General features: G+C 33.0%; 5 protein-coding genes and 1 long non-coding RNA gene across 11 annotated transcripts in view; 2 read left to right on the top strand and 4 right to left on the bottom strand.

Moving 5' to 3' along the window:
* Nucleotides 1-30,652: 30,652 nt before the first annotated feature.
* Nucleotides 30,653-36,276, bottom strand: LOC132715169 (uncharacterized). 2 transcript variants are annotated; one of them, XR_009623650.1, is made up of 5 exons: nucleotides 35,939-36,276; nucleotides 33,751-33,827; nucleotides 32,086-32,329; nucleotides 31,279-31,434; nucleotides 30,653-30,779 (listed from the first exon to the last, which is right to left on the bottom strand). It is a non-coding gene; the product is annotated as an uncharacterized LOC132715169 (long non-coding RNA). The 2 variants fall into 2 exon arrangements; XR_009623651.1 differs by lacking the exon at nucleotides 33,751-33,827 and having other exon boundaries at nucleotides 35,939-36,273.
* Nucleotides 36,277-36,278: 2 nt separating this feature from the next.
* On the bottom strand, nucleotides 36,279-59,235 carry LOC132715167 (uncharacterized). The gene is made up of 15 exons (XM_060698146.1): nucleotides 59,107-59,235; nucleotides 57,818-57,978; nucleotides 55,836-55,971; nucleotides 55,526-55,695; nucleotides 51,628-51,782; nucleotides 50,778-50,958; nucleotides 43,234-43,331; nucleotides 42,338-42,569; nucleotides 39,455-39,603; nucleotides 39,103-39,253; nucleotides 38,711-38,878; nucleotides 38,313-38,465; nucleotides 37,644-37,777; nucleotides 36,981-37,031; nucleotides 36,279-36,364 (listed from the first exon to the last, which is right to left on the bottom strand). The coding sequence occupies exons 2-15, from the start codon at nucleotides 57,894-57,896 to the stop codon at nucleotides 36,293-36,295; spliced, it is 1,929 nt and encodes a 642-aa protein (XP_060554129.1). The 5' UTR covers nucleotides 57,897-57,978; nucleotides 59,107-59,235; the 3' UTR covers nucleotides 36,279-36,292.
* LOC132715168 (uncharacterized) lies at nucleotides 47,892-50,481 on the bottom strand. The gene is made up of 5 exons (XM_060698147.1): nucleotides 50,288-50,481; nucleotides 49,870-50,048; nucleotides 49,180-49,343; nucleotides 48,500-48,568; nucleotides 47,892-48,152 (listed from the first exon to the last, which is right to left on the bottom strand). The coding sequence occupies exons 1-5, from the start codon at nucleotides 50,297-50,299 to the stop codon at nucleotides 47,911-47,913; spliced, it is 666 nt and encodes a 221-aa protein (XP_060554130.1). The 5' UTR covers nucleotides 50,300-50,481; the 3' UTR covers nucleotides 47,892-47,910.
* A 16,589-nt stretch (nucleotides 59,236-75,824) lies between the features above and the next one.
* On the top strand, nucleotides 75,825-91,707 carry LOC132715164 (uncharacterized). 2 transcript variants are annotated; one of them, XM_060698141.1, is made up of 5 exons: nucleotides 75,825-77,434; nucleotides 85,448-85,621; nucleotides 85,835-85,978; nucleotides 88,911-89,129; nucleotides 89,472-91,707. In XM_060698141.1, the coding sequence occupies exons 1-5, from the start codon at nucleotides 76,441-76,443 to the stop codon at nucleotides 89,834-89,836; spliced, it is 1,896 nt and encodes a 631-aa protein (XP_060554124.1). In that variant the 5' UTR covers nucleotides 75,825-76,440; the 3' UTR covers nucleotides 89,837-91,707. The 2 variants fall into 2 exon arrangements, with proteins under 2 accessions (XP_060554124.1, XP_060554125.1); XM_060698142.1 differs by lacking the exon at nucleotides 75,825-77,434 and adding an exon at nucleotides 81,857-82,959.
* Nucleotides 91,708-95,907: 4,200 nt separating this feature from the next.
* On the bottom strand, nucleotides 95,908-115,760 carry LOC132715165 (uncharacterized). Of its 3 annotated transcripts, XM_060698145.1 has the most exons (7): nucleotides 115,391-115,634; nucleotides 113,981-114,071; nucleotides 99,024-99,138; nucleotides 98,501-98,608; nucleotides 97,844-97,979; nucleotides 97,150-97,309; nucleotides 95,908-96,053 (listed from the first exon to the last, which is right to left on the bottom strand). In XM_060698145.1, exons 1-7 carry the CDS (start codon nucleotides 115,420-115,422, stop codon nucleotides 95,967-95,969), a joined length of 729 nt encoding a protein of 242 aa, XP_060554128.1. In that variant the 5' UTR covers nucleotides 115,423-115,634; the 3' UTR covers nucleotides 95,908-95,966. The 3 variants fall into 3 exon arrangements, with proteins under 3 accessions (XP_060554128.1, XP_060554127.1, XP_060554126.1); XM_060698144.1 differs by lacking the exons at nucleotides 95,908-96,053; nucleotides 115,391-115,634 and adding an exon at nucleotides 115,700-115,760 and having other exon boundaries at nucleotides 96,260-97,309; XM_060698143.1 differs by lacking the exon at nucleotides 95,908-96,053 and having other exon boundaries at nucleotides 96,260-97,309; nucleotides 115,391-115,609.
* An 8,923-nt stretch (nucleotides 115,761-124,683) lies between these two features.
* LOC132715163 (src kinase-associated phosphoprotein 2-like) overlaps nucleotides 124,684-144,179 on the top strand; it is a 21,060-nt gene continuing 1,564 nt past the window's right edge. For both annotated transcript variants that reach the window (XR_009623649.1, XM_060698140.1), the window contains exons 1-8: nucleotides 124,684-124,827; nucleotides 129,174-129,326; nucleotides 131,127-131,201; nucleotides 131,869-131,946; nucleotides 133,836-133,949; nucleotides 139,624-139,724; nucleotides 141,383-141,455; nucleotides 142,206-144,179. The exon at nucleotides 142,206-144,179 is cut by the window's right edge. Coding sequence is in view for 1 of the 2 variants with exons in the window: in XM_060698140.1 (XP_060554123.1) it covers nucleotides 124,788-124,827; nucleotides 129,174-129,326; nucleotides 131,127-131,201; nucleotides 131,869-131,946; nucleotides 133,836-133,949; nucleotides 139,624-139,724; nucleotides 141,383-141,455; nucleotides 142,206-142,903 (1,332 nt within the window). In the remaining variant the exon portion in view is untranslated. The remainder of the gene's footprint in view (nucleotides 124,828-129,173; nucleotides 129,327-131,126; nucleotides 131,202-131,868; nucleotides 131,947-133,835; nucleotides 133,950-139,623; nucleotides 139,725-141,382; nucleotides 141,456-142,205) is intronic.

Raw genomic sequence — 144,179 nt, 5'->3', positions numbered from 1 at the left:
TTGAATTTAACATTAAATTGGCACAGTTTTTTTAAACTTAAAAATTTTTCAAACATAATTTTATATAAATATTTTAAAAAATTTTTGCAATAAAAAATTATAAAAATGATTAAAAAAAAAATTTTCCCACGCCCAAAATTAATTTTCTTTTTTTTTAAAATTTAAAAACTTGGGAAAAAAAACCCCGGGGTTTTTCCCCCTTTATATAATTTTTTAACTATTAAACACAAAAACAACAAACAAAAAAAATTTTTATTCCCCATTAAAAACAACATGGTTCCAAAAGAATAAACAATTTTTTTTCAAAAAAGAAAATGGTTTACCAGAAAAAAGCAAAAAAAATTAAAAATTTATTTTGAAATTCCTGCATTAAAGATATATTTTATTTCGCAAGTTTGCAATAGAAAATTTTATATTTTGCAAAAATTAAATTAATTTAAATTTGCTTTTTGTTTTGGAAAACCAAAATGGAGTTTAAAACAAAATTTCCCTTTTTTTAGTGGGCCGGGTTTTTTTTTTAATTTTTTAATATCCTCTTTTTATTTTTAAAACCCCTTTAGTTCTTAGATTTGGGGAAAACATTTTAAATTACAAAATTTTTTGAAAAATTATTTTTTTTTAAACCGAAAAAAATTCCCAATTATTTTAAAAACAAAAAAACTCTTTTCATTTCTTGGTAAATTTCTATGCCGTCCACGTTCAAAAAGCCAAACTATGAGAAATAAAAACAAAATTTTGGGAATAAAGCAAACCCAAAAATTTTCGGTTTCAACGATAAAACCCAAAAATAGTTTTAAAAATTCAAAATGAATTTTTAAAAATAAAAAAATTTAAGAAAATCTAATTTTAGACGAGTTTTTTAAAAATTGGGGAAAATACCAACTTTGAAAAGAATTTTTTGGTTTTAAAGATTGGGGTTTTGTTTAATAAAAAAACTTAAAAAACCCCTAAATTTTTGTATATTTTAAACTGATTTCCCAAAACCATATAAAAAAAAGGGGCCATCTGCTTTCTTAAAAAAAAATCTTAAAACGGGGTAAATTTGCCCAGTTTTTTAAAAATTTTAAGGCTTTTTAAAAAACCAAAAATTGTGGCATCTTTTTTTTAAAAAATAAAAAAAAATTTTTTTTTAACCAATAAATTTCTTTTAAAATTTAATTTTAAAAAGAAAGTTTTAAAGAATTTGAAAAATAAAAATTAGTTTTTCCTAGAGGACATTGGGAACCGCCCAAAAGTTAAAACCCATAAAAACACATCAAAACATTGGTTGTTTGGGTTTAAAACACATAACAACCCTTTCTACAAAAACTTTTTTATTTTAAAATTTTTCTATTTTTTGGGCCCAAAGCATAAATTTTTGGCCCCCCACCACCTTTTGGGAAAAAGGAAAAAATTTAAAATTTAAAATTTTTGTTTTGGTTTTTTAAAAAACAAAAAAAACTTTTTCAAAAAATAACTTTTATCATTTGGGGAAAAAACTGGAAGTTTCCAACTGGTTTAACATACAATAAAATAGATTGTGTAGGTGCAATATGACGCATGTTGCGCAAAATATTTTTTTGATTTTCTGTTTCCATTTCCCCATTTTTAAAAAGATACAAACAACCCTAAAAATATTAAAAAAGATTTTCTACAAAATTTCAATTTCCCTAAGTGTTATAAAACAAAAAGAAAAATCATTAATGAAAGGTATGTTAAAACGCATTTTTCAAAAATCCCAATTAACTTTTTGGGTTTTAGATTAACATTTAATTTCAGATTTCCCACATATTGCAATAATTTTGTTCCTATAATCATTCAAATTAGAAAAATTGTAAATGAAATTTTGGAATTCATGTGGTGAAAAAAAAAACTAAAACGTCGTCTGCAAATAAAACAAAAAATACCTGTATAATCAATCAATGTTAACAATGACCAGGAATGTTCCTATTTATATTAATTTTAATATATCATTGAGAAAAAATAGAACACAATATGCTACTTGGGGCTGGAAATCCCTTTTTTTTTACTCAATCTTTAGAAAATTAAATTAGAATCAAGAAATGCATGTTTTTTAAAATATTTAACAAAAGGATTTAAAAATACCTAATAATTTGCTTGAATTTGCAGTAACAAATTTTGTACTTATATTTTCCCATTCAGTAACTTTCCCTCCATAAATAAAACCCCAAAATCAGATACGGTCCAAACATTTTTTCTCCCAATCTAGAAATGCTACATAGAGTTTTCTTTTACTCCGACAAAGTCTTTGTTAAAATTAATAGGGGCATGTAGAAACAAAAATACAGTAATAGTTGATTAAATTCCTTTGAAAACCATAAATTGGATTATCAATAAATTTTTCAATGTTTTTATCAAGCCCAAAGTTTAAATTAAAGTGTCTTCAAACTAATAATTTTGAGTATATTTTTTTGGACAAAAATATTATTTTAGGTAATTTCCGCGAAAGGTTTTTTGCTTCATGAGCTCCACCTTTAAAAATTGGTAACTATAATACCTTCTCCCCAGCATTCAGGGAAATACGCCATCATTAAATATTTATGATAAAAGGTGTGGAAGAAATGGACAAATTATATCAATTGAATTTTTAAATACTTCTGCAATCAGATGGTCAGTACCGCTGGGGCATTTGGAATTGTTTTGCGAAAATAATTGCATTTTTTTTTATCTCCATCGATGTAAATTCAACATCTAAATCATTAAAATCAATATATGTAATCATTATGTACAATCATTATTTTCATGATCATACAGTGGTGTAGAACCGTACAAACTATTAAATGTATATACATATCATCAATACTTATGTTTCTATTTCTATAGTAGGTTGCATGTATTGTGTTCTCACATTTCTCCAAAAAGACTTTGGGTTACATTTTGCTAAAATTTTGACACTCGTTTTCCCCTCTGATCTTTTTGAATAAACGTTTACATCTAAGTTTTATATTCTTATATACCTTTCTTTTATTTATGAAAATGCTTTTATTCTCGTTCGTTCTATTTTCTAAAAATACATTTCTTGCCTATTTAATGCTTTTCTGGCCTCATAGCATTCTTTATCAAAACATTTTTTCTTAGTTTTTAAATTTGTTTCCTCGATTCGTATTTTTTGCATTTGCCAAATACTTTAAATGCATTATCTTGCATGTATGTCGTAAAAGATTTTTATTGTTTCATTTACAGAAAACATTATTTAAATTATTGCTTATCTGTGTAAGCCGTTCTATATCGACTGATAAATAATTTCGGAAAATATATCAACTTTTGAGTCAATCCCACGCTAAAAATAGTTCATGGGTTGAACTTGGGTCACGTGGATTTTGTTGTGGGCGTATTCTTCAATACAAAAATGAAGAGCATTGTGATCAAGATAAATCATTTGGTTTACATATTTCAAATTCTTTAATATATTGGGAAAATCTTCATTAACTTAAATAAGAGATAATCAACTACGCTCATTCCATTATGACCAAAAAAAATGTTGTATTCCACCTATAGATTTATCAAGGTGTAAACGACCGTTTGCTATTAATAGATTTGTCGCCTTACAAAAATCAATTAAGTGTCCCATGTGCGCCAAAGCACGTGGTCTTTGTTTACCCCTTGTACAGATTGTAATCAATTCGCTAAATAATAATACATTACTATCTAAATAACGATCAAATTCAATAAAATCTAATGCCAATGCCGTGGCGACTATTCATGTCACCTGTAACAAGGACTTTTTCCTAACATTTTATACTTTTCTATATCTATTTCTAATTGATTAAACATATCAATATCAAATCTGTTCAATACTTGTGAGTCACGTGGAGGGATATATGTGCAACAAAGATAAAACGGGTCTGTATCACAAGTAATAATAGATTTACAAAATTTTTTAACCAGCATATACCACTTTGATTTTTGCTAATAATACTAATTTTGTCTTTTCAAACTACATTTATAATAAATAGAAATCCCACCAGAGTGGTCTTCCTTTTCTAGAATTTATAGATTTTGGGTTTCCAATAAAGTGTTCCGTACAATAGCCATCGATATTTTAAATTATAATGGGAGTTTTTTTTTGCAGCCACGTTTCTGTAATAAAATAATGTCATTTTCCTTTATTATTTCCTATAAAGTCAAGATCAACAAAGTTTTTGAACCAGTCCATTTATATTCCAAGATAAAAAATGTGCAATTGCTCTTCTTGACACCTCTAAGAAGCGCTATGACTGGAACCACCTGTGTAACTCCCGTGTTATTCACGTATAATTTCTTTCCCCAACAGAATCGGACAATATTTTCCTTTCTTTTTTTTCACTCTGGTAGACTGTACTAAGTTCTTTCCTCGCATCTCGCCACTCTTTGGGTATTTGTACTCCAACACCATAATCTATGTTGCTTAAGGACATCCTTCATATGGAAAGCTTGTATTCCTTACTATTTTCTTCCTGTTGGACTATACTTTGGAAATTTCACAACAATCGGTCTTGGATTTTCGGGTTTTGGGGGTTAGTGTACCAAGGCGAATGGGCTCTATTCAAACTCTAATCTCAAGTAATGGTTTTTTAATGTTATTTTTAATATTCTTTAAATTCTTTTTACAATAGAGGCCACATGAAAATTAGGGTATGTTGGCTGTATCATATGTTTGGGCGAAAACATTAATAATTTTTGGTCAGTGGTTACTTTGTAGAGGAAACTTTGTTAATTTAAAATGGATGCTTCCGGTGAATGTGGTATGTATACCTTCCCCGGTAAGCCCATAAAATTTAGAAATTGTCCTTCATATTTCCCCCAAAATTTCCCCCGGGGGTTTTCCCCCCAAAAAGAAAAAATGCGTGTTTCTAAGTTCTTTTCCTGGGTTTTACTTAAAAATGTTTTGGATTGTAGAATTTAACGTGTCACATGATTTTTGCATGGTTTTACACTATCTTTAGTTGACGCTAATTCTGTTGTTTTGCTTATCATAACTTTTCACTGATAAATGTACTGTTGTTTTCTACATCGAAACTCGCGAACTCTATACTTTTTACCTTAATATCTAGAATCATTGAGGTTTCAAAGCACATTGGAGTTTAACTACTTTTCAATATTGTCAATTTTATCAAAGTCGGGGGAGTCGATCTTATCAAGACGGGAGTTTCATAGTTTCCATCATAGCTATAGCCCATGGTGGAGTTTGGTTTTGTACCTTGATTCATCATTGGTGTACCTGGCGGTAGTGGACCAAGATATTTGTTGAATTATACTGATACGGAGGTGACTGGGCAATAATTGGCCCAGTAAAATGATTGTTTGAAAAGTTCCATTAGTTACTTCATTTCACTATTTATTTTAACTTACTGTTGGTGTATCGTATACAAATATGTCACTACGTTGTTTCTTTTTCGTTTGTTTTGAAATTGTTTACGTCATCACTATCTCTGTTAGTTAACACAGGTAAACTGGTAGGTAAACTGGCAAAAACCGGTTTGTCCATTGTGTACACGCTCTGTGTTATGTGTAACATGTCTGTTCTAACAAAGGCGAAATCTCTTTACGTTTATTTTTTCTATTTTCCTTTTTAATTTTGTTGCTTTCCTTTCGGCGGCATGTGATAAAAACACAATATCTTACTAAATCCATCAAAATTTAGTCCATACAACTTTTAATTTGCATTTTATTCCAACAAAAATTACTGACTGTAAAAACCCATGTCTTCATACTTTAAGATCACGTGCATATATTTTTCTCTATATATCTAACTGGTCAGCAGTTTCCTATATATCTAACTGGTCAGCAGATTCTACTATATGTTTAACTGGTCAGCATTTTCTCGCCTGAATGTAAAAGAGCGTTAAATTTGCTGCCCATATAGAATAAGAGAGTTTTACGGCTTAAATCAAATTTGAATTAACATTAAATTGGTCAGCAGTGGTTTTTACTTAATTAAATGTCGACATTATTTTATAAATTATATTAAATTTGCATAATGAGTAACAATTTCGTAGCATTTAAAATATATTTTTCTCTATATATCTAACTTTTCAAGGGCAGATTCTACAATATGGTCAGCATATTTTTGACTGTTTTATTGTATTTTTATTTTGTCATAGATAAATCAGAATGACACGTCGCGTGTGAAATCGATTTTAATATGACCTTGGGGCATATCGATCTCGATAAATTATCAGTTTTTAATTTGGATATCTGTGGAAACATGTTTGTTTATAATGTAATAAAAGCTTATTAACTATAACAATTAGCACATTATTAATTTTTGTTCAATATTACTTATACAATTATACGAACAACAAAATAAGGAAACAGAAATCACTTTATTTCATATTTGCACTAAATACGACATAATAATTATATTTTGTTAAAATATACATTACGTATATGTACATGTATATATTTTAACCTATGATGCATAGTTTTATACATACTTGAAACAAATTATGATTTTTCGTACATCATATTTTGACTACATTTTTAAAATTTTTAACCAATATATAACACATAGAAGAAATTCATTAAGGTACTTAAATAAAATATTATATCAAAATAAATTGAGAAATATACAGTATATATCAATTGAAATTTTTTATAATTGATATGTATCATTTGTAATATTGACATCTTGAAAAAACATTTATCAAGTATTTTTCTCGACCTCGCCTGTAATATCACCAACGGCAATTTGACACCTTCATTGTTTTCCCTTCTTTATCTAACTGGTCAGCAGTTTTCGATAATCCTTCTTTGTTTAACTGGTCAGCAGTTTCCTATATATTCTATATCGTCAGCTAATTCGTCAGCAGTTTAGTGCGACCCCTTCCATGATCGCACCGTTTGTCGGTGAGTTAGTAAATTCTGACCAAGCACCGGTAGACGCACGACAATGCGATACGATATTATTCCAAATGTCGCTTCGCATTGTCGAGTGTCGCTTCGCGTTGTCGAGTATCGCTTCGCGTTGTCGAGTGTCGCTTCGCATTGTCGAGTGTCGCTTCGCAATGTTGAGCGTCGCGGTGTAAAAATCATAAAAATAACGCGACATTTACTCGACATTTTTAAAAATGTCGCTTCGCGATGTCGAGTGTCAACTTCGCATTGTCGAGCGTCGTATCGCATTGTCGCGTTGTCGTTTCGCATTGTCGAGTGTCGTGGTATGCACTTCTACCAACCTCGACACTCGACAATGCGAAGTGACAATGCGACAACGCGAAGTGACATCGCGACAACGCGAAGTGACATCGCGAACAACGCGAAGCGACGCTCGACAATGCGAAGCGACACTCGACAACGCGAAGCGACATTTCTTAAATGTCGCCCTTTTTTACCGCGACATTTCTAGGCGACAGTGCGACATATCGTTTGACACTGTCGAGCGTCGCTTCGCATTGTCGCATATCGCTTCGCGTTGTCGAGCGTCGCTTCGCATTGTCGCGATGTCACTTCGCATTGTCGTGTGTCTACCCTTAGACGCGACGGACGACATTCTAAATGGCACGATAAGGACACCGTAGATAATATATAGCCTGGGCACGGAGTGCACGTACCAATAGGTAAAGGTTAAACCCAACCAGAATAATTGAAACCATTGCAGTTAAGAAATATACTAGAAATAATAAGAGAATTGTTTAATGACATCAAGTGAATAAAAGCTTTTAATGACCACTATTTGAGTAAGAAATAATTATTGGTGTGCATTGTTTAATAAGAGTATTGATAACATTGTTGTTTTTTTAATTTGGTGGTTCAACCCGTGCGTCTGCTATCTTTTGCAAGTGAAAACGCAAAGTGTTACAAGTGATATGAATATTTTATACATTATACAAGTTTAAATGTTGATGCTGCACATCAAAGACGCCGCCAAATGATGTGAACAGTCAATCAGCATTGAAAATCGTTCTCTATTACAGTTGAATATCCGAGGCACAAATCATTTTTTCTCCATGTTCTTGGTATGTGCTCGTAAGTTGCATATTTTTGTGAAAAAGTAGAACCTAATGCATAAATTCACAAGGTAATGCCATGTCTGAAATTCTGAAATGTTTTGTCTGTTGCAAACAAAGATTGAAACGACTGGTCAAAGCAAAATTAATCTTTGTTCATTTTTTTTCTGAAGACTTATTTCCTAAACAGTTTGTTTGCTGGTATTAAGGTGTGCAGCTTTAAAGGAAGGCCCATTATGCCCCAAAAAATATTTTTATTTTTATATCTGAAAAGGTTTTTATTTTTTCGTATCCTATTATAGTTTCAAAACAGATATTCATTGGTCATTTATCTGAATAATCTTTTGCTTTTTTATGCTCCCCGAAAAATTTCGGAGGAGCATATGTTCTCCGCCTTGTCCGTCCGTCCGTCCGTCCGCTTTTCTCGTCCGGGACATAACTTTGAAACAACAAGAGGTATCAACATGAAACTTTGTAGGTAGATAGATGTCATTGAGTAGGTGTGCAGTGCACAAGAACCGTAACTCTGCCTTGTCTATTTTTTTAATTATTCCCATTTGTTTATTTTTAACTTTGAACTTTGTCCGGGACATAACTCTAAAAGTATAAGAGGTATCAAACATGGAACTTTGTAGGTAGATAGATCTCATTGAGTAGATGTGCAGTGCACAAGAATTGTAACTCTGCCTTGCATATTTTTGAATTATTCCCCTCTGTTTAGTTTTACTTTTTGAACTTTATCATGGACAAACTCTAAAACTATAAGTGTTTATCAACATGAAACTTTGTAGGTAGATATATCTCATTAAGTGGGTTTGCAGTGCACAAGAATCGTTACTCTGTCTTGCCTAATTTTGGAGTTATTGCCCTTTGTTAATTTTGACACTTTGAATTTTGTCCTGGACATTACTCTAAAATTATAAAGGATATCAACATGAAACTTTGTAGGTAGATAGGTCTCATTGGGTAAAAGTGCAGTGCTAAAGAATCATAACCCTTCCTTGCCTTATTTTGAAGTAATTGCCCTTTGTTTATTTTTACTTTTTGATTTTTTGTTCGGGACATAACTCTAAATAAGAGATACCAACATGAAACTTTGTAGGTAGATAGATATCATTGAGATAGAACTGCAATGCTTAAAAGAACCTAAACAAAGCTTGTCTAAAATTTTGGAGTTATTGCCCTTTGTTCATTTTTACACTTTGAATTTTACCTGGGACATAACTCTGGAAACTATAAGAGATATCATCAGAAAATTTATAGATATATAGATCTCACTGAATAGAAGTGCAGTGCAAAAAAACATAACTCCGCCTTGCCTAATTTTGGGGGTTTTGCCCTTTTGTTCATTTTTTTTTTATACTTTCCTGTGTCCAAAACCTTCTCGGGGAGCATCACCCGGTTCAACCGGTTCTTGTTGAAAACAGTTTTAAAATGATTTAGTATTTTGTGTGGAAGTTAAAATACTACTGTGTTTACAGTTTGCGACCTTTAAAAACAAATATTTTCACATTCAGCCATACTTTATTTTTGCTAATAAGCATCTAACATGCTTTAAAGCATTATTTGAACGTTATAAATACTTATGTTTGCACTGCCTAATGTAGGAAAATGATTAATTTCTGAGGCATAATGTGCCTTTAAGGAAAAACAGTTGATTCTAAGTTGAATATAATTTTTACAATGCAGGTGTATCGGTGATCTTTACATTTCAGAAATACGGAACATGGTAAATTGAGCAGGTGAAGGAATGAAGAAAACACCACCCCTTTTACAGTCAGCAAAATAACTATGCTTTGTTACGGTTTGGAACTACTGCATGCGGTTACAACTTATGTGACAAAGAGATTTTTAATCCACCTGAAACGATTTTGGTATCTCTCTGAAAATGTCATGTTCAACTTCTGTGTTTTTTTCTGCCAAGTTTAAGAAAATATATTACCATGTAACTGTCTAATTTTTATGGCAATTATGAAGTAATAGTGAGTTTTTGGCGTAGTAATAAAAACTATAGAAGGTGTTAGCTCGATTGGATTTTCTACATGAGCTTGAAATAATAACACCTTCATAAATGCCTTGATGTGAACAGAATAGAAGGGATATTTTAAATTTGCTTTTTACATTGTACATCTTCTATTTAACATACTGTACCGTCAATAAATTGAAATGGCAATAATGAGTATAATTGCAATAATGAATGATGCACTTTTTTCGCAATGTATATTTCAAGTGGTGTAATAAGTAAAATTTGATCAGGAATGTAACATTTATCAAGACTTAATATACATGTATATGCAAAACATACTGTACCGTTAACATAATGGCAATAGTAAAATTGCAGAAATGAATGATGCCCATTTTTTACAATGTATATTTCAAGAAGTGTAATAACTAACATTTAATAGTTAATAATAACACCACCAAGAATATCACCACTGCCACCAAAAACAACATTAATGAAACATAATGAAAACTCCAACGATGAAATATTTCATCATTTAAAAACATGCAATGATGAAAAAATTAAATAAAAATATTAAAAATAATTGTAATCACGACCAGAAGAACAATAATGAAATAAAGTAATGAAATAACAATATGAGTGAAATAAAATAAAAACAATAAAATGAAATGAAATGAACAATAATGAAATAAAATGAAAACAAAAATAATGAAATAAGATAAAATAAAAACAATAAAATAAAAGCAAACAAAAAAATGAAAATAAAAAATTGAAATATGGTAACAAGAAATGGAATGAAAGAAATATTATTGTCATAAGTGACCATTTAGTTGTTTACCTATAACATGCTTGACCTTAAAGTGACCAGCCTTTGCCACCAGTATGCAGCCAGGCCAACCTGTACGTCCATGCAGATTGACCAGGCTCTAAACCGTTGGCTGACCAATTTCAAAATTGATTTTATTCAAGTTTTATTCCCTAAATTGAGAATGAACGTATTCAGAAACGGAAGCTGGACAAGTCCGCTTCCGATAATATTATCAACCATATACATGATATAATGTGTTCCTTTATATTTTGAAGTATCATTTGTTTCATTTTTTATCTTTTAAATGCTTTAAATGAGGAGTCACAAAGGGTTACTTTATCATTTTTCATTTCCAAGCATATCCTCGTGCGTTTCATCGCCGGATAGCCACTGATAAACACTGCCTATCTTGATTACATGTTAATCAACCGAGAGTATCCGACGATGCATGCGTTTATGCTTGTTTTTTGTTTTGTTTTGTTGTTGATTTTTTTATTGTTGTTTTCAGTTTTTATATGATCTGACAAAAAGTTAAAAAAAAGATGGTGGGGGCTAGCATCATTTAGCTTTTTTTGTTCGCCGTTGATACGTTATTCTATCAATTTTTTAACTTTACTTGCCTGTTTTAATTTTTTTTAAGTTTTTTTTAAATTAATTAATTAATTTATTTATTTACTTATCTTTATTTATCTATTTATTTATTTATTTATTGTTTTTGCAAATTACATCAAGCGAAAAGGGAGGCTACTTGTTTTAAAATACAGATTCATCTTCCATGAAAATTCAAAATGATAAGAACGGACCAAAGGAGACTTCTCTTCATTAAAACAAGTATAAAATGATAAAAAAAGTCGTTTTCCGTCGGTTTACACTCCATTACCACTTGTTATTTTTTTCTAACTGATAACTCTCACACATCTTCGGCACTAACATTAATTTTTGGGGAAAATGACTTTCATAATGCTACTGTAAAACTTCCAACAAATATCAATCAAAAGTAATAACATCTGGTTGTGAAAATTTAGCCGCAAAAGGCATAATGTTTAATTATCAATAAAGAGAGAAGTCGCCTTTCGGTCCAATTTTCAGAGGTGGTTACACCGTTACTTAATTAAGAATGGTCTCCCTTTGGTCATACTTGCTTTTTACAAAATTCTTCTGCAATATTAAAATTTAACATCAAAAACAATTTTTAAGAAAACACACTATAGTCAAAATTGGATACTTCCTTTTTTACAAGTATACAGAAACTTGAAATATTTCAACAAATTTTATGGTAGATTTAATGCTTTGATTAGAATCTTTTCACTTAGTACATATAAAAATATGAAAATACTATAGACCTAGTGTCTTTACTTATAGAATCACGTTTTATTTAAAATAGTTGGCTATAATTTGTGTCACGGGTAAACAGAGGGTAAACCATCAAAATTTTGTATACTAGTTTATATATATCTGGAATATTTTAAAAGAACAACATTTGACATTTTAAATCTGTCTTGTTACTTGGAAACTTCTATGCGTTTGTAAATATTTCTTTAAACAGAATTAGTTTGAGCCTGGAACAATACTTGAAATATCTAGACTTAGTTTGAGTTTGAATCAATATTTGAAATATTTTTAACTTAGCTTGTGTCTGGAACAACACTTGAACTGTCTTAACTTAGTTTGAGTCTTGAACAATACTTGAAATATCTTAACTAAGTTTGAGTCTTGAACAATACTTAAAACATCTTTACTGAGTTTGAGTTTGAAACAACACTTGGAATTTCTTAACTTAGCTTGTGTCTAGAAGAATATTTGAAACATCTTAACTGGGTTTGAGCTTGGAACAATACTTGAAATATCTTAACTGAGTCTGAGTCTGGGACAAAACTTGAAATATCTTGACTTAGTTTGAGTATGAATCAATATTTGATATATTCTAACTTAGCTTGTGTCTGGAATAACACTTGAACTATCTTAACTTAGTTTGAGTCTTGAACAATACTTGAAATATCTTAACTAAGTTTGAGTCTTGGACAAAACTTGAAATATTTTGACTTAGTTTGAGTCTGAATCAATATTTGAAATATTTTAACTTAGCTTGTGTCTGGAACAATACTTGAACTATCTTAACTTAGTTTGAGTCTTGAACAATACTTGAAATATCTTAACTAAGTTTGAGTCTTGAAGAATACTTGAAACATCTTAACTGACTTTGAGCTTTGAACAATACTTGAAATCTCTTAACTGAGTTTGAGTCTGGGACAATACTTGAAATATCTTGACTTAGTTTGAGTCTGAATCAATATTTGAAATATCTTAAATTAGCTTGTGTCTGGAACAACACTTGAACTATCTTAACTTAGTTTGAGTCTTGAACAATACTTGAAATATCTTAACTAAGTTTGAGTCTTGAACAATACTTGAAATTTCTTAACTTAGCTTGTGTCTGGAAGAATATTTGAAACATCTTAACTGGGTTTGAGCTTGGAACAATACTTGAAATATCTTAACTGAGTCTAAGTCTGGGACAAAACTTGAAATATATTTACTAAGCTTGAGTCTGGAACAATACTTGAAATATTTTAACTGAGTTTGAGTCTGGAACAACAATTGAAATTACTTAACTTAGCTTGTGTCTGGAACAACACTTGAAATACCTTTACTTAATTTGAGTCTTAACTTAGTTTGAGTCTGAAATAATAATTGAAAAATCTAAACTTAGTTTGAGTCTGGAACAACACTTGAAATATCTTAACTAAATTTGAGTCTTGAAGAATACTTGAAACATCTTAACTGAGTTTGAGTCTGGGACAACACCTGAAATATCTTAACTTAGCTCTGAACAATACTTGAAATATTTTAATTGAGTTTGAGTCTGGAACAACACTTGAAATTTCTTAACTAACCTTGTGTCTGGAACAACACTTGAAATATCTTTACTTAATTTGAGTTTTAACTTAGTTTGAGTCTGGAATAATAATTGAAATATCTAAACTTAATTTGAGTCTGGAACAACACTAGAAATATCTTAACTAAGTCTGAGTCTTGAAGAAAACTTGAAACATCTTAACTTAGTTTGAGTCTTGAAGAATACTTGAAATATCATGACTTTACTAAGTTTGAGTTTGGAACAATAATTTAAATATCTTAGTTTGAGTCTGGAACCATACTTGGAATATCTTTACTTAGTTTGAGTCTTGAAGAATACTTGAAACATCTTAACGTAGTTTGAGTCTAGAAGAATATTTGAAATTTTTTACCTTTGTTTGAGTCTGGAAACAAATCTCAAAAACTTATTTTGAGTCTGGGACAATACTTAAAACAGCTTAACTTAGTTTGTGTCTGGAACAATACTTAAAATATCTTACCCTATTTTGAGTCTGGAACATTAATTGAACTATCTTAACTTAATTTGAGTCTGGAAAAACACTTGAAGTATCTTAACTTAGTTTGAGTCTGGAACCACACTTGAAATATCTTAACTTGGTTTGAGTCTTGAATAATATTTGAAACATCTTATCTTAGTTTGAGTCTTTGAGAATACTTGAAATATCATAACTTTACTTAGTTTGATTTTTGAACAATAATTTATATATCTTAGTTTGAGTCTGGAACAATACTTGAAATATCATAACTGAGTTTGAGTCTGGAACAATACTTGAAATATCTTTACTTAGTTTGAGTCTTGAAGAATAGTTGAAATATCATAGCTTAGTTTGAGTCTGGAACAATACTATTATTAAAATATCATTACTTAGTTTGAGTCTTGAAGAATAGTTGAAATATCATAGCTTAGTTTGAGTCTGGAACAATACTATTATTAAAATATCATTACTTAGTTTGAGTCTTGAAGAATACTTGAAATATCATAACTTTACTTAGTTTGATTTTTGAACAATAATTTATATATCTTAGTTTGAGTCTGGAACAATACTTGAAATATCTTTACTTAGTTTGAATCTTGAAGAATAGTTGAAATATCATAACTCAGTTTGAGTCTGGAACAATACTTGAAACATCTTAACTTAGTTTAAGTTTTGAATACCTGCATTTACTAATGAAGTGCAAGAAAGATCTGGTTAACATGTACTTTAAACATGCTATGCTAAAATCATAAACATAAGAGCTTTCCGCGCCATAGGTAGCACCTAACTTCATATTAAAGATTGTATCATGCAACAGTTTTGTCTTTTATGCAGTTGATTGATATCATTGATTTTGTAAACAAAAACAATTACATGTATTTTTGTATGCAAATTATTTTGAAAAACGATAAAATAGTACTGGAATTAAAATGGATTTTTCTGAACGTGTTAAGTTATCTTTCCTCAATCTTTATTTATAAGATATTATATGATATAATATTTGTCAGATAGAGTAACCTCCCCCGAAAAATACAAATTCTGTTAGGGGCTGGTAAACACACATCTTTCATGATTAAATCTATATGATAGTGTACCCTCCACTGACAATTGCAAATGGAGTGAGAAATCAAAGGGAAACCACTCTAACCTTTCATTATTAAGTCAGTGGAACCTCTCCTGAAGAAAAAAGGGAAATCACTCTAACCTTTCATTTTTAGTCAGATGGAGTAACCTCCCCTGTAGAAAACAAAGGGAAATTACTCTCACTTTTCATTATTAAGTCAGATAGAGTAACCTCCCTTGAAAACAAAGGGAAATCACTCAAACCTTTCTTAAGTAAGTCAGATGGAGTAACCTCCCCTGTAGAAAAAAGGGAAATCACTCTAACCTTAAATTATTAATCCCGATAAAGTAACCTCCCCTGAAAACAAAGGGAAATCACTCTAACCTTTCATTATTACGTCAGATTGAGTAACCTCCCCTGAAGAAAACAAAGGGAAATCACTCTAACCTTTCTTTAGTAAGCCAAATGGAGTAACCTCCCCTGAAGAAAACAAAGGGAAATCACTCTAACCTTTCATTATTAAGTCAGAAAGAGTAACCTCCCCTGTAGAAAAAAAGGGAAATTACTCTTACCTTAAATTATTAATCCCGATAGAGTAACCTCCCCTGAAAACAAAGGGAAATCACTCTAACCTTTCATTATTACGTCAGATTGAGTAACCTCCCCTGAAGAAAACAAAGGGAAATCACTCTTACCTTCCATTAAGTCAGACAGAGTAACCTCCCCTGAAGAAAACAAAGGGAAATCACTCTAACCTTTCTTTAGTAAGCCAAATGGAGTAACCTCCCCTGTAGAAAAAAGGGAAATCAGTCTAACCTTAAATTATTAATCCAGACAGAGTAACCTCCCCTGTAGAAAAAAAGGGAAATCACTCTAACCTTAAATTATTAATCCCTATAAAGTAACCTCCCCTGAAAACAAAGGGAAATCACTCTAACCTTTCAGTTTTAAGTCAGATAGAGTAACCACCCCTGAAGAAAACAAAGGGAAATCACTCTAACCTTTCTTTAGTAAGCCAAATGGAGTAACCTCCCCTGTAGAAAAACAGGGAAATCACTCTAACCTTTCATTATTAATCCAGACAGAGTAACCTCCCCTGAAGAAAACAAAGGGAAATCACTCTTACCTTCCATTAAGTCAGACAGAGTAACCTCCCCTGTAGAAAAAAGGGAAATCACTCTAACCTTAAATTATTAATCCAGACAGAGTAACCTCCCCTGAAGAAAACAAAGGGAAATCACTCTTACCTTCCATTAAGTCAGACAGAGTAACCTCCCCTGTAGAAAAAAAGGGAAATCACTCTAACCTTAAATTATTAATCCCGAAAGAGTAACCTCCCCTGAAAACAAAGGGAAATCACTCTAACCTTTCATTTTTAAGTCAGATAGAGTAACCTCCCCTGAAGAAAACAAAGGGAAATCACTCTAACCTTTCATTATTTAGTCAGAAAGAGTAACCTCCCCTGTAGAAAAAAGGGAAATCACTCTAACCTTTCATTATTAAGTCAGATAGAATAATCTCCCCTGAAGAAAACAAAGGGAAATCACTCTTACCTTCCATTAAGTCAGACAGAGTAACCTCCCCTGTAGAAAAAAGGGAAATCACTCTAACCTTAAATTATTAATCCCTATAAAGTAACCTCCCCTGAAAACAAAGGGAAATCACTCTAACCTTTCTTTAGTAAGCCAAATGGAGTAACCTCCTCTGAAGAAAACAAAGGGTATTCACTCTAACCTTTCATTATTAAGTCAGAAAGAGTAACCTCCCCCTGTAGAAAAAAAGGGAAATTACTCTAACCATTCATTATTTAGTCAGATAGAGTAATCTCCCCTGAAGAAAACAAAGGGAAATCACTCTTTCCTTCCATTAGGTCAGACAGAGTAACCTCCCCTGTAGAAAAAAAGGGAAATCACTCTAACCTTAAATTATTAATCCCGAAAGAGTAACCTCCCCTGAAAATAAAGGGAAATCACTCTAACCTTTTATTTTTAAGTCAGTAAGAGTAACCTCCCCTGAAAAAACAAAGGGAAATCGCTCAAACCTTTCATTATTAAGTCAGATAGAGTAACCTCCACTGAAGAAAACAAAGGGAAATCACTCTAACCTTTCTTTTTTAAGTCAGATGGAGTAACCTCCCCTGAAGAAAGGGAAATCACTTATCTTTCATTAATAAGTCAGATAGAGTAACCTCCTCCCCTGAAGGAAACAAAGGATAATCACTCTTTCCTTCCATATAGTCAGACAGAGTAACCTCCCCTGTAGAAAAAAGGGAAATCACTCAAACCTTAAATTATTAATCCAGATAGATTTACCTCCCCTGAAAATTGCAAATGGCGTAAGAAACCAAAGGGAAATCAATCCTACCTTTCATGTTTAATCCAGATAGAGTAACCTCCCTTGAGGAAAATGAAAGGAACTCATTCTAACCTTTCATTATTAAGTTAGAGTAACCTCCCTTGAAAATTGAAAATGTCATAAGAAACCAAAGGGCAATCACTTTTACCTTTCATAATTAATTCAGATGGAGTATCCTCCCCTGAAAATTACAAATGGCGTTGGGATCTAAAGGGAAACCACTCTTACCTTTCATTATTCAGTGAGATTGACTAACCTCCCCTGGAAATTACAAATGGCTTAAGAATCAAAGGTGAATCACTCATACCTTTCAGTCAGAGTAACCACTCCTGACAATTATAGATGGCGTTACGGCCAAAGGGAAACAACTCTTACCTTTTATTATTAAGTCAGATAGAGTAATCTCCCCTAAAAACTGCGTAATAAACCAAAGAGAAATCACTCTTACCTTTCACAAGTTATAGTTATAGACGAGACTGATATGTAGAAATATCATGGCCTGGTGCGACATCGAAAGTTTTTCTTTACAGAATATTGGCCGAGAACATTGTTTGAAGGGAAACGCGAGATGCCGCCCCAGGAAATGATCTTTCTACATAATAGGTTCGATACATTATAACTGTTTTTTCGCATGATAAACAGAAATGAGAATTCAATAAACATACTAGAAATGTGTCATCATGCCACGGATGCCCCCGCATGCAGCCAAAATTTCAGATGTTATAATATTTAGTTCCAAATTTGTTTGCACAAATTATTGTTTTCATTTTAAGTTCAAAGCCCTTTAAACTTTTCAGTGTTAACACAAACCATTTTCATACAATATTCAAGGCACTGAAATTATTCAGTCTTAACCTTTTGAAAATAGCATATTTCATATTTGTAGCCAAAATAATGGCTATACATACATTTCCACAAAAGTATGAGTGCTGAAACAAAAAAGTTAAAAAAAAATCCAATATTCAAGAAAGATAAGGTTGTCCAAAATCATTAAACCATGACCAAATTCAAAACTTAAACTGCTTATTCCTAAGACGTATCTATATTATTTTCAAAGTGAAAGGGACATAACTCTGCCAAAAAATCATCGAACCATGACCAAATTCCAACTTGACCTGCCCATTCCCTTTGACATATCCATTTTCAAATTTGAGTTGAATATGTAACACTGTTGGGTAGATAATGAACAGAAACTGTAAATTTCATATCCATATGTCAAATTTGAGTTGAATGTGTTTGTACCGTTTGGGAGATAATGAACGGGAAACTGAAAATTTCATATTATTTTCAAAGTGAAAGGGGCATTACTCTGCCAAAAATCATCGAACCATGACCAAATTCGAACTTGACCTGTATTTTCTCATGACATATCCATATGTCAAATTTGAGTTGAATGTGTTGTACCGTTGGGGAGATAATGACAGAAACTGAAAATTTCATATTATTTTCAAAGTAAAAGGGGCATAACTCTGCCAAAAATCATCGAACCATGACCAAATTCGAACTTGACCTGTATTTTCTCATGACATATCCATATGTCAAATTTGAGTTGAATGTGTTGTACCGTTGGGGAGATAATGAACGGAAACTGAAAATTTCATATTATTTTCAAAGTAAAAGGGGCATAACTCTGCCAAAAATCATCGAACCATGACCAAATTCGAACTTGACCTGTATTTTCTCATGACATATCCATATGTCAAATTTAAGTTGAATGTGTTGTACCGTTGGGGAGATAATGAACGGAAACTGATGATGACGGAATGACAGAATGACGGAATGACGGAAGGACGGAATGACGGAAGGACGGAATGACGGAAGGACGGAAGGACGGAACAGGGTAACACTATATGCCCCGGCCATTACATGGCGGGGGCATAAAAATTTCAATTTATATTTTGCTTCTCTTCATAAATTAAATTCCCCACTCGGAACCTCGGTTACTTTTTATGTAATGTGTCAAAGACCGTTCTTGTAAACCCCACACCATATGAGCCAATCAGAAGTATGTTGGGGGTTTCTGATTAGTTTGGATAACCAAAGACACTGTAAATACTTTGGACGCGCCAGTATTACGCTAACCGCCGTTTCATCAGCATTTTTAATGACATGCCAAAATATTGATTTTTGAATTTTTATCAATAAGTCGATTACTAACGGTTATTGTTATTTTCTCGGGGACTTGAAATGGATAATATTGCAAGTTATGCTACTTAGATTAATAGAGGCAGTGCCTCCTAGCTCAAAATAACATTTAGGAAAAAGGATGCATATCCGCTCAATGCGGTTTTGTTAAAAATTCTTTAAAACTATTCAAAGAGTTACAGAGCAGGCATAAAATAAGTCAAATAGGCATTGACCCATAATTGCGACTATGGGCATGAAGTGAACCATATAGATATTATACAAGGACGTGCCTTGATGTGGTAAATAAATATGCAAAGTTTCTTTGATCTTTTATCTTACTTTCTTACTGCATCATACCAAATTCAAACACGCTTCACATTACTCCCCTATTAAGCAGACAGTGCAGTCGAGTGAATAATTAGTTAATTAATTAATGCATGATGGCGTAAAAGGGAATGAATGCAGTGCACACGACGTCAATAAATCAAAATAAATAAGGCCTTCCCACCATATCTACGTATTTTCAATGCCTTTCATATGCAGAATGTCTTTTGTCTCTTTCTATATGGACATTATGTTATTCAAGCTCGTCCGTGAAAATGTGTCTATTTTGGATAATAGTTTTTATTATTATATGAAAGTGATCCGTAATTATAGTGCGATTTTTATATATGCATATGGATCTCCTCAACACATATGGAGCTCAAATGCAATTTTGAGCAGCGATTCCTTCGTTTGTAGCCAAATCTCAATAAATGTTTAAATCAGGATTTGTCTGAATGTTAAGCATCGCTCTGTATTGAGATTTCGTAAAATCTCTGGATTTTTTAGTCCGTTTAGTGATACACATTGCATGTTTTGGCCAACGATCAGTAAAGTCGGACCGAAGGGCACTAGTAGTTACCCTCGGGCTTCGAAACCATAAAAATATTCGATATACACCAAATCATTCGGGTCCTTAAAGTGTATAAAGCTGTATATCCAATGCAAAAAGTATTGTTTGGATTTTAAAAAAAAAGAATACTTCCAAAATGCTTGTATGAAATAAAACTGACAATAAATTGCCATAAAGAGAGTGGCGCATGCACAAAAATTGCTAAATTGCTAAAAGGATAAAACCCTACTTAAAATAGCAAACTAATATTTTGTTCTGGAACATTTTATTCTGTTTACGTAATATGGCATGTTAAACGTTGCAATATTCAATAAATTAAATTTTTGTCCTATATCCAATATCTATATTGTATAACTCTTATTTTATATTCTATACCATAATATTTATTCATCATTAAAATATTTGTGTGCGATAATTTTCTATATGTATGTTCTATATTTGAAAATATATTGTATAATTAAAATATTTATTGTATAGATCTACTGAAAAATATTTATTCGATAATTTGAATCATGGGATAGAACACTTAGCATACTAAGCCCCGCCTATAAAGTAAGCACGATTAAACTAGACTATAGTGTAGTGGAAATGATCAGCGTCCCTTGTAAATAGTGCATATGCTTAATCCTCCTTATAAATGTATATGTAAAAATGGAAATAGATTTTAAAGTCTTCGTATAATAATGGTTTTTCATATGCCTAATAATTTAACCACGATATGAACCTATGTGAGGATATCATGTAAGATGCATTTACATAAAAATACATGGAACATAAATCGGAATATATCCCCTATATGAAACGAAAAATACCAACAAGAAGATTTTTTTTAAACGTTTTGTTCTAAGTGCCATTTTGTTGTTTTTGAGAAAAAAAATTGAAAAGATTTAGTATTGCATATTTTTTTTATTTATTGTCGGATTTTGAAAATTTAAAAACTACTAAACGTGGTGTCGGGAGAACAACTCAATATCGTTAAAGATATGTGGATTTTAATATTTCCTTGCTTAAAAACCTAAGAAAACATTTGGAGAGAGAACAGTCTTTGTAACTTTTTTCAAAAATTGTTAAAATCAAAGTGTTCAATGTGACTTAGAACATTTTGTCTTTTAAGTTGAATTGATTTATGTCACATAAAACACTATGCTTTATCTTTAAAAGTATGCCAAAAATGTTCTAGGCTAATTATTCCTTGATTAGTAGTCTTTGAGACCACACTATTTCGTAGACCATATACATCTATGACAGCAGCAAACGACCATATTTTATCCACCGCTTCAGCGACGAAATCTCCATCGCGACCGATTCTGCAAAAGCTATGGCCAGTGTGCTAATAATTGCATTAATATTTATTTTTTAAATTCCTTAGTAAGAATTGATTACATAGTCCCGTAGCTACTGTCGAACATAGTTTATAATGTCCTCAGTCAATCGCCTGTCACTTTTCAACGTCTCTCTCGGCGATTGACGTCACCAACGTCCTTGAAAATTTCTTCTTTCTGCCTCTCCCTTATTTTTCTTTTTTCAATTTCTCAATTACCCTTTCTTAATCAGTTATTTTAATCAAAAACTGTGCTGTTGCTACCTTAACCTTAACCTTAACGCGAGTTTTTCTTTTACAAGTGACATATGAATTGTGATTGCACAGATAAATGTGATATAACTAAAGTCATTTTTTCTGACAACGTCAAATATGGCTCATGACGTTTCGGCGTATTTTGAAATCTAATTGTGTCATATTGTAAAAATATACGCTTCATAAAGCGCCTATTGTCAGTGCAAATTTATACTGCGCCGGTGTGCGTTGCCATGTTTTTTAAATCGCTGTTACGTACAATATCAAATTAGATATGGTATGTAATAGTTGCCGTACGAGGAATAGGTCTGCATAGTATTTACTGACCCGGTGGCGATTTGAAGACCGAGAGAGCGTAGCGATCGAGGTTTTTAAAAGGCCACAGGGTCTGTAAATACTATGCAGACCTATTCCGAGTGCGGTAACTATCTTACCTACATGCTCTTTTGTTTTTCTATCCATACATCAGTTTTTAACTCAGTATTTATTAATATATTACTCACAAGAAACATATTATTTATGTACTATATCATGTTTAAGAAAGCATTTTAAAGTCATGCAAAGATACCATCCGCTACGCTCTTGTAATTCATTCGTTCACAAATCAGGTGTTATTTGAATGTTCTCGTGTTTTTCTTGGGGTTTCATTATGTAATAAGGTCAGGTAATGTACTTGTTAAGTTGACAGAACTTGTCGAGAAGGCAAAGGTAAGATCATCTTTTTGATATATGAATACATAACATATTAATAATATAATTATATTAATATTGTGGAAGATAAAAAATGTTTTCTAATCATAAAATTTTCTAATCATAAAAACGGAACACTTTATCTTTATATGTAATAAATTTCATGATAAATAAATGATCCGGCTATTTCTAATATAACTAAAATATACGATTGTTTCAAAGGAAAGAAAAAGACAGGGTTCTATATATGAATAAATATTAGTAATACATGTAGATATACCGTCATGTAATTTGGGTTTTTTTTGTTGTTGTTTTTCATGATGGCTGATTTTAATTATTCTAAGAATTTCATTCATATTTGGAAGAATTTTCTTCCGGTGTATTCTTAATTAGCATCATCCGTTATTCATATGTTTGATTAAGACCACATGTAAGCACGCAGTCTAGAATAGAAGCGCAAGTCGTATTCTTGCGAAGAACAGGCGAGTACTGGTATACAAAATCCAAATTGTAATGTACAAAAGCTGGGGGGAAAATGAGCAAAAAAAACGGTCTTATACTTAAGATGAACTATCATAAAGTCGTCATGATCCCATTGTCGTCAGTTTTTTGTATTCTCGTTTACTCTCGCTCGCGTTATCTGAAAGTACCAAAGGCGGCTTATTTTGAAAGGTAAATATATTTTCTATTTCATCAATCTGTTCAACGTTGTATATGCAAATAACCACTCCTAAAATACGACGAAAAAAAGCATATATGTGTTTGATAGAGAAAGTAAGAGCTGTCGACGATCCAATGTCTTCAGCAGCTACAATGGGCGAATTAAGATTGTAAACACGTGGCCATTTGTAAACAGTGGGAAGTAACTCTGTTCAATAGATCATATTTTCTGGTTTTGTATTTGTAGCTGTCCTTCTAAGCAGACACAACCTAGTCTATTAAAAGTAACCTTTAAATTTAATGACGACTTTAAGTACCAGTTGACGAAATTTGGGCATACCTTTTGAAAACTGTCCTCACAACTTAAAGTTATTAATAATTGTTGATAAAGCATATAAAGGATGTTGAAATAACATAATATATTGTGAATTAGGTTCTGTTTATGTAAAGCGTAAATATATAAGTTTAAGATCAAATGATATTTTGTATAATTTGTAACGTATAAAAATATAAATGTGAATTAATGAAAATCAAACTAAAACTTTAAGTACATTATGCTAACCATTGCTAATCATGGAGCGGTATGGCTGAATTACAATGTAATCACATGATTGTTAGATAAGGCGCGAGTTAGTTTGAAGTCAGTCCTACCAGTCCGCATAGCTCAACCGGTTAGAGCGCGAGACTTGTAATCTCGACATAGTGGGTTCGATTCCCGGGCTGGCCAACTAAAATTACTAATCAGTCTTTCGGATGAGACTTCAAATCCAGGTCCTGTGTATGAGTGCTTAAACACTTGGCACATTAAAGAACCAGGGGAAGCTTCTGGAATAGGGACATCTTTCTGTATGTGACTCTTGGACTATCCTCCAAAAAATAAAATAACTAATACTCTTCTGGAGGACTCGCCCATATGGGCAACCGGTGGCGAGTATAAATAAACTCAGAAGTCAGTCAGCTGTCGTCATTTATTCAAGAAACATTGCATGGTACTGAATGGTGATTGGCCCCGACAAAATTAAACTTAACTAGTAAAAGCAGGACTTATCCCAGATGATTTTGTTAATGTGCTGGTTGCGCCACCACCACCTTCTTCGTCTAAAGGTAAAAAGAAGAATTAAGCCAGGGAAGGCAAGAGTCTTTACACGTACAGATCTACAGCAATAAATTGAAGCATAGGAAAAGAAGAAACAACATGATATAAAATTAAAGGAAGAAAGAAAACAGCAACGATTAACCAAGATGATAATGAAAGAAAAGGAATTATTTAGAAAGAAAGAGGAAATGAAGAAGAAAAAAGAACTGAGAGAAAAACAAAGAGAAGAAAAACTTAAAATTCAAATGGAAAAAAAACTAAAGTTACGTAGGAAAGATGAAGCCCAGCACTTATAGACACACAAGACACAATATCAAAAAGATTATTTTTGAAAAAAATACACTGATTTTATTTTCTCTTCAGGTATAATGAAGAAATTTAATTGTCCTAAGAAACATTCAAGTAGTTGGAACGCACCATTACGGTCCGACTGGGGGTCATACATAGTTGATATCGAGGCTAACAACTCGACGTGGCAGTATATGATGGCTATTGTTTTTAAAATACTTAAAACAGATATTGAGTGTATAACACAAATGTTAAATAAGCACAGCATATTATACGCAAAAGTAATGGAATTGCCTTCAAAACGTTCAACTTGAAATGTCAAGGTCATGGGTTACTGAGGCTCTTCGGGTTCATGCTAATTTTTCGTTACATGTAAATTTGTTCTATAAAAGCATTTTATATTATTTGTGTTCACTATATTTTGCTGGCTGCATAACATTTGAATATATATAACAACATTTCAATAGTAGAATCTATATGTTTTTGTCAAATGTTATATCAAACTAGATATCATTGTTAAGCTTTAAAATTTCTTTGATATTATTTGTCTGAGTAATTTGCAATAAATGTCATTTTTACTGGTTTTAGATTCAATAACATTTTAAGATTTATAACAGTTCTATATGTTTGCAAGATTGTTTTTAAAAAACCAGAAAATTTGACGACTTAAGGTCCCCATTGACGACATTTTGCTTCATGTGTTGACGACTTAAGGGTTCATTTGTCCTATGGTCGTCAGTGAGACACCTGTCTGGTTTCCCGTCTTGTATCATAAATGTTATTTATACAGCATGCGTTAATTTTATATCAAAATGGCCAGAAAAGATGCAAGTTTGATTTGATGACAACAGGGAACCAGTGCATTAATATATTTCGTTGTGGCGGCGCGTTAAGTATTCAAAGTTGACGAGTATAGGGCACTTTACGTTATACTCTCACTGAAAGTAATATATGCAGAAGCTGACTTTGATTCAATATGCACCAATAATATAATCGGCGTATATATCCCGTAATGCAGAATTGTTAAAATTATGCAGGATTGTGCAAAATCAGACATAGTTGTGGAAATAAATGCCGAAAACTAGTATCTTATGAAGCTATATAGTTCGGCAAATGTGTTAGGTATACCGAAAAGCAAACTATAAAAAAGGCTAAATGTGCGTTATTGTACTCATTAATATCGGCGAAACACAAACTTCAACGCTAGAACAGTAGCCAGATCCTTTTTCTCACAAATAATCTGGAATATATGTTATGAGGGTCCTTACAGCCGTATGCGCTAATTTATTTCTATTAATTTGATGAAATATACTTTAAAATATATATCGACCCTTCTTCCTATTCGAATTGGTCATTATCCCCCCCCCCATATAAATTTGCACAATTCAGCGTTATTTTCAAAATTTCTTCGTTTACGGTGAGTATTGTGTAATGCACGAGTTTCTCGACTTCACATATTTTCAATTGTATAGAGAACAATAGAACAAAAACAGGTCGGTATATATTTGCAGACCAGTCTGTTAAGCGATCGGTAAGTGATTTACTAGGTAAATAGTTTTCCGATTCATTGTGATATATAGCAATAAGTGATAGTTTGAAAATTCTTCAATTGACAGCCCCAGTCCGGTTTATTTTTTATCACCTTTCGTATGTCCTGAAGACTTTAAAATATTTTTCCATTTTTAGACATACATATATATTTATAAGGAGGATTAAGCATATGCACTATTTACATTGACATTCACAGGGACACTGATCATTTCCACTACACTATAGTCAATCAGGATGATAACGCTTTATCAGACATTCGTGCTTACTTTATAGGCGGGGCTTAATAAGCTAAGTGTTCTATCCTATGATTCAAATTATCGAATAAATATTTTTCAGTACTGTATCCAATCAATATTTTAAATTATACAATATATATTTTCAAATATAGAACATATATATAGAAAATTATCGCACACAAATATTTTTGGCTGAACAAATATTTTTAGTAGGATAGAATAAATATAATGGTAAAGCATATAAAATTAGAGTTATACAATATAAATATTGGATATAGACCAAAAATTCAATTTATTGAATATTGCAACGTTTAACATGCCATACACTTCAAGTTTATATATTCCTGTTCTTTACATTTCCTGTTATCGGCATGAGGTCGTTACACCACCGTCTATCACCGTTGTATAACCATACTTGTCGGCAATATCCGGGACATTACCGGCTCCAACCGGAGCGTTGTTGCCTATGACCTCAATGTACACCGGCTCTACCGTAGCTCTGCCTGTTTCACCGTGGCAACATCGTATCATCACCGAGGCTTTGCCGTTTGGACATTGATTGACACGCATCCCGGTTTACTACGATTTGTGACGGTATGGATGCGGTATAGATACGGTGGTTTCCCGGCAATTCCCTGTTCCAAGCCGATAGAACACGGTTTTGGGCTTCCTCCCGGTGAAAGCCGGTGAGCCCCGGTTGTATTAAACATTTAAATACTACCGTTTGTTCCGGTTCACCATGGATTGTCCCTTTACTTCACGGAATCGCAACGGCCCAACGCCGGTTTACCACGGTTGATCCCGGTTGACTAAACCGTGGCAAACCGGGACACCAAAACCGGGACTGTGTAAATGGGGCTTAAACCGCCCGTTTACGACTGTATAACTATTAGCACTAGCAACAAAAAAGGTCTTCAAAGCAATGAAATGACTTAAACCGAATTCTGATAGCGACAATATCATAATACCTTTAAGATGTTGCCAATCAGGGTTATAAATGAAAAAGGGAGACAAAAGAATAATACTTATCTATTGAGAATAGAATTTCAATTGTATCTTTCTAGAATACGCTTTCTAGCGTCAAGATTACATTATATAGCAGCTCAAAACCTCGATATTTAGGTTCATAAAAGAAAACAATTAAAACAAAGATATTTTTTTGTTAAATGGCAATTACAGTAAAAAAGTAACTATGAGAGCGTTAAAAAGTAAAATAATACTACTTTTAATCATGATTTTAACATGAATTTACATCTTGCGACATTTAACGGCAGTGTTGCGACATTTAACGGTAGGGGAAATTCGTACGGCATTTAACGTTAACATTGCGACATTTAGCGGCAAATGATTTTGGGACATTTAGCGGTGGTTGCGACATTTAGCGGCAATGGTGCGACATTTAGCGGTAAGTGCGACATTTAGCGGCGTTGCGACATATAACGGCGCCACAACCGTCAAAACGAGAGAGAACGAAGCAAACGCTAGACACGATTGACGCAATATCCGGTAACTACTAGAAAACAGCATTCTGTATACCAAGCTTATCAGTACACAGAACAGCAAATTGAACATTAAAGTACTGAGAACAGATTGTATTTAGAATTACACTAAACAGAGTAAGACTAAGGCACGTTGAACTTATTTTTTAATTTTTTATTGTATTGAAAAAACAACAACAACAACAACAATTTAAACAAACAAAGTAGCAAATGAAACAGTAAAATTAGATGTATGTCTCTCTCATAATTATTTTGTCAACGTCACCTTACAAAACACTAATGTAGGTCATCTACATTGGTGACTCACAAACGATAATCGACTAGCTCGAAGTTTAAGGGGTTTTTTTTCGAAGTACACATACATTTATAATCAAAGCACTGAAAGCACTGGAGGGTCGCTTGCGCTGACAAATTTATATGACATTATATTGCTGGTGATCACTTGAAAGGCCAAATTTCCTGTCCTTTTGCAACTTTTTTTAAAGGGTCAAGTCATATTCAAGTGGAAATGACTGAGTACAAAGGAAAGTGCAATATTTTGCCATATGATTTTATTCAGGGAGATTTATCATTGACATCCAACAATTACAACACGGTTTATCAAAAGTACTAAAAACCAGTACTTTTTCTCAAGTGGTTCAGTTGAGATCGAAAAACCAAATTGCTTTATATCCTCAAAATAATACTTTAAATTGGATAAATTTTAAGAGTACACTACTGACAGAAGCAGAAGCTGGAAGTAGATAACCAAGTCCTCTATTAACAATGACTAAGCATTGATAATTTCATCTACTTATAAGGCATATGAAAAACATGCTCATTCTTGGGGATTATAGTTATTATCAATCTGATATTCAAGTTATCATCAACCCATGTGCATATAGACTGGATAGTGTTCAAACAACTCGAAAAGAAAATGGTTGAAAATCTTTGTTTCTATGCATACTAGTAATAAGTGTTCCATCAGGGATAAACTTTCAGTGATTGTGAATACATGACTTATCAAAGTCACAATTTCATCCAGAGAGATTCATGAAATTCTCACAAAACAATAAGTAAAGTATGATTAGTTAAAACTAGAACTATCACTAAATGTGATTAATACCCCCACAAGACTGCTTTGGACATTAGGATGTAACAGAATACCTTGTAAAAGAATTGAAATAGAGTTATGTTTGTGGGCAATTAAAGATAGTAAGTTGTGGTTCTTGTATGTTGCATTTCCTTTCAATGTGGTTGACCATTGATGAAGTTTTATTGAATTACTCTATAATAAGTCCAGAAAGACAAGGAAAAAGATCAATAACTCTATAAATACTGCAGATTGAGTAATGGTTATTGTACACTGCACTTTCTCTCATTTCGCTTGACCATTGTATGAATTTGTATTGAATTCAAACTACATGTACTAGTTTTCAAGTTATGCACTGGACAAAAGTAATTAAGGGCACTAACTGTAGGGTCATTCCTGCAAAGTTTTATTACTGTGCAGTCTTTGGTTTCGGAGGAGATTTGTTTAAAGAACTTTTTGACGACCCACGACAACTGATGGTGGGGGATCACAATAGTTCACCATGAGCACGTTGTGCTCAGGTGAGCTAAAAAGTAATGATCAAAGTATAAGTTTGTGGATGACCTCGGCAATGCCATGACTGTAACAATACCTCTATTTTTTAAAAAGAAAAAGTCGAGCTAAAAAGGGGCATAACAGCATCAAAAATAATTTATTGAAACTATATCTGCCTTTTGATACTAACATGGCAAATGTCAACTCACTTCATTTCCTTCATAAGTTGTCCTGCAGAAATCAATTGAACACCATAACGTATAACATGCTTTCAGTAAAAAATGACATTACTTTTAGATTATTTCACAATAAAGTATAATTTCAAAAGTAGCCAGACCCTTATTTGAATGAGGATGAAAAGCCTATAAACAAACAGAAATTTTGTGGGAAATACATTTATTTCTCAGAAAAATGTGATAAATAAAAAAGTAGATAATTAATATTTGCAAATCATGAAGGAAATTAAACAAATTCAGGAAATATGACAGAATCACTTTCAAATCTGAACATTGAAAATTAATGATTCTACACAGAAAAAAAAAATCTGCTCTCTTTGGCTTGTATGATGGGCTATAGACCTCGGACATAATAAGGTGTCATACCTGAACTACTTTCAGTCACAGTAAAATAGCAGCCTCCATTTACCAACATTGTGCCAAAGTTATACATTGTATATGTTTTTTCAATGCCATTCATGAAAATATTAAATCTGCTGTTCACTCTATGAAATATATTTGGATCTTGCATGCAAAAGAAACAAATACCCATTATATGATATGTTCCAAATTTCTTCATACTTACAAAAATTATATATTTATGTAAATTAGTTCATTAACAAGCAAAACTGTAATTACATTGTTCTGACGAACACTCTGTAGTGTTTTTGTTAAACAGCCATACTCCAAGACCGACAAGTTTTCTGTGGCATTATATTATCCAAAATTAACAATATTGGGAAATAATGGAAAACAAAAATATTAACAAATACATGTATAAAATAAAACCAATGTATATTAATTTAATGTCCATTTATAGTTGAAACTGCGAAATTTAGCTATGTCAACGTCTGAAGGGATTCCAGTTCAATTAATCTTGTGTACTCCCATAACTGAAGCTACAAATATCTGAAAATAAAATATATTTGTCATGTTGCAAGTAATTGTTTATCTGGCACTGAATATATTCAACATCATAAAGACAATGTGCTCCATACATAACAATTTACCAGTAAAATCGAAGACATATTTCTTATATATATTATATATATATATATATCTTTATCATATCTTTGCATGAATTATCATAGTAAGCTTACACCACTATGTAAAATGCTAGTTTCTGGTCACAAGAAAATCAAAAGCAATGGATGGTGTGATATTCAAACTAAATTAACTTTACAAATGCTGCTGAAAAACAAACAAGAATATTGTCAATTTCTTTCAATTAAATGATAGGACAAATATTGGTTTCAATTAATGCTGCTGTACAAGAATAGAACATCACTTCTAACTGCAAGCAGAACCATAGTGTATTCTGGTGTCAGGAAAATAATTATTATCGCTTATTTTTGTATCTCATGCTTTCTTTAGATGGATAACAGTAAAAATTTAAAGTGTACTATACCTAAATTGGTATTCTGTATGCTGAAGTTTCCTTTTGAATACAGAAATAACTCCTTCACATAGTAAGCTTCACTTTAATTAAGTTGTTCCAGAAATAATACATTGTTCTACTGGGTACTTCAGACAGCTTCATTTAAACAGAGTGGGCAACTTCTTACTGCAAAGTGGGAGCAAGGTTTAGTAAAACAATTAAACAGCATAATTTGTTCAAATACAAGAAACTAGAAGCAGGACATAATCTGTTATTGTTTTTCAGAAAAATAATTGAAAATTTCACTTTTGAATGGATGTTCACTATGAGCATACATTTCAATTTTTTAATTTTCTAGTGTAATATGTTTACAATAATATATATTTTTTGTATAATTACTAGTCCTACAATGAATTAATGTAATTCTGGAAAGGAGAATTTTAATTTTAAATACTTTGTCATGATTTTGAATTAGTAAAGGTCTACAATGATATCAGTCAAACATTAGAAAGTAAAACCCTGATGTACAACAACATCAGTGCAAGTTGAAAATTTGGAAAAACCCTTAAAACTGTAATTCATTTATTAATCATTTTTCCACATAATCTAATAGTAAAACATGATGATATTTGTCACAAAATCCTAGGCTTCAGGCATATGCACCATGCAACAAGTGATTACAGTAAACATGTTTAAAAAGTTTGATGACTGTAATTTTACTAAGGGATCAGTAATTACCACAAGATGACAAACCTTAGAACCTTATGATAAGGAAAGACCTTTAATGTACATGCAATCAACAACAGACCTAAATTTATTATTGAAAAAATGACAAACCTGTATGAATTTTTTTCTTCTCTGCAGCAGAAACCTCTTCCTTACAGATAATTGCAAAGAATCTATAAATAGGATCATGATGATCATCATCACGATGAAGACTTCATGGCTGAAACTTCATCACTTTTTGCTATAACAAACTACCAGTTTGAGCTATCTTGTCCTGTATACATGTATATAACTTGTCTGAACCTACATGTACTGTACCTTCACTGTTATCAAACAGTAACATGACAGAAGTCACCTAAAAAAAAAGCAAAACAAAATTTAATGTCTTATAATATATTAAAGATCATGCACAAGTAATCAGTATTAAACAAGCAAGTTATATCATTTTACCACAATTTTTTCTGCACATATGATATCTGCATTAAATATATATTAAATAATAACTTTTTAAAGGTCCATTAAGCCTTAGAAAAGATAACATTTTTATTTTTCAAACTTTCCTTTTACATATCTTGTTGCAGTTCTCAAATAGTTACATGTACTCATTGACCATGTACATGTAGATAAGTTATCTGGCAATTGGTATAATTACATTAATTCAGTATTTTGTATGTAAGTCAAAATAATACTTTGCTCACATTTTGCTACCTTTACAACACATGACTGTTTGTTCAGTGTTACTCTTTTCAGTTGTTAAACATTTAAAATGCTCTAAATACATCATTAAAACATAATTGAACACATATTTGACCTTTCTAAAGAATTACAAAATTATTTATCTTTGACACATTATATGTGCTTTTAAGATTTTCAATATTTTTTACCAGAGATTCTTTTACCTATACACTTACTCTATAGATTAATTACTAAGAACAGAAGATAATGTAAAATGTACTACACATTTAGTAACACACAACTTGACAGCAAATTATACATTTTTCAATATAATAAGATACAAAAAGAAAAAACTGTTTCTCTCTGTAACCAAAGAGAAATCATAAATATTGTAAACTTCAGACTCATACTCTTATTACTACCTTTAGCTAAGGTTGTTATAATATATGTACTTTTCCAGTCAAAATGAGGTAAATATTTTTCAAGGAATTCTTCTTATAAATTAATATGCGAACACAAAACAAATAAATATTAACAATATGACAATAAGTTAAATTCAGTATTTGACCATGATGGTCAGTCATCTAAAGGTAAATGTCATATATGAATTACTTAAAGGGACTTCACTGAGGCTTTTGACATGACCAGAATGGAAATAATATTTCAAGATTGATAATTTGATATTCTATTTGATGTAGATCTTGGCAAAAAACCTATATGCAAAAATTTCAGATCATGCACTCGCTCTGTTTTCCCAGAATGATTACTTGAATAGTGTAAAATGTCCCAAAAATGAACAGTGCTTTTGATTCATACATGTATTGGGAAGAATAGAATTAGAATAGCACAAATATACAATTTTCAATGTATTTCTGAATATATTTCTTAATAGCATGTGCATATCATTCTGGACACAAGGAAAAAACAACAGCATTTATTGCAAAAAAGCTGGTATACTGCTTTTGTACAGGAAATACTTCCATGACAGTAGGGTTCTTCTTAAATTTGACTACTAAGTCGAATATGTGTTTCAAAATTTTCCAGAGCTCAATAAAATAAATGTGGTTTTTTCTTATAAACAAACATTTAAAGAGAACTTACACTGAACAATCCTATCATAGTATGTCTTGACCATGTCACATTTAAAACCTCACACAACAGTTTATTATATCACACACCTGAAATAAATGCATTTCTTATTTAACATTCATATGATTTTCATATCAACAATAAAGCATTTCCAACTTAAAGTTATCTAAATCATTTGGCTTAATAGTCAAATCAGCTACATCATGTACATGTATATATACCAACTCAAAACAGGTCAATGCATCAAACTATTGGGACAAATCAGAAGCAAGTAAAATGTTGACCTTAACCATTCAGACAATATCATTCATGTTTATAATATACAATGATTATTTGTGAAATTAATCAGTCAAATCCCATGACGTTATCAATTTAATTTCATATATATATATTTTTCTTATATCAACAATTTTTTCATATTATTAGAAAATCCCCTAATCATCATGTAAATAAAGTGTTATATGATACACAGTCTAAGTACTATCGTCCGTTTTTGTATGCACTAGCATAGAGCAGAATGGGGAACCACGCACTTGTTTGTGGAGAGAACACTTCTGGATCAGGAATTACCTTCTAAAAAATCTAGTTGTAGAATCTTTCTTTAAATACAGGTAAATATGACTGAGTGACAGGGCTTGAGCAAAATAAATAAAATCCAGTTGTTTGCATGTGTGTTTGTCCTAAGGGGTCTCTTTATTCGCTCATTTAAAGCTTAATACTAGGTAATTATGTACATAAAGAGAAACAGAAATTCTAAAAAAAAGTCCAAAATAGCAATATTGAAAATGCTGCAGACTCAGTTTGATTGAGCCAGTTTATGGATAGTACTGGAAAGTGCATGCTACTGTTCACACCCAATAGCATTAGGTTAAGCAGTATTCAACATTTAAACATGTAATGGTAAATTTTTTAAATTAGAAACATTAGCAGGTGTATTTTTATGGCAGTGATCATGGAACCTCCAATGTGACATGTTAGTGCCATTCCATGAAAAGTGGCGTATGATTCCCAAAGAATACAATGTGTGTTCCCTTAATGAAAAAAAGAATGGGGGAACTGAACAAAAAAGGATACTGTTCTTCAAGATTCTGTGTATTTTTTTCTGCGTTTTTCTAGATTGTTTCAATAATTAGAGTAATTTAGACTATAAAAACTGAATTTGCAAAATATTTGAACTCAGTTAGTGTCAGTGTGAGAACTGAAGCCTAAAGAATAATCAGACACCTCCTCTAGGACAGACTTACTACATGTAAGGCCTTACTGTTTGCATGTAAACAAAGTAGTTTTTTGACTTCCATACAAAATACTAAATCACTTTAACTATACTGATTGCTAAAAAGCAACAGCTGAGGCAAAAGTTGGTTCAGATAATTGCCCATTGAGTAACTTTTTGGAAGTTATAACAGGCCACCAATAACTGGCTTTTGAGAAATAAATTAAAATCATTTCTGGGGCATAATGGGCCTTAAAGCCAGTATGTGCTAGGGGGCAAGGACAGTAACTTTCATTTTCCAGTACTGTTTAGCCTCAAACAAACCGAACCTGCAACATTTTCAATTGTGTCATTTTGGGTGTTCTTAAGGGATTCTATTTTCCTCTATGATATGCATTGTAAACATAAACAATAATTTTTGATTCACCAATCTGCCATTATATAATGTCATGCGACAAATACCATGGCCAATAGAACTATAGAAAATACAATGTATGACAATCTGCTTGTAGAAACGAATATTTATGAGTAAATAAAATCAATATATTATCATACTTATCTATTACATCAATCTATTATCTAGTTTATTTATTAAAACTCTGAAAGTTATATTAAATATCATAATATATTATTGATACAAATGAGAATCCAGATTAATTCAATAATTTATTGTTATACTGTTAGTTCTGTTAAACCTTTATCTGTTATCTATTAAATATAAAGGATATACCAAACAAATTCCAAAAATACCCAAACCATAAATATTTTTCAGTCCAAATGTATTTTAAAAATTTTTGTTAATTTTAGGTGGGGCGAATCGTCACTAAATTCGGACGAATCGTCACTGTGGCGAATCGTTACCCTGTTACCGACAATTTTTATTTATAAACAAATTAATCTTCAAAAATTAATCTCACGGGTGGTTCAGTTTCATAAAATCTTTCTTATTTAATCGAGGTAAACTGTCAAAATTACTCAAGAACTTACAATTTCTTCAAAATATCCTGGATGTCTGTATCAAATAACGAAAGTCGAATCAAGCTGTGGAAGAAGCATGGCTGACCTCAGTGACCTGTCACGTGATTCAATCGCGCATTGATATTTTTTCTGTACACAGCACAAATTTACTGTAATTTTCGTTATCATAATACATTTCAAAATGTATGATAACCCTCCTGTAATGAATGAAGGTACGGATTTTCTAACTTGTTACCGACAATATGGAACTATTTCCTACGTGCATGTATAATTCAGCCGAAATTCGGTTCGCAGTAAGCCTGAGATGTAGCTTATAACTTTGGCTCGCTTTGCGCAAGCGCAGCGACCCAAAAATGTAATAGTTTATGAGAGTAAATGTATGTATCCGGTATCCGAGGATGTGGTCGAGCTGAGTTCATGAACACTGTAATCATTCTGAAATAAAATACATAGAATGTGAAATAGAACGATGCTTTTACCTGGGGAATGATAGTACTGCGACATACATTAAGGCAATTACCAACGTCAACATTATCTTATTATGCGCTTTATTGTCGTCAGCTATAAAATGATCAAGTTTGGGAAAAATCAAACTTCAAAACAGAAATGTCATTTAATCCGAATTCAGTAATGAAAGGTTAAAATGTTAGATTTTTATTTGACTGAATTTGTCAAATGGCAATTTTCAAATACATGTAACTGTGTTTCTTTTGCCTGTTAAAAAAAGACTATATATTGTTTTTTTACCGGATTCTACACCAGTATAGCATTAACTACTAACTTCTGTTGAAAAACAAATAGCAGACGAAGAGCATGGGATGTTTTGACGACGACCATATCGGAACTCGGAGGCACCGATACGAGGTCCGGTAAACTAATGTTATTGAGATCTCAAGACCGAATGCTGACCAAGTCCGGCAACCTTTGCTTTCTAGCCACAGAGCCTTGTAAACCATGTTGACATAATTATGTATGGCACAATGATATTCAAAGATTATATCACCAGTGAAGGACATATTTCAGTAATAAGACAATGAAAAAGTACAATTACCTCGAATATACTTCTTCTTGAATTTATATCTTGGTCGTTGTCAATGAATTCCTTAAATAGAAGAAACTGATGTTTCATTTATTGAATTACTGATCATAAGTTTTACCATACAAATACTGATAATAGGCTGTTTTAATCTGAGCTCGATGACAACTACAGGATTTACATATGGCAGCCGACAAATCAGTCAGCACGTATTTTCAAAGTTTCCCTAAAGCTAATGAATGCCTTGTCCAGATTGAAAGATGGTCGAGTCCATTAAAAATATTTAACGGATAAGGATAATATGAAATAATAAGAATTAAATAAAATTTCAAACTTCCATTATAAACATCTGAAGTATTTCAGAACTTAAGTTTCGCCTATGGCAGAACAACCTCATTAGTTTTATATTTTCAGGTTAACAATGGCTACAGAGCTAGTTAAGAATTATTACAGCTACTTTGCCTACTAGGTTATAAAATGATAAAATAACACAGAATAAGTGACATACAACCTTCTTTACTTCCAAGTAAGAAGCTAAAATCTAAACACGGTAAAAGCTAAAATCTAACACGCGGAGAAATTAAGTGTTTAGCATCATTTATATTTATTCTGACTACTGATGTGACCAAACATAATCTTGAATTTAAGACAAATTAATGGAACAAATATATTACCTACCGGAACAGTAATTGGGAATTTTTTCATTTTATTTTTCACTTTTACAATGCCACATATTACACAGATAAAGCAGACGACGATACATGAACTCGCTACAACTACCACAATTAATGAAGAATGATTTCGTTTTGCTCCTGAAAAGAAACGAATTTCTAGAAATTCAACATTTTAGATCCATACACACAAAACAAGATAATTTGATAAAACATTACGGTACTTGATAATGTAGCTACATGTATATTTGCTTGATCATTTACTTGAATTCTGTAAAAGGTCTAAATCTATCGACAGCTGTAAAACTTAAATACGGTGATAATTGCAAACTCGCTTTTGTTTGAGTCTGTTCATGATCTATGTATCCTGCACCGAATTAAACTGTATTCAATCTTTAGCAAAAACAATATTTTAATCATTTTCCAAAAGGGTCAGAATAACAATGTTTGATTAATTAAAATGTACAATTTACACGCTAAAAATAAAATTTAGAAATATTTGAAGTGCGACATAGATAGTTAAGGTAATGCAACGAACAATAAATCATTGAAAGTGAAGTCCGTCAATTTTACAAGGAATACGTTTGATATTTGCACGGAAACTTGCGAAATTTACCGAACTTGCACGATCTATTTGATGGTTGCATTACCCGGAAATAAATACGTGTGTGTTCACCTGCTGGTTTACCAATGATACAACTATTTTGACCACGGTGATCCATGAACAAACCTTCACTTTGCACGCATACCATGTAACTAACACTGCTGTCAAGGTCGCTGATTCTAATGTTATTTCTTTCGCCGGTCACATATTTTACAACCGCTTTATCTATCATAAAAACACACAATCGTATACATGTATATTTATAAATAGTTTGCTTCTTATCAACAAAACTTCAAACCTTTTTTAAATTGAAAAAAGGCCTGTACTATCATTAAAATTCTAATGTTGCTGACTTATGTTTACTTTTCAAAAGACTATTGAGGCTTATATAGTATAAACTACCCTTTTTACCGACCATGCTTGAAAGTTAAGACCCTGTCAACTTGATATAAGTAAGCACTAGTCTTTACCTTGACATAGATTGTTTAGTTTAACTTTACAGATAGTGATGATGAACTGGTTTATATATGGACGAGGTGGTTGACTTTCACAAGGTAAATTATCCCAGTAAATCACTATAGATCCAGGTGGCGAAGACTTGTGGGACTCCAACCTTAAACCAACAGGAGGCCGTAAATCTGAAAGGTTGAACACATGAATTCTGTTATTGCTTGCTTGCCACAATGACCGTATTACAGGTCCTGTTAGTGCATTGAATGAATGAATGAATGAATGAATGAATTAATTAATTAATTAATGAATAAATAAATAAATAAATAAATAAATAAATAAATAAATAAATAAATAAATAAATAAATAAATAAAGTCTACTGCATTATTTATAAGAAGAGGTAAGTAATACCTTCGGCTTGTGTATACAGGCACTTCGACCATTTAATGCCGGTTTCAACATGCCCAATCCCAAACCGATATCTGCGTGGCACGGGTCCGTCCTGATTTAGAACATAGCCAAAGGACGACTCTTCTGATATATTGGTCCAGTTTATCGGAGACTTTTGTTTGAAAAAGAAAATTTATCAGTAAAGAAATGTGTCATGTGATATCAGACAAGAATTTCCTGGATTAGGATTGGTTTTTACAAAACTAGTACAGTAATTATTATCAATTCTAATCTTCAGTTACATAATTAAAATAAGGTTGAGTTAGCTATATTATATTTTTAATCCTGCCAAGATGATAATAATTTCTATAACCATGCATCTATTTGTGACGTCCTTATAACACCAGAACACACGTAAATCACTTGACCGGTTGATACCAGTTTGCGGGTTCATGAGCCAATATACAAGGAAACTGTTGTTTGCGATAACTGGTACCACATCTTGGATTATGTCTTCATTACCTAGAAATAAAAACACCTATGTTTTTGAAATATTTCTAAACATCAACACAGCATGGAATACAACTTATTGTTGCCCTCCACTAAATGACAAGATTTGATAATAGTTTTGGCGGATGAATGATTGAATGGAAGTGATTGTTACTTCCACTGCTTTAGTATGAGCTGTATATTTAGAATATAGAAGCATATCGTCCGGGAGGACATGTTCCTAGCAAGTGTTGTGAAAGGCATTTTGCTTTAACACGATATAGTGTTGTATATTTGGTTTTACCGTCATATTTGAAAGCCCTTTGTAGTCATTTTTAACTAAGATAATTCATTTAAAGATTATGTGTTGCAAGAGAGGAAAGTACATATTTTAATTAAACATCTTTTATTAGATGTGCTACAGATAATGTATTGTGGTAATGTATACTTTTTAGTATAACTAGTTCAAAATGTCGGCATGTACATAGTTTATATGGTGTATGATAGTTGGCGCCTTCAATAGCAGCCATATTAGGCTATTTCATTTTAGATCTCACTACGTATAAACACTAGTAACGGATTTGTACAATATACAGTTAGGTGTATTAACCTTTTTTATTTTTTGCACCGCAATAAGAAACAAACTTTTAACGCTGAAATACGATAAAGTCACACTAAATTGAACTACAAAGTACAAACGTATTAACATTTTTAACATATTCGTACGAATAACTAAAAAAGCGATGTCTTATACAAGCAATTGACAGATAAATATAAATCAAAGCACAGAAGGCGCTGAATTTGTTTAGGTCTCAGAATGTCAGAAAGGTGAAGGTTGTGAGATTATAAACCAATTTGTTTGTATAGTGTCACCAATGCTGTTTCCAGTGTTATAACTATAGTAAATTGGCTATAAGACTAATTGCAATACTGCTTCAATGTTTATTTGGCTTAAAAAATGAGCTGCCTGAACTGGGGTGTGAACTCCAGACCTCTCGCTTTCAAAGCGAGCGTATAAACCCCTCGACCACGGGGAGGTATGAGATAACAGCCTGAAGATTAGAATACATTTTAAATTAGAGTTTGTAACCCTTACTAATTTCGATATATTTTGTTCACGGTAAACCTGTTGTTTAACACTGAAGTTAATGGTCATGGAGCTGAATATAAGCATCTATATCTATAAAAATAACACAATATTAGAAATCTTCGACCAATCGGGAACTATTTTTTTCGTTACGAAAATTAACGTGCCTGTCATTTGACAATCTTTACGCAGTGATCTCCCCTTATTTTTTTCGGCGTTAATGTACATATGAATGTAAGTAACCGCTTCGAGGAGTTTGGACTACTTTCGGTATTTGCAACTAAGAACATCAGGGTCTGAAATTTCGCTACCATTATTAAAATTTTGTTTGGTCTGACGACCCAAACAAATAAAAACGGTTTCAATCATTTGTTTCTTCATTATCAAATAATCATTGGTTGAGTTCATGTGTTGTTTTAGAATAGATTTTGAAGTGAGCCACAATGTTTGTTACTTTGTGATTTTGTGTTTTGCATGCGACAGTTTTTTTTCCAAGAAATGGTTAGAAATATGTCAAAGTTTAGCAAAAGAGACTTCGGCGTACAGGTTTTATAGTACTGCTAGACCAGTTCGCTGAAGCCAATTCCGTATCAAAAGTCAACCAGAAATGTGACATATTTATGTCACGCTGTAATTCAATAAATTTGCGTTATCTGGACAAAAGCTATTTTAATACGGGTAGTTAACTTCAGTCTATTTTTTAACAAAGAATGTTTAATTGATAAAATAATGCCTCATAATGTTTATCAGTGCATTTATACTATTTGCCATTGCTGGCCTAATCTTCACGTGACTTGCAAGAATTTAGGTTCGGATACCCTTGCATGGTGACCCGTGACCCAAATCTAAATGCAATTTTTACTTGAAAACATGGTTTTGAAATTATGAATAACGATGTATTTATTCAATAACATACATTAATTGTATTTTTACTACCAAAAACATGTTAGATTCATATTGTTTTGAGTGATTATTCATGATTATTTTTGTATTCATTTACAATCGTCCAGTACTTAAAATAATGTATGTTCCGTTACTAAAAAAAGATGCTAGAATTCCCAAAACTTGAAGTCCCGCGAGATTTCATTTGAAAGCACAAACAATCTAACAAATAGTTTGGTACACGATGTCATTGAAGTTTTATTAAAAAAAAAACGTGAATTGATTAAAAATTGATTTGTTCACCAAATGGTATTTTTATTTGACCAAATTTGATTATTTGATAGTTATTTATGTACTGCACATGAACGGTCGTCTTTGCTAATAGGGTTGACACATAACTTGACTGTCGCACAACGTCAATATGAAGTTAAGGAAGCTAGAACTAGTCAAAGTTGTGATGAAGTATCATGCAGTTCAAACTGTGGGAAACATAAGGTCATCGATAATGGCCGCGTACATGACTTAAACATTATTTGCTATTGTTTGTTATTTCTTTTAATATTTCAATAATGAACATATACCATGTTCTAGTAAAATATTTTCAGACTCCAGTGGCATATAATTTTATTGTAGGTCTTTTATTTTTCCTTTTATGCTTGCAGATGTTTCTCCTATGCGGCAATATTTGGATGAAAAATATGCCTCAACATTGTGTCACAACTTATGCAAGCTTACAGGGAAAAGTACAATAAATATTTACTATAATAAAGGGAAATATTATAGATATGACACTCTTACCTTCGTTGAACTGTGGTATAAATAATGACGAATATAGAGAAGAAGCTCCGACAGATGTCGCTGCTCTTAGTCTGATGTCATATCCCGAGTCACATGTTAGTGTAGCTAAATTATTATAATTGTCACCAGGAACTGATAGTGAAGTCACGTGTCTGTTTGAAGTAGTCGTGTTGATAAATATGTCCAACATAAAATGTGTTATAATGCCTTGTTTTAAGTCACTTGACACATCCTGTATAATTTTATAAAAAGATCACATACAATAGTCATGTTTTATTTATTTATGATAATTATATGAGATATCTTGAAAAGTACCTGTAGTTCTTTGAAATACAAAATAAGTGTCCGACAAACTGTTATGACTCAGACAAGTCAAGAAGATACATTCAAGCTGCACGCCTCCAAAATATTTTTAAAAAATCAAAATGTAAGTGTAGGTTACCTTTTTGTTTAACTCAAAATATTTTACATTTAATATATATTTTTTTTAATTTTCGTGAAAATTAACATAAATATGGGAGCTTCTCGGATGGACAAATTAATTTCTCATGTGAAAATATTCTGATGATCCATATTCTAGTGCTTCACATCTATGCACGCTCTAAGAACCATTGCAGTCAACATTCTGGTATGGAGAGTGTGCTCTTTTATAAAAAAAAACAGGTTCCAAAACATTAAATGTCTCACAGCTTTCCGGAGAAGTCGCTGTTTGCGTCATATTAACATCGTTGTTATAATAACTCTTCAATCGTAAACTCCTTTACAGGTCTGTACTAACAAGTGGTAGAGCACAAGAACTCAAAGTGAAAGATAAAATGCAATACTGAAAGCACTAAAAAAAAACTTCACTATATACCGGTTTTATTACGTTGTGCTGAGTAACATAGACAACATACCTTCCAATAAATCCGGATAACTCGAATATTTTCATCAGTACATTTATTTTGAACCTCGCTAAAGCATCCTGTTGTAACACCAGGTACACCAGCAGGTACTATACAAATAATAATACTACTTGTTGATACATTGTACACAAAATGTAACTCATAACTGAGTTATACTATTTTATAATATACGTATAATATAATAATATACACGCATATAATTAGCAACACTAATTGACTCTAGCCATTTCATTTTAAAATGTTTATATTATAAAGATCACTTTATCTGTCAAATATTTAAATATTTCACATGGAAAATAATTTATAAGGGTACAAAAGGCAAAGGTGTTCATTTATGTACATATCTAATATTACAAATGAAACTATTGTTCTTTGAGTAATTTTTTCATCCTTGACTAGTCACACATCAAGTTGAAATAAATCTTGTTATCAAACCTATAACTTAAGAACATGTTGTCACACATAAAGTTCTAATTAATCTTGTTATCGAACCTTTAACTTAAGAACATGTTGTCTGGCATAAAGTTTAAATAAATCTTGTTATCAAACCTATAACTTAAGAAGATGTTGTCACACATAAAATTCAAATTAATCTTGTTATCGAATCTATATTTTAAGAACATGTTGTCACACATAGAATTCTAATTAATCTTGTTATCGAACCTATAACATAAGAACATGTTGTCACGCATAAAGTTCAAATTAATCTTGTTATCGAACCTATAACTTAAGATTCCAGTATGCAATGCAAGTTGGAAAACAAATAAAAATCAGCATGGTTTGGGGTTAACTTTTTGTTTACTGACGTATTGATCGGTATATGTAATGTAAAAGTTTCGAGTCTTGTTTGGTAAGTTATGTAGAAAAAAAACAAAACACACACTGACAGAACAACATGCCAGATAGAGAGGTGATCCAATGAGAGTGAGCTACTTTAAAGGGTTACCCCGGCTTTTAAAATGCTTATTAACGTAAGATATTGCTTCTTTAAAGTGATGCTGTACTTCAGATATCTGGATTTCTTAGATTGTTCCTATTTTAATAGCTCAGAAATTCCCAAAACGATATGAAAAAAAAAATACCTTGCAAACGACACTAACAATCAATGCATATTACAAATAAACAAAAATAGCCCTTACTGCGTTTGTCATGCAGTAGATAAATGCAACAAAATCAGTCATAAATCGCACGTATCATGTGAAATATTACTTGAATCTTTTAACCTATCTTTCTGGGTACATTTTTAGTCTGATTTTCTTAAAATATATTAGCCCCATTTGGAGGCGTGCAGCTTTAAATTCACATCTACACTTTTGGTAGGAAGACCTCAGGCACCGGTCCTATACCAATTAATTTAGAAAGTGAGAAATTCGATTATTGCGACCTAGTGCCTGTTGAAAAACAAACACATCTTTTTAGTATGCTGTATATCGCATCGCCTCTTGCATTCTTTTGAATTCAATTGGACAACTCGGTGCTTATTCAGTTTTTTTAATCACGAGAGCTCGCAACAGAGTTGGGTAGTTTACGCTTCACTAGAGCGATTTTAACAAGGGAGGGACTATAACTTCCTTACTGTAAAAGATTAATTGCGCACCTGTATTTTAAAAACTATTATTTGTCAAGCGTTATATCATTAAAGGGGAAAATGAACTTATTTAAAGACATTACACAGTCACTTAGCTCGTCCAAACATTGTATTAAAATCAATTTCATGTCTAAGAAGTGAGTGATTAAAGAGCCGCCTTTAATTTTTTTACACACAATTTATACACAGTCGACCTATTACATGTGAGTTAATTTATCAACTTCGAAAACAAATCATGCACAATGATATTTTATGTGACATTTGAAAAACAAAATGAACTATATACACCTTTGATACGAAAAAGTACGGTAATAAATTATTACACTACATTGTATTAAAATAATTTCAATTAAATTATGACGAAGACGACACTTTGCTTAAAACTTTAATTTATTTATTTCTTAAAAAGAAACAAATTAAGTTAAAAGTCAACTAACATGTTCAATAAATTTGTCAAAAATAATGTATTTATTTATGTACATGTATTTCAAAACGACTCAGTAGTCTAATTTGAGAGTCATCGTCGGATACCCAAAGTTGATTAACAAGTAATCAAATAGTAAATATTAATGGTTCGCCGATGATTTGAGATATAATTTGATAAAGATTGGATTGTGCTATTTCAACGCAATATAAGTCTATTAATGCATATCTGTCGCCAAAAGAGGATGTTGTCTTCTTGTTTATAAAATAAAACATAAACATAAACGTAAACGTAGGAACTATATAAATATGTTATATTGACAGTTTATTGGCGTTTTATACATTTCTTTACACTATACTGGGATCCTACATATTACCGAACAAAATATGTTGTTTTTTCGCTGTAAATTTTATTTAAAATAATAAAAAAGTATGACATTTTACCCAAATAATTTTGGGTTCTTAATATACGTAAACATTCCTTTATCAAACATAAAATCAAACATGTGTCTTTAAAGTAGGGCATTAAAAGAGGAAAAAATCGTGTAGACAACTCAATTTACCGGACATTGTGTTTCAAAATTATTTGAAGTCTTAAATTGAAATTAAGCAAGGAAACTACGACTATTGAATGGCAATGTTAAGATACTGGAAAAACCCAGTATGTCACTAAAATAGACACGACAGCCATGCTTGTTACGAAGAGGCCAATATAGGGGTGTAATTGAAATTAACACTATTAACTCAATTAACGTATTGATTCTTCATGATCCTTAAACGTATGACACATTTTGATATTCAAATGGAATTCTGTTCTTTCTCATACAGTTTCCTTTTGGTCATCATGTAGCATGTTGCTAAAGCCATAAAGTCTATTTTTTGTACATTTCATGTAGAGTTTCCTCCCATGGGCGTAACCCGTTTCCTTATATGTTTTTTAATTTTGCATTTCTTTGTAAAAGACAACAACGAGATATTGTTTGAACGAAATTTTAAATTACTTTTTATCATTAAAATATGTTAAGATTGTCTCCTGAGGTAACGTTTAGAAGAATTAAAAGTAAAACCTATCTAAAAAAACCCATTAAGGGCCTCCATATTCGGTCCTGCGCAGAACAAATTATTCCCCCGCATGACCAGGTCATAGAATAACTAGTAAACAAAACGGCATGTTAGTAAATAAAGAACTGAATCAACAATATTTGCCTGAGAGTGGTTTTGTTGTTATTTCCTTTAAAAAAGAAAGTGTATTTACGATTCAGAACGGATGATTTTTTAATCGAAGCAAAAAATAAAGCCTTATTTGACAGGCATAGATTTTGTCTGGTAAACTGATTGTCCGGTAAACATGTAAGATCCCAGTAAGGTTATTTAAGAGCAACACAATTTTGGGATATGCATTCAATTTGCTTCCTTTTTTGAAGGTGCGACTCGTAATTGTGACTCACCACTGACAAATAATCGTCAAGTAACTTAAGCATCCAACTTGACATTTTAGACACAAAGCAACTTAATGTTTAGCCGCTCATTGAAGTTCAAGATATATACTGGACGTATTTTGTGTTTGCCTACTATGTTATAGTAAATTCTTACACGATCCGCATTTTTCCCCATTGAACATAGAAGAACTGAAAATGTGTGTTATTATACAATTATTGACTAGTGAGCCATTGAATATGATGTGATATTCACCGGCAGATGACATATTGACCGAGGCGATAGCCGAGGTCAATATGACTTTCTGCCGGTGAATATCACATCATATTCAATGGCTCACTAGTCAATAATTGTTTTATTATATGAATAGGCTAAGAAATAAAAAAATCACGAAAAGTACAACCTTATAATATACATGTACAAATTTTGCCTCGTTGAAGCGCGGGAAAAAAGACGCACGTGTTAGGCGTGCAACGACTTCGCGAACGCTGCGCATACAAAAGTAATTCAAGTTTATACTCATTATTGCGGCGTAGCCTTTAAGTAAAATGGTAATGTATTGATATTTTAATCGAGAAATATGCCATAAAGAACAAAAAGCATCAATTATTTTTTAAGTAACACGCGTATTTAACAGTCTACGGTGTATGATCATTGAATATGAGTCTCAATCTATTTTTAGACTGGGAAAATCCAATTCAGCCAGTGAATATGATACTTCACCCAGTAAATATGATTTTATAAAAAGTTCTGTTGACTACTGTTTGGACCAATGAGATTGCAGCTATATTTAGATCATATAATAATATGCAATAAAATCACAGTTTGACGTTCTACATTGAGACATGTGAAGTAATCATTATACACGTGACATAACGCGCTGAAAATAAGTACGGGAACAAATCAGGCGCAATTTAGGTTCATATCAGGCACGGCAGCATTTATGTGTTGATGTCGTGTTAGAATCGAAATAATATATCAAAATCGGTAGTTTTATCGCTTTATAACATCACTGTTTGTCGTTCGGATGCGCATCATTATATCACTCGGGCTACGCCCTCGTGATGTAATTCCTCGCATCCGAACTCCAAACAGTGATGTTTTTGAGCGATAAAATCACTGTTTGGGAAATATCATTTCTTAAATAAATGGACGTAAATATAATTGTGTTATAATAGAAAATTCTTGATAACAAGACATCTAAGGTTTGTCATAATTGTTTAATAATCAATGTGGTCAATCTCATAATCATATACAGAATTCAATTCATTAAAAAAATTTGAAATCATCTGTTCAGAAAAATTGTACATGTAGAAAGCTATTGCGACCAAGGCCAAAGGAGCAGACAACAAAGCAAAGCGTTTGAAAAATCTCGTCCAGTTTCCTTTTTTAGATTTCCTATCATTTTCTGCCGTTTTCCTGTGACTGAATCTTGATGTGCATTGATTCGCCCCGCCATGACCTGGAAGAAAAAAAACAAAAACAACGATAAACAAATTAATTATAATTGTTAGATAGATGAGCACTCTTCTCCAAAATGCACTCACTGTAAATGGTGCAAGTTTAAGTAAGTTTTATGCTAAAACAGAATAAATGGGGATATAAAATGAATTTCTGAGATTTTTGTTTCTAGGACTTGTCATTTTTGGCATCAATAGCATCAGTGCCTTCTTCACAATTATTATTTATAACTATGAAGGACACTGAAGTAATTTCAAACAATGATTTAACTCTGTGCATGCCTTCTGTGATTAACTATACATTGCTCTATATCTATCTATCATTACGAGTGTACGGAACCCAACTTACCGAATCTTCTTCTATGTGCTAATATGTTTCTAGCTAATCTTTTTTTCGCTTTTACTCTTGTTCCTTCCGCTGAAATTGAACACAATATCACGTGACATCTGGGGCCTTCTTTACAGACAGTAAATTTTATTTCAGTGCAATTCTGTTTTAATTCAAAACGGAATAAACATCTGTTATATTGAATTCGCCAAGAATGTAACAAAGTAAGGTGATCTCCATAGAATTATGTCTGGGGAGTCATTACTTTCGGGGGGGGGGGTCATTTAACTTTGTGAAAATAAGGATTGAAACATTTTCTTTAATAGTAGCGTGCTTTTAAATGCTTAAAGATCAGTGGTGCCAATTTTAATATTTGATTATGTAGAAAATAACTCATGTAAGTTTATTTTTCATAACTTACATAAGCGTAAAATTATCAGTTATTGCTTACAAAGTTTCGAATCACAAAGTTTTAACAAAAGTGATGTACATATACATTGTATCTCTAAGTAAAATATTGATTGTTCATGATAACGATATACATTTTATCTAAATGGCTTAAAGGTAGGTACCTTCAAAGTTGCAGGTTCGAATCCTCAATGCAATAACTGTGGTAAACTTTATAAAGATAAGAACATACTAGAATGGTATGGGAACATTTGAGATATTAGAAATATATATCGTATAAGGAAATAGTTTACCTTCTCGAATGATAATTCTTTCTCCATTGAACGTGCACTCGATTTGGACGGGTTCCACGCCAATAAAAGCTCTATGTACTTGTATTGTTTCACTTTCAACTACAGTAGATGTCCTTGACCTAATCACAACGTACTTAAAATGTATAGGCGTATTCTTCTGAACCCTGTTTTGTAATATAAAGAAACTATTTTTGTGTTTTCTATTATTATTTTGAAATTTGAGCACAATTTAAAGGTTGTAAGACATTTATGCAAAGACATGCGAAACCAAGTACGAGTAATTAATATAATTACATTTCGCATTTTAATTACTTATGTATTATCAAAAGTTAGAGCTTCCTTTCTGAATAATGCACCTTATTTTAGTAAAAGTTGAATGTTTATATATAGCTGCATTGGTTTTGTACACTAATACGTGTGTATATATCATGTATAGTGAGTAGACAGGCAGACGCGTTGATAAATTGATGTCAGAATATGGACTTTAGAAGGTTGAGTGGATTGATAAGTAAATGTCATGCCTATAATCTGAAATGAATACCGTGTGAATTGGTAATGTATGAATTGTAATCTATAGTACTTCTCAAAGAAGTATTAAATGTTCAGTCGTATGGACTAAAGACAAATAGTTTAACTGAAAAGTTCGTTAATATATTGTAATGATGTCATTTATTTAAAAAAGGACAATACCATTTTTCTAGGACCCAGCTGTCAAAGCAGATTGGTTTACATCTCTGTATTCTGGAAAATTTATTAACAGTTGAATCTAGAATGGATACACCAACAACATAGTCCCTGGGATACTCAGAATATGCTGATAGGGACTTCCGTACTTTCAAATGAACGCAAACTAATTTTGTAGAATCAATCTAAAATTAATGGAAGAAAAATAAAGATTTCATAAAACAAAGTTCTGAATGCTAACTTGATTGTGAAACATTTCTTTACAAAATGATATAATGATAGAAACGTATTAGATATTTATCCTTTTTTTATTAATTGTTGTATAACAAGAAAAAAAAATGATAAAATTATATAATGCTAACATTTTCGATACAATAAAACTTGAGTGTAAACCATAGATAAGTTATAAATAATTTTGACTAACCTTTATGTCCATTTCCCCACAAACACTTAAAAATGCTGTACGTCAAACATTTCTAGGTTTCGGCTCTATCGGCATGTATCATAGCAAAAACGTTTAAACGACGTCATTATTATAACGTAATAACGTCACTACGTCATTTAAAGAAACACACAAAGGAAAAGCGAAATAAACGTAGACTTAACTTGCAATAACTTCAACTAGCGTGTTGTGTTTACTTGTCAAAATCAGTACCGGATTTCAATCAATCTCTGATACTATGTAACCGTATAAGTCTTGCTCTTTTCTACATACACATGTGAAGACAATTAGCAACAATTTTAACCTAGAATAATTGTCTACATACATTAATATTCATACATGTATATCATAATAAAGGTTTGAACGACCGTTATCAACTTAATACCCAGTTCCGTGTAAATAGAATGCGCATGCGTGAGGTATTACTTCCCTTGTTGTATATAAACATTTATTTGCTATTTAAAAATAATACCATCTTCAGGAGTTGTAAACATTGAGAATGTCCCGTCACTGTAATGCCCTCTTATCATTTTCTGCCAGTCACAAAACTTTGTCTGTACATTAAATATATAGGTGGTATATGGGTGAAGATCACATACAATTCTACTTGTATTGCACGATGTTTCTATAGTTATGTTGCCATGGTTTACTACCTAAACATTGAAAGTTATCAAGCATCTATTTAATATTACATGTAAATAATATTCAATAACAATTCAACATTGTATTTTAAGTTTGCTATCTTCGTTTAAAACATAATTATATTAATTGAATTTGTAATGTGCTCCAAAATTAACAAATAACTTCCTATGCATAAATTATTAGAAAAATGTAATTTTAGAAAAAAAGATCATCCAGAATGTTTGTGTCGAGTCAAGTGCAGCTTTAAAAGGAACACGAGTTTAGCACAGAAATGGCGGATGTACAGGTCAAAGTCAAAATAACTTTAGATTTTGCCATAATTGTTACAGGTCTCGTGCATAATCAAACGTTCATGTGACTCAAGCAGAAAATCTGTAAATATCCTTTGGAAAGTATCTTGAATGTTCAAATGATAAAAAAGAGTGGGTAATTTTTTTTATTTTAAGTTGTTATATTTCCAGAATAAAACTCTTATTAAGATATTATGTTGTAGAAATGTTAAAAGGCTACATCATATAGATTTTAAAAAATGTGTATTATTCAAAGTGTCCACAGAGACACAAAAACAGACAGACAGACAGACAGAAGAAAAGACATATATGTTGACCAAGGCGGGAGGGGGTCGTTGAAGAAACATAAAGTATATTGTAAAGAATCTAAATGCCATGAACTTAGCTTACCATCACTGATTCTGTATCATTTTTTCTATAGGAAATTTGATAATACTTGTCATCAAAATCTGAACATTTTGATCTCTCCTCATACCACCATGTCATATTTATGCACGTGCTGTTTATAGCTTCTAATAACACTTTGTCGACAGAGGGCGCTTTTACTTTAAAGATAAAAGAAACATGCTTATAATTGCACATAATAATGATAATATCTTTAATTGCACATAATAATGATAATATCTTTAATTACACATAATAATGATAAAATCTTTATTTAAAGAAGGTATACAATAACAATCATATATAAATATAATATAACATGCCTCAATCGAAATTAAAGTAGAACAAGTGTATGTAAAACTATTGATTTCTATAACAAAAATGACTTCTTTTCATTTAAAATAATACAGTGTACCGCAAAATTGTCTAATTAACAGAACAATAGTAAGATCTTTATAAAGAGATTGTGCGCTCTTTATCGTTTCTAGTGTACGGAAAATCAAAAACAGTATCTAACATTTTCCGCAATATCCACACTATACAAATTGTTGTTTGAACGATTTCAAAATGCTTACGAATTCTCGATGCCAATATGGAATCGAAAAAAATGACATTTAATTCTCGTAATTGTGACCCCAAGAAATCAAAACACTTGAAGTGTTGTTAGCAACAAGCCAAAAGAATTTATGCCAAGAAATAATCATACAAACATAGGATATTTGTTTTTGTGTAAGATGAAATTTTATTTCGTCGCATGAGTTTCAAAAACAGTTCACGAGATTAAATAAGATAACATCTTACTAAAAAAAACATTTTATTTTTTTGCTTAAATACACGTAATCAAGGGCTGCAGACTGCAGGGCTGTGGAATTTTCTGATCTTTGCAATCTAAATCGTACTGTATATCTGTATGTATTTTCCGGTATAAGTTTATTTTTATATACTATAATTCATCTTGCAGGGCACCGAGTTGCAGCGACAGCGTTTAGATTTTTTGGTATAACAGTTCGAGTTTGATACATACGGAATTTTGCAAGACCAGAGTTTCTAATTTGCATTATGAAATCATTTATGTACATTTTTATGACAGCAACACTTTATCCTTGTGTATCGTGGCTAATTACTTAAGAAAGAATGTTAAAATCACTAAAAAGACACTTAAAACAATTCTAAAAAAAGTTGCCTTAACTGAGATTTGAACCCCAGTCCTCTCACTTCCTTAACGAGCGTGTTACCCCAGGACCATGCGGAAGTTATAAAAAAAATGTTTGAGGCAAAACAGATGATTCTAAATGTAGAATTTCATCCTCATTAATTTCAAGATATTTCTTTCACAGTAAACCTGTTGTTTAACACTGATATGTAAATAATTTAACGAAAATCTTCACGCCCAAACAGTACGACATGTATATAATATTGCAATGATTTCTTCAATTAAAAAATTCTGTTTTCCCTACAGGTAGTCTGTATTTTAAGCTACAGTCTCACTTAAATCCCAGCAGAGCCCCGACAGAGCCCCGGTAGACGGCCGCGGTGATCCGGGAACGACCGGGGTACGACCGGGAACAACCGGGGTACATCCGTAACTCTGCCGGCAACGTCCGGGATGATCCGAGAACATCCGGTATTCGACCCCGAATGGAATAAAATATTTAATATTACCGGGGTGGTCCAGGATGATCCGGGAAGTATAGCTTTGCCGGCTCCATCCTTACCTCTGCCGGGAACGACCGGGGAAGCCCCGTAGCCCCGTAGCTGTGCCGGCACAAACCGATGATGATCCGGGGTATGATATAGCCGGTAGAGCTACGGTAGAGCCCCGGTGAATGCTGGCAGTGCCCCGGTGAACGCCGGCAGAGCCCCGGAGGATGCCGGCAGAGCCCCGGAGGATGCCGGCAGAGCCCCGGAGGATGACGATGGGGCTACGGTTGATACCGGTAGAGCCATGGCAGTGCCCGGTTCATTTCAAAAGAATGAGACAATTTGCGATGATTGCACTTGTTTGTCTTAAAACCCTTCCCATTTCCCTTCTATCCAGTCTTGCATAAGGATTTTTCAGAAAATCATCATGAATTACTATTCTGGAACAAAAGATATTATATTTAATAAAAATTATGTATCAATGTAATCATGTTCACTCGTTTTTAATCCACCGGGGCTCTGTCTGGATCGTCCTGGGCTCTGCTGGGGCTCTGCCTTGATTGACTGTGGCTCTAGCTGGGTCAACCGGGGCTCTTCCGGTGTCATTCGGGAACGACCAGGGAAGCACCGGCATGAACCGTAGCTTCACCTGGGCTCTGCCTTGATAACCCGTAGCGCATCCTGGGTGGTTAGTTGGGAATTACGTAGTGCTGCCGGGGTAAGTGTGACTGCAACAATAATTTCACCCCGGATCATCCCGGATCATCCCGGTAACTTACCGGGATGGTCCTGGGCTCTGCCAGGAGTAAGTGAGACCGCAGCTTAAGACGAATTTAGCAAAAAACATAAGATTGTAGCTAAAGGGTAAGATTGAAAATTAACTCAATTATTATTAAGGAGCATTGAGAGTATCTCGGAACATATATTTGGATCTCATGTATTTTATTAACACGGATATCACGAGACACAGTATCACACCTCGTGAGATATCACGAGACACAGTATCACACCTCGTGAGATATCACGAGACACAGTATCACACCTCGTGAGATATTATCATAGTAGATCCCACTCGAGACAGGGACAAGTTCTAAACCATGATTCTACTTTTATTTCTGTATTCTACCAAAGGTACTTGACATTCTATCAATAATTAAAAAAATATAAGCAAATAACGGCAAACAACCCTTCTTCACTATAAATAAACACTCCTTGAGTTTATTTATTATAGAGCTGGGGGCGTTTCAATAATTTCTTGTTTATTTGAATATTTTTCAATTTTTGATAGAATGTCAAGCTCCTGTTATTCTACCTATTTCATAAAATAATTTAATGTCGAACGTATAACCAAACAATATGATTTGTGCAGAATGTCGGTATTTGCTGTGCATTTTGGTAATTAGACTGATCAGATGAAATCATCCTAAACGGCCGAGTATAAAATAAATAAATTATTTGTTTAACTCATCTAAGCAATCCGGTTACTAGTAGCTCAATAAATAGAGCGTTGGACTGTGAATCGGGCGACCTTGGTTCGATTCCCGGACGGCGCAAGTCACTTTCATGAAATCTTTTCTAGGGTCATTCGCACAGTACCTCTGCTCTTGCATGTACAAAAATAATCGGTTCTGGTAAACTGCTTGACTGCCTCCAGGAACGATGCGGCGGCTGAACTATCCTAGGGTATATTCAATGTGACTAACTGCCGTGCTCCGGAGTGAAACCTACCACCACCATCACCACTTTAGCTTAACTATTTCCTATACAATTTGAATGACTAATTCATATTTAAGACATTAAAATTCTTGTTGGCTAGTAGAATCGAAGCACTGATCTTAAAGAGGTAAGTATTTACTTGGACATCGCCGAAATACTGCTGCAAATAGCGAAGTATACAAGTTTGCTTCTTCTTTTTCAGCTGGGGAAGATTTGTTTAATTATTCAAATGGGAAAAAATTAAGAACATTTTGGGTTTCTTGTTCATGTGATGTTAAATTCTCCATTATTCTGATTGGTTTCGGGCAGGCGGTGCACGGTAGAATTGGTCAATTTTTGTTAACTGTATATAGTGCCGCCCTAGAGCGACAATATCTTTTATTAACGCGTTAGCTGTTTCTAAATATTTTTTAACTTAACTAATCTAACAAGAGATGTATACCCGTTGATCAAGTTAAAAAAATCTTTAAAAAACATCTTTAAAAAAAAAAAAAAAAAAAAAAAAAAAAAAAAAAAAAGGAAAAATAAAGTAAATAATGTAGCTTACAACAATCGTCCGGATTTACTTCCCATTCTTTATTAAAAACCATGTGTTTAGTTTTCTTCTCGATAATTATTACGCTTAGACGAAAGTTTTCATTAAAACTCATCCCGGAACCGTAATTCCACGTACAGGATGTTAGTTCCATTTCCGGACACGAGCCTACATTAAATGAAACCTTTTAATTAAAAAGATTTAAACCCAGTGAGAAATTTTATCTTTTTAAAAAACTTTTTTTTAAAAGTTTTTTTCATGAAAAATAGAATAGTAAATAATAAATATTTTTAACATTATTGATAAACGGATACATGTGTATTACCAAGTAATATTAATGTCCATTTGTTCCCGTTTAGGAGCTTGGCGAGGAAGTGCCCAGTTTACAGTCAGACTTGTTGGCGATATCCAGTTCTGATATGTCATAACGCATGTGACGTCATCACTCACCGTACCTTCTGTAAATAAATAGAGGATATTGAATGAGTGTAAGTTCAATACAGAATTTATTGCACGAGTTGAATAAAAATGATATTTTTCGAGCCTTTGGCGAGCATAACATTATTTTATTCAACGAGTGCAATAAATTCAGTAGTGAACTTATACGAATTTAATATTCTATTTATCACACACCCAAAATAAAGACCGTTTAAAGTGAAATAAGAGTCATTTTTCATTGACGCGCCTTAAGTATAACGATAACATTTAGCGCGTCTTTACACTATGTTTGTATAACGCTAATGACGTCACGTCAAAATATATGCACGGCCGTGCAATACCATATTTACGGAGTCGCAAAATCGGCACGGGTGTGTGATAAACGATATTAATGTAAGGAGAGACTAACGAAAAATGTTTCATTTGCGAAAGTAAAAAAAAAACGATTGTGACTCTGCAGCTCTTCCGTAAATTACAACTATCTTCACGGTAAAATTTAATTTCCGTGTATTGTGATTGAAAATAAAGAGCGCCTGTCAAGGTTAATATCATACATTTATGTAATTTACTTTTACGTGGGCTAAACGGCTATTTGTAATAAAAAAATGAAATAGCGAAAAATATTAAAGTTTCAACATAAGAATGTTATATCTTTATTATAGAATGTAAAATGATTTCAAGTTAAGTGGGACTAGCAATTTGAAAAAAAAATCTTAATATTAGTTTGTAAAATCTAAATAATTACAATATATTACTTTATTATATCAGCCGTTATAAAGCATAATTTAGCGTCTAGGTTTTTGTCAATACGTTTATTTTCTTCCCTTTTTATGTTACTATTGACATGTAAACCGCTTGCATTGTTCACTTAAGTACGTAAGATATACAGGCATGAAATACACGACTGAGAAAATAATACATAATAATAATTCAAGCTATATCAATTTGCAAAGTAACAGCATGGGTAGTGTTAACGAATGTATAGGATTTTATGGTGGCTGACTTGTGCCATATTGTATTAAAAATCGTTGCGCGGAGCGACAAGCGTACACACGAAAATACGACAAAGTGACGATTCTGTCATACTTTCGCTCCTCGGGGTGCAAGGCGAAAACATTTTAATGCGAAAGTACGACATGGCACAAATCAGCCACCATAAAATCCTATACATTCGTTAATTTTTTTTTTTTGTATTTATAAACAAAAACTCATGGCCCTTAAGGGTATAAAAGTGAACAATCAAACAATACAAAAAATAATAATACAAACATGGCATAGAAGTAAATAAGTAAATAAAGAAGATGACTTAGTGAAATTTCAGTATTATTGCTTTAACAAAAATGGCTGGATTAATAAAGTATTTCTGTTGTCGCTACACATTAGAGCCTGAAAATTTAGAATAATAGGAAACCTTGAATAATAATAACTGATACACTTGTGTCTTTCATGAGTAAAATAACTACATTTAAAAATATAGTGAAATTCATCACCTATTTCTTACACAACCCGTGTTACTTCGCAAATTGATATATCCCGCCTAAGTTGTGGACAAGAAGATATTATATTCTATAGGTAAAAACCGACAAAAACGTGGCGGATGGCTTTTTTATTTCTTTTTTTGTTGTTGTTATCCTGTGGATTCTGATTGACGCCGTTCTTGGACATTAACAAGATTTGACCGTTCTTAGGAACGGTCAGATCTTGTTAATGTCCAAGAACGGCGACAATTACCATTGTGGTATTGACATAAAACGCTTAAGGCAGTACAAATGAAACACGTGTATTTTAGCAGTATCCCTTCGAAGAAGAAAACGAAATGGGGAAAAACATTTACACTGCAATTATTCTGACAAGTAAATGGCCTACCTATTCGACCATATATATGTGCAAATATGCTAAAAACCGACACAAATATCCATGATGATGATAATGATGATGATGTCATTGTTGATGACAACGCATGTTTATGACTTGTTCAATATATACACAGATTGTCATCTTCAACGCCGGCACTCCCACCGAATTGTCTGAAATAAACGGAATACTTGAGCTCTCATTTAAGGTTATTTATTTTACTTTCGAATATGTATCATATACATTAATATAAAAACTACTTTTAATATTAATTGCAAATTATAACTAGTGCCAAGAGTTAAAGATACACTATGCTCATCCTTGGATAATAGATTTAATTCACAGAAATTTATCAAAATCAGCGAAATTCTTACTGAATATGTCTATGTTGGAATAAAAGAATGAATAAACTATGTGTGGGAAGCTGCATTCCCTATTATAGATCAAGTAAAGTTAGCCTTTTCAACAAAAAAAGAACAAAAAAGAAGAAGAAAAAAAAAGAAAAAAGAAGAAGATAATATGATAGTTTATTCATACTGTGACTATATCTGTATAGTGTGTAGCATTTTAAACATGACATATCTAGTTTGTTTGAAGTCAAACATGTTTACTTTATACATGTATTTACAAAGAGACTGTGTAGCAATTATCAATATTTTCTAATATCAAATTCGAGCAAAATATACCTTTAAATATAAATCAATCATTAATTATACTAAGTTATATAGAGGATATTGACAAGCTGTATCATATGGGAGACATACCCAATCTCCATTTCTTCACTTACATGCTTTATTTTAATATGAGGGACGACCATGTCCGAGTTGTTAAGATCGTCGACTTCAAACCACTTTATCTCACCTCTATCGGTTTGAATCCAAAATAATGCACGATGGGCACCCGAGGTCTTTCTCCACCAGTAAAACTTGAATGTCGCCATGCGACCTTTACTGTACTGGTACGAAATACAGTAAAAGTTATATAAACATTAAAAAAAATGATATGAGGTGTTTGCAAGATCGATACATATATTTACGCCGTAATGTATTTTACGTCAGCTTGTTACGTCTTACCGCGCCACTGACGTTTAACTGTATGCATATTTTACAGAGCCAATATAGATGGCACTGCCTACACACTGCCTTCGAATTCATGTATTTACTTCCACTTAAAGTAACAATTCACATGGGATGTTACAAAGTTTACATTTACTCTTCCTTACGTTCCATAAATTAAAGAAACTGATCAACGGAAAATAGCAATAGAAATTTCATGAAAAATACAACAGTATTATTTTGTACCTATTGTTTTCCTGATCCCTTTCTTATTCCTTCCGTTTAAAGTTGTTTAACACAAATAAAAAAAATCAGACTGAAATTTTTACTTTTGTTAAAAAATTTTATGGTCGTTCTTTATCCATTCAAAAAACGACAATACAGGGGTATAGTAATTTCAAGCTATTTTATGAAAAATATATCTATAATTACAGTGACCTTGTTCGGACTTGTTCAATTTTGAATTTTCAATACATTACTAAAAAAGAAAATAAACCGAGTTAAAATATTCTTAAATTTGAGGGTCTCTTTAAACTTGGTAGTAATTGGTAGTAGTTGGAGAAATCTTTTCAATGTATCGGACTACACAATTAAGCGGTACATCGATTTTATAATGTGATCTTTTACTTCAACTTATCATTTTGACATTTAGATAACTACAGTGTAACCTGTTGAGGACGGCCCTCTGTATAGCAATAACCTCTTTACAACAACAGTATCAATGTGATAACCTCTCTAGAGTATCACCTATCAACAACAACCAAAATATTTGTCTTCCTAACGTTGTTGTCCTGCAGTAGTTGTACTGTATATGATTACGAGTAAATGTACAAAGTTATTTGAATTGCCACACGAGAAATAGTAAAGACTATCTTAGAGCAGATAAGTAGAACAATAATTAACAGTTATATATGTGCTAATAAAAACGACATTTCCCGCCTTTCTCCAAGTTGATCTCGTCTGGTTTAGACTATGGAGATACCAAATGTAATAAAAATAATGTTAATTCTCGATTTATTTCTTAAATGCTTTCACACATGCGTAATCGTATATACACTTTTTTGCATTTTGGCAAATAAAGGAAATTGAATCATATATCGAATATCTAAACATATTTTACATGAAACTATTGCAGTTTAGATTGTTTTGTCTTATCATCCATGAACTAGGGCAGAAATTATTTTACTATAATCTCATATTGGAGGAATCTTTATTTTAGTCATCACAAAACAGAATATTTTAGCACATGTTTTCACATTAAAGTATTTTCATTATGTTTTTTACTGGCAATCTTGCTAAGCTTTATACTAAATTTTTTTTCCGATTTTATATATACAATGTAGTTTGTCGTTCTACTTTTTTGTTCGCGGCTTTGATTGATAAAAAACGTGTTTGGCTGTACTTCTATCGGGAGAAAGAAAGTGCATTTATTACGATGCTTTCTCATTTATATGATCTTCATTTGTTTATTTTATCATTCAGATATCTAACGTAAACTGGTAAATAAACGATTTTAACATATCCTGACAGTATATGTGTGCTTTATATTATTAAATCTTGTACTATTTGTTAAGATGTTATTTGGTTGGAGCTCTCTACATTGTCGGCTGTTGTAGTCATTGTATAGCTCCATACGAACCTGAACCTGAGGGCGCTTCCGTCGCAAAAAATGATAAATAAACCTTTATTTCCTCAAATCATATAAAACCATTTAAATGTAGCAATAATGGAAAATGCACTTAAAAAGTTAAAACAATGATGAAATTCTAACAAATCTCAATTATAGATAAAGATAGGATATAAACTAAAAAAATAAATAATCAAAGATGCGTTTTAATTAGATGCCTTACCAAATATTATTATCAAGTATTAATTTTTATGAGCATATTTTATAATGATTTGAGAGCACGATTTATTATAAGTTTCTGCTTGATGGAACAATTAACTTGTCATATTTGAATATTGATATATAACTTCACGCATGACATATATGTTAAATATACAGCAAACATTATTTCCCTGTATCATAGTTATAGTGATTGTTTACGACAACAAAATTGTCTTTTAATGAAGTTTCATCTTGTTTCCACTTCCTGGTGGGTTTTTGTTAAAAGTTAAAACAGACATGCGCTTTTACAATATATATCATGTTGTTTTATTTTATATTATATTTTTATATTGGTATACCAATTCTTTACTAAAAATTTACCTAACTTGGTTACTGTACATGTTATTTCCCGCAAATCCTCTTTCGGGTAAAACATCTCAGATCGAATATGTAACATGTGTGTGTAAAATTGACGTGTGCCTGATTTGATATGTTCAAAAGTCAATTGTCACATATGGTGTGATATAAAATAATGGAACTACAAATTAAAATATATCCAGAAACATCATCAGTATCGCCAAATTAACGTTATCCTGCAAAACTAAACGAGCCGCGTCACGACAAAACCAACATAGTGCGTTTGCGATCAGCATGGATCCAGACCATCGCTGAAGGTCGCTTAATTGAGCCGCGTCACGACAAAACCAACATAAAGGGTTTGCGACCAGCATGGATCCAGACCAGCCTGCGCATCCGCGCAGTCTGATCAGGCTTGCTGTTCGCTATCAGTTACTCTACTTGTAATAGGGTTGGTAAGCGAACAGCATGGACCCTGATCAGACTGCGCGGATGCACAGGCTGGTCTGGATCCATGCTGGTCGCAAACCGATTATGTTGGTTTTGTCGTGACGCGGCTCAATTAAGCGACCATCATCATTAAATGTCACATCCTACTGCCGGAAATTAAATGCAATGTTTACCCGAGACAAATAATGTCAAACGAGGAATAAGTCGAGGAGTAAGTCGAAGGTAAGACGAGGGTAAGTCGAGGGTAACATTTTTGTTAAGTGTGAACTGTTTGTTCTATCACCGCCAGTGGGATTATTATACTGAACAGATACAAATTAATATCAAAGATATACATCGCAAAAAAATGATAACTTGTTGGCACCTGGTATACCTATATAGTAAATAAATCACGTGAGGTATAATGGTATGAATCATTGTTATATAGCAATGAACTTTTCTTATCAACATCATCATCAATGTTCATTATAATTATTTCAATTATCAAGATAACAATAATCATGATTATAAGAAGCAGCATCATAACGACCGACCATCATGACTCATCATCATCATTGTGACCACCACTTCGACAGGTCATTCTAAGTACCAAAGATGCTTAGTTGACCTTCCATAACTCGGGAGAATGTGGTTCTACAAAGGATACAAAGGATAATTTTGACAGATACCAGGTTGTTGTTGTCGTCTGCTCCTGCTATCAGCTACATATAGAAGATCAGGATTTGAGGAAAGATCAACATGACAAAGAGGTCTCTGATGAGGTAACAGATACGGACCGATGTAACGAAGTAAAGTGACTCCTACAGAATTAGGACTTCCTGATCTTTAACTTTTAAAGAATACGGACTCTCCGACCATAATATTATGACCTCCCCGAAATTAAATGACCCTCGCGAAGTATAGTGACCCCCGTAAATTAAAAAGGTAACCACTATTATTGTTGTCCTTTTTTAAGAAAGGTAACTCCTTTCAAAATATACGTTAACTTAACGACGATTAGTTAAAAGGAGGAAGTAGAAGCTCTGACATTTCCTTTATTAATTAAATAATTACTTGATCTTAAAGCTGGTTATTTTATTTCTTAAATCCAGCAGCTATAACTGGAATGATCTTTGCAGGCGAATTCTTTTTTGTTAAGTTTGGCCTTTGTTGGCTGATTTTACTTCAGAAGCATGGGAGTATATTTACTTCTTGTCTTTACTTTGTACAACATCTAATGCAACAATAACAACAACACACGTATAAGTTATACGTTTTATATAATAAATTGATAAAATTCCACAACAGAAATGGGGGCTTATATCTTTAAATATTTTAAGTGGAGGTGTCTGTTCCCATGCAGGTATCATAGAAAATGGGTCATTTTTTTGTTTACATTAATGACAGGGGTGCCATTATTCTATTTCGTTACAACGGACAAAATTTCGAATAAGCCGACAGACGGACAAAACGATTACGTTAGGTTTGCAATAATCACTCTCCCGTGATTACATTAACAGTTTTAAATAATGTGGTACTGGTACACTGCATCGAATTATACAAACGAATGAGATTTATTAATATAATACCATGTCCGTTTGTCTCCCGGTCATTACGTTCCTTGTTTGAGCATTTTTAAATTGAGAACGAAATACGAAGGAACAATTTCAGACGGCCACCGTCTGTTGTTTGGTAAATGTTCATTTTATACGTAGTAAAGTCGTACGGTAACCGTTCATAACTTGTTTGTTACTTGTCTGTGGATATTCGGTGGTCATTTGACTCGGACACGGACAAGTAACGGACGCGTATCGGAGGCCTACCAAATATGTAACGCACAAAACACCTACACAATTACTAATAGACCTCTTAGATTTCTTCGAAACAGCAAGAACCATGCATGTATTTATCAAACACTTGTGTGCTACTTCAATATATTAAAAGAAGTCTTGGTTTACACAGAGAAACACAATTAGGTCAGAATACAAATACTGATACCGTGCAAATCATTTGTGATGGAACACTAAGAACAACAACTACAAATGTTGCTAAAATGAAGCAACTGAGAAGCTCCGCGCAAAAAAAAATGCAGCTCATTACAGATACTTTACCAAATCATTCCTCCGCACGGGTCATTTTCTGTTTAGATTAAGTACTATTGTACATTATTCCGCATGTTTTGTAAATCATTTATATTTGAATAATTATACTTATCGTATGTACTTTCCATGAGAGAGAAGTCAGGAGTTAAATTAAAAAATAATATGATGCACTAATGCCTACCTGGTAAGGAAAATAATTCCAATACAAACAAGACTTACACGAATTGAAAATGTAATGTGACATGACAGTAATGCAACATTGTTCTGTTTGTGTCACTATAGTACAAAAAAAATTAGATGAGATAAAAAATATCAAAGTACGTACATTTTCTTTTTCACCTAAAATGCAACTCATTTTCTACAAATACCAACAACTAAACATGGTAAGAAACAATAAATCCATATGTAAATAAGCCGAAAAAACTTTCATCGACTTTAATTGTCAAAATGTCTGCTACAAATTTCTCGGCAAATGGTATATATCATATTATATCAAGAAAGGCATCAAAGGGCGTCCGCAAGTGATGATGAACAAGTAGACATCTGATGACCAGATATCTTTATTGACTATTCAATGGTTAATTGGATTTTACCAGAATTGTACATATAGATGAATGGGCGGAAGAAAGACATTGTTCATCATGAACTTTGGTAGGCTTGCTAGAGATAAGAATATTAAATGTATTGTCATTGGAGCATACAAAACAGTAGTCAAAATGAACAAAGTTTTTTTTTTCGTTTTTTTTTAAAATTGTAACAAATATACAAACAGTATATATAATCAAAGCAAAGAAGGCGCTGAATTCGTTTGGGTCTCAGAATGTCAGAAAGGTGAAGGTTGTGAGATTATAAATCAATTTGTTTTTGTGTAGTGCCAGCAATGCTGTTTCCAGTGTTATAACTGTAGTAAATTGGCTATAAGGCTAATTGCAACACTGATTTTCAGTTCAATGTTTATTTGGCTGAAACAATTAAAAAAAAACCCACACAAGTTGCTTTAACTGGGATTTGAACCCTAGACCTTACGCTTCGAGCGTGTAACCCCTGGGCCTCGGGGAAGTTATAAGAAATCAGCCTGAAGTAAACCACATTATTCTAAATTAGGGTTTGTAATCCTTATTAATTTCGAAATAAATTGAAATTATTTATCGACCGTCGACTGCCTAAAGTCGTCTCTGTCCTAGAGTTAACATCCTTTCTTTATTTTTCAGAAAGTTTGATAAATTTTCATTTAGGCGATCACAATAATCCGAAGCTTAACGGAAATAGCCGTGCAATTTTCATTGATTAAAATGATATTCATCCGCGTAATAAAATAATTTGAATATTTTATCGGTGATTTGCGAAAGTGTTAAAGAAATGCACAATATTAGAAATCTTCGACCAATCTGAAACTATTTTTTCTTCCCTGAGAAGATTTAAAAATTAATGCGCCTGTCATTTGACAATCTTAACGCAGTGATCTTCCCTTAATTTTTCAGCGTTAGTGTACTTATTAAGGGAAGTAACCGCTTCGAGGAGTTCGTGACGGACTACTTGCGGATTTTGCAAATAAGCATATCTGACGACCCAAACAAATAAAAATAGTAAAAAAAGGGATTAATGTAATAATATTACATGCATTTTTTTCACGTCAAATTAAGAAAAATGGTTTCTTTTGATACCTGGGAATTATAATACAGTATCTATATTTTAAGTCCCAGATAAATACTGAAAGTAGAACACACACTGGAATGAAAAATTTGGGATGAATTTCAAAAGGACCAAATATAGGATTTTTGCTATACGCGTTAACAAAATAATGGTACATTAAAAATCATGAATAAATGTGTATGGCATGTTGATATAGTAAAACATTATTTTTCAATGGAAGACTGTTACCTGAGTTTTAGACAGGTATGAAGAAATTTACTAACATCATGTTCATGCGAGTCAAAGATATAAAAGCTACTTGACATTGGTTATAAATAAAGAGCTATTGTTAATTTATTTATTGGGAGATCGATCTACTATTTTGTTGATTGCTTCAAAATCCTCGTCTGACCCACCAGTGTGTTTGCATTCCTATCAATAAACTGCAGACGAAAGTTTCTGTTGTTAATAGTGGTTTAAACATATTTATTTAAGCTCGATTGCAAAACAAGTTCTTGCAACTTATATTAATCACTTTCGAGTCCGCTTCCTGGAACCACACAAGTACTGGTGTCATATGAAGAAACATTGTCATGACCCGAGTAGGGCTCGAACCCATGATCTCTGGGTTGAGAGTCAGACACCTTAACCACTAGGCCACCGCTCCCCTTGTTGTTAATAGTATTCGGCAAATCAACATTCCACTCACACCACTATAAAACCTATTGCCTTCCAACTTCTTAAAGCAAAAAAATTGGGAAATCAGGGTCGTTTAAATATTCAAAAATTCAATCAGGGCGGAGCTATTAATTTACCAGAAAGAACCTACGGAAAAGACAATTACAAAATGATAATACTATGATATAACAATTCGTAAAATAACCTACTTCATTTTTTTCGATAAATTTATAAAGAATGCAATTTATGGTTGAATATGTTTGCATTTCATTTCCTGCATAACTCTGATGCGTTAGTTTTGTGTATCTAAAACTACAGTCTGCACAATGCTTCAAACACCTTGTGCAACAAAAAAGTGAGAGCGGTGGCCTTGTGGTTAAGGTGTCTGCCTCTCAACCCAGAGATCATGGGTTCGAGCCCTACTCGGGCCACGACCATGTTTCTTCATAATATGACACCAGTACTGGTTGGTTCCAGAAAGCGGACTCGAAAGTGATTAATATAAGTTTCAAGAACTTGTTTCGCAATCGAGCTTAAATAAATATGTTTAAACCAAAAAAGTCAAGTCTAAAAATCGAAAAAAAAGAAAAAAAAAGAACTCGCATGTGTGTACACATGTCTCACAGGTGGACGTGTTCGCGCGCATTCGCCACACTGTGTGAATATTGCGTTTTGTAAAAGTTGTGGTGCAACAGAGCACTTTGTGTATAAATAATTTACAAAACATATATTTCATCCATTATCGAATACTGTTCAAATGTATTGGGGCATGTTGCATATGTGCTCGGGATAATTGATTCCACTATTATAACTTGTTGCGGATTAAACACTGCTCAAAACAATGCTAACGGGCGTGAGAGATGTTGCACCTTTTCTCTCATGAACAATCCCAATCAAACAATGCTAGCGGGCGTGAAAGATGTTGCACCTTTTCTCTCATGAACAATCTCAATCAAACAATGCTAGCGGGTGTGAGAGATGTTGCACCTTTTCTCTCATGAACAATCTCAATCAGAACAATGCTAGCGGGCGTGAGAGATGTTGCACCTTTTCTCTCATGAACAATCTCAACCAAACAATGCTAGCGGGCGTGAGAGGTGTTGCACCTTTTCTCTCATGAACAATCTCAATCAAACAATGCTAGCGGATGTGAGAGATGTTGCACCTTTTCTCTCATGAACAATCTCAATCAAACAATGCTAACGGGCGTGAGAGATGTTGCGCCTTTTCTCCCATGAACAATCTTAATCAAACAATGCTAGCGGATGTTAGAGATGTTGCACCTTTTCTCTCATGAACAATCACAATCAAACAATGCTAGCGGGCGTGAGAGATGTTCCGCCTTTTCTCTCATGAACAATCTCAATCGACAATGCTAGCGGGCGTGAGAGATGTTGCACATTTTCTCTCATGAATAATCTCAATCAAACAATGCTAGCGGGCGTGAGAGGTGTTGCACCTTTTCTCTCATGAATAATCTCAATCAAACAATGCTAGCTGGCGTGAGAGATGTTGCACCTTTTCTCTCATGAACAATCTCAAACAAACAATGCTAGCGGGCGTGAGAGATGTTGCACCTTTTCTCTTATGAACAATGAAAGCAAGAAAATAAGTGTTTTGAAATAAGTCAGCCTCTGTGAAAAATTAAGTCTGCATTTATTTTTTAGCAAAACGTTGACTTAAAAGACTAGGACATAGGTATCTTGGTCAATGTCACATACACGTCAAAGAGAATGTAGACAACATTTAACCGTTCAATCTTTTTTTATCGTTTTAATTTACTCAAGTGGAAATTTTCCTTTCTTAAATTGATGGTTATGTCAATTATTTTACAAAGTGATAGATTATTTCATGTTTAAAATGGATGAATAAAGTGAACACTTTTGTATACGCCGCTCGATTTACAAAATGACAGTTCATAAGTTCGATTTATCTGGGAAAAATGATGATGTGGTTATCACAGTTCGAGTGATGCATGAATGTAATTTATATCACAAAAAAACATTCATTTGGAGAGAAGAAAAGTTCTACAGTAACATCTTCTTGATCAAACATGTAAAAACTCGTATTCCGGAAATTATGCTGAGGAATCAGAAACAGCATAGCCAGTGTGAATCGTTAAATTCTCGTGGGTGGATTTTGTCGCTATGTTGACCCATACACTATTATTCTTAACTAAACTGATCTTTAATGCGGTTCTTACAGACATATGCTAGCATTTTCTTTTAATGTCATCTTCCCATAACATCTGCCAAAATATTTTATTTTGAATTGATTGTCAGAAAATGAAGTAGAGGCCAAGTGCAGAAGTTTTACACGTGTGAATGTTTCAAAATCCAAAACTTCAATCTTTTCATGTTAAAAGCCGGTGTGAGGGAGAGGGGTGGGGTCGTGAACAGTAACTTGTACTTTCCAGTAACATCCATGAACAGGCTCAATCAAACCGATTCTGCAACAATTTCGTTTTTGACGTTTTGGGCGTTCTGTAGGGATTCTGTTTTTTTTCCAGTTTTGTTGACAATGTTGAACGTATATCCTGATATTTCATTAGTTCTCTGTAAACGTTTCATGGAATACATAACCTATTTCCGGCGAACATTGTCCAGATACGCTGTTATTATTAAATAAAACACACTCAATGCGAGGGTAATCATAAGTTTAAAGGAGCTGCATTAAAGTTAAAAAAGTCTTAACAATATATTTGAAATTATTACATAGCTCTAGGGAAGCACTTAAAAATGGGGAAAAATACAAATGATAATAATTAGTGCAATTATAAGCCAGATTTAAATTGGTAATTTTGCAAAATAAAAATGATCATTTTTTGAAAAACGGGGCGAGGAAATGATCTTGCAAATAATACACAAATCTCGGAAAACTAGTTCCTGTATTTGATAGGTATGCGAAATCGATTAGAATTTACCGTCAGTATAGTGCAAGGCTAAATTGCACATTTGTGAAGTCTGACCATGCAGGTTCTATGCACTGAAATAAATCCCTTAATCTCTAACCTGCTGGCGGAAACTTATTACATCCACGCCGCCATTATAGTCGCAACCGGATCATGGTAAGTATTGTTATTTAGATTTTTCCCTTATAAAGACGAATAGTTTTGTCAAGATTAAAAGATGTTCACTCTAATTTATAATATATAGCGTGGTAAACATGGTTAATCGAATGAACTGTTCCGAATTCAAAGTTGGACAAATCCATTAAACAAATTCAGCATGAAAAACACACAAAATAATAAAAGTTTAGGACCAAGGCTATCTCTAAAGTGATTTTCATTTTTACGGAAATACGAGAAGTTTTACGATAAATAAAATATTAATCATCAAATGATTCATTTCAAGTAATCGTCATTAAAAGCGCTGCAAGTTGTTTGTGAAATGGACAATGTTTTATGAAAATTGTGTGTTGCTTTTCAGGTTCTGTTTAATTACGACAATGTCGTAAAATACGCTAGCAAAATGCAAAATAGTCCTCCAAATATAGATCGTAATGCAAATTTGATAATATTATATAAAGGAAATGATGACGGTAATTTTGAAAATGATGTAAATGCATTTAACTTGATCTGGCAAGACGGATATGAGTTATAAATTGAATGACGTTATATCGCAAAAAACTCTATCTCCCGCATGTTGAAGATGATTATGAACAATTTTATAATATTACTTTTGATAGTGGATGCAATGATTCGTATTTTAAGCACGTTAGACAATGTAAAACAGTTTATGTTTTTATTGAAACTTCCGCGAGGATTCAGGAATAGTATTTGTTAGAAAATATTACATTAATTGTCCAAATATTACATTAAATGTCCAAAACAGAATTATAATAAAACCTATTCATTTCTTTCAAGTTTGAATTGTTAATTGGGCTTGATTTTGGGTTGATTTGAATAAAAAAGGTAGATGTCTTTAGGTGCGTGGACTCAATTACATAACAAAGTTTGAGATAAATAACGAAAATATTCTGTTTTAGTCATAGCGATTCTACATCATAAATGGTGGCGATTTCCAAGTCTTATTGGTGGATGGACATTGAATTTATTCCAGCCGGATTGGAATATACCGTTGACCTATAGACTGAAAAACTTCAAGTATAGTTAATAAAAGTTGAAGTAAGTGCAAGCCCCAATCGTGACCATTGTTTATATACTAACACAAGAAGCTTAAGTAAATACAGCAAGGAAACTAAAATACGTTAAAAAGTAATTATAATTTAAATTGAACAATAGGCACAAGTGTAGAGTTACATTTTTATGTTGAAGTTAATGTGCTTCAACTCAACTTGTCACAGTAAATAGTTTTTTATGACAGGCACATTTTGTGATACTTGACAGAATTAAGACAATATGATAGATGTACGTGGATTTTTTTATATGACGCAATAATACATGAAATCAATTTTAATAAATTAAAATGAGTAAAAACAAAACAATATGAAAGGACAAAATGTGTTAAAAGGAACGTAATAATACACACAGACCCATTGTTTACCGATCAATTAACTCAAGGCCTTTTTAAACCAAAACAGATACAATTTTCTGTTTTTATTCCGGAGAACGTACGCATTATTATATAACAGCTGTCTTGGAGACCAGGTGATTCACGGACGACGGGTATATTCCGTCATATAATGGTAAAGTACGATATTGACGTGTCTGTCTGTCCAGTATTTCACCTTGTAGAAAGCGGTACTCGAGTTTCGAGGAATGTTATACAAGTCAGGCTTCAGGTTTCAAATTTGGATAAGGCGGCTATTGTGTATTGACTTGCTTGGGCTTTAATATTGTAGAAAATTAAAAAACGTTTGTAGCCTACGCTGTCATTTTTTATGAGGGATGACAAACTGCCAAAACTATAGAGCAATATACTGGTTGGGAAACACAGACTTCAGTTTCTGTTATTGTCAGTGTAATACTTATTTTAAGATAATTCATGTCCTAATGATGTGTTTATATTAGACCAGTTGTATGAGTACTTTATTTATTTATTTATCTTAATTTTATTTTGTTTACGATTATATTCTGGCAACATGGACTATTTCTAGGCGCAACAACGGAGATATTTTTTGCAAAATGGCCACAATGGATGTTATTTTAACAAAACTAATATATTTACAATTGAAGTCATAATTTATATGTATGAAAATAAATATTTTGTGAATGGCTGTAGCCTCGAGTGAAATACATTTATAATAATTTTCATACCACAAGACCTTTTCCGTTTAATATCAGATACTTTTATTATTGTAGTATAAAGCTCTATGTTATTATACACATTTTTCTCCCTTTTTTAACATAATGATTAGAAAGATTTCCCTTTTACTTTTGTGTATAAGTCAAACAAGACACCTGTGAAAATACGGAAAGTATGTTTCACTGCAGAAAAAAAAGAAGAAAATTTTACAGTGAAAATACGGTAAATGAAAATACTCATTTTATTTCATCTATATGTCTCAATATTTCATTCATAAGTATATAATAAATTGCCAATCTTTTCACGAAAATTAGCATGATCGGGAGAAATGTTGCTTTAAATCATAATGAAAGTTATGATACATATTCATTGACTTTCAGAAATAAAACTATTTTAACTTTGATAAAGAACTTTTTGTGATACTTTATAGGTTTAAACACCAAACATGGTTTTTAAAATAGCTTAGTTAATGCAATATGATGTAATACTTCTGATGATTTTATAATAATGATTAGTTCTAAGATAAAAATGTATTTTTTGTCATTTATCCCTACATGAAATAGCCGCCGTCATCACTTACTTATACACCAGTCCCGTTTTACACCACACTTTAGACAGATACAGTCTCTTATTCTGAATAACAGAATTATGTTTGCTATGCATTTTGAACATCTTTCTAATTTGGCAGGTTTTCTGCAGAAGCTAAAAGACCTCTCGTATAATTCTTTCCGAAGAAGCTTACATGTTATTGTAACAAGAACACTTGCCGATTGCATATATTTATAATGTGACGGGCAATAATGATATGTTGTGATAGCGTTGTTATGGAGATACTGGTACTGTGAAATAAACAATATATCTTTATATTACTTTACGTTTGACACATAGAAGATTTATGTGAAATTCAAATTAGACAATTTTATTGCAAGTTTTAGCAATTTAACGATTTTACTCATGACCTAAACTTTTAACGAATTCAGACAACTTACATATCAACGTTAGCTAAGCTAACTAAAGTGTCGTGTAAGCAAGTTTACAGTTAATGGAACATTAATTAGGACTATCACCTAATACAATAACACTGTAAGAGTATTGGCCATGTATGTCTGAAACATCTACAAACTTGCTTTTATCAATAATAAATGGAATAAAATCAACCAAACATTTTTTTCTGTTAAGAAATAAAAAAAACACATGAAGATTACAGATCTATATAGAATTGTCCATGTACTAATGTAACAAATGTAATATATGTGTACTGTATAAGACACGTACATTGTATTTTCATGTTCACATGAATGTAAGGAAATAAAACTGAATACAAATAATACGAACTTATATCTACGCTATATAGAAATCGAAAATAGAGAAAACGTAAATTGATTTTCAAATTCCTTAAAAATAGAATGACTTGTTCTAGATTGAAAACAGGTCAAATCCATCACATACACTCAGCAACCAACCTAGTGTCCGTCTTTCTCTACTCGACCTTCTTCCGGGTAATCGTGTAAGACTTTATGGTATGAATAAACGCTCTTGAAATTATTTAAACAATCTGTTTGTTTGTGTTGCCATTGAGATGGGCTCTCCATTCCTGATACTAGAGTAGAAAATAAATATACAGTGCTGAGGATTGATAAATATTTGAATTAATTTAACTGGTGTTAAGTCATGCAACAAATCTGATTCTGACTTTTCTGCATTGTACATTACTCTTTTATACGCCACCATTTGAGCTTACAATTTTGTTGAGAATTATTTGTTATTGAATTAATCGCAGTTTTGCCGTATAAAGACATGCATGGCTAAATCTTTTAGACAATTATATGGCTTCTGGCAGGGTGGCCTTGTAGTTTGGCTAATAATTCATTTTATTTGTGTCAACATATATAACTAATGTTTTCGATAAAAGACACTGTACTCTGGGAAAACGTTTAATTGGAGGTATATGATTTTCTTCAAGTCTGCCAAGATTGTTACATGTAGAACAATATTTTCAGGACATTTCAAACGCTGTATTTGTCTTGTTATATCTCTCTAGTACCGAGTTATATCACAGGGATACCATGTCATATCACAGCACACAATATGTTACATTGTATATTAAAGTGTAAACCATTTTAGATCATAGCCTTTAAAATGTCACAATGTAGCAATTGTTATCTATATCTGTATACCAAAATGTTAACAGTGTGAAGTATGTCATATTATAGCATTTACTATGTTATATTACAGTGTAAACCATGTCATGTCAAAGCATTCACTATATCATATCACAACGTTAAACATGTTTAATAATTGCATTCACTATGTTGCATCATAGCATGCGAAATGTCATACCATAGTATTCACTATGTTTTGTTAACCATGTCATATCAAAACATTTTCTATGCCATATCAGCGCGAGAATTATGTCATGTCAAAGCATTCACTATGCTATATAAAAGCGTTAACAATGTCATATAATAGCAGTTTGTATGTAATACTATAGTATGATGGCTGATTTGTGCCATGTCACCATTTCATCGTTCTTTCTCCGCGTGGCGCAAAGAAAAACACGGTTAAAGGACAATCATATATGCATTCACACTTTTGTCGTACTTTTGCTCCGTGGGACGCAAGGCGGAAACACGATGAAACCGCAGTCACCACTTTGTCGTATTTTCGTGTTTTTGCCTTTCGTTTTGCGGTGACTTTTCATATTTTCGACCCGCGGTGCGCCAGGCGAAGAAATGTCACCACTTTGTCGAATCCTCGTGTCTTCGCTTGGTGCATCGCCGAGCGAAAGGTGTAACATAAAGTGTTTACTTTGTCGTATTTTCATGTTTTCGTCTGGCGCCCCGCTGAGCGAACAATACGACATTGCACAAACAGCCACCATTTATAAGCAGGGACAATGCCATGTCATAACATTCACTTTGTTTGTAAACTGTGTCATATCAAAGCCGTCTCTATGCTATATTACAGCGTAAATGGTGTCATATCATAGCATTCACTATGTTTCTTAACCATGTCATATCAAAGCCTTCTCTATGCTATATTACAGCGTAAATGGTGTCATATCATAGCATTCACTATGTTTCTTAACCATGTCATATCAAAGCCTTCTCTATGCTATATTACAGCGTAAATGGTGTCATATCATAGCATTCACTATGTTTCTTAACCATGTCATATCAAAGCCTTCTCTATGCTTTATTACAGCGTAAATGGTGTCATATCATAGCATTCACTATGTTTCTTAACCATGTCATATCAAAGCCTTCTCTATGCTATATTACAGCGTAAATGGTGTCATATCATAGCATTCACTATGTTTCTTAACCATGTCATATCAAAACATTGCTACTTGTTTGATGATGTTGTTTTCTGTGTGTTTTATATATATTGTTTAGAAGGCCACATTTAAAATCAAGATAGGTTATTTGTGTTTAACGATGATGTATCTTCATGTGTTACCTTCTTTAAATAAAGCTATTATTATTATTATTATTATTATTATTATTATTATTGTTGTTGTTGTTGTTTCTTGTGGTACATAATTTCCAGGGACGCAGTAGGGTCACACAGCGGTCTAAATATAGCTTTCATGCTGAGCATGCGTATTGATACACAGATCTAATAAATTAAGAAATGTGTCAGTCATATAAAATAAAAGATTTTAATCTTTAATGATTAAAATTTGATATAATATTATATCACAACGTGAACCATTTCATATCATAGCATTTACTATATCATATCACAACGTGAAACATGTCACATCATAGCATTTACTATATCATATCACAACGTGAACCATGTCACATCATAGCATTTACTTTATCATATCACAACATGAACCATGTCATATCATAGCATTTACTGTGTCATATCACAACGTGAACCATGTCACATCATAGCATTTACTATATCATATCACAACGTGAACCATGTCACATCATAGCATTTACTGTATCATATCACAACGTGAACCATGTCACATAATAGCATTTACTATATCATATCACAACATGAACCATGTCACATCATAGCATTTACTGTATCATATCACAACGTGAACCATGTCACATAATAGCATTTACTATATCATATCACAACATGAACCATGTCATACCATAACATTTACTTTATCATATCACAACGTGAACCATGTCATATCATAGCATTTCGCTGGGTTTTTTTTCTGCTGCACAACACATGCCATACTGCATTCTAATTCATTTCACATTACCAAACAGAAAATTTAATAAAAGTCTAATGCTTGTTTATGAATGTTTGTATATTTTTGTATTTCATTTCAAAAATCAGTTTTCCGAAGAGAGTCGCCAATATGGACATAATAAGAATACTGGATAGTTTAACATGGTTTTTGTGTATTTGACTATGGTACAAAAGTTATGTCATTATAAAATTAAGTTTTAAGTTCTTAACATTAATATACGCCTACGATCTTATGTAGTTACGTTTGTTCGTATTCACCAATCAATTTAGCCGTCATATTATTCTAAAAATAGACCAACCAGAAATAACTGTTCTATTTACTGTCTTCGATATTTTTTGTTCGGTCCTACTACGAAACGTAAAGAGGTCGTTATATATTAACGTAACGTGTTCACGAAAGTTAACGTGGTTGTCAGAAAGGTTGCCTGAGGCAAAAGTCGTTGTGTATAAGAAAACAAATGATGGTTTTATTCACTAATATATTCATTTTTGCTTCAGTTTAGTTAAAAGTAGGCTTAAGACGCTACTTTATCATTTTTAAATTAACGCCAGTGCATGGATTTTTAAACGTTAACGTTAGATCGAAGTCAAAGTGTACTCGAGTTTAACTGAGAAATTCTTGACTGTATATTCAATATCACATTGAAAAGTATTAAGTTTTGAATACAATTGACACATTTAATGGATAATTCGAACAGGTGTTATCCCATTTAATACAACGTGACGAAATGTACAGACGTAATTCTAGTTCGATTATTTCGTTTGTTTACGTACATTGTAATTATTTTTTGCATATTCGTAAAGTACAGCACATATTAAGGATAAAGGTTGAGGTTGTTTTAGTGTAGTGATTGAAGATGGACTATGGTTCTTCAATAATCTTGAGGCTACTAAAAAACTGTATATTTTTATTTTGTTGAAAGTTCACTAAAGACATAATATTGAATGAGTACTCAATCTTTTTCACGCGGTGTTATTCATAAACAGACATTTCGACTATATGTTTGACAGCTTTATCAAGTGATAATATGATGTGTTATTTTCCCCCCTGTTAGTAATGGTATATAATTGTTCTACATGCTTATATATCTAGATATATATATTGGAATATTAACACCAGGCAATGGCAGCGTTGAAACTACTTATGCATTTTTTCTTGTTACAAATGTTCCTTTTCGGATGTGACGCAAAACGTTTACATCGAGTGAGAAGGGGCTGGTTCTCTAACGGGAAACCTACCGAAGTGCAGTGTGCCTTTAATCCGTGCTCCGTACCCGGATTCTGTGGTACCGGTCGTACGTGTGTGATGGATGATAACTGTCGACATCATTGTGAATGCGAAAACGGATCTTCTCATGAGGAATGCAAAGAAATCACATTGTCACAGGTAGCGACGCCGAAACCTGCAAAATGCACGTTCAATCCATGTGCAAGTCCTGCATTTACATGTGATGGTGGTAGAAAGTGCGTGCTTAATGATTTGTGCATGCCTGAATGTGCCTGCTTGGATGGTTCAACACATTCAAGTTGTCTCGATGAAACTGATGAAACTACAACAAAACATACTATCAACGTAACAACCAAAGCAGATAAATGTGAAACCGGAGGAGTAACATGCAAGAACGGCCAATGTGTTGAAAAAGGGGTCAAATACACGTGTATATGTGATAAGGGATGGTCAGGTTTCACGTGTAACGAAAGCAAATGTACAATGGAATGCTCGGAAGGTTTTTATTGTCATTTTGTTACTCCCTCAGTGCAAATATGTGTAGAAATTCTCCAGGAAAAGACAACTATGCAAACAACTTTATCAACGCAGACAACAGAAATAAGCGTGATTTCTAACGTGTGTAATGGCAGTTATATCGATCATAATTATCAAGAACGAAAATGCCCGTCCGGAACCGCGTGCAAATACGGAATATGTGACAGTGACGGCGATTCTGAAAAGTGCAAGTGTGACGCCGGGTCGACGGGAACGCTGTGCGAATACAAATGCTGCCGAGACTGTGGAAACTTTGGAACATGTACTATTGACGATGAGCGAGGGGAAATTTGCAAGTGTCATGAAGACTACATAGGGGTTAACTGCACGGGAACGAGCTCGCATTTAAATGGTATGTTTACTTTATTTCTTATCACATGTACTTGTTTTAAATATTTAAAAATCGATTAAGGAAAAATATATTGGAATAAATGTTGGAATAAAGTTAGACAAGAATAATTATGTAAGAATGTTTATTAGCAGTAATGCACATTTTACATAACTTATATTGTTTCAGCTGTTTCTCGTGTACTTTTATCATTCTTATCTTTTTTATTTCTCAACATGTCCATGATCATAAGAGAATAATTGTTGGTTCTTATACGAGAGTTGCTATTTCATAAGGGTGTCACGTTTATCTGTTTAAACGGGTACGCGTCGGTTTTTAGCTAAAACACGGTTAGAAAATTCAATAACCGGTAACCGAGGTTACTGTAGTATTTGACTAAAGGGTGGAAAAAGTTTTTAATTGATTCTAAATATTACCTTACTTTTTTATGACAAGATATGACAATTGTTTGTATTTAAGTTGTACTCAACAATGTATTTTCCCGATCTGATAGAATACGGTACGACCCTAGTAGCGGAAAATAGTTATTCCATATTCGGATATGTATTGTAATAATTTTGAATACAACAAAATATGAACAAAATGGCATATCTTGTCGTAAAGAAACAAAGTTAATGTTGAAAATCTAAGGATTTCATTAGTACGTTCGGTTAAACGTTCAACACGGTTATTAAGTCGCCGTTTAAAGGGTTAGCATTTTTCCTTACAAAGTATTTCATGTACACGTGTTCTCATTTCATGTACACAATCATGTATATATAGTTTAATTCAGCCTGTTTTTGTTTTAAGCCCGCAGTTTTAACACATTCAACGAGGCTGATCGAATCCTTAAAAAATTCACTTGTTTAAAACACACAAATTGTGGAACCCTTTAAAGTTATCAAAGTTGCATTGGAGCTGATTAAAGCTGCGGTCTCACTTACTCCCGGCAGAGCCCAGAACCATCCCGGTAAGTTACCCCGGCAGCACTACGGTAATTCCCAACTAACCACCCAGGATGCGCTCCGGATCATCCAGGCAGAGCCCAGGTGAAGCTACGGTTCATGCCGGTGCTTCCCCGGTCGTACCCGGGTGACGCCGGAAGAGCCCCGTTCGATCCAGGCAGAGCCCAGGCAGAGCTCAAGACGATCCAGGCAGAGCCCCGGTAGTACCCCGGTGGATTGAAAACGCGCGAAAATGATTACATGTACATTGATACATAATTTTTATTTAATATAATATCTATTGTTCCAGAATAGTAATTCATGATGATTTTCTGAAAATTCCTTATGCAAGACTGGATAGAAGTGAAAAGGGAAGGGTTTAATACAAACAAGTGCAATCATCGCAAATTGTCGTGATTCTTTTGAAATGAACCGTGCTTTGCCGGGGCTCTACCGGGATCAACCGTAGCTCCATCGTCATCCTCCGGAGCTCTGCCGGCATCCTCCGGGGCTCTGCCGGCATTCACCGGGGGCTCTGTCAGCATTCACCGGAGCTCTACCGTAGCTCTACCGGCTATATCATACCCCGGATCATCCCCGGTTTGTGCCGGCAGAGCTACGGTGCTTCCCCGATGTAACCCCGGTCGTTCCCGTCAGAGCTAAGGATGAAGCCGGCAAACCTATACTTCCCGGATCATCCCGGACCACCCCGGTGATATCCGGGGTCGAATGCCGGATGTTCCCGGATCATCCAGGACGTTGCCGTCAAAGTTACGGATGTACCCCGGTTGTTCCCGGTCGTTCCCGGATCACCCCGGACGTCTACCGGGGCTCTGCCGGGATGTAAGTGAGACTGTAGCTTTAAATGTTTTAAATATATCAAATATAACTAAATCTGGTCACACGACCATTATCTTTCATTAATTACAATAACTCATTATGACAATGTTAACAAGTCCTATGACAACAATAAGAGCTATTGTAAAACACTTCCATGCACCAATCATACTTTATTAGGTCATATTTGTGCATGTAGATATCGAGGCTTACTTAAATGAATACAATTCGGAACTATTTTCTTCATTACTTAATATTTTTTTATCGTCATACTTCTTTATATTTATTTCAAAGACACTTGGGGCTCAGATCCTCTTCCTCCCTCCCCATTTATGTATTATCAAGTAATTAAATCTTTGTTTTACTTTATTAACCCGCATACAAATATTATACAATCGTGTGGATGATATGTAAGTTACTACGTGGTCAACTAGTTCTTAAATTATCCAAACATTTGTAGTGATTAGTATTGAAACTTTTTTTCCTGCCCAGTAACGTCAATGAACAGTTTCGATTTTTCACAGAAGCATTCTTGAGTGAATATGTGTCCTTTTGTTGTAATTCTGGTGACAGGGCAAATACAGCAAACTAAAATCTTAAACTCTGCCCGGCGTGTTTGTCATCATTTTGAATGTTATAACTTAGGCCAACTACAAAGACAAAAAGGTACTTGAGCCACTAAAAGAATAGCAAACCCGCAAACAGTCAATTTTTTATAGCTGCACAAATTTTGTATTTTAGTACTCTGGGATTGATTCACAGAAAAATGCATGAGTTTGCTAATAAATTGAACATATGTTTTAGAAAGAAATTGTATTTTATGAGGGTAATTAATGTCTAACAATTGTATTTCTAGATCGAGTGTGTCACGGTTTCAATAAAGGATGGCTTCTTATCAAGAAAATTCAATAATTATTTGCAATAATTATGGAAGATTGTTCACACAAAAATTATATAGCTCATCCTGCTGAATACGTCATGCTAATAAAACAACAACAACAACAACAACAACAGCAAAATTCTTTGCACGCCTTGTTTCTATCGAACTTGCGTTTAAATGTAAATTTTTTTTAATTTCCAATACGCTTTTTTATGAACACAGTTATCTACATGCACTGACAAACTGCTTTTTTCAATAGTTCATCATTGGTGTTTAATTAATGATATTATATATAATAATTGAATGTAATTAACTCAAGCACGATTCACACTCGCATGAAGAAATACGATTATCAATTCTAAAAAATATATAAATTTTCAACATTAAGCAACACTCACTAGACAGTAGGTATTGAGCTGAATTTAATTACCCTATCCGAACGGTCAATTAAAATAGGAAAGACCGAATAATACGGCATTGCCTCTTATTTGGTTTATTTGAGTTTCTCCAATTTTCTTGAAACTTTGTTTCGAGAAATAAACGCAGCTGAACTCAAATTTATCGGACTGTAACGATCTGTAACGTAATTTTTGCTTGTTTCTTTACCCGCTGTTTTCCTGCTATTACTCTTTAAATAGTAATAAAAACACGACCAGGTACATAAGAAACGAATTACGATATAAAGTCGTTGCAACAGAATGAATTGACTTTTACCGATCAATGGTGCTTATGGCAAGAGGGCTATCAGCATGTTGAGAACTGATTACATTGTATCGAGAAGTTTGGTTCCTACTCCTGTTAGTGGCTGTAATTGTCATGTATAGCACTGCTGCATGGGGACCTGTGATATACGTGTAGTTAGCCAGATTATGTGAATATGGACCCGCTAATTTTGGAATTGACAAATTGACACAAAGTATTTTCTATTTAGCGAAAAGAAATTTCAACGAAATAAAGGATGCTAAAATGATATTAAAATAATCACTTTCAAGAAACATTTCAGAAAGCAACTGATATTTTTGTTTTTGAATTTATATGAATGTGTTTTACTTATATGCAATAATAAGCGAATGATACAATCAACATGATACATATAGCACATACAAGCGCGTTTATAAAAATAACATTGTTCATGTCACGTAAAAATATTGTAATTTAGCATCACGCATATAGTGTAAAGAACAAAGCAATTTTACATGAATGCTCTTCCATAATTATGATTGTCAAGTCTTTTAAAGGGCAATAAATAATAGAAAATAATGACATCATAATATCATACTAATTGGGCTTGCATCATAAATACATTCAATTGTTATCGAACGAAAAACATAAAATATGTTTTTTTTGGCAGATAATTTTCTGTTACGGTTAAGATACATTTGTAATAAGAAATCTATAACACATAAACTCAAGACTTCGATTGTAAATGAATGAATGAATGAATGAATGAATGAATGGATGAATTGAATAAATGAATGAATGAATGAATGAATGAATGAATGAATGAATGAATCAGTCAAGATACGTTAAAATGTTGTTAGCACAACCCGATATACATGTATATTTATAAATTGTCAAGGCAAAAACAAACTACTTTATCAAATAAATCATCGAACTTCTACTATATATAAGTGCAGCGACATTATAAGAGCACATTGTTAAGAAAATATTGTAAAATCTAAATAGAATTGTAAATATTGACTAAGCCAATAAACGTTTTATTTATTTCACCCGAGAGGCGCACCTTTATTTTCACGATGTTATCTACACCAGTGTATAGCAAAATTCTACGTCAGCGAATGAAATAGACCGTGCAGTGTTTATCTTGTTGTTTTCTAAAAAAAAAACATTAACATAGGACGGGCAGAAAGAACATACCGTAAAGTTTCTTTTATTGGATTATACAAAAAATAAATAATAATAAAACATACACCGTTCGTGTTCTGTTTGTCAGGAAAGGATTTAAGTTATTTTTATACATTATTACCATCTCTGTAAATTTCGTACCGGATGTTATTAAATTCGGATAACATTTGCATGTAGAAATTTTATATTTACATATTGGACATTATGCCATATAAGAGGTCTAAATTAAGACGAAATAGAAATTGAATGGGACTTAAAAATGCATACTGAAGAGATATTTATTGTTACATTTACTGTTCTTTTTATAACAAATGTCGAATCTCAGACTTTATGTGCATTTGACCCGTGTATAATACCAAACGTTTGCAATGGAATGACATGCTTTCTTGGTGACGATTGTCAACAATTCTGTGCATGTGACGAGAATTCTGTCGCAGACGACTGTAAAAATATCACTATGACAACTTCAACATCCGTGACTTCTACTGTAACTGAAAAGAAGGTGTTTCACTGTAAGTGTGAAAATAGTGATTGTTTAATAGCACGTGAAAATTTGTCGTTTTGTTATTGTGATACCGGCTGGGGAGGAGAGAGGTGCGACACTCCATGCTTATTGAACTGTTCAGAAAGTGAGAGGTGTTTTCCTGTGCCTGACATTCCGATTATGTCTTATTGTAAGAAGTTTACAGAAGACGAAGAAGACACCACGACCTTGGCCCCGGTCATCACTTCCGAGTACTCTAATAAGAGAACATACAACGTATGTGACTCTTCGTACACGTTACGTCCGGAATCAGAAAGAATATGTAATGGTTGGCCATGTCAGTATGGAACATGTGAATCGAACGGGACCTTAGTATGGTGTAACTGTGACCCAGGAGCAATAGGTATTGTGTGCAACAGAAAATGCTGTAAAACGTGTTTGTATGGGTCTTGTTTCTATGACAATGAAAGAGATACTGAGCTATGTAATTGTCATGCCAACTATTCTGGACCGTTCTGCGAAAGATGGGACCCACCAAGTAAGTAACTGTATATGGCGGAAACGTTTACATTAATCCGTAAAGAAACACAATACATGTTTCCTTAAATCGGGGTTATTGAAAGTATATGTTTGCATATTTGTTATCGAAAAAAAAACGCGCATATAGTTGTGGGATTTTTTAAATAGCTTATGGCATAAAGGTGCTTTCAAACATTTTGACCACCAATCTTGAAGCCGGGATAATATCCACTTGTAAATGACTTCTTAAAATTATACCTTTCTTGTAAATATGCAATTCTTCTTTATCAAACTTATTTGTGTAAACGATGTGAAATCTTCCGATTGATGCACTCACAAAAATTATAAGTGACTCAGCGGCTATGAATAACACTAATCACTTCTCGTGCAGACACTACATGTATATAATTATGCATTATCACGGTTCTGTTTGTATAAAGTTAAGGGTGGTTTTTCTGGCTGATATTCGTTTCAAAATTGATCAAAATCACAAGCGGAACAACATAAATAACCACACATAATAGGAACCAGTATCCTTTTAAACAAAACCACATATATTCAAAATATCATTGTGGCATTTTATATGAACAAGTAATTAACCATTTAAATATTTTCATAGATATAGAAAATATGTGAGTGTAGAATGTCTGAAATATGTCCATGGATGAAAAAATCACAAACACTTATCGCTCTAAACTATGGAAAGAAATAATGATGTAGTAGAAGGGATGTGCAATATATCATAATATATTGGATATCGCAATATTTTATCCCACAATGCTATGTCGCAAAAAAAATGAATTAGAAGTGTTCCCAACTTGTAATTTGACTTCAAATGACATTTACATACAGTTGTTTAAACTCTTTCATTTACAATCCCGCGAAATCTTTGATGAAAGGGTCTCTTGATTAAATTGGGACATAATAAGATTTATGCTAATTTTCATGAAAAATTTGAAAATGTAAATATATCTATAGTGAAGTGTACAAAGAATGTAGGAAAGCAATTTACATTATATAAACAGCACTTGCATTCTAAGTAAATTACTAAGGTCAGAACATACAAAAAATAACACTTACACCGTTAGTCAAGCAGTAGAAATATGGTGATAAATACTGTAAAATCAGTCATTAGACGCACATAGCATGTAATTTGTTACTTGAATCTATTTCATTTGATTTTTTTCCCTCAAGTTTGATTTTCTTAAAAAATTTGACTCTTTAAGTCAAAGTTCTAGATTTTCAAGTATTTTATATAGTTAACAATTTATTGCAACGTGTCTTTAAAGATCGTTATTCATTGCAATATGATTTTTTCTTTGCAATACCCAGCTTACTCGTTGTTATTTTTGATACAGCTTGTTTTATGTGGTAAGTAATGAGGTATTTAGAATGATTACCAAATAACCTGAAACATTATATATCCGGGTTTACTAAACAGTACACATTACACTCAATATGTATTTAATGACTTTTTTGAAATGTTTTTAATAACGACTGGTACCGGTAAAACTGTTACTTTTTCCAGAGTTTCTAGAGACTTTTCTGGAAACTACTAGAAGTTACGAGACGAAAACAGTTTTTTTCACAGAACAAAATATTCACAATACTTATAATGAAACGCTGCGTGTAAAATCAGATAGAACATGTGATAGATTTTCATAGGAATGCAAGTACAGCGTATGTAAATTTGATCAAGAATTACAAGAAATTGTATGTATATGTGACAATGGTGCATTCGGTAAACCTTGTAAAACATAGATGTTGTAAACCATGTTTTCTTGTCCCATCCTCTTCTTATTTGTTGTAAAGTAACAAGTACCTGTCTGAAATAAACCTTCTTATTTGTTGTAAAGTAACAAGTACCTGTCTGAAATAAACCAACAAATATAGACATTTGTCATGTGTTTTATTTGTAGTTGTTAAAAATATGTTTTTTATTATACATGCATGTAGTACTTTTTAACTAAGAAAAATATGAAACTAGTAAATGTTTCTTCAGATAATGAAAACATATTCTTTGTTGTTGTTGTTGTTGTTTGTTGTAGAAAACCGATACTTCAATTGTCAATATTTTTCAAACAGGGTGGTTAATTTTTGTATTTTTTTTTTTTTTTGTATTTATGTCCAGAATATAGTACAGTATATTAATATAAAGTGTTTAATGCCAATACATCTAATATCTTAACACTGTCATGAAAATTTTATCTTAATATCTAAAAATAAAGTAATAATTCGGATTTCATCACGCTACATGATTTATTTTAGTTAATTCATTTTATTTTTTCACCCATTTTGTTACCTTATGCAAGCTTAAATTAAAATATCTTAATAATACATTGCATGCTAGGCTTAGTAACCTGTCATAAGAATCAGCTTAGCCAAAATTAATGTAATTTATATGGTTTTCATTTTGTTGAAGGGGGAAATGAAGGCGAAACTCATGTCCAAAGCCGCGTGAGTAATCACAGTACTTATTTGTGTTTCTTTTGTTTTAATTATTACAGCAACATATGCGCCACCGGAGGAAGTGACGTGGCATTACTGGGTAGTTGGCGCATGCGTATTACTCCTACTGATCCTCATAGCGTTAATGGTTGTAGTTCCATACATTTTATGGAGAAATCGGGTCATACTCGTCATGAAGTTCGTACATTACTTTCAAGGTTACGAGGATGATGGTAAGTGGAATAAAAGTACAAGAAGTCGCAATGGTGTTATTCCCAGATTTAATATGTTATCCACGTAATATTTTACGCCACTTAATTTATAATGTGACTGTAATTTATAAAGGGAATGTTTTATTTATAAAGCAAATATAAGTAAAAAAAATCGTCTTTAGTATAATAATGGCTTGCTAATGTACAATGTGAATGAATTTTCTTTTCTTGCAGACGACAGGCAATGGGACGCGTTTATCTCTTATAAATCTAACAAAGCAGACGAACAGTTTGTGGTCAAAACATTGTTTCCAATGCTCGAGAGGGAAATGGGATTTAAAATCAACGTACATTTCAGAGACTTTGTGCCGGGAGAAAGTAGGTTTTTCATTTTTTTACATTGCACATGATATTATCCGCAAGAAGAAAACATTTAGACATTTGGGTATCCAAATTGAGAGGTATTTTAGCTCATTAATGACATTAATGAGCATGTATGGTACATGCATTCTGATTTTCAGTAAGCATGTGTTTTGGATTTTGATTTGAAGTGTCTATAGTCTAAAATAAAATTGGTTGATTTTTTTTACCGGTATCAGCAAGAATTAAATAATTTATTGGTACCAACCATTTATATACAGTCATGAGACACACTTGTTTTAATGTCAAAGTATTATATGCCAACTTACTTTATCTTTAAACATTTATCTATTTATAGACTATTAGTACAATATCTTCTCTACATTTTCACTATCATTTGCTCTAATTGTAATCCAAATTCTAGAGACGAGAACTTCAGGTAATTTTGTCGTAGAAAAATGCATTGGTAACGGTTTAGAAGGGAAGGAAAGGCATTCAGACTTAGTAGCTTTATAAAGAGAAAATCAGGTCTATTGTCAACACTAAGCTTCCATTTTTCAATGTTGAACGTTTTGAAGACATTTAGTCCAATTACTTTTTATGCGCCCGAAGACCTTCGGGCGTATTATGATATGGTGTTTTCCGTCCGTCTGTCTGTCTGTCGGTCCGTCCGTCTGACTGACTGACTGACCGTCATTGTATTAGGCATGTAAGTATGTTATGTATAAACCTTGATCAAGTTCGATTTTGGCTGCAATACTTTACTCATTTATGAAAGAGTTATGCCTCTTCTAAGACAATTTGTTAGTGAAACTATTGGTTTCAACAGAATTACTTTTGAAAAATTTCAATGAATCTTTTTTCTATTTGACATGCAAGTATGTTATATCAAAATATAACAAGTTATGTTCGATCTTCATTGAAATCAACTGATTATTGGAAGAGCTATGCCCCATTTAAAATTTTACTTCTTTCAAATGTGTTTTGTAATTTATATTCTAACTATTACTACTATGATTACTCACAGGTGAACGTCGCGTAGCCATGACTTAGACTATACCCCCGTTCCCCCTCTACAACCCAAAACCCTTAAACATCATCCAAACATCATAATATTGACAAAAATAAATTTTATGAAAAAAAAAATTATGACTCTAAAAAAGTATTACGGTATTTTACTCTACTTTCATTTTACATAGAAATATCAATTATCAGCGCATATATTCATCAATTTTTCACCGATCTTAACAATCCTAGTGTCAAATCTTATATAAATAAATACTTTTAAGAAAACAACACTGACACCTTCGCTGATTTATTGACGACGGCTTGTAATAATAACATAGCAGTCTTTAATCTATTGTACTGTCCTTTATGTGACAATGTGTAAATTGTTGATTTTCTGTTAGTTGAGGTTTGTATTTGGATGTGAACATGATGTATACATATGATGTCTGAAGTTGCATGATATTAAAATAATTTAATGTTTTTGAATACATGTGAGTGTAGTGTGTGTGCTTTTTAAATGACTATAAACTTGTATATTTTGAGGTGCTTTTGATATATAGATATGTTGTCATTTGGTATGTATTTATAAATATGCAGACTTTTATTTGTTGTGTTTGTAAAGATATTTTTGTTCAATTATATTAAAGTAGATATCGTGCGCTTTGTATATTGGATGATATAAAATAAAGTATTAGAATATAGAGAATTTATACTACAAAATATCTTCGTGGCCGGATAGTTCATTAGATATTACTTGACCCTATGGTATATTACTTGACCCTATGGTATATAATATGTTCGAGTTACACAAGTGTGTTCGGATCCTGAAAGAACATTATCTTGGAAAGTCGGATTTACTACTGCGGTTCCCCCGCTTGTGCATGAAATAATGAATGTGTTTATATATTTACCATACGAAAAAATTTTTAATGTAAGTTTAAAAAATAAGATTTTGATGTAGGAAATGAAGTATTTCTTTTAAAAATAACCAACACAATCATTTCATAGTAATAATATTAGTTAGTTGAACTTTGATATAATTATGGGATCTGTTTTAAACTGGAAATATCTTTAGAAATTAACAATTTTTGATAATGTGAAATCTTCCGCAGGTGACACTTTATAAATATTGCAGTGGTTAAATGTGTATGAAATAAGTACAAGGCTCTTGATTTAATTGATTTTATTTGATGATTTTATCTTAATAAAATAGAATTACTCCCATTGTTGGGAAACCATTAATGTCATGGAAAATAACTTTTATTATTTTATTGACACAGTCGGTTGAAACTTTAATGTGAAATATAGCTTTAAATACCGGGAGATAAATTTTTTAATTGTGCGTTGTATTTCTAAATATAATGTGAACTTGTCATTTTAAATTCACTTTTCTAATTCGTTTTGTATTACCTTGTAATGCTAGATTGATTTTGTCATCTATCCACCCACATTTTGTCTATTTCATTGTGCATCACAGAGTACACAATTACAATCTTGGTGTTTAAGCTTTGTATACCAGTTGTCATTATAAAAATCTTCCTGTGATGTTGAGACATAGAAGAAAATACTGAAGATAAAATGTATCGCCCATTACTACTATTAGATTGCCCGTATATGATCCGTACGTCTTGGTGACGTGTCTATCGTTTGTCAGTCTGTCATGCAGTTTTTATACATACGCATTAATAAGATATATTTAGACAAAAAAAGTTCCGTTCCTTTTTTATATTTGTTTGAAAGATTCGCCATATACATTGTTTAATCAATATGAAATTCAATATTCTAATTGCAATTGGTTCTGCTTATTAATGCATATTTTTCATAACAAAAAATGAGATAAAATAAAAATAAATAAAAAAGCTAACCATATTGGAAAGGAAAAAAACAAGCCACTATTACACTGTTCAACTGACAAGTTGTCTTTCATTTATTCCTTATATAGCAATCGCAAACAACATCATCTCGGCGGTGCAATGTTCTAGAAGAACAATCATGATCATAACTCCATCTTATGTCACGAGTGAATTCACCAAGTTTGAATACCAGGTGGCGCAACAAGAAATGCTGAAGAGAAAACACAGAATCATCCCAATTCTGTTTGACGACATTTCCGAATGCAAAGATGCAATGGACCCAAACTTAAAGGTTATTTTAAATTCGGGTAAGACACACTTTTATATTTATTTTGAAAGAGGTGTTGGAGCACCACACTAAATACCGTATTCCGGTATATACCGGACAAGGCGCTTGAATGATTTTACGTTAAAATCTCAACTTTTCACCCAAAAGAATGAACTTTAAAATGTCTAATTAATCTCTTCACGCCGATTTATATACGATAATAAATAAAAACGTAAGAATGGGCGAAAAAAGCGATATTTTGTTTACTTCTGCAAGCTTCTGGAGGTACTGCTTCAACAGTGTAGTGAGTTAAATGCATTTATTATTGCATACCATTCTTGTATGCTTCCTTGTCTTAATAATGATTATATTTATTTTGCAGTGACATACATTGAATGGCCAAAAGATGGCGATGAGAAAAAAATAGCGAAATTTTGGAAGCGGATAGAACTCTCTATGCCCAAAATAAAGAATCGTTCATTGGATATTGACAATGACAAAACTAACACGAACGGCGTTGTGAAAATGACAAAACCAGATGATATCAATATATCATTGTCAAATAAAACAGGGAAAAATAAAACTGAAATCCCAAAAAGTAATATATACAATATGATTGACGAGTTAAAACTTGATCCTGAAGAGGTATATGACACTCTAAATGAATCAGAGATGCAGTCAAAAGTGATAAAAAAGAGTACCCGACAGCAGAATGGTTATAATAATGCACCGCAACAGAAGTTCTAGATTATATCTGTGTTCATGTTAATTATAAAATATCAAAACTGTCAATTACGAAGAGAAAGTTAAAACTTTCCTGACGTAGACATTCGGTACAAGCGAAGGTAAAATGTCATTTGGTGAAGACATTAGTTTTGGTTTTGCATATGACATAACGTTTTGCGGTATTTTTATTCAGAAGTATACACGTATGTCTGGTTGTGGTTAAAAAGTAAAGTATTTGCTGGTTTAAGTTTAAATTACTAGTATCCTGTTTGTGTTTAGAATTAAAAATTAACATTTAGGCATAGATTGGAGTCTGGTTGAAAGCATCAGCATCATTAGAATCGATGTATGTTAACATGACATTATGCTCGTTTTTATATATTTCAAAAGATTTACTATTATTAAAGTCATTGACCAAGCACTAATGCAAGAAATAGGATGGATACAACATAAATACTGCCTAAAATAAGAAAAGATGTACCTTTTACGTTACAGATACATTCTGAAGGATATTTCAATGAGTCACTTTGTTTATTGATTATTTGAACAGTCTGGCAAAATGTTAAGTTGTTCATTTTTTACTATTACCTGAACATTAATCATTATAATATTGATTTATTGTCAAATGATAAAGTGCTCAAGAACAACAACCATAACAATCTTGAAACAACTATGTTAAAGTAGACTTATTTCCCTTAGCTAGAGTGTATTTTAAACCTTTTTTTCTGACCGTTAACATTGACAGGACGATACAGTCTAAAAAACTTTTAAAAAGAGCCAATACTATCAACTAAAAGGGACTCCACTGAGGTTTTTTGACATGATAGAACTGGAAATAATTTTTCGAGATTAATGGTTAATTTGATGTAGGTCTAGACCAATAACTTCTGTGTAAATGTTCAGATCATTTACTCACTCCGTTTTTCCAGAATAATTATTCTTATTGTGAAAAAGGACCCAAAATTGAAAAGCGTTCCAACGCTTTTCGATCTAATTGGACTTAAAATTGCACAAAAATATGATTTTAAAATTATTTCTGAGTACATGTATTTTCTTATCATCTTTTGCAATCTTTCTGTTATAAGTGTCCCAGATGATCTATGTAGAAAATTCAAATTATCTTATGTTTGATGCTTTTGTACCTCAGTGGAGTTCCTTTATATGAAATGTTACATGTTAGAGGCGTAATTAGTGTTTTATACTTGAGTGTTGCTAATAGCCAACGTCATGCCGAGTATGTGATTTTCGTCACACCTCCTTAACGAATGACAGTAAACTATGAAATTCTCTCTAAAAGATCATAATTATGTTTTAAGACCTCTGGAGCAGGGAATGGGATGATCACTTTTATGAGGCTACTCGAATACAGTATACTGTAACATTCAATTTATCACATATCCAAAATAATAGCTATTCAAAGGAAAAAAGAATAACTTTTTCATCGTCTCGGTCACTATAATAAATCATTTTTTTTTTACTCAAAAGTTCGTTTGATGCAGGTTTTCAACCTGGAACAATAAAAGCAGGGTAATTACCCACCTAACTGCGCTATTTCCGGAGGTGATAATGATATGAAAAATAAACACGTTAAACTGGTGTATCCGTCGTCTCAACATGACTCAAGTTTGTCTTTATATTTATATTCATGTAAAATATGTAAATTTCCAGGAACATTTGACATGTAACTACGTAGCCATTGATACTTGAACATCAATTAAAATTACTTTTAAACATATTTTCTGCATATTTTAACAAAGATATGCAAGAAAAATAAATCATAAACAGAACTTGTCCAACAAAGCTTAAAAAGGATGAAGTATATAGGTAAAAGTAAAATGCATGACCCTGTTCCTGGAAATGCCCATGTCTGAATTAAAATGTTTGAAATTAAATGATGCGTTAGTTTTGTGTATCTAAAACAACAGTTTATACAACACCTACTGAGACTGAAAATCGACAAAATAGTCGAACGTACACATCACATTGGCGATTCGTGAGGAACTCACACGTATGTCTCACAGGTGTGATGTATTCGCACCCAATTGTCACTTCATGTGACAAATGCGTTTTGTGAAAATTGAGGTTCAACAGTGCAGTCCAAGAGAAAAACAACAAATTGTATTCATACATTTCAAGAAAAATCTAATCTAAAGTACAATTGAAGTGTCCGGGCATCCTCCTATGATGTCGTAGTTTGATGGTTAAAAGATCTTTGATTTTATTATAAATATTAATTAATCTTTACATCATGCTGACCACAAACAATAATATAGGCGTAGGTTTTGTTTTGTTACAAGTGGAATGTACCTACTTTTCAGAAGTACTTCCGTGCATGTTTACGACAATGTGGTATCTGCCAATTTAAAATTGGTTATTAAGAGGTATAGCTTAAATGTTGTTGATGTTGTACATGTAGTATAATCTACTATAAATGATGCGCAGATACAAATGATGACTGTTTAATACCTCCATATACGGAGAGCAGCATCAATAATAAATAAACATACATGAATAGACAATAATGATATCAACATACATAAAAATCAGCTAAAATACAAATGTTGCATAAGTATCAAGAATAAGTAAACTTTAGCTGCTTACACATTGATAGTAAAGTAAGTGAAAAGGAATGAAGACCAACGTACAATGTAATTATATAAGAAAACACACAAAATTATTCTCAAAAATACAAAAACAAACAATTAAAATCGGTAGATCCTATTTTTTTCATAACTTAATAGTTCTGCAAATAATTTTCCCACATTTTGCTCCACGTTTATGTGAAATATTATAAAATAGTTTTTTAAGATAGAAACATTTGACACGTCATCGTAGAATAAAGGCCAACTTACTTTTGCCAAATCTGAAATTCTTTACTCCGATTTCTGACATGAACTCCAAGCCCATATTTCAAGTCTTAAAAGGTCAGACATTCAAATCTTGCTTAACATATGCCAACAGGTCAGACATTCAGGTCTTGCCCATTATGTGTCAACAGTTTAGCCATTTAGGTATTGCCAATTATAAGTCAACAGTTTAGCCATTCAAGCCATTCAGGCATTGCCCATTATATGTCAACAGTTAAGCCCTTCAGGTATCAACGGTTTAGCCATTCAGGTATTGCCCATTTAATGTCAACAGTTTAGCCATTCAAGTGTTGTCCATTATGTGTCAACAGTTTAGCCATTCAGGTCTTCTCCATTATGTGTCAAAAGTTTAGCCATTCAGGTATTGCCCATTATGTGTCAACAGTTTAGTCATCCAGGTATTATGTGTCAACGTTCTTGCCCATAATGTGTCAACAGTATACCCATTCAGGTATTGCCCATTATGTGTCAACAGTTTAGCCATCCAGGTATTGCCCATTATATGTCAACAGTTAAGCCATTCAGGTATTGCCCATTATGTTTCAACAGTTTAGCCATTAAGGTCTTCCCCATTATGTGTCAACGGTTTTGCCATTAAGGTCTTCCCCATTATGTGTCAACAGTTTAGCCATTAAGGTCTTCCCCATTATGTGTCAACGGTTAAGCCATTAAGGTCTTCCCCATTATGTGTCAACGGTTTAGCCATTAAGGTCTTCCCCATTATGTGTCAACGGTTTAGCCATTAAGGTCTTCCCCATTATGTGCCAACGGTTTAGCCATTAAGGTCTTCCCCATTATGTGTCAACGGTTTAGCCATTAAGGTCTTCCTCATTATGTGTCAACGGTTTAGCCATTCAGGTCTTTCCCATTATGTGTCAACGGTTTAGCCATTAAGGTCTTGCCCATTATGTGTCAACGGTTTAGCCATTAAGGTCTTCCCCATTATGTGTCAACGGTTTTGCCATTAAGTTCTTCCCCATTATATGTCAACAGTTTAACCATTAAGATCTTCCCCATTATGTGTCAACGGTTTAGCCATTTAGGTCTTCCCCATTATGTGTCAACGGTTTAGCCATTCAGGTCTTCCCCATTATGTGTAAACAGTTTAGCCATTAAGGTCTTGCCCATTATGTGTCAACAGTTTAGCCATTTAGGTCTTGCCAATTATGTGTCAACAGTGTAGCCATTAAGGTCTTCCCCATTATATGTCAACAGTTTAGCCATTTAGGTCTTGCCCATTATGTATCAACAGTTTAGCCATTCAGGTCTTCCCCATTATGTGTCAACAGTTTAGCCATTTAGGTCTTCCCCATTATGTGTCAAAAGTTTAGCCATTTAGGTCTTCCCCATTATGTGTCAACAGTTTAGCCATTTAGGTCTTCCCCATTATGTGTCAACAGTTTAGTCATTTAGGTCTTGACTACGACATACAACATCACTCGTCCATCTTTTTCAAATACATGTTCTTTAATGTTATTCTTATATTAATGCAGCAGAACAAAATTGAGTGCATTGAACCTGTTCTTTCATTTTCTTGATTTATACTGTTTCATTTTGCAATTTTGTGAATGCGTATTATCTGGAAGATGTCCTACAAATTTTATTGAGATAAATGTTTATTTTATTTGTGTAAGTAATTTTTTTTCCACTTCAGATTTTTTTGTTCACTTTCTTACATAAGTTTTTGTACCTTATTTAGTAGAAGATAAAATTATGACTAGAGTAATAGATGGTTAATTATATACATATAAACATAGTTCATATACGCTGTTACGTTCAAATAACTATACTCTGATATTTTTGTATTATATCCATTGTGAATGAGACAGTAGTTATTCTTATACCACTTAAGTGATTTTCATTATTAACATATTTAGCATATTTGTTCATAATACACAATTTGAACACTCACAATTGACAGCTTCCTCGCCAAGTTTCGGAAATGACTTCATTATATGACCACTTATGATCGATTATTCATAATTGTTACACCAACTATCTGCAAATTTCATCTCAAGATTCTTATGTCAACGTCATGACGGTTCAAGTATTTTGTATAAAATGCACAGTTTAAGAAGATTTAAGTTGATTTAACATTAAAGAGCACTTTATGATTTGCAAGAAAAATAATTCATTACATAAAGCATTTGTTTTTTTACCATTATTCGTAGATTTTTTTAGAATCGGTAGGACTATTTATGATGGTTTTATTACGTAAGTTTTTATTGACGGTAATATTTAAGGAGTTATCACTTCTGTCGATGACACTTGTTATAGATGTTAGCCAAGCAGGGATATTCTGCTTTGATATATGCAAGCTGGTATCAGATCCCTGCAGTGGAAAAACATGTGTACCAAAAGCCAAATGTTCATGGGAATGGCAATGCATTTGTGACGAGAAATCAACGTCTGCCGACTGCATTAATAGTACAGAAACATCTACAATAAGTCATACTACTGCACAAACTAATCATGTTCCCTGCCCGTGTACTCATGGTCATTGTATAGAAAACGGTTTCATCGGAACAACTTGCTCGTGTGAAAGCGGATGGGGAGGTGAATACTGCGACGTTGACTTATCAAACAGGATTTTATACAATGTTTGTGGGAGGACATATAAACAGAGATCACTTTCAGAAAGGGTCTGTCATGGCTACTCCTGTATTCACGGTGTTTGCAGAATGAGTAACTCGGAAGTCATTTGTGATTGTGATCCCGGTGCGACAGGTCAAATTTGTCAAAACAAATGTTGTAGAAAATGTGTTTTTGGTAAATGTTTTTATGTAAAGGAAGAAGACAGAGAAATTTGCGTTTTGTGAAAGGTCAAATGAATAGAAAAAAGTGGACATATCCTGAAGTTAATAACTCTGCTTGTATTATCAGTCATATTATTATCATGCTTGCTAAACTTTAGAAAATTAACAAATAATGAATGTTAAGTAAATATATCTCACACCAAAGTGTAAGCAAATAAATGGTTAATGGATAAAAGTGGAGACATTTCTGCATGTTGTTTGTCATTAAGTACATCGACCTGCAAAGCTCGGCCCAAAGTTATACAACAATTGTTACTTTAATATCTTTAATAAGTATTTCTTTAAAAAAGATCTTGCTTGATGGTGCATGATTTAGAAAATCAACCCGGCTATTTTTTAAATGCATACACGAGTGTATAATTGTTGAATAAATCGGCATCACTTATTCTTAAGCCATCTGAAAAAGTGTTCCGTTATTTCTGTGCAAAATTTCTTTCATAACAAAACTGGATAACTGTCCACTGCCCCTCACGTTTTTCGGACGTCATTTTTATAACTCCAATCTTCTATCACATGTTTCCATATATATCCGTTTCTCACTTGTTTCTCAGTTATCTGAATTAACGTCATCTTATCAGAAAAAATAACATTATAATTTGAAGACACAACGTCAGATATTTGATATATGCGCTATTTATTCAAACTTATACACAACAAAATGCAAATAATTTGACGTGCACCAGAAATTCAGATTTAGTCTTCTTTTTTTATAAATTTGGAACTTTAAAGGAAATAGAGTAAATATTAAAAAAAAGAATTGATGGAATGTAAAATAATATATTTATATAGATAATTCATGCTACCAAGGTGGCAAATATATGACCTTTTTGGCGTCTTTTTACTAAAGTCTTGATTCCAAAGCTTTTCGATTTGAATAATGTATACTTTTATCAATAGATAATCAATGTTTTATTCTTGAACTTTACTATATAATGCGTAGGATATGTAACACTTCTAATATTCCAGACATCATTTCATCTTTACAATACAACAAAGCTGTTTTGTACAGAGATTCATCCACTACTGGTCGCACATTAGATTCAGAAAATATATATACGTCGTGAATGCCCTGTATCTTATCCCATATTTGTTCTTCTCTAAAACTTTTTACAACAAATATTTTGCATTTTATGCGTTCTTCAGTCTCAGATCGTGATTCATGTGCGCCACATGATGTGAGAATATGGAGTAGCAGTTGTTTGAAATTTTCTGTTGTTTCATTTCCTTTAAACAACGTTCCCAGAGAGAAAAACATTTCTGGAAGGATAAGTCTTCCTATACAAGCACACCTATTGTCTATGTTAAACGTAATTCGCATAACAAACGGAAACCATTCCCCCAGTTCTCTTATATTTGATGCAGAACATATCTCATATACATGTGTATCTCTTATTTCTTCAATGTTATTCTCCCGTCTTGGCGATGAGAATGAGAAAGCATGGTCTGTCTCGTTTATTTCTTTAACGTCTTCTTCAGTTTTATGAAAATTAACTATAGCTACGGAGTTTTTACTTTGTCGCCTAGTAAACATCAACTTTTCTGTACATGTATTTACACGACTGTCGGTAGAATTGGCCACGGCATCAAGAAGGAAAACAGCTTTGTCACATTCTATTTTATAATTGTCTACAAACAAGTGAAAGAGACTTACTCTAGTAACTTTTAACAGATTTTTAGCAATTGGCAGTGATTTAAGGGCCATCTCCAATTGATTTGAGACTACCTTCAACTCGTCCCTGTCTCCAACAACTAACATAATATTACATTTCACGTAGATTGTATTAACCGGAGCATTTTCGCCTTGACTGCTACTGTAAATAGATAGTGCAGTAAAAGTTAAATTACGCATCGTGCAGAAGCTAAATTATTTTGGAAAATAAAGCAATAGAAAGAGGATCGGAACACGAGGCTATCTGATTTGTTCGACGAGTATAAATCAAATTGTCGATCGTTTTGGTGTTCTTTCACTTTTGCATCATAGTAAAAGATAAAAACACATTCCCTGTCGTCACAAATTCACAATATAAAACTAGAAATATATGTAACCAATGTACAAGAATTTGAACCCTTTCCCTGTCGTCGTAAGTACACCCTAAAAACAATGTAGCCAATCAACGAGCATGCTCTACCAATTTTTATCCCTAAACTGTTCTGTACAATAAAATACTAGTATAGGAAAGTGGTAAATTACAGTGGTTGACGTGTCTGCCTCTCAAGTCTTGTTTTGCGGTAAAACATAAGTATTTCTATAGTTGTAAATTTCAGGAAGCGAACTAAAACGTGATCCACAAAATTTCGAGCTTCAATAAATATATTCAAATAGTAGAATTGTTTTAAATGCTTACTCTTTGTGAAGCTTTGTTTTGCTCCTATAAATGATGTACTTATGAAAGCCATAGATCAATATGGCTATTAGCGGAAGAAGTGCTGTAAAGGCAATGTACATCAATGGTGGTGGTGGTGATGGTGGCGGCGATGTGGCTATAATAGAGTGGAACAAATAATAATAATAAACGTTATATAAAATAATCATCACTTAACGTACATGTACTAAATAATCAACTCGTGAAATGGATATAATATATTTTAGTACAGAATAATTACAAGAACAAGAATCAAACACTTAAACTACTAAGATAAATGATAAGCTGGTATATAACTGTTCTATATCAGAATCATTTAGATTTAAGTCGGTACAACAAAATAGACTTTAAGGCTTTTTCAGTGTAAGGCATTTTCAAATTATTTTAAAGAATTACTTTGTATTGCGGTGTGATCGGAATTGGGTGCTGTCAATTCATTAATTTCCGTGTAAACATTTACTGAGTTTGGTAAAACTGTATTCGTGAAACAAAAAGTCGTATCCTCTAAGAGCAACAACATTACTAACTCATGTTAATTTAACCTGTAATTTTAGGTAACAAAATGTATATAAATAAACAAGAAATAAGTTATTTTCCACTTAAAATACAATTCGATGAAAGAAATATAGATAAATATACCGCAAGTTGCCATCTGTCCGAAATTTTGCTGACACGTGCAATAATAGTCGTACGCATTAATTGTACATGTCCTTGGTATGTAGGAACAGTTTACTGTAAATGGCATAACTGTAACAGAAACATGTGAAATCAATGCATGAATTCTATCTTTCTATTTTTTTTTTGTTTTTGTTTTTTTTTTGCTTGACATTAGTTTTCAATGATAGCATATAATTTGGAATATTGAAGATGGCCCGACCTCTATGAGGTCATTTTATTGTGTCTGCTCGAGTGACGTCAGTCTCAAACACGATGTAAATGTACATTAATTAAAACACATTTCCTGTAAACTTAATGAACTAACGTGCCTCAGTTTAAAACTTTTTTCGATATGCCATTATAATATCGTTCCGATATTCTTAACTTGATAAAAAGCTGATAACTTGATAAAAAGCTGATAACTTGATAAAAAGCTGGTAACTTGATAAAAAAACTGATAACTGGATAAAAAGCTGATAACTGGATAAAAAGCTGGTAAGCGTACCTTTGGCTGCACAATACGGCGTCCATTGGGTGGGACTTTGTCCTGATGTACAGCACAAATTACCCTCTGTACAGTTGCCGTTAGTCAAATTGTAAGCTTCACTTAACGCCTGTTCCTGTTTTTATGGAAATAGAAAACGTCAACAGTGTAAATAATTCACGATTAGTTAAATCATTTAAAATAGTAAAATAAGCCTACACATGGAGTAAAAGCACTGATATGTTTGGATATTTTTTCATCAACCAACATGTAAAACTTCATAATAATTAATTCATAAAATTCATAAAAAATGCAAACATTTAACAGACGCCGTGATGTTTTTCTTGTAAACTAGTGGTGATTGCGACAACTAAAACTGGTGTTTATGTATAAGGAATCTTATAAGGCTAAAATAAAAAAAAACAATATCAGTGATACATACAGATATGTGAAGTTGGCTTGTACATTGTACATCGTAGTTCAGCTAGTAATTCGCCAATATTTGAATTACTAGCTAGTAGATCGGTATTCAGCGTGTAGTTCGAAACAAACAAACTCACATACATAATATTTGAATTACTAGCTAGTAGTTGGGTATTCAGCGTGTAGTTCGGACCAAATACACCAGCATACACAATATTTGAATTACTAGCTAGTAAATCGGTATTCAGCGTGTAGTTCGGAACAAATACACCAGCATACACAATATTTGAATTACTAGCTAGTAAATCGGTATTCAGCGTGTAGTTCGGAACAAATACACCAGCATACACAATATTTGAATTACTAGCTAGTAGATCGGTATTCAGCGTGTAGTTCGAAACAAACAAACTAACATACATAATAGTTGAATTACTAGCTAGTAGTTGGGTATTCAGCGTGTAGTTCGACCAAATACACCAGCATACACAATATTTGAATTACTAGCTAGTAAATCGGTATTCAGCGTGTAGTTCGGAACAAATACACCAGCATACACAATATTTGAATTACTAGCTAGTAGATCGGTATTCAGCGTGTAGTTCGAAACAATCAAACTAACATACATAATATTTGAATTACTAGCTTGTAGTTGGGTATTCAGCGTGTAGTTCGGACAAATACACCAGCATACACAATATTTGAATTACTAGCTAGTAGATCGGTATTCAGCGTGTAGTTCGAAACAAATACACCAGCATACACAATATTTGAATTACTAGCATGTAGATCGGTATTCAGCGTGTAGTTCGGACGAGACACACTAACATACATAATATTTGAATTACTAGCTAGTAGATCGGTATTCAGCGTGTAGTTCGGACCACACACATTAACATACATAATATTTGAATTACTAGCTAGAAGATGAGTATTCAGCGTGTAGTTCGGAACAAACCCACTAGCATACATAATATTTGAATTACTAGCTAGTAGATGGGTACTCAGCGTGTAGTTCAGACCAAATACACCGGCATACACAATATTTGAATTACTAGCTAGTAGATCGGTATTTAGCGTGTAGTTCGGACCAAATACACCATCATACACAATATTTGAATTACTAGCTAGTAGATGGGTATTCAGCGTGTAGTTCATACCAAATACACCGGCATACACAATATTTGAATTACTAGCTAGTAGTTGGGTATTCAGCGTGTAGTTCGGAACAAACCCACTTACATACATAATATTTGAATTACTAGCTAGTAGTTGGGTATTCAGCGTGTAGTTCGGACCAAATGCACCAGCATACAAAATAGTTGAATTACTAGCTAGTAGATCGGTATACAGCGTGTAGTTCGGAAAAAAATACACTAAACAGACATAATATATTGAATTACTAGCTAGTAGTTGGCTATTCAGCGTGTAGTTCGGACCAAATACACCAGCATACAAAATAGTTGAATTACTAGCTAGTAGTTGGGTATTCAGCGTGTAGTTCGGACCAAATGCACCAGCATACAAAATATTTGAATTACTAGCTAGTAGATCGGTATTCAGCGTGTAGTTAGGAACAAACACACTAACATACATAATATTTGAATTACTAGCTTGTAGTTGGGTATTCAGCGTGTAGTTCGGAACAAATACACTTACATACATAATATTTGAATTACTAGCTAGTAGTTGGGTATTCAGCGTGTAGTTCGGAACAAACACACTAACATACATAATATTTGAATTACTAGCTAGTAGTTGGGTATTCAGCGTGTAGTTCGGACCAAATGCACCAGCATACAAAATATTTGAATTACTAGCTAGTAGATCGGTATACAGCGTGTAGTTCGGAAAAAATACACTAACAGACATGATATTTGAATTACTAGCTAGTAGTTGGGTATTCAGCGTGTAGTTCGGACCAAATACACCAGCATACACATTATTTGAATGTTTGAATTACTAGCTAGTAGTTGGGTATTCAGCGTGTTGTTCGGACCAAATGCACCAGCATACAAAATATTTGAATTACTAGCTAGTAGATCGGTATACAGCGTGTAGATCGGAAAAAATACACTAACATACATAATATTTGAATTACTAGCTAGTAGTTGGGTATTCAGCGTGTAGTTCGGACCAAATACACCAGCATACACATTATTTGAATGTTTGAATTACTAGCTAGTAGTTGGGTATTCAGCGTGTAGTTCGGACCAAATGCACCAGCATACAAAATATTTGAATTACTAGCTAGTAGATCGGTATTCAGCGTGTAGTTCGGAACAAACACACTAACATACATAATATTTGAATTACTAGCTTGTAGTTGGGTATTCAGCGTGTAGTTCGGAACAAATACACTTACATACATAATATTTGAATTACTAGCTAGTAGTTGGGTATTCAGCGTGTAGTTCGGAACAAACCCACTTACATACATAATATTTGAATTACTAGCTAGTAGTTGGGTATTCAGCATGTAGTTCGGACCAAATGCACCAGCATACAAAATATTTGAATTACTAGCTAGTAGATCGGTTTACAGCGTGTAGTTCGGAAAAAATACACTAACATACATAATATTTGAATTACTAGCTAGTAGTTGGGTATTCAGCGTGTTGTTCGGACCAAATACACCAGCATACACATTATTTGAATGTTTGAATTACTAGCTAGTAGTTGGGTATTCAGCGTGTAGTTCGGAACAAACCCACTTACATACATAATATTTGAATTACTAGCCAGTAGTTGGGTATTCAGCGTGTAGTTCGGACCAAATACACCAGCATACACATTATTTGAATGTTTGAATTACTAGCTAGTAGTTGGGTATTCAGCGTGTAGTTCGGACCAAATGCACCAGCATACAAAATATTTGAATTACTAGCTAGTAGATCGGTATTCAGCGTGTAGTTCGGAACAAACACACTAACATACATAATATTTGAATTACTAGCTTGTAGTTGGGTATTCAGCGTGTAGTTCGGAACAAATACACTTACATACATAATATTTCAATTACTAGCTAGTAGTTGGGTATTCAGCGTGTAGTTCGAAACAAACACACTAAGATACATAATATTTGAATTACTAGCTAGTAGTTGGGTATTCAGCATGTAGTTCGGACCAAATGCACCAGCATACAAAATATTTGAATTACTAGCTAGTATATCGGTTTACAGCGTGTAGTTCGGAAAAAATACACTAACATACATAATATTTGAATTACTAGCTAGTAGTTGGGTATTCAGCGTGTAGTTCGGAACAAACCCACTTACATACATAATATTTGAATTACTAGCTAGTAGTTGGGTATTCAGCGTGTAGTTCCGACCAAATGCACCAGCATACAAAATAGTTGAATTACTAGCTAGTAGATCGGTATACAGCGTGTAGTTCGGAAAAAATACACTAACAGACATAATATTTGAATTACTAGCTAGTAGTTGGCTATTCAGCGTGTAGTTCGGACCAAATACACCAGCATACACATTATTTGAATGTTTGAATTACTAGCTAGTAGTTGGGTATTCAGCGTGTAGTTCGGACCAAATGCACCAGCATACAAAATATTTGAATTACTAGCTAGTAGATCGGTATTCAGCGTGTAGTTAGGAACAAACACACTAACATACATAATATTTGAATTACTAGCTTGTAGTTGGGTATTCAGCGTGTAGTTCGGAACAAATACACTTACATACATAATATTTGAATTACTAGCTAGTAGTTGGGTATTCAGCGTGTAGTTCGGAACAAACCCACTTACATACATAATATTTGAATTACTAGCTAGTAGTTGGGTATTCAGCGTGTAGTTCGGACCAAATGCACCAGCATACATAATATTTGAATTACTAGCTAGTAGTTGGGTATTCAGCGTGTAGTTCGGAAAAAAATACACTAACAGACATAATATTTGAATTACTAGCTAGTAGTTGGGTATTCAGCGTGTAGATCGGACCAAATACACCAGCATACACATTATTTGAATGTTAGAATTACTAGCTAGTAGTTGGGTATTCAGCGTGTAGTTCGGACCAAATGCACCAGCATACAAAATATTTGAATTACTAGCTAGTAGATCGGTATACAGCGTGTAGATCGGAAAAAATACACTAACATACATAATATTTGAATAACTAGCTAGTAGTTGGGTATTCAGCGTGTAGTTCGGACCAAATACACCAGCATACACATTATTTGAATGTTTGAATTACTAGCTAGTAGTTGGGTATTCAGCGTGTAGTTCGGACCAAATGCACCAGCATACAAATATTTTGAATTACTAGCTAGTAGATCGGTATTCAGCGTGTAGTTCGGAACAAACACACTAACATACATAATATTTGAATTACTAGCTAGTAGTTGGGTATTCAGCGTGTAGTTCGGAACAAACCCACTTACATACATAATATTTGAATTACTAGCTAGTAGTTGGGTATTCAGCATGTAGTTCGGACCAAATGCACCAGCATACAAAATATTTGAATTACTAGCTAGTAGATCGGTTTACAGCGTGTAGTTCGGAAAAAATACACTAACATACATAATATTTGAATTACTAGCTAGTAGTTGGGTATTCAGCGTGTTGTTCGGACCAAATACACCAGCATACACATTATTTGAATGTTTTGAATTACTAGCTAGTAGTTGGGTATTCAGCGTGTAGTTCGGAACAAACCCACTTACATACATAATATTTTGAATTACTAGCCAGTAGTTGGGTATTCAGCGTGTAGTTCGGACCAAAACACGCCAGCATACACAATATTTGAATTACTAGCTAGTAGATCGGTATTCATTGTGTAGTTCGGAAAAAAATACACTAACATACATAATATTTGAATTACTACCTAGTAGTTGGGTATTCAGCGTGTAGTTCGAAACAAACACACTAACATACATAATATTTGAATTACTAGCTAGTAGTTTTGGTATTCAGCGTGTAGTTCGGACCAAATACATCAGCATACACAATATTTGAATTACTAGCTAGTAGATCGGTATTCAGCGTGTAGTTCGGACCAGACACACTAACATACATAATATTTGAATTTACTCGCTAGTGGATGGGTATTCAGCGTGTAGTTCGAAACAAACACACTAAGATACATAATATTTGACTTACTAACTAGTAGATCGGTATTCAGCGTGTAGTTCGGACCAAACACACCAACATACATAATACTTGAATTACTACCTAGTAGATGGGTATTCAGCGTGTAGTTCGGAACAAATACACTTACATAAATTATATTTGAAATACTAGCTAGTAGTTGGGTATTCAGCGTGTAGTTCGGAACAAACACACTAACATACATACTATTTGACTTAATAGCTAGTTGTTGGGCATTCAGAGTGTGGTTCGGAACAAATACACTAACATACACAATATTTGAATTACTAGCTAGTAGATGGGTATTCAGCGTGTAGTTCGGAACAAATACACTTACATACATAATATTTGAATTACTAGCTTGTAGTTGGGTATTTAGCGTGTAGTTCGAAACAAATACACTATCATACATAATATTTGAATAACTAGCTAGTAGTTGGGTATTCAGCGTGTAGTTCGGAACAAATACGCCATCATACATAATAATTATTTGAATTACTAGCTAGTTCGAATGTTCGAATGTTATTTAAGCCAAGACAAAAGTTTTTATTTTCATATCATGTTATTACAGAACATAACTTTACTCAAAATACTTATTTGAAAAAAACATATTGACATGGCATGCAAGTAAACATAATCAAAAGCATATGCAGAAAAGTATAAAAAACGACTATTGAAAATAATACATATAAATAAGTAAATATAATTATGCGACTAGCTTCGTCTAACCTCAGTTAACGATAAAAGTCATAGCCATATCACACAAAATTTACTTTTATTACAAGCCATCTGAAAATTGAGTGTTGTCAATTTGGGCCAATTATCATAGTATCTAGGAATATATTGAGTATGTTTTGAACATATCAAAAGTGATTATCAACCGCATTAATGTTACATTCCCTACAAATATTGTGTCTTCTCGAAATATTGGAGATGTCATCAGACGACTACGCGGTATTGTGTTTTAAATGCTGTTGGGAAATAGACTGGTTAGCTTTTTAAAGAACATGTAATAATCTTTTTCAGAGAAATATTTACAAACCAGTCTTACAATTATAGTTTACTGCACATGCGCCAAAATGTTCGCGATTATATCTGCAGACCATCGGGACCAGGAATCCAGAACCTAAATTTCAAATTTAGTTTTGTTATGTTTTATAAGCGATGTAATGTTTTGAACTGCCCTAAGTGTTTCCGGGTTTTTGTGTTGCATAATTTCAAGCAATCTGGCAGTAGAGCGCATGACTTGGAAAGTAGCGCGTCAACATATCTTTTGGGAATTGGGTCAAACAAGCATTCAGCGCATCGTACCAGTATTTCTCTTCATCAAGGAAGACGATGGCACAAAAGTGGCCTTCCTTGTACATCGTGACACCGGCCAATTCGAATTCACGGTCATCGATGTTTATTTCTTTCGAATACATCAGATTGTGGAATGAAATTCGGTCGGCCATGCATAACTCATAAACGCGCAAGGCAGCTACAGGACCTGCTTGTTTAATCATTCTTCTAGTTTGTCGAACACCTTCACATGCGGTATCGTCACTGCAAATGAAAAGAAGTTATTACAAACCAAGTCCTTAACGTTTTGTACGAACATTTCCCGCAAACCTGGCTTAACCATAGTAGTCAAAATGAAAGATTAAGCATATCCTATTGAATGCATTACATTTTACGCTGTATACCGATCTACTAGCTAGTAATTCAAATATTTTGTATGCTGGTGCATTTGGTCCGAACTACACGCTGAATACCAAACTACTAGCTAGTAATTCAAACATTCAAATAATGTGTATGCTGGTGTATTTGGTCCGAACTACACGCTGAATACCCAACTACTAGCTAGTAATTCAAATATTATGTCTGTTGGTGTATTTTTTCCGAACTACACGCTGTATACCGATCTACTAGCTAGTAATTCAAATATTATGTATGTTAGTGTGTCTGGTCCGAACTACACGCTGAATACCGATCTACTAGCTAGTAATTCAAATATTGTGTATGCTGGTGTATTTGTTCCGAACTACACGCTGAATACCGATCTACTAGCTAGTAATTCAAATATTGTGTACGCTGGTGTATTTGGTCCGAACTACACGCTGAAAACCCAACTACTAGCTAGTAATTCAAATATTATGTATGTTAGTTTGTTTGTTTCGAACTACACGCTGAATACCAATCTACTAGCTAGTAATTCAAATATTGTGTATGCCGGTGTATTTGGTATGAACTACACGCTGAATACCCATCTACTAGCTAGTAATTCAAATATTGTGTATGCTGGTGTATTTGGTCCGAACTACACGCTAAATACCGATCTACTAGCTAGTAATTCAAATATTGTCTATGCCGGTGTATTTGGTCTGAACTACACGCTGAGTACCCATCTACTAGCTAGTAATTCAAATATTATGTATGCTAGTGGGTTTGTTCCGAACTACACGCTGAATACCCATCTACTAGCTAGTAATTCAAATATTATGTATGTTAGTGTGTCTGGTCCGAACTACACGCTGAATACCCAACTACTAGCTAGTAATTCAAATATTGTGTATGTTAGTGTGTTTGTTTCGAACTACACGCTGAATACCCAACTACTAGCTAGTAATTCAAATATTATGTATCTTAGTGTGTTTGTTTCGAACTACACGCTGAATACCCAACTACTAGCTAGTAATTCAAATATTATGTATGTAAGTGTATTTGTTCCGAACTACACGCTGAATACCCAACTACAAGCTAGTAATTCAAATATTATGTATGTTAGTGTGTTTGTTCCTAACTACACGCTGAATACCGATCTACTAGCTAGTAATTCAAATATTTGGTATGCTGGTGCATTTGGTCCGAACTAAACGCTGAATACCCAACTACTAGCTAGTAATTCAAATATTTTGTATGCTGGTGCATTTGGTCCGAACTACACGCTGACCCAACTACTAGCTAGTAATTCAAACATTCAAATAATGTGTATGCTGGTGTATTTGGTCCGAACTACACGCTGAATACCCAACTACTAGCTAGTAATTCAAATATTATGTCTGTAAGTGTATTTTTTCCGAACTACACGCTGTATACCGATCTACTAGCTAGTAATTCAAATATTTGGTATGCTGGTGCATTTGGTCCGAACTACACGCTGAATACCCAACTACTAGCTAGTAATTCAAATATTTTGTATGCTGGTGCATTTGGTCCGAACTACACGCTGACCCAACTACTAGCTAGTAATTCAAACATTCAAATAATGTGTATGCTGGTGTGTATTTGGTCCGAACTACACGCTGAATACCCAACTACTAGCTAGTAATTCAAATATTATGTCTGTAAGTGTATTTTTTCCGAACTACACGCTGTATACCGATCTACTAGCTAGTAATTCAAATATTTTGTATGCTGGTGCATTTGGTCCGAACTACACGCTGAATACCCAACTACTAGCTAGTAATTCAAATATTATGTATGTAAGTGGGTTTGTTCCGAACTACACGCTGAATACCCAACTACTAGCTAGTAATTCAAATATTATGTATGTTAGTGTATTTTTTCCGAACTACACGCTGTATACCGATCTACTAGCTAGTAATTCAAATATTGTGTATGACGGTGTATTTGGTCCGAACTACACGCTAAATACCGATCTACTAGCTAGTAATTCAAATATTGTGTATGCTGGTGTATTTGGTCCGAACTACACGCTGAATACCCAACTACTAGCTAGTAATTCAAACATTCAAATAATGTGTATGCTGGTGTATTTGGTCCGAACTACACGCTGAATACCCAACTACTAGCTAGTAATTCAAATATTATGTCTGTTACTGTATTTTTTCCGAACTACACGCTGTATACCGATCTACTAGCTGTGTTCAAATATTTTGTATGCTGGTGCATTTTGGTCCGAACTACACGCTGAATACCCAACTACTAGCTAGTAATTCAAATATTATGTATGTAAGTGGGTTTTGTTCCGAACTACACGCTGAAAACCCAACTACTAGCTAGTAATTCAAATATTGTATGTTAGTGAATTTTTCCGAACTACACGCTGTATGCCGATCTACTAGCTAGTAATTCAAATATTGTGTATGATGGTGTATTTGGTCCGAACTACACGCTAAATACGGATCTACTAGCTAGTAATTCAAATATTGTGTATGCCGGTGTATTTGGTCTGAACTACACGCTGAATACCGATCTACTAGCTAGTAATTCAAATATTGTGTATGCCGGTGTATTTGGTATGAACTACACGCTGAATACCGATCTACTAGCTAGTAATTTAAATATTGTGTATGATGGTGTAATTGGTCCGAACTACACGCTAAATACCGATCTACTAGCTAGTAATTCAAATATTGTGTATGCCGGTGTATTTGGTCTGAACTACACGCTGAGTACCCATCTACTAGCTAGTAATTCAAATATTATGTATGCTAGTGGGTTTGTTCCGAACTACACGCTGAATACCCATCTACTATCTAGTAATTCAAATATTATGTATGTTAGTGTGTGTCTGGTCCGAACTACACGCTGAATACCGATCTACTAGCTAGTAATTCAAATATTGTGTATGCTGGTGTATTTGTTCCGAACTACACGCTGAATACCGATCTACTAGCTAGTAATTCAAATATTGTGTATGCTGGTGTATTTGGTCCGAACTACACGCTGAAAACCCAACTACTAGCTAGTAATTCAAATATTATGTATGTTAGTTTGTTTGTTTCGAACTACACGCTGAATACCGATCTACTAGCTAGTAATTCAAATATTGTGTATGCCGGTGTATTTGGTATGAACTACACACTGAATACCCATCTACTAGCTAGTAATTCAAATATTGTGTATGATGGTGTATTTGGTTCCGAACTACACGCTAAATACCGATCTACTAGCTAGTAATTCAAGTATTGTGTATGCCGGTGTATTTGGTCTGAACTACACGCTGAGTACCCATCTACTAGCTAGTAATTCAAATATTATGTATGCTAGTGGGTTTGTTCCGAACTACACAGAGAATACCCATCTACTAGCTAGTAATTCAAATATTATGTATGTTAGTGTGTCTGGTCCGAACTACACGCTGAATACCGATCTACTAGCTAGTAATTCAAATATTGTGTATGCTGGTGTATTTGTTCCGAACTACACGCTGAATACCGATCTACTAGCTAGTAATTCAAATATTGTGTATGCTGGTGTATTTGGTCCGAACTACACGCTGAATACCTAACTACTAGCTAGTAATTCAAATATTATGTATGTTAGTTTGTTTGTTTCGAACTACACGCTGAATACCGATCTACTAGCTAGTAATTCAAATATTGTGTATGCCGGTGTATTTGGTATGAACTACACGCTGAATACCCATCTACTAGCTAGTAATTCAAATATTGTGTATGATGGTGTATTTAGTCCGAACTACACGCTGAATACCGATCTACTAGCTAGTAATTCAAATATTGTGTATGCCGGTGTATTTGGTCTGAACTACACGCTGAGTACCCATCTACTAGCTAGTAATTCAAATATTATGTATGCTAGTGGGTTTGTTCCGAGCTACACGCTGAATACCCATCTACTAGCTAGTAATTCAAATATTATGTATGTTAGTGTGTCTGGTCCGAACTACACGCTGAGTACCCATCTACTAGCTAGTAATTCAAATATTATGTATGCTAGTGGGTTTGTTCCGAACTACACGCTGAATACCCATCTACTATCTAGTAATTCAAATATTATGTATGTTAGTGTGTCTGGTCCGAACTACACGCTGAATACCGATCTACTAGCTAGTAATTCAAATATTGTGTATGCTGGTGTATTTGTTCCGAACTACACGCTGAATACCGATCTACTAGCTAGTAATTCAAATATTGTGTATGCTGGTGTATTTGGTCCGAACTACACGCTGAAAACCCAACTACTAGCTAGTAATTCAAATATTATGTATGTTAGTTTGTTTGTTTCGAACTACACGCTGAATACCGATCTACTAGCTAGTAATTCAAATATTGTGTATGCCGGTGTATTTGGTATGAACTACACTCTGAATACCGATCTACTAGCTAGTAATTCAAATATTGTGTATGATGGTGTATTTTGGTCCGAACTACACGCTAAATACCGATCTACTAGCTAGTAATTCAAGTATTGTGTATGCCGGTGTATTTGGTCTGAACTACACGCTGAGTACCCATCTACTAGCTAGTAATTCAAATATTATGTATGCTAGTGGGTTTGTTCCGAACTACACAGAGAATACCCATCTACTAGCTAGTAATTCAAATATTATGTATGTTAGTGTGTCTGGTCCGAACTACACGCTGAATACCGATCTACTAGCTAGTAATTCAAATATTGTGTATGCTGGTGTATTTGTTCCGAACTACACGCTGAATACCGATCTACTAGCTAGTAATTCAAATATTGTGTATGCTGGTGTATTTGTTCCGAACTACACGCTGAATACCGATCTACTAGCTAGTAATTCAAATATTGTGTATGCTGGTGTATTTGGTCCGAACTACACGCTGAATACCTAACTACTAGCTAGTAATTCAAATATTATGTATGTTAGTTTGTTTGTTTCGAACTACACGCTGAATACCGATCTACTAGCTAGTAATTCAAATATTGTGTATGCCGGTGTATTTGGTATGAACTACACGCTGAATACCCATCTACTAGCTAGTAATTCAAATATTGTGTATGATGGTGTATTTAGTCCGAACTACACGCTGAATACCGATCTACTAGCTAGTAATTCAAATATTGTGTATGCCGGTGTATTTGGTCTGAACTACACGCTGAGTACCGATCTACTAGCTAGTAATTCAAATATTATGTATGCTAGTGGGTTTGTTCCGAGCTACACGCTGAATACCCATCTACTAGCTAGTAATTCAAATATTATGTATGTTAGTGTGTCTGGTCCGAACTACACGCTGAATACCGATCTACTAGCTAGTAATTCAAATATTGTGTATGCTGGTGTATTTGTTCCGAACTACACGCTGAATACCGATCTACTAGCTAGTAATTCAAATATTGTGTATGCTGGTGTATTTGTTCCGAACTACACGCTGAATACCGATCTACTAGCTAGTAATTCAAATATTGTGTATGCTGGTGTATTTGGTCCGAACTACACGCTGAATACCGATCTACTAGCTAGTAATTCAAATATTGTGTATGCTGGTGTATTTGTTCCGAACTACACGCTGAATACCGATCTACTAGCTAGTAATTCAAATATTGGCGAATTACTAGCTGAACTACGATGTACAATGTACAAGCCAACTTCACATACCTGATACATACATGTATACATACATAAACAACTTGTAAAAATATAAAACAATTAAAGTATCATCTTGATTTTAGATTGTAACAGTTTGTATCTGATATACTTGTATCGGGAATTTTACCTGACCAGAATTTCTAATTCTTATTTAAATATCATGTTGCACCTTTTTTATCTACTTGATTGACAAGAAATGCCTATTTAACTAAAAGGACACATTTTCTGTTGCCTTTGTCACATCCTAAGCAGTTTAAAGTTTATTGAAAAACTCAAGAGTTACAAACAATTTCAAATAATAGCAAGAATATCAAATACATAAAACAAGAGGCTCATCAGAGATACATTGTTAGAGAAGGTTTATGTTCATAAGTCAATAATAAGGTCACATTACGTTGTCATTTTTTATTTACTTAAGCTGAATAATTTCTAAAACATTTCTAGATATAAATAATACATACCAAATGTAAAATATCTGGGCATTGCAATTTATCACAAGAAGACTTGTTTTACTATATAAGCCAGACTCTATTATAACTTATTGACCCCAAAGATTGGCGTTCTTTAATCCAAGGAGCATGACTTGTTACATTTGAAAAGGACCACAAATTAATACTACATTCGAATAATCTAAACTCTTAAATCCCAGGAGAAAGACTTAAATAAACCTTAGTAGAAGACCACAAAGTGATGAATCATGTCTAACATTTGAGCTACACGTATGTATTAAATCTTTGGAGAAATAGATTTATATACATATACATGCATGTGTTCACAATTATGTGCAATGAATGTTGACTGTAAGTCTATATAAACTATGAGACCCCGAGGGCTGGTCCATATTGGAATTCAATGATATGATATTTTTAACTTTGGTTAAATTCGACTAAGCAATGCTCTGTGATTATAGATTTACATAAAAAGTTTATATAAATTAAGTGACCCCAGGCGTGAATCCAGTGATGATCCAAGTAGCAGGGTTTATATATCGTTTGTAGATGACTACAAGGTGATGCTACATAACAAATATCTCAGCTCTGGTCATTGTTGTTTCCAAGGAGAAGTTTGAAGACATTTATATACACATAATATAAACTAAGTGATCCAAGAGCCTGACCATACCCCGAGGTATGATTCATCACACTTTTAAAAGGACTTCAAGTTGTGGTGGCTGATTTATGCCATGTACCGGTATTTTCGCTCCGCGGGGCGGCAGGCGAAAACACGAAAATATGACAGTGGTTACTTATACATATGATGGTATTGATGGGAATAGACATGTTACAGGGAAGGGAAACCAAAAGAACATATTTCCATTGAGTTAGACAGACAATTACTTGTGACATTATAAACGAGTACATGTATAACATAGCATAATTATGCCACTAGTAGAGTTGTTAATGGTAGTTTGTATAACTGTTTTATTTGTTTAAAAACTTGTTTATATATCTCTAAAGTGATTCCCTTTATACATTTTTTTCTGACTTGAAGATTTAAACGTTTCTAAATGTGATGTACAGATACGTCAATCTATTATAATAAGAGCAAATATACATTATACAATAATAAAAGGCGTTTTTCCAAAAACAATTGCTCAAAAGGCTAAATATGTTCAGATACATAGTCTGATTATTTTACTTGACTTCTGACCAATTTATTAAAATTAAAATAACTCAATTATAGCCTCAACAGAGAAAAAAACATATTTATTTTAGTTACATATGGCATCAAATCAAAACACAATTGGAAACAGAAGGCCTTTATATATTTTAGTGGTCACCGGTGCATTAATGAAATCAGTGACAATGACCCTGTCAGTTTTCATTTAAACAAAAAAAGTTACAAGTTTTCAAATTTTTAAGTTGAAATATCTCAAATCCTAGAGTTTTATAGAAATTGACCTGCGATAAATGAGCGACGTTTTCAACAATCTCTGCTGATAGAAAATAAGTCATCTCCATGAAACAAAAACCCATTGCATTGTTAGAAGGCGGCTTCCATAGTACATATAAAGAGAAACTATTTAAGCGTTACTAACGATTTATTCACTCAAAGACTAAATGAGTACACATGTTAATAAACATGAATATAGTAATATTATGATACTAATTATTAAAATGTAGTACATGTTACCTTACAGTAGGTATGACAACAATGACAAGTTGAGTCGATTACCCATACACCTGTCCATCCTGAACCATTAGACGTCGATCTATCGAACATTCTGAAGTGTAACGTCCTTTACATTATTAAGTATAAACGTAATAAACTATTTTCACCGTTCAGCCATTTTTGTGTATTATTATGTTTACAATCAAGTAAATTTCATCATAACTTTATATCGATTCGTAAATTTAGATAAAATAATCAGGGACGTTATCTTATGTGTATAAGAGGTATTATTGAAGTATTGATATTATATCTTTAATAATACGAGGAAAACCGGTTGATAGTTGTTGCCTAAATCTATTCCAATATATCGAATAAAACTCCACCTAAATTAAATAAATTTATAGATATGATAGTAAACAGTAAATTATTTACATGTATATACTTATTAAAATGGCTGTAGAAACCAAAAATACAAAATGTTCATTTGTTAACATTAAATCAGATTTGGTTATAATTGTAGATCAGTGGACTTTTTTTAATCAGACATATGTTCAATCATAATTTTATCGGGCTAGAATTTATTTTCGTTTGGATGTTGAATACATACTACATCCGTTATACATTATCAAAGATTGCATCCTCTGTTTTTGTTTATGTCACGGCATTGAACTGTTCACTAATTAGGGTAAATAAAGTGTAAAAAACAACAACAACAATAACTCGATTGTGCTGTGCTCTTGTGAATTCAATGTGGCTTACTGCCATGATCCGCAGCACTAATTCTTATGTAAACGTGGATGGGGATGGTGTAGGGAAGCAGTAAACGGTCTATATATATATAAAGTCAGACTTTGTATCGCAGAAGGCTGCATCATATGTCAACTCTACATAATTGAACCATTTTCTGCGAATAACTAAATTGAAAAATACTAAAATGATGATCTAACTATTTGGACGTAATACACTTCATGGTGAATATGTTGATGTATAAACACAAAATAAAAAAGTGTTCTTTTACACATAGAAAAATTGAAACCTGTATGAAATCTGAACAGTAATGGTCATGAATATTTTAAAAATTCATAAAGTCAGACATGATAAATAATAGGTAAAACAATTAGTTCATAAATATCTATTTTTCAAAGTATGTAATCATCATAAACTATAATATCCCAGTAAAAAGAAATCTGGAATGCCCAGAATTCGTGATCGTATTAAAAATTACGTTACATGGTTTATCTTAGTTTTAAACATATCAAAATGTCTGCCATTAAAAAATGAAAAATCTGTCGTCAGTGATTCATTGTGATTTATTGTACGTACTGCATACATATTAGTTGTTGTTGTTAAATATGTGTTATCCAGTTTCAACTTGCAGTTAGATGTTTTTAAGATTAAAAATAGTCCCCGTAAAAAAGAATTGGTACTTACGTTATGTGTTCGTGTTTATGTAGCATACACATACATTTATCAACTTAATTTCACTTCAAATTATATGTCGTGGGTTTGATTATACTGTAGAAAGTCTCATTTCAACGTAATAAAAAAAGAAAATGAAGACTAAAATACATTCCTGTCACTTATTTCGATTGTCAAGTAAAACGTAAGTACATAATCATTGTGCAAAACTGATAAGAAGAAAAGTTTGTTTAGTGTAATAAATTTGCCATAACAGAGATTTATAAGGGGTGTATGTTTTACTAATATATTGTATCGTTTGTTATTAAAAAAAGTATGTACCTGTAGCATATCTTATCTTAAATCCGAAACGAACTGATTAACATACTCGTTGACTCGTATATTATATGTACAGATTATTGAAATGCACAAGATAAAGAAAGCTTTACAGCGACCGAAAATATGATATTGGATAATTAAACGATTATATATATTGTTCCGTGAAACCGTGCGAACATTCTAGCTAAGCATAACGATGATGTCTTGGGCTGCAAGATTAATAGCAAAGGGTGTTGTCGGCTTAAATATGAAAGGTTGGGAAAACAAAACTCGTAAAAATTATCTAATTTGAATTTTCTAATTACATTTGTTAGAAGGTTGAATGAAAATTAAGATATTTTTTGGGCTGGGCTTAACGTCGCACAAACACATTATATAGGTCTTATAGCGACTTTCCAGCTTTAGTGATGGAGGAAGACCTCAGGTCCCACTCTGTATATTATTTCAGGCACAAACAGATACCAGAGTATAACCAACGATGTTCCTAAGCTAGCTGGAAAATTAAGATGCACGTATTTAGTTAGAAAAGCTCATCTAGTTTTCATCTGTTGTAATTTGATTCTTTTAATTTTGATTCATCACGCTCGGTGGTTGCTTCCTGGGTTTCTTGCCAGTATAGGAGTAACGTTGAGGAATGTAGAGAGTTTTAGAGAATCTCGCCTCTAGCGGGATTCGAATCCATGTACTTGTTAAAACGGTTGTCTTCATATGCCTTAAAAATACCTAATTATCAACTTAGTTTGGATACAATACATTTGCATCTAGTGAAAATTGTACATGTGGCGTTCTTGAATTAAACAAGATCTTCATCACGACTCACAAAACTAGCATATTTATTTTATTATTAGATTTAGCTGTACATACAATGTATATTCACTTTTAGAAGAAATTTATTAATTCTTACTGTATTCGCTCTTAAAAAGTGAATAAATTACATTATATACATGGAATATGATCATAGTAGCTGTTGCATCGAGATACTTAGTATATCTTCATAAATGTAATCTATAAAATCAATCAAAATTATATGACTATGTCCATGAGCTAAGAAAATTTGATTATGAAAAAAGTAAACAACAGAAATACAAGATAAAATAACGCACATAGAGATTTTATAAAAATCTGGAAACAAAGTGATCCCTCGGAAGCATTAATCGCATCAAAATTACAAGAGAACTGCAGACTCGGTTTGATTGAGTCTGTACATGAGGGATAATGAATACGTGCAACATCCCTTACGCCCCCTAGCACCGGCTTGAGCGGTACTCATAATATCATCAGCCTCATAATATATTTTCTGAATGCCTAACAAGCATATACACATAAAACAAGCAAAATACATATCAAAACTTCAGAAGACTGTGTCTGCCTTAAATAATAACTGTCTATAAAAAAAATTCAGCTCCCAACTTTTGAGATGCAAAATCAACAATTGGTGACCGAACTAGTGGAAGGTATGAACTCGATGTTCCTCGGGGTAGTCGGCCTTGTATCCCAATTGAAAGAGAACCAAAACTGTTGCTAGTGTGAATATAGTTGCAAGAAGGGATATTGGACTATTGGTATATCAAGAAAACAATTACTGCTGACTGCTGTGCACTACTGTAATTGTATAAGGCTAAACATTGATTCTGGCTATTTGTCCCTTGTTGACGGTACACGTCAGACCGACTATATGAAAGCCAACAAAGAAACCGGATGATGAAAAGGGAAGAAATAGGGCGATACTTCTAAATCCTTAAATGTACATGTATTCAATGCAAAAAATGCTCCACGTGCACCAGGATTACGGTGATTCTATATGAAAAATGTGTGGATGGACGTTCAAATTGGAGAACAGTGGTTTGAGGATTTATATTTCAAATTCCTAGATCCGAACAGGTCTTATAGCTGTTAATCCTTGATAGTCATACATCTTATACAACTTTAGCTGTACATGTATTACAATGAGCAATGACAGAGAACATATACATATAACTGCTCCTAGCATCTCCTTATATGTATGGTTAAACATATATGGAACGAGTGTGCTATTAACAATATTCTGTCTTATATATGCTTTGTAACTTGTTTAGCATTATAAAACTTTAATGGCATTCAGAATCCCGGCTTCAAAGATTGATAATTAACTTTTTCACTATAAATTAGAATTTATGTGTATAACACATACAACAAATGTATCTACAGATGCACTTTTTAAATGATTGAGGAGCTGAGTTGTTCATGCATTTTTTGGGGCAATATATTGTTCTTTGATAACTATGTTTGGGTTGTAAAGTGTTATTATAAAAGTGTTGAAATTCATTTTAAAATTCTACTTTTATTCTTTTAAACGTTGAATGTATTTTTTAAAACCTTAATTAAGGTCGCCATGTCGAAATACCGGACCCTCAACGGACAAAGCTTATACTATTATTACATGGAAAACCTTAGATGCTACCTGAGAAGTAGTGTTTGAAAAGCGCGAATAAATGTTCGATACTTTACTTTGCGGTGTCGAAAGTAGGATAAACATGAAAATATTAAAGATCTTGTTTTGTTTGTTTGTTTTGGGTTTTACGTCACATCGACACAGTATAGGTCATATCGCGTTCGAGCTTTACTGGTGGAGGAAGACCTCAGGTGCCCTTCCGTGCATTATTTCAGGCACGAACCGGCACCTGAGTAGAACCACCGACGTTCCGTAAGCTAGCTGGATAGCTTCCTCACATGAATGAATCCAAAGTCCCTGTCGGGATTCGAACCCACAGAGGTGAGGGACAAGTGGTTTGAAGTCAACGACCTTAACCACTCGGCCACGGACGCCCCAAAGATCTTGTAACAAACACATTTTTTATGGTTTTATATAAAAAAATATGATGCTCAAATTAAGATTTATCAATATTGTAAGTTCCAAAAAGCATTATTTAGAAAGATATTGCCGAATTTAATATATCATGTAAATAAATGGAGGTAATTAGAAATTTGTTTTCTATAAATTCTAAGTCAAATTTTCCAATAAGAAATGAATGCATATAATTAAATGATTTTGCAGTACATATTTTACATATTCTTCGATGTTTGAAAATTGTTGTATTTAATTAGCATTATTATAAACATGTATAATTTCACGTATGAGTGGTGTAACAACCTCAATTACAAAACATACAGGAACGAAAATTATCGTAAGGTGACGAAAAAGGGGTACTTAATTTACTGTATCAACGAAAAGTGTATGCTGGAAGAAAAATAATGTGGGAAAAAAAACACTTTACAAGCGATTTGCGAAAAATTACAGTGAGACAATGAAGACTCCAGTCTTTTATTTGAACAAACTTTGTAGACACTCACTAAAAGATGTTTCATGCTTAATATCTTAACTCTAGCTATTTGGGTTTTTTCAAAGAAGATTTTTTAAGTTTTTGCTATACACATATAAGGAAAATCAATGACCCCCGGGGCGGTGCCAATTTTGACCCCAGGGCTTTTATTTGAACAAACTTGGTAGACACCTATTAGAACATGTTTGATGCTAAATATCTTAGCCATAGCTCTTTGAGTTCTTTAAAAGAAGATTTTTTAAGTTTTTACTATATGCATATAGGGAAAATCAATGATCCCCCGGGGCGGGGCCAATTTTGACCCCAGGGCTTTTATTTGAACAAACTTGGTAGACACCCATTAGAACATGTTTCATGCTAAATATCTTAGCTGTAGCTCTTTTGGTTCTTTAAAAGAAGATTTTTTAAGTTTTTACTATATGTATATAGGGAAAATCAATGACCCCCCGGGGCGGGGCTAATTTTGAGCCCAGGGCTTTTATTTGAACAAACTTGGTAAACACTCACCAGAAGATGTTTCATGCCAAATATCTAAGCTCTAGCTCTTATGATTTTTTTAAAGAAGATATTTAAAAATTTTTCTTTCGGTTGCCATGGCAACCAGAGTTCTGCATGGAATTAAATTCTTTCTGCATGGAATTAAATTCTTTGAACAATTTTTAAAGGTGACCACCAAAGGAACATTCCTGTGAAGTTTGAATGAAATTGGCTTAGTGGTTTATGAGGAGATGTCATTTAAAGTAAAAGTTTACGGACGGACGGACGGCCGGACGGACGCCGGACGGACGCCGGACGAAAAGCGATCACAAAAGCTCACCCTGTCACTTTGTGACAGGTGAGCTAATAACATAGAAAGAACAACAAAGACATAGATTTCTTATTTTAAGTATCAGTTTAAATATTGAAATCGCTACCAGTAAAGTAATTAATATTATTCAAATAATAAAAAATATCAATATATTAAATATACGATATAATCGTATTGACTATATAATAATTATTTTTTGTAAGTCTTTAACAATGAAATGAGAAGCATGTGTATAAAGTAAATTATTTTGTTAAATTATTTTCTTCATCAATTTATTAAATAGTAGCCATTAAACAAATTTAAGTAATTGTGGTGTTATCTCATCGCCCATTTAGTTGTATAAACACTGAGACAATCAACTAACAGTTTGACACTACTATTAAATCAATTGTATAAACACTGCACTTAAGCATCAACATTTTACTAATCAGTGGTTTATTGGATCATTAAAATATTTCTTGACAACAGTCAATTTAAACACAGAAACTTCTCCATAAGTTTTATTTATATAATAATGAATTTTAGTCACAAAAAAATGATTATACATGACAAATATTGAAAAAGTCCCAATGCTTCTAATTTAATTTAAAGATATTTCTGATTTCAATGGCCATTAAAATTTTTGACATTTATCGCAAAAGCACTATACTAGCATTAAAATTTTTAACAATTTTTTATCCCATGTTTAAAATTAACAACAAAAAACATATTACTCATAGTTAATTATTGTCACAAGATTGTTATGCTTTAAGTTGAAATTGCCTATTGAGTCCATGTTTACAAAAGGTCAAATAGTTAGTTATATTAAAGTGTTATTTTAATGAAAATGGATCAAAGAATAGAAAAACACCTTATTTCAAAACAACAATAAAGAAAAGATTTCTGAAATGATACAGTAGAACTTAAATTACTTAGTTTTAAGTCATTGACAAAAAAGTGAAATCCCCCTTTTTAATTTATTTTTATTAAATTTAAGGTCTATTTTAGTTCAATTCAATTAAATATTTTAGGTCTATTTTAGTATATCAAAATAAGTTTGGTATAAAAAGGGAGTGAAACGTCTTCAAGACATTTCACTCCCATTTGGGAGTGAAATGTCTTGGTCTTGGTGTGAACCGTCTTAATAGTGAAACGTCTGTCTACCCTATGTCCGTACTTACCACATCCGCAATTTGACTGACAAAAGGGAAGTAACTTAATGATTACCTCCCTTGGCATGTACTGATAAGGGGAGGTCATTGTGTGCTTCTGTACAATCTAGTCTGGATTACCTGCCCTTTTCTCTCCGTACTAAATTTTAAAGTACGACGGGAACCAGACTACTGTACAATCTCCCAAACTCCTCACAGCTTAGTCCAATCTCCTACGCAGTGATCTCCCCTTATCAGTACAGAGATCTCTGCCATCACAAACATTGAAATATCCAAATTTGGATATTTATATTTTTTAGCTTTTTAATTTATTTTTCATTATTTTGTGTACTTTTGATACTTTTTTGTTAAAATATAACGGACGTAGGTACAAAAAGTTAAAAATAAAACAGAAAGAGAAAAATGACGTTAGATTTTCTATGCAACGGTCGATATTTACATTTGAATTTCGACGTTACGTCATGTGACTTTCATCATCATGTGACGTCTGTGAAGGCAGTGATTACAATTCTGCCAAGGGAGGTAATCAGTGTGAGGAGTTTGAGCTTAGTCTGGAGTTCCTTCCCCTTATACTACGTAGTAAATGTAGGCAGGGAACCACCAGACTACTCACAGCTTTGTAGACTGGTCCCCTGCGAACTTCTAAAAAGTATAAAGGTATAAAACATTGAAGCTACTGTTTTATGTTTGTTATATGAAACAGCTACAAGCCTACCGGGTACATTGTACAAATGTACATATCTAGTATCTATGAAATTGAATGACAGACTATTCTCTCCCTAACCGGTTCCTCTCCCTGACGGTTCTCTCCCTAACCGTTTCCTCCCCTGACGGTTCTCTCCCAAATTTGAAATATGCAGACAGTTCTCCCCCATTTTTTCTATAAGTTATCATTTTAGTTTTGACTTAATCTAATAATATTTCTTAATGAAGATTATTAAAAGAATGTGTTTGATATTAATGCATTTTATGTTTATCAGCTGAAAAGTGTTCGTAAATTTAACAACTTTATTTTGGTATTTTAATCCTATGAACACCTTCATTGTGAGAGATACAGATTATTGGACAGTGATTGGACACCTGTAATTATGTTAAGGTCTAGCTTGTAAATACTTATTCATCAACACCTTTTCACAGCTGTTTTAATCTAATCAGCACCTTGATTCTTGAGTAATAAATAAATAAATAAACACCTCAATTATCACTAACAGCAAACTTAACACATGTGTGTATTGAACTCCTTTTTTCATTATACAAAAGTAAAAAATTTAGCAATTAAAATTCATTAATCATATTTTGCTTATAAATTTCACATTTATTTATTTAAAAAAAAAAACCAATATCTTATGATTATCTTAATCAAGAAAATTATTTTCAATGACTAAACGCATTAAAAAGTATACATAAAAAAAAATCAGAATAATTTACTTATATGCTAAAAAAAAATTCTAATTTAATTTATAAATATCAATTGATAATAAAGTTACCAATTTATTTAACATCTAAATACTTCAATAAAATATTTTTTTTCTCTAATTTATATCAATTTACAATAAACTTTTCCATTTATTGTTGCTGATGATGCTAACAAAATTGAAACTTGAATTAAACATCTTAATACTTCATTAAAGTATTTTTCTATCTAATTTATATCAATTTATAATAATCTTACCAATTTATCTAACATCTAAACACTTCAATAAAATCTTTTTTTTTCTAATTTATATCAATTAATAATAAACTTACCCATTTATTTATCATCTAAATACTTTAATAATAATGTAATAATAAAAATAAGAATGGGGAGGAACTGTCTGCCTATTTGCAAATATGCAGACAGTTCTCCCCCAAAATAGGGAGAGAACCGTCAGGGAGGAAACGTCAGGCGAGGAACTGGTAAGGGATACCTATGAAATGTGACATTGTGTATACATTTCTTCATGTTTGGTTATATTCCGTCACTGACAGTGCTATGGGTAGCAAGACACCTCACCCCCCAGACACTTCACCCCTCAAATTTTGAAGACACTTCACCCCTTAAGACACTTCACCCCCCAAAATCAGTAAGACACTTCACCCCTCATCCAATTTTTTTCTATAAAGTAAATAAAACAAGTTGGTCAACAACAAAATGCTTATATATGTTTATATTTATTATTTTAAGTATTATTTGATTAAAAATTTTGCTTATTACCTTTATTTTAAAGCTGATTTAGGTTAATTGGTTGTATTGCCAAATGTATATCACAGCACTTTCATCCATTAAGTGTTTATTGCATGTCACCTTGTTTATTCAACATGTTGATTAGTTGTTTATTCAACGGTTATCTCACAATTGATTAGATAATTGAATTAAAATGGTATAATTGTATGAAAATTAAATTTATTCTTAATAAATAAAATGATATAAATGAATATGAATGAATGAATCGGTTGCTTTATAAAATATAGTAAATATAAATTATAAATAAATAAATTATTTATCATCATTATCAGACACAATTATCCTGCATTTCATACAAAGATCATTCATAATGTCATTTATTAAACAAATAAATAGCACCAGTTATGTAAATTAAGCACAAGGTTAAAGCACAAACCATCACCAAATGAGTGTAACTCAATGGTTATTATATGGTAAAGATCAAACTGAAAACAAACTTAAGTACCAAAACTTCAAGAATTAAATCAACTCAAAATTTATTAGACAATGGGTTAAAACAATAAACATACTCAATCACTATTGAATGTATTTAACATAATCTACATAAATAATTGTTAAACACAAAATAAAAAAAAAAATGAGGGGTGAAGTGTCTCAATCAAATTTCTTAAAATGAGGGGTGAACTGTCTGAGGGGTGAAGTGTCTGCAAAAAAGGGCCTAGGGTGAAGTGTCTGGGGGGTGAAGTGTCTGTAAGCCGTGCTATGTATGGCAAGTTAACCATTTTTTACAATTTGTGCATCATAATTTTGACATAAAGAATTACTTTAGTAAACATTTTTCACTGAATCGAGGGAAAAACTTGTTTCATTATTGTTGTTGTTGTGGCGTTCTATTTTTACCGTGGAAACCCAAAACCGGTTTCATTGGCTATTTTAATCTAGGACATTACCTGATTGGATAAGGCTAACAGGTGCTCGACTGGTTTAAATTTTGCGTTCATTGTCTCGTTGTTTGCAATATTTTATTTACGACGCAGTCCATTGGACAGAAATCTGTCCAATACGCTTGGGGGTTTCCTGATCCCATTATGGGCAGCCATCTTGGATGGGAACCATAATAGGACAGGGAACCAGATTAACAGCTTTGCTACAAACTCCTCACAGCGGTTACGTCACGCTTTGCTACTTTAACTGTACAGATCAGGGGAAGTAACCGCTGCGAGGAGTTTGGCTTTGCTACTGTACTGATCAGGGGAAGTAACCGCTGCGGGGAGTTTGACCAAACTCCTCACACTGATTACCTCCCTTGGCAGAATTGTAATTGTAATCTCTGTACTGATAAGGGGAGATCACTGCGTAGGAGATTGGAGTTTGACAACCACGCAGTGATTTCCCCTTAATTCTTCGGCGTACAATAATGCCAAGGGAGGTAATCGCTGTAGTGCAATAGACTGGTCCCCTGCGCACTTTCTAAAAAGTACTTGGATGGGAACCATAATAGGACAGGGAACCAGATTACTGTAGTGCGCAGGGTACCAGTCTAACTGATCAAGGGAAGTAACTGGGCAAGAACGAATGAATCAGGAAGAAGGAAGATTAGAAACTTTCTAAACAATTTTTTTGAGTAACTTACACCAAGCACACCAAGATGTCGCTGTTTCACGAAAATATGAAGCAGCTTTTATCTGGTAAATGTTTTTTTCTGCATGAAAGTTATTTTGAGCACTAGATTCTAGCCTGACTATAGAGACTTCAATGAGAGAATAATTTTTAATTTCTGAGATAATATTATTTGGTTCTGGGTCAGATATTCGTTTCTAGGGTGGAAATATTGCCTATACATACAAGAGCAGTGACTTAGCAAAATAACTAACTAATTGCTTAGTACAATTAGTTGGCCCATGGCCTGACTGTTTTTAATAGTTTTTATTCAGCTCACACCCTTTCACCTATGCAGGTGTTTCTCAGACTCATCACAGGTGGCAGTATCAGTGTTTTGACACACCACCCCACCATGCCCCTGGACCCCTGCTACAACCCTGAAAAAAATAATTCAACACTCTAAGGCTTACTATTTTAGTATAAGATTCTACTCAGGTGCCCGTTCCAGCCTGAAATAATGCACAGAAGGGCACCTCCACCATTAAAGCTGGAACATCGCCAAATGACTTATACTGTGTGGGTGTGACGTAAAACCCAAACAAACTATAAGATTGGCCTCAAGTCTATCACAAGGTAAAATGTAACCAACACTGAAAAGCCTTTGACTCTATCTCAATCCATTGAAAAGTTGCAGTACTTTGAAATCAGTTTGGATAGAAAAAAATCAAAGCAAAATACTTAAATAGTGATTTTTTGACAATTTTGAAATGTCCCCTCATTGCCATGGTAACAGGAAATTTAAGACCGAGCATGCTGTTACAAAGGCTATGATCCAGTCAACATTTGTGCCAAGTTTGATGAATAATCAATATTGAAGCATCTTTTATAGTTTCATAACAATTTGAACTTGTAACAGGAGGCTGCCACTTTTCACAAAATGCTCATGCAGTAATGAGTTTAGCCTATCAAAATTCCTTCAAGTCAAACTTACAAATAAGAGTTATAAAAAGTAATTCAAGTAAAGGAGCCGCAAGCAGATTTATCTTGAAGAAATATGTCAGTGGCTTAAGCCAAAAGTTCTTGCCGTACATGAGTCAGGTATGGCAAGCCTATATGCACTGTTGAGGCTAGCCGTATGGCATTTAAAAAAACAACCTAAAACAGAGAACTTTGAGTATCTGTCTGCAGCAAAATTCATGTGTTATAATCCTAACCCTAACCCTCTAACCCTAACCAATAACACTAACCCATAACCCTAGAAGTAATCTGAGTGATGTTAAGAGAAACATAAACTGATAAATACTGAAGAAATAATTTTGTGTAAAAAGTAGCTGCGGACATATTCTAAAGTCTAGCCCAGTAGGTAAGAATAATTACAGTTTTTAGCGTTTGATGATCGGAACTTTTTTCTTCTGAAAATCATGGACTTTATTGATTAAAGTCTGTGTGAAAATATGAGGAGGAATAAACTGAAATATTATTTAATCTTTCTATGGACAATATAGATGTAATGCATTTGAAAAAGAAATTTCATCTCAAACACTTTTAGCGGGAATTGAAAATTTCAAGATGTTGTTTGCTCACCATTAAAAGATGCAGCGCCTGTTTTTCACGATTTCAATTAGATTAAGTGGCAGTTAGATTATGACAAAGTATTTTTAATAATTATAACTTGTAAATAACACAGAATTTCCATCAGCTCACAAAAACTCTTAAAGGGGAATTTATTTATGATAGATCTATCTGATATCTTGTTATAATGGCTGAACATCATCCTTAAAATTATTTAGAAAAAATAAATTTGTTCATTCATTTGTTAAAATTTAATAAGAGGTGCAAGTTACTGCCTTCATCATTGCATTTATATATTATTGAAAAAAAAATGCATTGCGTCTAGCCTCAACAGTGTGTATAGGCTAGATGTACATGTCTCATGTATGGCTGGCTAGCAGTATGGGCCAATACAGCTAGCCACTTCCTAAAAATATTAATTGATGATAGCTCAGTAGAGTTCTCAGAAACAAAATCAAGCGCATAAATGTTGGTGATGTCAAATCATCATTCATTGCTAATATCCCTCAGAGCCTATCAATTGAAAGACATGTACATACATGTTTGCAACGTGTGAGGGATTGATTGTATAACTGATATGTCAAAACTCTAAAAAAGCAATGAAAAACATAATAAATTATGGTTGCTCATTAACACTGGCTTCCTTCTTTCTATTGATTGCAAAAAACATTAATAACAGTACCTGTATGTAACTATGCTGTTTGCTTTGAAATGGGCTTATTAACTTGCTACACAATCTAGCAATGAAATAGACCAATTAATTAGGATGTTTTCATGAATATGATGCAATAAAAAACATAAAGACTTGTCTGATTCAAAGTGGCAGCACTTTGAATTTACAGAAAAGGAAGAAATAGTAAATAAGCAAGAATGACATTTACATTATATAGAAAATACTATGTATGATGAGCAATTACTTTAAATTTGCCTTTTTTGTCTTTTTTTTTCATTAAACTTTGCTTTGTTTGTTAAACTGTTTTCTATTGTCTGCCTGTTACCTCTAAATCTAATCTTTTAAAGTAAAACTTCCTGATATCAAGATGACACAGCTCTGATACAATTTGAATGCTTTAGACTTCTAGGTAAAGATTAATATCTCAGTGACAAACATAGTTTTTCCTTGTTATGAGAAGGAAAAATTATCAGGGCATGCTTAAAAATGATGAAATCTGAAAATGTATCTACTTAAACGCTATGTTTTCCCTTTGTCAAGTTTAGATTAAAAATAATTAAATGCAACCAAAGTAGATGAAACACTTGTCTTAAATTTAATGCTAATCTGGAAAAAAATATGTGTAGAATTTCAGGTGAATCATAAAACACAGACATTTCCAATGATAAAATATCTTAAATACTTAAATTAATATGGCAACAATGATTTAAAGTAATGACTTGAATAAAATCATCATAGCTACCAGCCGACAGGCTAACAAACAAAGTTCCAGTTAAAACAACAAAGTTAAATTCATCAAGAGGTTGGTCAGTATATGCAAATAAAAAAATTCTTCATACTGTTTACGGTCATGAAGTTTTCTTTGTTCATAATGCAGCTGAGGGTCACAAGCAGGGCCTGTGATTTGTTGTTATGTAGGGAATTTAACTCCTCAGAATATAGTGAGTCCCCTAAACAGAAACCCTTGATTGCTGTTGGGATACTGCCATTACTGGTATATGTCTTCCTTTAATCAGTGACATCCATTAATGATAATTATAATATAACACAAAAGTTGAATGTTGATGTTATATAATAATCTTATTATCACTGTGCTGAAATAGATTTTACTTGAATATAAAAAAGATATTGTCCACAGAAATAGTTCCACAGCTATCTCCTGAATTTTGTTTAAATAAGTTATATTGTTAAATTGTATATACATGTTTATTAAAGAATTTGACTTGATATTACTAGTAAAAACTTGATGTAACTTGTTCAAAGTAAGTAATAAGACTCTTTTGTAAAATATCATCCATAAAATATTTAATTTTTTGTAATGATTATGTTATATTAAATATCATTAGATAATAATGTATAGCTAAATGTTTGGTAAAAAGACTGCAGCATGATATTGGTCCATTGGTCGGTCTGTCTGTCTTTGATGTGTGACAGATCATTAACTTGAGAACCTATGGGCCCATTACCCTGAAAATAAATTGGCTAGTAGATGACCCCTATTGATTTTGGGCTTGTATGGTCAAAGGTCAAGGTCACATTGGCTTCGTACATGTCAAAAGGTTTGCAACCAATTTTCACGACAACCAATTGCAGGGCCCTTGGCCCTCAAACTTCACAGGTGCATTGGTTTTGGCCAGTACATGAGTTTTATGACCCCTATTGATTTTGGGGTCACAAGGTGAAAGGTCAAGGTCACATTGACCTTGTATGTTTTAAACTGTATATGACCAATAACTTGACAAGTAACTTGCACTCAAACTTTTTTATTCTTGTTTTTCTTTAATTCATAAACATATTCTATTTCATAATAAGTTTCTTTGTGACTTACATAATAGTTACTTACTCTTACTACCCATTAAAGATACGATGGAGGGGGCATACATGTATATGTAATTTTGACGGTCTTTTTATTGATTTGACTTTCAAACCAATTATGAGAGTGCTTGGTCTTCTTACATCACTAATGTAGTGTGTAACTGTTATGCAGTGACCATTCACCTAAATAAGTTAATATTATACATCTGGTATAAACAAGTGTATTTGCATGGAAAGCACCTTATATTTTTGATTCTTGGATAACAATTTTTTTATGTTCTGTGCTAGAGTTTTACAGCTTTTGTTATTATATTTAGTGTATTACATTTGAGTATATTTGCTACAATCTCATACAAGAACTTTCTATTTCAGAGGTGGACAAGTTTCTAAATGACACTCTCAAGAAAGATGCTAAGTTAAGTAAGAAGACTCTAGAGCATAAACAGCTGATTCTCGACAAACTGGCAAAGTTTTATGAAGAAAATCCTCAAATGAAATTAGTTCCTAGCCAGGATTCTATCAGTGGTAATGAAAACTTAATTATCTCAAAATTATTTGTTTAAATGGTCCATGATCATTGTACATGTCCATGTATTTATGACACCTCATTTGGTTTTCTTATTGCTAACAAATTGTGTACTATCTGCATTGTATATATTTTGAACCACTTGAGGGATATTAAATATACCCCCACAAAGAGTTTGATGGGGGAGGGGGGAGGTTATATAAGATGAGCTTGTTGATCTGTCTGGTCTATGGTTTCTGCTTTATACATAGAGACAGAAATGAGATGGCTTCAGGAAAGAAAGCTCCTAAATTTTTACATACATGTCCATTAACAGGCATTTAGTGATTGAACTGTCTGTCCATTCATACAAGGATAACCTAAATCTGCAAGTTGGATATGACTTCATAAATTACATACTTACCACTACATAGTGCATGATCTTTGCAAGTTACATACATGTAACTGTGGTTTCCATTTTACCCCAGTTATTTCCATATTTTTCTCTTCCTTTTTTTGCATTTAGGAAATAGGTATGGTTAAGATATTTAGGCTAGTGAGATATGTCTATTGTTGTATCTATACCAGTGACTTCACACCTTCACACACTAACTAATCAGTATAACATGTGTGTGACATTCATCCTCTTCCCTAGTTACATGTATCTCTCTCTCTGTCATAGTTAATGTTTGTCTAGAGGAAAACTAAACAAATACTGCATGTATTAACTAGAAATTATATACAATGGATAATACTTATTCTGGAGAAGTTAAGTGTCTAAGAAACATATAATAACTTTCTTTTTTCATAGTTCTGAAGTTAAACCTTTGTTCAAGAACCATGACTCTCTATTTCAGACTGTATTTTTTTACAAAATTAAGTCCTTATGATATACAAGCATATTTTTATGCCCCCCCAAAGTGGGGGGCATATAGCGTTGCACTTGTCCGTCCGTACGTCTGTCCGTACGAACCCAGAGGTACTTGTGTGACTTGGAGAAAAATGTGTAACAGTAAATTCTCTTTGGTCCTATTCATTCCGTCTTTACTTGTGTGTCTTTTTTTAAGCCTTGTGTGACTTAAAATGGCCAAAAAGATCAAAGGAAAAGTCACATAAGTACCATTTTGTGAACAGCCCGTCAGACTCTGTCCGCACGTCCCAAAATCTTGTGAACGCAACTCCTCTTAAACCTGATGGCAGATTTTGCTTAAACTTTCAGGGATGAACAACCTTAATGGGTAGATGGTATGAAAGGAAGGAATTTTTGCTGCAACCAAATTTAACAGAATTATGGTCCTTTGTTGATTTTTTCACTATATACTATGTAGAAATTTTGTGAACGCAACTCCTCTTAAACCAGATAGCAGATTTTGCTTAAACTTCCAGGGATGAACAACCTTAATGTGTAGATGGTAGTAAAGGAAGGAATTTTTGCTGTGACCAAATTTAACAGAATTATGGCCCTTTGTTGATTTTTTCACTATATACCATATAGAAATTTTGTGAACGCAACTTCTCTTAAACCGGATGGCAGATTTTGCTTAAACTTCCAGGGATGAACAACCTTAATGTGTAGATAGTAGTAAGGAAGGAATTTTCACTGCGACCAAATTTTACAGAATTATGGCCCTTTGTTGATTTTTTCACTATATACCATATATATGTTGTCAGTGGGGGCATCCGTGTCCTTTGGACACAGTTTTAGTTTGGTAATAAATTTATGGCAAGTTTATGTATTTGTATGTGTCTACCGGTATTCAGTTTTTGACATTTTGTCTTTATGACAATTTGTGCATTTCTTAATTTCAATTCATTTTCAGCTAAAGATCCTGATGAGGCATCTTTGACAGGAAGTTCAAGGTCAGATGAAAATGAAGATGGCAATTATAATGATGGTATATGTTTTTACCAGATTATCTTGTAAATTGTATTTAGTTTTATCACAGGAAATTGACATTCTTTAAGCAAATAATTAAAAAAGAACGGCAAATATACCCCTCTATACTATATATATAGTATAGAGGGGTATATTTGCCGTTATTTTTTAATTATTTGCTTATAGAATGTCAATTTCCTGTGGTTTTATCCAGTTCTACATCATCAGTCATATTAAAAAAAAACCCACATATTATGTCACTAAGGTGATATAGACTATTTTTGTCTTACTTAGCTGCTAATCACCCCCAGCATCTTGTTAATTGTACACTGTATTGACAAAGAAATGTGCGAGGTAACCTTGCCAGACTAGTTTTTATAACCCAGAATCAATAATAAGGATATTTGTAAAATGCTCCTCTGTAATGAATGATTTGATTGGTTGGTTGGCTTAAAATAGCTTTATCTAAAACTTCAAATTGTCTAGATAGTGAAACAGAGTTACAGAGATTTTTTTTAGTTTTCACTCTATATATATAGATCTAAACTTAAGTCAGGTTGATGATATTCTATGTTAAGGACACAGAATGTGATTTAAGTAAAAATTTGAAAATTAATTTCACAATTCATCTTGTTATTTTATCAAATAAAGTATTCACCCATCAAATTGAATTCATTTTCTTTAAGCTGGAATAGGACTTATTTCTGCAACAGATCTGAATAACCCGGTGCTGACTGGTTTCCTGGAAAAGAAACAGAAAAAAGGTTTGGGTATTTAACATACATACTTGTTTATTTTTGCCTTCATCACTTGAGTACACTTTAGTATTTGATGCTGCAAAATTGTATACACATGTACATGTATACTTTAATATGAGAAAGCTACCAAACTAGTTTTTTTGAAAGTTAATAGTTTCACCTTGGTACACCAATACTATATACACTTGTTTATCAATATAAAGTATGATACTGCCAAGTTATATACCTTTGCTGTCCATTTTTAGCTCACCTGTCACAAAGTGACATGGTGAGCTTTTGTGGTCGCTTTTGGTCCTGCGTCTGTCCGTTCGTCCCTCAGTCAGTAAACTTTTACTTTAAATGACATCTCCTCATAAACCGCTGAGCCAATTTCATCCAAACTTCACAGGAATGTTCCTTTGGTAATCAACTTTACAAATTGTTCAAAGAATTTAATTCCAAGCAGAACTCTGGTTGCCATGGCAACCCAAAGAAAAAACTTAAAATCTCTTCTTTTAAAAAACCGAAGAGCTAGAGCTTTAATATTTGGCATGAAACATCATCTAGTCAGTGTCTACGAAGTTTGTTCAAATTAATGCCCTGGGGGTCATTGATTTTCCTTATTTGTATATAGTAAAAACTTAAAAAGTCTTCTTGACAAAAACCCAAATAGCTAGAGCTTAGCTATTAAATATGAAACATCTTCTAGTGGATGTCTATGAAGTTTGTTCAAATAAAAGCCCTTGGGTCAAAATTGGCCCCGCCCCAGGGGGTTATTGTTTTTCCCTTTATGTATATAGTAAAAACTTAAAAATCTTCTTTTAAAAAACCCAAAGAGCTAGAGCTTAGCTATTAAGCATGAAACATCATCTAGTCAGTGTCTACCAAGTTTGTTCAAATAAATGCCCTGGGGTCAAAATTGGCCTTACCCCATTGATTTTCCTTATTTGTATATAGTAAAAACTTAAAATATCTTCTTTTTAAAAAACCCAAATAGCTAGAGCTTAGCTATTAAGCATGAAACATCTTCTAGTGGATGTCTACGAAGTTTGTTCAAATAAAAGCCCTTGGGTAAAAATTGGCCCATCTTCAAATGGGTGTCTACCAAGTTTGTTCAAATAAAAGGCCCTGGGTAAAAATTGGCCCCGCCCCGGGGGCCTATAAACAGGTGAGCGATTTCAGGGCCATCATGGCCCTCTTGTTTCTAGTTATACCCTACAAACAAAGTTGGGGGGGGGGGGATGGGGGTATATAGGAGTCCAAAGTTTAATGTGGTATATACACATGCATGAGTCAGCTTTTTGGTTGGTCCACTATATGGTCTCCGGACGATAACTTGAATTTGGCATGAGTTATTGTAATTAAATTTGGTTTATAAGATAAAATAAAATACAGTGTTCAACCTTTTGTGAAAATATTGGTTGGAAATGCTTTTGAACTCCCTTTTGTCAAGGTCACTGTCACTTGAAATAGTAATAATGGTTTCCAGATGATAACTAGAGTAAGCAATGAAATATAGTAATCAAACTTGTTATTTTTCAAGCTTATGTGAAGACATCTCTTCAGATTGTTGTTGGACCCCCTAGGTTTAAGGTCAAGGTTTCTAGAAGATAGGCAGTTTACTATAATGACTTTTGGTACACCGATGAAACATCATAACATGTATATAGGTTGAGTTCAAATTTTGCTTCAGACCACTTTTTTTTTAAAGTTAAATTATGGGTGGTATGAATCACCTTTAATGATAACTCTAGAAAACCTGTTATTCTAATGCTTAAGTTGGCACTCTAAATGCTGATGATTTGATTTGATACTAAAATTTCATGCAATATTTCCTATTACATGCATCCTATGAAAAAGTTAACTGTTACATATTATGCTTTAGATAAATATAGAAATAATAATTTATTTTTAAGGTATCTTTGGTGGTGGAAAGTTTCAGAAAAGATGGTGTATAGCGCATGCTGGTAACTTTTATTACTACACAAGTGCTAAAGACAAGCAGCAAAATGGCTCGTTCAGACTTGAAGGTGAGTAATTATCATAGTGATATAGTGGTGTGATCTCAGTAGTGTTATTTTATATGTAGGGTGATCTCATTAGTGTAATTTTATATGTGGGGTGATCTCATTAGTGTTATTCTATATATGGGGTGATCTCATTAGTGTTATTCTATATGTAGGGTGATCTCATAAGTGTTATTTTATATTCGGAGTGATCTCATTAGTGTTATTCTATATATGGGGTGATCTCATTAGTGTTATTCTATATGTGGGGGGATCTCATTAGTGTTGTTTTATATGTGGTGTGATCTCTTTAGTGTTAATCTATATGTGGGGTTATGTCAGTCAGTCATCAAAGATTGAAATTTGCATTTAGAATGACATAATAGATTTACTTTATTAAAAATTTCATTGTATATGATTAAAAAAAAATTCTTTTAATATTTAAAATGATATCAATAATTAAAAAAATAGAGCATTTAGATAAATTGTTTTGTGTAAACATATCCTTCATAGTACTGCAAATTCATAGGATAAAATGACACCGAAGTGGTCTATGTCAGCCAACAGCAAGTTTTATATACCAAATTGTTCGTCTTGGTCTGTAGTTTCCGGAATGAATATTCATTTGGTTCAAGTCCGATGCGTAGCTTAAAAATCCAAGATGGCGTCAAAGATGGCCGCCAAATCCCTAAATAATCTAGAATATTAAATTTGCTCATATTTTGTTTCCGCTTTTGTATTTCAAGTGAAATTTTTGCAAGGAAGATATCATTTAAAGCGTTTTATACGTAGAGATTTAATTTTATTTGAGAAAACAGATTGCTTTTTGCTTTTATTATATGTAATTAAGCAAATAATGCTAAACTAACGGGTTTTTGCTATGATACTCTTGTCTTAGCTTAAACAGAGAAATATTTATTACTTATTTTGATATTCCACTATTGTAATGTATTCATCAGAGTAATGCTTTAATGCATTCATATCATATTTTAAGAAATCTTTCTTTGTAATTATGCAGTAAGACATATAAAATGAGAGGCGGTACATTAAAATAGTTTTTCAATGTAAGGTTGTAACTGGTACTTATTTGTTCTATATCAATTATTTCCCCAAATTTTGTGTTTCTGCCAAATTATAGCTTCTTTAGTGCAGTCCATGTAACTGATTAACATAATAAACCAGGAATATGACAATTTGCTTCTGGTTATTTAATGAATTATTGTTCAAATCGTACCCCACCCACTATGAATAAAAATCTAAAGAAACCTCTGACCCCTCGGTTACACTGATTAAATGGAATGACAATATTTACGTAAGTTAATAAACATAAGGTGATTTTCAAAGTGACATACTATTACAGGAATCCTGTCAGATCTAAAAATATGTTCAAAAATGTGTTACCAATTTAATAAACATGATTTTGTTGTAAGTTCACCTAAGGATTTGAAAAGTACAATGTATGCAAAACAACCTCTGCTCATTTATTTATATGTTACACACCTTTTATGTCAAATGAAATGTAATTTATTTTTTAAAGTTTTTTTAATTGACAAAATAGTGATTTAAAAAGTTTGATATTTTATCTACATATATCATTATTATATCGGTTTCATGAAACATGCATAGTAGTCGGATAAAACATAATGTTTTTATGAAAATCGTTCTTGGCATTATAATTGTGTTTGTGCTATTTTAACCCCTTCTATTTGACCTTTTTCGAGTTGTGTGGTTCTAGTATTTCTTTTTAAATAGTGTTAAATAACCCTTTGTATAAATAGTGTATAATAAAACTTTGGATATGTTACCTGCTTTTAAAGATAATATTTTGACCTTTGATCCCGTTATATAAAATATGATAAACAAGATCATCAAGGAAAGGCGGCGTTCAATGAACACAGCCCCCATAAATCCATTTTATTTAGTTTCGCCCATTGTTCTCTATTTATTGTGGACAATATGTTGTATGTCGTGAAATTGCACGAACATTTTACATTGAAGATAGTTACCATGATCACTTTCGTATGAATACATCTGTGGACGTGTCTTCACTTCTTTTAAAAGTGTACCAGTTTATGTAAAATTGAGAATTCTGCTTAAGCCGGTGCTAGAGGGTGTGGATGGTAGGTAACTTGCGATTACCACTACCGGTATGTTCCTATATGACGAAACAGTGTAAATAAAATAAATCCCCGCCAAGTAAAATTCTAACAATTGTTATGGTTACATTAGTCGAAATAAATAAAATACATACATGATCATGTAAATACATGTATGTACAATTAAGGTACAGCCTAATTACCATAACCAAAGTACTCGATGCCTTAAAGGAAGGCAGAGCAACAAGAACATCACTTACCAAGACAGAAGACGAAATTAAAACAATTAAGATCGCACAAAACGTCAAAAACGAAAATGTTGCAGGCTCGGTTTGATTATGCCTGTTCATGAACGGCACTGTCAAGTGCAAACTACAGTAAACGCCCCTAGCACCGAATTAAGCACAATTCAACATTTAATCATGGTTACGGTGAACTTTTGGATTTAGAAACAACCGCAGACGCGCTTATAATGTGGTTATCATGGATCAACGTCAGTGTCTATCCATAAAAAGCGGCGTATGGTCTCCAAGTACAAGAATGTGTGTGCCCTAAACAAGAAAACAACGAGCGGAACTAAATAAAATGGAACTTTGAAAGGGGATCAAAGGTTATGAAGCCTGCATGCCACAGATAAGCTGTCATCTCCACATAAATCAGGCCTGCATGCTTATACCTAGACGTAAACGAGTTTTTAAAGTACAATTAAATTTTGAATATATCTGAATAAAGACGGCAGGACTTTGTAAAATATTTACGTAATTTATGATAGCGATAGCCTTGTTTACGTTCACTTAGATATATTTAAGATTTTACTTGATCAAATTTGATTATTCATGTTGATATGAATAGGATATCATTTAGGTAGCGGTAAGTGCTATTTAATGCAACGTATAGCTTCCGGTTTTGAAATAGTAGAGAGACTTAACATAAAATCCCTCTAGTAACAATATAAAAGTAAATAAAGTAAACTAACATGTCATTGACATTATGATTGTAAAAATCAGGAAAAGAGAAGATCCTTTGAGAGCAATTAAACATGGCAAAGTTGATAATTCAAACTCAGTTTGATGGGGTCTGTTCATGAGACACCATATCTCACATCTCTTAGTATCGACTAAGTAGTATTCAATCCTCAACTATAAAAGTTTTGCAATCAATGATCCCGAAAGAAGTCGTCCGGTTAGCTCAATAGGTAGAGCGTTGGACTGTGAATCGGGCAACCCGTGTTTGATTCCCGGACGGGGCAGCTCACTTTCGTTGTGATTGATCATGAAATAGTTTCTACGATTATTTGCACTGTACCACTGCTCTGCTATTGCGAAAGTGAGGGTAACTAGAACTGGTAAACTGCTTGACAGCCTGCCCAGGAACGATTCGGTGGCTGAACTGTGCTCTGGTAAATTCAATGTGGTTACTGCCGTGATCCGGATTGAAAACTACCGACACAAACATCACCATAATATAACACTGTTAAACTGCTGTTGCAGACTCGGTTTGATTGAGCCTGTTCATGGACGGTACTGGAAAGTGCATGTTACTCTGCGTCCCCTAGCACATAGTATTACTATCAAGTACCCGCCAGGGAAAAGATTAGCTATTTTCGTCCAAGTGAAAGCTCTTCTAAATTCCTCCCATGAAGTTAACAACAAACTTGAAACAAAATGCTCAAAATCATACACAGGAGCTGTCAGTAGGACAGCGTGCTCGACTATTCTCAGTGCTTGATAGTAAAAAAATGCGACATAATATTGTAAAAAAAGCTTGATACAGTGACCTCCTCTGTACACAGGTTGTGATTATGATGGTGAACAAGTGTGCAAGGTCTCAAAGCGATATGTCGATGGAATTTGAAATTATCTGAGTACGTGGTACTGTAAATTCAAAGTTGAAAAAAGGGGCATAATTCTGTCAAAATGCTTGATAAACCTCCTCAAGTGTTCAAGTGGAGGGCATGATGGTAAACAAGTGTGCAAGATTCAATGTCATATGTCAATGGACTTTGAGATGGTACGCAAACTTTAACGCCGACGCTCGGGCGACTAGGATAGTTGTCCTTAATCGTCGAATAGTTGAGCTAAAAAGAAAATGCCCTCATTATATATATTTTTAATTCACTCAATATAGATATATATATTTACATTTATATAATATTTTATTCACAATTCAGACCCAGTCTAGCAGAAAAGTATCTTACTGTAAAATGAATAACTTACCCATTTTAAATGTTCTAGCAAATTACATTTTACATTTTAATGTATATATTATATCCGTCATCAATAATGACAAAACTCCAAATATACCAATGTTATAAATTGTATTAAGCAGTGTTATATCGGTCGCCAATTTTTTAAAAATTGTTTAGGCTTATCACCTTTAGGGATACATGTTATTATCAATTGTAGATTATCATATGTTAAGCCAATGCCTTAAAACAAGAGCTGCATGTCAGACAGCACGCTCGAATATTTAAAATCAACAGCCTGCATAATAAAGAAGTTCTCTTATTCATAAAGTAGTATAACTCTTTGAAATAAAAACATGTTAGAGGGAAGTAACCTACAATAGTGATGGTTGTGGAGATTAATCTTGTCCGAAAAATTCTGTAAGTTACTAAATAGATATTATTATTTCCTACTAAATGCTTAGCTTATGGGTGTTGAACAATGACCTACAAGCATAATCAAAATCACATTTGAAGACTAACAATCAATGTTTATGGCTAAGGAGAAACAAACTTGCAAACAAATCCTTAACAAAAGGCAAGCACAAGGTCAACGCAAATACCGAATTGCAGGTCAGTAAATTAGTTCCTTATTGTGTGCATAAAACAAATAAAAGAGATATTTCAACATTTAGACATACATGCAGGGCATTTTCTATGAAAGGTAAGATGTCTCATCACTAACCAATTAAATAAAATTATTAATCTTTTTAATACCACTATTATAATATAAAACAAAAAAGTATTTTATTTAAAGTTGACTCCCCGTTCGTAATACCCCACCCACTTTGTATATTAATTTAGATCAATAAAACACATTTATGGCATAGTTCGCTTATTCTAACTTATTCTAAATATGTGTAGATATAGTTTTAAAGCTGTATTAAACGAAATCATGAAAGTTATTCAGTTTAAACAAGAATAAGACTAATAAGTTATACATATTCAGAAAACACACCCAGTTTGCAATATATTTTTTCTTCTTTCGTTTAAATTAGGTGATGAAAACTAGAAAAAAATCAATAAAGTCAAAATTTATAGCAGGAGTAAGTTGAAAATAAGAAATTGTATGCAAAATGTCAATTGATTTAGAAAACTGAAAAAGGAAATAAGGCATCGTAAATATACTAGAATATTTAGGGAATTGGCGGCCATCTTTGACGCCATCTTGGATATCTTAGCTTCGCATCGGGGTTGGGCCAAATGAATATCCATTCCAGAAACTACAGATCCAGACGAACATTTTGGTATATGAAACTTGCTGTTGGCTGACATAGACCAGTTACCCCTCTAAATAGGCTAGTAAAATGGGCTGATTTGCAGCACTATCAGTTAAACAGTGCTTCTGGTAGTACATTCATGAAGTTTTTTACTGCAGGTTACAAGTTCAGAAATGCACCAGATTTATCCAGTAAAAAAGCTGAAAAGGAACTTTGCTTTGAACTTTACCATGAGTATACAGGGAAGCGTGTATATCAGGTATATGTTAGCATTTCTTTAGTAGCCTTGTGTTTACATTTTCAGCCTGACTTTAATATAAAAGAAAGAGCTATCCTACTCACCAAGGCATTAGGGTCTGTGCAACACTTTCAGTTAATTTTTTGGATTACCCCACTTTTTATTCGCTCTTAGACCTTCGGGACATATTTTGGTATGGCATTGTTCGTCTGTCTGTAGACAATTGATTTCAGCAGAATAAATTTTGAACTTTTATCATTGGTTTTGTTTATATTTGGCATGTTGTGTCACTTGCAGCGTTAAATGTGCCTGTGCTAGAGTCAACAAACTTTACAGGCATGTTGATCAGCATGTGTATTTGTGCACCTAGTGTTACCCCTCTGGATTAATTTAGTTTTGTTAGAGTTATTCCACTTGAATAAGTAAAAATGTCAATTTTCAATTTATGTTGCCTGTAGATCAAAAAGTATTTGACTTATTTTTAAGGTATAACCACCCTAATGGGCACTATAGGGAACTAAAAAATTGACATCATAGGTCAGATATATACCTTAAAGTACACCTGTATGCAAAATTTAAACAAAGTTTACCGTAAGGAAATCAAGTTATGGCCACTTTTCTGAACTCAAGCTAGGATGTTATGAGGGCTCTTTTTTAGAAATGAGGAACCTTTAAATAATCTGCAATAACATTCTAATGAAAAATGTTTTCCCATTAATTTTTTGTAAGAAACAAATAGTACCATTCAGCTAACAATCCACATAAGCAAAATTATGGTTTCTACTTAAAATTTATGAACTCTGTATAAAAATGTTACCCTACCCCACCCATTTTTACCACGTGTCTGACCATTTTCCTACTTAGGGAGCCTAATTTAAAAAATCCTTAAAATTTACCCAAATGAGTGTCTGTTTTCAAAGTTTCCCTAAATTTTTAAAGAGATATATATTTGTTGATCTTGTAAAATATGAAATACTTTTACCGTCTAGTTCTGATTTTATTACACTTTGAAAATATCAGGTACCATATTTATTACTAGATTTAGCATAATTTAGCCAATGAATACCTATATAAATTAAAAAATCAAAATTAAACACTTTTTTCTTTCCAAATGGGACATGAGAGATACATAAACAATGTTCAAAGAAAAAAAGAAAGAAAAAAAAGTTGATCCTTCTGGGGATTGAACCCACGGCCCTCATTTTCAATGTAGTTAACAGTAGTTCTAGCCTATTTGAATACTCTTCAAAGCGGAGCAAATGCATTAGGATGGTAATACCTTAAGTGAAACTATCCTGTTTTTTGCAGGATAATTTTCAAACGTTTTCAATGATTTTGTTTATATTTGACTTGCAAGTATGTTTTGACAAAACAGAAGTTTAATTTGATTTGCATTGCAATCAGCAGATTATGTTATAATTGCAACAAGAGTGTAGCATCTTTTAATTATATTGAGATTGTTCAAAAAGTAATTTGATTTTCATTTTGCTATTTTTAGCTCAGCTTTTTATTTCTTTTCTTTTTTCAGAAAAAAAAAGTAAATAAATTGAATGATTTTCTTTTTAAAGATTTGTTAAAACCTTTTATTTTTTGCTTTTAGAAAAAGTAACAAAAGTGAAGTGTTTGCTAATATGATGGCTATTGTTAGTATTTTATATGTATTTGTTTTCCAATTTAAGTTTATGGCAAAGAACAAGACAGAGTATGAGCAATGGCAGAATGCTTTAGAAAATGAAGGACACCCATTGATAGGTACAGACTTAAACCATTCCTGCATTGGTTGAATCTGAACAGAGAAGTCAACCAATCATAAGATTTCTTAAGAAAATTCAATATCTAAATTTTATGTAACACTAGAAGTGTTATTATGATAAAGAACTGTTTCTTTAACATTTATTAAGTAAGCCTTTGACTTTTCACCTCAAGTTAATTTTAAGCCTTTAAACTGTTATGACTGAAAGTTACCAATGTAAAACAAGCTTATTTTGGGTAAGGATAAAAACAGACTTATCTTCCTTACTTTTCATTAATGAAATAAACAGCTAAATGATAGCAGGAAAAAATAGAGGTCATGCATCATCTTTTAACCCTTTTTAGATGACTGGATAAAGTTGAAACATTTATTAATTATTTATGGTCTTATATTAATTATTTTTTTTGAAAATAACTTATGTTATTTTTATGCTCCCCAAAGGAAGGGCATATACAATGTAGAAGCTGCCTTGTTTGTCACACACTTGTCTGGAAAATAACTTGAAAAGTATAAATTTGACATAACTTTGGATGGAGGAAATGATCACTCGGGTCAATAATATGAATAGGAGATGAAAATAGGTTTTTATTCTTGCTCATGCAGCCTTTATATATTGACAGATGTGTTTCATATTGTGTCTGTACATACTTTTGGGTTGTCCTAACTTTGGTTTATTTGGGTCTTTGTTTAGTGACTGATGTGCATTGATGTTGATCGTTTTTAGTGCTATTCTTGTGTTTATATTGTAGAAGAGGACATTTATGAGGAAGTCGGGGCTGATGATCCATCTGCGGGCATGTCTAATATAAAACCAACCGTTCAACCAGAAAAACCTTCCATAGAAGAAGAACCTGTAGCAGAAGATGAATATGAAGATCCTGATGCCAAGCCTGGTGCACCACCAGTTCCACCATCTATAAAAGGCCTACATAAACTTCCACCTCCCCCACCACTTTCAACTTCTCCTGCATTGAAATCTAAAGTGGAAGATCATGTAAAAGCTCAACCAGAGCCTGCAGAACCTGATGAGCTTTATGATGATGCAACTAGCGTAGAAGCAGCAAAGAAAACAGAGCCACCTACTCCACCCCGTGGGCGACCACAACCTCCGGAGCCTGTTGAGGCTCCACCACAACCACCAGAGGTCCCCCCTCCGGTAAAAAGAGGTAATCGCCCCCAGAGAAATCTACCCCCACCGCCTCCCGAAAAGAAAAAGATAAAACTGAATATAACTTGCAAACCTGAAGAAGATTTCGAAAACAGATATTTTGGAAAGTGGGACTGTACAGGAGATAGTTCAAGTGAGCTCAGTTTTAAGAAAGGAGATATTATTTACATTCTGAGCAGGGAATTTGATGAAAAATCATGGTGGGTTGGGGAGCTGAATGGAAAATTTGGACTAGTTCCAAAAAATTTCCTTACAGCTGCATACTCCCCTGTTGCTTAGAGTCTAGGCTGCATTTATATGAAGTTACAGATCTGTTTAACAGTTACAATCAATTTCTTAACATAATTCCATTAATAAAAGTGAGACTAGAGAAACAGTATGTTTGGTGAGGAAGAAATATTTTGGCCATTCAGACATTACTAAAACACAGTATTATAGTTTGTATTATTTACTTTAAATGCTTTATCGCTTGCAGACTTCTTATTTTAGAATTATTATTCTAACCAATATTTCAAAATTATTTGCTTCTTTTATTGAAATACCAAAATTAACTAACTGATTTGTATCTTTGTGTACCATGTTATATGCCTGAACATTTTTTGCAAAAATGCTATGCACGTGGTTGTCCATCCATCATGTCTGCACGATAATTTCTAAACTCAGTAAAGGAAATAGAAACTACTTAGGAAAAATGTTAATTATAACAAGACCATCTGCAGAGGGTAAGTTTGGGCTTCCGTAGGTCAAGGGCTTACTTTAGTCAGTTTGAATTTCAATATTTAATGTATTTTGAACCGATTGAAAGAAATGAAAACATGTTTGCAGTAAATATAGTTATGAGTAAATATAGTACATTAATAATAATGTGTTGTTGTGCTCCAGGAACCACACAGTTCAAATAGACTAATTTATAACTTACTGTGTGACACTACGATACTATAAGTTTAGATATTAAGCTTGAAACATTGTCGTGTGGACTTCTTCAAAAATAATAATAATCATATAATTCCTGTGATTAGGGTAAACAAACTGCGCACACAAACTATCTTATTCTTGTATCTCTTCTAAGTCATCTTGTGATAAGTCTCTGTTGCCAAGTGGTTAAGGTTTCCCATCAACACTGTTGGTTTCCAGTCAAAGATCATGTAAGGCAGCTATCCTGAGCTTGCAAACAGAAGGTTGGTGGTTCTACTTGGGTGCCCACGCCACCTGTTAAGTCCGGAATTCGCAAAATGACCTTAAAACCAACAAATCAAAGTAATGTGGCAAGATCAGTTACTTGGCATATAGCAATATAGATCTAGACAAATGTTACATGAAATTATCATGCTCTTACGGTGAAAAATTTCCCTGCCCCGGGGTCACTTGATCTTCCGGACAAGTTTTATGAATGATTCTCTTCTCTAATATATTTGATTGTTTAAACAAATTTGTGTTTGTGCTTATATCCACCCTGACCTCGTTTTAACTTTATCTGTAAACCAAAACATAGTTGTCAAGAAGTTGATATTTTTCAAACTTTGTCAAGTACATGAAATCCAAACAAAATATTTAA

The sequence above is a fragment of the Ruditapes philippinarum genome, unplaced genomic scaffold (assembly GCF_026571515.1).
Source record: "Ruditapes philippinarum isolate M1 unplaced genomic scaffold, ASM2657151v2 ctg1371_1_1_1_1, whole genome shotgun sequence".
In the NCBI taxonomy this organism is placed as follows: Eukaryota; Metazoa; Mollusca; class Bivalvia; order Venerida; family Veneridae; genus Ruditapes; species Ruditapes philippinarum.
The sequence above is the reverse complement of the archived record's forward strand: the minus strand, read 5'-3'. Positions and strand labels throughout refer to the sequence as shown.

Excerpts from the sequence above, each read along its gene's own strand:
- LOC132715168 (XM_060698147.1), bottom strand. Across the intron at positions 48,569-49,179 it reads AAGAATTATCATTCGAGAAG|CGGAAGGAACAAGAGTAAAA; the intron begins GTAAACTATTTC and ends GTTCAATTTCAG. Across the intron at positions 48,153-48,499 it reads AGCACATAGAAGAAGATTCG|GTCATGGCGGGGCGAATCAA; the intron begins GTAAGTTGGGTT and ends TTTTTCTTCCAG.
- LOC132715167 (XM_060698146.1), bottom strand. The coding sequence starts at position 57,896 with ATGACATCATCATCATTATCATCATCATGGATATTTGTGTCGGTTTTT. Across the intron at positions 55,696-55,835 it reads GACATTAATATTACTTGGTA|TTCATTTAATGTAGGCTCGT; the intron begins ATACACATGTAT and ends TAATTAAAAGGT. Across the intron at positions 42,570-43,233 it reads TTATCCGGATTTATTGGAAG|GATGTGTCAAGTGACTTAAA; the intron begins GTATGTTGTCTA and ends AAAATTATACAG.
- LOC132715164 (XM_060698141.1), top strand. The coding sequence starts at position 76,441 with ATGGCAGCGTTGAAACTACTTATGCATTTTTTCTTGTTACAAATGTTC. Across the intron at positions 85,979-88,910 it reads AGACTTTGTGCCGGGAGAAA|CAATCGCAAACAACATCATC; the intron begins GTAGGTTTTTCA and ends TTCCTTATATAG. Across the intron at positions 89,130-89,471 it reads AAAGGTTATTTTAAATTCGG|TGACATACATTGAATGGCCA; the intron begins GTAAGACACACT and ends TTTATTTTGCAG.
- LOC132715165 (XM_060698143.1), bottom strand. The coding sequence starts at position 115,422 with ATGTGTATGCTACATAAACACGAACACATAAC. Across the intron at positions 99,139-113,980 it reads GTTGTCATACCTACTGTAAG|GAACAGGCGTTAAGTGAAGC; the intron begins GTAACATGTACT and ends CCATAAAAACAG. Across the intron at positions 97,980-98,500 it reads CGGACAGATGGCAACTTGCG|CCACATCGCCGCCACCATCA; the intron begins GTATATTTATCT and ends ACTCTATTATAG.